This window comes from Daucus carota, chromosome 5 (genome assembly GCF_001625215.2).
Source record: "Daucus carota subsp. sativus chromosome 5, DH1 v3.0, whole genome shotgun sequence".
Taxonomy (NCBI): Eukaryota; Viridiplantae; Streptophyta; class Magnoliopsida; order Apiales; family Apiaceae; genus Daucus; species Daucus carota.
In genome coordinates, this window is record NC_030385.2 from 32,409,480 (window position 1) to 32,520,385 (window position 110,906).

General features: G+C 34.9%; 10 protein-coding genes across 14 annotated transcripts; 3 read left to right on the forward strand and 7 right to left on the reverse strand.

The window, feature by feature from the left end:
• Nucleotides 1–278: 278 nt before the first annotated feature.
• On the reverse strand, nucleotides 279–1,273 carry LOC108221007 (dehydration-responsive element-binding protein 1A). Its single transcript, XM_017394909.2, has one exon. The coding sequence runs from the start codon at nucleotides 1,148–1,150 to the stop codon at nucleotides 485–487; it is 666 nt and encodes a 221-aa protein (XP_017250398.1). The 5' UTR covers nucleotides 1,151–1,273; the 3' UTR covers nucleotides 279–484.
• A 12,022-nt stretch (nucleotides 1,274–13,295) lies between these two features.
• Nucleotides 13,296–13,892, reverse strand: LOC108221596 (uncharacterized). Its single transcript, XM_017395464.2, has one exon. It carries the CDS (start codon nucleotides 13,890–13,892, stop codon nucleotides 13,296–13,298), a length of 597 nt encoding a protein of 198 aa, XP_017250953.2.
• A 5,397-nt stretch (nucleotides 13,893–19,289) lies between these two features.
• LOC108212506 (protein FAR1-RELATED SEQUENCE 5) lies at nucleotides 19,290–22,830 on the forward strand. The gene is made up of 5 exons (XM_064094000.1): nucleotides 19,290–19,537; nucleotides 20,171–21,068; nucleotides 21,165–21,423; nucleotides 21,611–22,119; nucleotides 22,203–22,830. Exons 2-5 carry the CDS (start codon nucleotides 20,710–20,712, stop codon nucleotides 22,828–22,830), a joined length of 1,755 nt encoding a protein of 584 aa, XP_063950070.1. The 5' UTR covers nucleotides 19,290–19,537; nucleotides 20,171–20,709.
• An 11,746-nt stretch (nucleotides 22,831–34,576) lies between these two features.
• On the reverse strand, nucleotides 34,577–35,318 carry LOC108203919 (uncharacterized). The gene is made up of 3 exons (XM_017373123.2): nucleotides 35,164–35,318; nucleotides 34,872–35,069; nucleotides 34,577–34,769 (listed from the first exon to the last, which is right to left on the reverse strand). The coding sequence occupies exons 1-3, from the start codon at nucleotides 35,188–35,190 to the stop codon at nucleotides 34,644–34,646; spliced, it is 351 nt and encodes a 116-aa protein (XP_017228612.2). The 5' UTR covers nucleotides 35,191–35,318; the 3' UTR covers nucleotides 34,577–34,643.
• On the reverse strand, nucleotides 35,228–39,859 carry LOC108221597 (uncharacterized). Its single transcript, XM_064094001.1, has 14 exons — nucleotides 39,832–39,859; nucleotides 39,556–39,745; nucleotides 39,362–39,482; nucleotides 39,086–39,280; nucleotides 38,757–38,992; nucleotides 37,512–38,228; nucleotides 37,281–37,421; nucleotides 37,142–37,204; nucleotides 36,836–36,991; nucleotides 36,603–36,754; nucleotides 36,153–36,506; nucleotides 35,660–35,837; nucleotides 35,402–35,533; nucleotides 35,228–35,242 (listed from the first exon to the last, which is right to left on the reverse strand). Exons 2-14 carry the CDS (start codon nucleotides 39,730–39,732, stop codon nucleotides 35,228–35,230), a joined length of 2,637 nt encoding a protein of 878 aa, XP_063950071.1. The 5' UTR covers nucleotides 39,733–39,745; nucleotides 39,832–39,859.
• Nucleotides 39,860–49,287: 9,428 nt separating this feature from the next.
• Nucleotides 49,288–50,377, reverse strand: LOC108222430 (ethylene-responsive transcription factor ERF027). Its single transcript, XM_017396353.2, has one exon. It carries the CDS (start codon nucleotides 50,295–50,297, stop codon nucleotides 49,647–49,649), a length of 651 nt encoding a protein of 216 aa, XP_017251842.1. The 5' UTR covers nucleotides 50,298–50,377; the 3' UTR covers nucleotides 49,288–49,646.
• A 2,784-nt stretch (nucleotides 50,378–53,161) lies between these two features.
• LOC108221929 (ethylene-responsive transcription factor ERF027) lies at nucleotides 53,162–54,191 on the reverse strand. Its single transcript, XM_017395789.2, has one exon. The coding sequence runs from the start codon at nucleotides 54,116–54,118 to the stop codon at nucleotides 53,417–53,419; it is 702 nt and encodes a 233-aa protein (XP_017251278.1). The 5' UTR covers nucleotides 54,119–54,191; the 3' UTR covers nucleotides 53,162–53,416.
• A 2,200-nt stretch (nucleotides 54,192–56,391) lies between these two features.
• LOC108219774 (uncharacterized) lies at nucleotides 56,392–60,403 on the forward strand. 5 transcript variants are annotated; one of them, XM_064094639.1, is made up of 7 exons: nucleotides 56,412–57,009; nucleotides 57,926–58,054; nucleotides 58,126–58,214; nucleotides 58,308–58,382; nucleotides 58,791–58,898; nucleotides 59,336–59,431; nucleotides 59,681–60,403. In XM_064094639.1, the coding sequence occupies exons 1-7, from the start codon at nucleotides 56,922–56,924 to the stop codon at nucleotides 59,999–60,001; spliced, it is 906 nt and encodes a 301-aa protein (XP_063950709.1). In that variant the 5' UTR covers nucleotides 56,412–56,921; the 3' UTR covers nucleotides 60,002–60,403. The 5 variants fall into 5 exon arrangements, with proteins under 5 accessions (XP_063950706.1, XP_063950707.1, XP_063950709.1 ...); XM_064094635.1 differs by having other exon boundaries at nucleotides 56,416–57,009; nucleotides 57,906–58,054; XM_017393283.2 differs by having other exon boundaries at nucleotides 56,427–57,009; nucleotides 57,939–58,054.
• A 5,066-nt stretch (nucleotides 60,404–65,469) lies between these two features.
• LOC108221924 (protein DETOXIFICATION 49) lies at nucleotides 65,470–67,504 on the forward strand. The gene has a single exon (XM_017395780.2). The coding sequence runs from the start codon at nucleotides 65,652–65,654 to the stop codon at nucleotides 67,248–67,250; it is 1,599 nt and encodes a 532-aa protein (XP_017251269.1). The 5' UTR covers nucleotides 65,470–65,651; the 3' UTR covers nucleotides 67,251–67,504.
• A 21,963-nt stretch (nucleotides 67,505–89,467) lies between these two features.
• On the reverse strand, nucleotides 89,468–91,793 carry LOC108223688 (BAG family molecular chaperone regulator 3). Its single transcript, XM_017398064.2, has 4 exons — nucleotides 90,957–91,793; nucleotides 90,560–90,816; nucleotides 90,258–90,404; nucleotides 89,468–90,176 (listed from the first exon to the last, which is right to left on the reverse strand). Exons 1-4 carry the CDS (start codon nucleotides 91,162–91,164, stop codon nucleotides 89,664–89,666), a joined length of 1,125 nt encoding a protein of 374 aa, XP_017253553.1. The 5' UTR covers nucleotides 91,165–91,793; the 3' UTR covers nucleotides 89,468–89,663.
• Nucleotides 91,794–110,906: the final 19,113 nt, after the last annotated feature.

Below are 110,906 nucleotides of genomic sequence, written 5' to 3' on the forward strand. Positions count from 1 at the left end.
ATTTTAAATTTTGGTATATTATTATTATTTTGATTTTTATAAATAAAATAGTTACTTTTTAATTATGCTAATGGATGATTTGTAATTTTTGTACCGCTCGAATTCTAGATATTGGTCAAATATCGCGTATATCAAGATTAAAAGATTGAGTAAAATTACAGAAAATAACGTTATTTCTTAATCCTTTATAATTAAACCTTTTTTTAAAAAAAATTCCACATTTATTATTTATAATATTTGTGTATTATTTTTAGTCAGGGGGTGTGTGGGATCGGAGATTCTCTCAGAAAATATCATCTTAATTTGAAATTACAAATCAAAGTTTGGAGGATTAGTTGCGTACTCGATGCATTTGAACCTCCATTCTTTCGATGGGATCTGGTTGGTGCCTATTCCAGTTGACCACAGTATAAATCATAGTCCGACCAGATGGAAATATACAACATCGATGCCCGCATCTCCTAAACTATTCTACAGACGTCGATTAATAATTCCATAAAGACATCTCAGCACAGAATTCCACGTTATCATCTCCCTCACAATAGTACTGATGAGGTGGCGGCAACATCATCCCCTGCGCCATCTCAGCAATCAGCTGTCCAGGCATCCCGAACTCCGCCACCTCCTCATCCACGTCATACACATTTCGAGGTAACATGACTTCACTCGTCTCCTCCACCACTTCACCATCTTCACACGTCGATCGAAATGCCTCCGCCGCCTCAGCCGCCGCCTTCTGAATATCCTTTGCATTAGTCGATGTTGGGAGCCGCAATCTCCAAGCCGAGTCAGCAAAATTTAGACAAGCTGAACGTCCCCTCAGGGCTAAAACGGCTACATCATGAGCTCTGGCTGCCATTTCAGCTGTCGCAAATGTGCCGAGCCATATTCTATTTTTCTTGTTCGGCTCTCTTACTTCACTAACCCATTTATTAGAGTTCCTTCTTCTAATCCCACGATATATAGGATGTCTAGTTTCTCGAAACTTCTTTCTTCCACAACGTTTCTTCGCATCGCTAGATGCCAACATTACAGGAGAATCTGAGCTACCTTCCGTGGAAGACGAAGAATCCGAAGCAGCATCGAGTGAATAAAGATTATATAGCTTACATGAATTCGAGTACTCAGAGAAGATGGTATTGTTCATCATACTTCTGAGCAGAGTGTTAGTAGTAGTAGAAGTAAGTGAAGTTGTTGTTGTGTTGGCTTAATCGATCTCGTTGTCAAGTTACGGATATTTGCAGACTGATATATAGTGTTGATATTTTGCGGAACAGTGAAAGGATATTTTGCGGCGTGCGTGTTGATGAATTTTAAGACGAACACGGAATGGCATGAACATGATGTTCAAACCAGCCATGGGACCCATATATGTTCGAAAAGTATAAAATGGAATTATAGGCCAGTGGGCTGTTTTTGTTTCGGAGCAACTTGTTAAACAGCTAACGTTGTCAACGCCAACTGGAGTCTGTACAGTACTTTATCTTTTTATGGCAACCTTTTGATTGGAATTTTTTTCATAAGCTCCCTTGACAAACACCTTAAAATTTTTTGGATTAGAACATTTTGATATCGACTAGAATAGCATGCTAAAGAATATATATGAAGAGTATGTATCCAAAATTTTATGTCAATCTTTTTCTTTCTTTTCTAATTCCTAATGATTCTTATATGAATCATTCTTTTTTTTTTTCACAAAATTAATTATGATGCAGATCGAGAAATGAATTATTTTACTTTTGGACACATGTATTCACGGTGGTCTCATATTATTATTAGTAACATTATCTTTACATATTTCACATGTTTAGAAATATTTTGAAACAACCTTTTTAAGGAGGCAGTGTTTTTCAAAAATGAATAAAGATTTCACATAGAAGATCGTATGGATAGACCAACCAATATAAGATCACTACAAATTTACAACATATTGGAACAGTTTAAATTCCAAATCGTAACTCAATATTTTACCAAATGCATCACGTTATCCGATTAAGAGCCGTCTTAAATTTCATTTCACAGGTTTATTAATCTCACCACTAATTAAAAAAGCAATTACGAATATTCTTATTCATACATTTTTTATAATAACAATATTGACTTGAGTTGGCTTTTGTTCTCCCACATTTCTATTTATTAACAGATATGTAGTCAAGTAGGCATGTTGGTGAGAAGTAACTGACAAAATCTCTGATCTTATTAAGAAACAGGGACCCTGCAACTCAGACACGGAGTAGTAACACCCAAGTGGTGAGAGCGGGCGGGCGGGTTAGTTGGCCTACGGCTTGGCCACGGGAAGGCGTGTACCATGCATGCATCTGCTGTTAGCCCTTTACTACAACTCCAACTCTCCAAGCATAGACCTACCTTTGGATTATCAAGTAATTCAGAACTTTGGATCGAACTGAAATTTTATTCGAATCATATAGTTTAACTATCTTCGAGTTGTATTATATTTTAACAGATTCTGAAAAATGGTAACTCAAAGAACAATCTCCGATGAGACTCTAGAATTACTCTTTAAAATATAATATTATATGTGGCTCCTAGTGAGTTAAGACATTAAAAAGGAGATGACAACTTCAATGCTCCACTTTATACTTGCTCTTTATTCATATAAATGAGAGGAAAAAATAAAAAGTGAGAAATTTTGGAGTTAAACTTGGAGGGAAAGTAATATTATGTTCATAAATATAAATAGAAGTTGAGAGATACTAGATGCTCGTTATAAGAGACGAGAGATGATGAATTTTTTAATTTTAAAGAGCTTCCAAGAGCCTGTTAATTAAAGCTCTCATTTTTATCTCCGCTCTTTAAATTTGAAATTAAGAGCTTGTTTAGAAAGTTTTTGGAGATGCTTTTAACTCCATTTTATATGTGCATCCCAAATTACCTTTATCAAACCTCATTATCATATTTGATATATTTTGATTTTGAGTATTTTAATAAATTAATTAATTTTATTGCAAATTTTAATAATTAATAACATCAACAATCAAATTAAATTAAAAGCACACATATCTCAAATTTAAATGTTGGTCCATGACCGGAGGGCTAGAAGTTAAGAGCACATATGTCATAAACTTAAATGTTGGATCAAAATTGAAGTTGCCTTATAGTTCGAGAATAATTTTGTGCTCTTAAAAGAAGTGACCGTAAAAAGGTATTATATTATAAATTAGATAATTATTTCATATTTTTTTTATGTTTATATATGTTGAATTATAATATAGAATTATATTGTTGTTCCGATGTCTAGTAGTGAAATTTGTGATAATTTCCTACAGAGGCTAAAAACAATCGTTTCAGAAAAAAGTTCTTAAAAATACTCCAGGCCTCTTTATCCTGCCGGTCACACATTTGTTGTATTTGACTTATTTTATCAAAATAGAAATAAAATATATTATTTATATATTTGAATATTAAATACATTATATATGTAGGAGTATTATGAATACACATGTTGGTAAATGAATTACACATTAATATATTTAATATATTAATGATGATCATTGATTAGACGATTATGTTTTTGAGAGAAATCACCTACTCCCTCCGTCCCAGCAGGAAGCTTACGTTCACTGTTTGCACGCATTTTGAGGTTCTTATAAAGTATAGTTCATTAACGTTTTTTTAAATTATTTTTTTTTTGAATAAAAGTTTAAACGTCAAACTTTTTTTCAGGATTTTCTTTCAGAAAAAACAAATTATAAAACTATATTTTATCGGAGTCTCAAAATGCGTGCCGAAAAGTAACGTAAAGAACCTGGTGGGACGGAGGGAGTATATATTATGATTATCAGGCGCGGATCTAGACACAAAATCTTAGGGGGCACCTAGCAAATTTTCGAAAAACACCTATATATTTTCAAATTTTGGGAGGGCACTTCTATAATTTTGTAAAATTTAGAATGGTGAAAAAATGTAAAAAACGATTTTAGGGGGGCACGTGTCCCCGGTGTCTCTTCCTAGATCCGCCCCTGATGATTATGGTGTAATCTAAGGAAGCAAAACACGAAAATAGAGAGAGTAATATGTTCAATGCAATTCCGGAATTCAAAATCATACCTTTTTTTTAATTTTTATTAAAATGATATACACTCATAAAATACAACATTAAAATCAGAATTAGATTGTTCGTCTTTAATGCTGTTATTCCCTCTGTTTTGAAATATAAGTCGCTTAACTTTTTTGCACGTATTTTTAGGATCTTTGACCACAGGCTAAAAATGAATATTTTCGAAATTTTCTTTTTCTAAAATAAAAATATATGATTGATATTATTATTCAGAAAAAGAATAATTCAAAAACAATGATTTTAAACCCACAGACTTAAAAATACGTGCAAAAAAGTTAAGCGACTTATATTTCAAAAGAGAGGGAGTATGTGTTTTGAGTGGACTTGTATTTGTGATATTTGGTTGTGTCTTGATCCCTTGCATAGCATTTCAAATATTTTGTTTGGTGGTTCGTATCTGTGTTCATCGAAGACTGTTCGTGCATCTCTTAGAACACTGTTTTTCGTCTATCGCAAGTTTCATTCTGCATCACCATCTTGTTGATATATGATTACACTACAAGAAAACTGTCAATAGACATCGGTTTTTAACCGATGTCTATGTTCTTTAACGACCGATGTCTTTGTCGGTGATGTCTATATATAGACATCGGTCAAAAAACGATGTCAATATAATAATTAGACATCACCCTTACAATTTTTGATGATGTCTATTGACAAAACATGTTGAGAGGTAAATGAGTTTATAATCAAACTAGTCTTACTACATGATATTAAACATATACGGAGCCATGTATTTTTCCACATAGACATCTAAACCTGTCCTGTGTGTGATGTCAATGTGAGGTTTAGGCATCGTTTAACAATTTTAATGATGTCCATGCAGCCATTATTTACCAAACATGATGATGGGTAAATTAGTTTATAATCAAATTGGTCTTACTACATGATATTAAACATACAAGGAGCCATGAATTTTTCCACATAGACATCAATACCTGTCCTGAGTGTGATGTGAATGTGAAGTTTAGACATCGGTTTTGACAGTATAAAAATGATGTCTTTTAAGTTTTTAACATCGTGTTGTTAAAAATATAACTGATGTCTTAAATTTCTTCAACATCTGTTGTTGAAATATATTTGATGTCTTTTAAGTTTTTAACATCGTTGTTTGAAATATATTTGATGTCTTATATTGTTCTTTAACATTTGTTTAAAATATAAGTGATGTCTTACATTGCATAAACAAAAAATAAAACTTGCCAAAAAAAATAACCAACCATATATATATATACATATATATATATATATATATATATATATATATATATATATATATATATATATATATATATATATATATATCCAACAAAACTAACCACATACTTACTAGCTAGCAATTCAATCCATCCGGAAACTCATACCAAAACACTAGCTAGCTACCAATTACCATCCAAAATGACAACTTATCCAACTAGTCCAGTACAACCAAACAAAATGACCATACCAGAACACTAGCTACTTATCCAGTACAACCAAACAAAATGACCATATATACCAAACTGTCCAACTAGTCCACTACATTAGCAGTTTACCACAAATTAAAGATCAGAATATGCAAAGTCATCAGACGTGATCTTGGATGAAGTGGAGTGCCTCAAGACGTACTTCATTTAGCTCGTCCTCAGTGTAAGAAGCTCGAGACTTGGGCAGCCACTACAATAAGGTACAAGCAAAAGCAATAAATTACAAAAAGAAAGTATAGAAAGTATACAAGACACATAGCAGATTAGGTAGCATAAAATAATACCTTTTTAGCAAATGTCAATTTTGTGTCATTGATTATCTCTTTCATGTACCACATTACTACATAGGCGCACTCATGGCCACCAGGTTGCTTGGGAGATCCCTATCTCGTAAATTGAAGAAACATTAGACATGTTATATAAATAAGCAATATATATCAACTATAACTACGTACTCAAAATTCAGTATAATAGTACTTACACTGAGAAACTTTGCCTTGCCTATCTTGTTGCTGCCCCTACCAGTTTCTACATTAAATTTTTTCAATGCCTTGCATATAAACATAAATTGTGATTAAATTGTCAGAAGATTTCATTCTTTTAGTTTCCCGTCAATCTCAGTTCAATACTCTGTACTTGCATTTTTGAATAATAAATCATGTGCAAAATAAATCATGTGCAAAATATATATTTTACCTTGCTAATGCATTCTCCAGTTCTGGAAACTGTGTCGGGTGAGGGAGTAGATTTAAAATATATATTTCGCCTTCCCAAATAATGGACAAAATCCAATGCTTGCTGTTCACAAAAAACAGACCAGACCAAGATAGTTTTGGCACATAATATATAAGTCTTTGTATTATTGTCATTTAAAAAATTGAAATTTTGAAGAGAACATAACTTACTTCTTATTATGCGGCAAAAAGAATAGTCGATCCGGGTTACCCTCTCTAAACCGATTGAGAATGTAATCTTCAAATTCAGAACTTACGTAAAATGAGCTTGCTGGATCAACAAAAGCAAAAGTTTCCACAAGTTCCGGGTGCTCACTGATCTCAGCATGCAAGTGCCTACCGAAAAAGTACACACACAAATATAAAAACTAGCCGAGACAATTGATAAATTACTAACACTGCTCACATTCATGTCATATTGAATAAAGGAACTTACGCCATGTACGAGGCAATTACAGCTTGCCCAAGCATTTGATACTCCAACAGCGACACAACATTCTCATGTAGCACATATATTGTCTTTTGCACGCCAAACACCTCTTCCTCGCAATTAATCTTAATCGAGACCCCTGTTGTGTTCATCCAAGTTGCTGCATGTTTGTACAATAAATTAAAGCCCTTTGGGACTTTTGCACTTGGCTTTACTCGAATGAATTGTGCCTTCAAATTTTCCAACTCATCATTCTTGCGGGTTTTTTCTGCACTTGCTCGAGACCTTTCTTTTCTCTGGATCTGGAGACAATAAAGCAGAAAAAATATGAAGTAGACATTATAATAGCATAATATCCTCAAATGAAAATTTTAAATTTAAATTCTCACCACAGCAGTTGTGTAGGATATTAACTCGTCAGGCCATGCGAAAAAACAGCCAAGTGCATCGCGAATTGTCACCAAATCACCACCTATCTCAGGGGGGAGCACCGCATCTGGTTGTATCAGGCCATCAACAGAGACACATTGGTGTCCATCTGGTATAGTAACTCCATGCATTGAATTACTCAAATTATCCTCGCGAGGATACATCATACCAAATGCAACTTTATTCTCTATCGTCTCGATGGATAGCTCACAAGATCTCAGGCCCTACAATATTTAAATGACCAAATGAAAATCGTAGAAGTATCCAAAAAAAACTGAAATGTATGAAATTAGATTAGTTTACCGAATCTTCAGGAGGTGAAGGCCTACGGGGGGCATCTGTAATAACGCATTCTTCATCATCACCTTTGTCAGGTGCCGAATGTGTCTTTTCCATCATTTCTTTGTCAAGGTCCTTAGCTGCAGCAGGCTTATCTAGCTCCTCTTGGGGCATTGCTTTTTCAGACCACATTGGGGAATTAAGAGTACTTCCAGAATTCATAATCATCGTCTTCAATAGAGCAATCTCTGCCTCAAGAGCACTTGTTTTTTTCTCAAACTGTTCATCCCTTTGCCGATCACGGGCCATCAACTCGGCCTTTGTGATTCGAATTTTATTCGGCAAATTAAAATATCTTTTTGGAGTGACGTATCCTCCAACTGCCCTAACCCTGCCAGAATGTTCATTACTCCCTAAAGCTGTGGTCAGCACATCTTCACCACATTCGAATTGTATTTCACCCTTCACCTTTTTTCCCAACAATTCTTCCTGTTGACATGAAATTTATGAGAAAACCGGAAATAATCTTATCGTATAAAATAGGCAATTATTCATAACTTTTAATATTATAAGAGACTTACAATCTTATCGCATACAGTTGACATCTTATATTCCTCCATGAAGGAGAATCAGAGGGGTGGCGCATCTTCCCATCATTAGACCGATTCACTGAATGCCAATCCATTAATTTGGCAGTAGAAGTAGATTTAAACATTCGTTTAAACTTGGAGATTATAGGAAAATACCACATAACCTTAGCCGGCACATTTACCCTAATTTTACCATCTTTCCCAATTTTCCAGCGAGACAAATGGCCATTTGGACACTCAGAAGAAGACTCAAGGAGTGGACCCCTATACAATACGCAGTCATTTGGACAAGCGTGGAATTTTACATACTCAAGTCCTAAATCAGTCAAGGGTTTCTTGGCCTCGTACATATTAGATGGAAGCACATTGTCTTTCGGAAGAAATGACCCAACAGACTCAAGAAGATCAGTAAAAGCCTTATCACTAACCCCAAACCTAACCTTCCAATTATGTAATTTCAAGACTGTTTCTAGTTTAGTGCACTCACTTCCCTCAAATAGAGGTTGTTCTGCATCTGCAACAAACCTCTTGAAGTCTTCAGACTCATCATTATTGTAATCGTCCTTACTATAGGCTGCTTCGCATACGTTGTAGATTTCTGTTGGTGGTGTGGGCTTTGGAGGAGGGCAACTACTACCAACGGCTAACTTAGTATTGTTACAAACCTCTTCACCATGCCAAATCCATTCAAAATATCCTAAACTAAAACCTGAATCATACAGATGACCTCTGATTATATCTACCGGGAATTTTTTGAAGTTAACGCAGCGTGCACAAGGACAACGAATTTTTTTTGGGTTTTTTGCATTATCCTCGGCAAATATCAAGAAATTTTCAACACCTATTATATACTGTAAGGAATCCCTATCAGCTTTTATCCACGACTTATCCATTTCAAAGCACATGTTATGTCACTAAAAAATTTAGTATTACCATAGTCATTAGTTATTTATCTATATCATGGCCTATAAGAGTTTTATAGGTTAATTATCTTCGATATGTCTTAAAACTATTCAAAATCAGGGCATTTCATACACGACTAAAGAAACTAATATTTCATGTTTAATCAATATAAATTTAATTACTCAGATCAGACCACATACGTGCATACAAATAATATGAAATTCAAATTAAATGTATAATCATAAGCATACAAAGATGCATAATGGATGTCTATTCTCATCACAATTATAGGCTTATGTAATATGAAATTCAAACCATGCGTATGCACAATCAGAAGCATACAGAATGCATAATCAGATGCATGATTCTCATATATAGGCATACTTAAGTATAACTTAAATCATCTAAAATATTTGGAAAATTTAAACTATATGAAACATGCATACAAATAGTGATCATAGTTTGAGCATAAAATGAACAAGTCAGAGGTAAGAAAGGGAACGTGGGATTACCTCTGAATTAATTAGTGCAAGCTTGTTCCAACCTCTGAATTAGTATAGTCTTGCTGCCTCGGGTCAACACTGTAAACATAAAAAGAAAAATCATCAAATCTTGCTAACAAGATTAAATATATAGTCAAACATATAATATATCATCAACCAGCTAATAAACCCAAAGCAGGGCAATTAAACAATACAATAGCATAGAATTTCATAGCTTGTTTACAGTTGCTCTTAAGACATTTGTATAGATAATTGACAACTATATTGTCTCTCTAATAAAATATCTCTATATATATTAGCAAAGAGGATTGAATATGATACAGAGAATTAAAATACTAAAGTACTGGAACGGACAGAGCATCATCCGGCATGCTAATGAACGGTTTAATAACACATCAGCCCATAAACCTAATCTTATTATCACCCAACTTCATTCTAATTAAAATTATACTCCCTCCGTCTCAATTTATAGGTCCATTTTGGAAAAAAAATTTGTCCCAAAATACTTGTCCCTCTCTTCTTTCAATACAAATTTATCTACATATTAATTATGATTTTTTTGAAACTCAACATTATTCTCATTTCTCAATGCACTAAATCCCTATATTTATTGTGATTTTTTTGAAACTCAACTATATTCTCACTTATCAATGCACTAATCAATGATACATGAGATAAGATTCCATCTAACCAACTTTTTTCTTAATATGTGTGTTTATTCCAAAATGGACCTATAAATTGAGACGGAGGGAGTATCCAAAATATTGACTAGAGTCCAGCAGATATACAAGGAGATGCACATATATAAACTAAATTTGATTGTGTGGTGGGAGTATATAAATTCGGATAAATATACCAACGTGTATGCAGTGTAAAACATCAAATGGAAACAACTAAACACATTATTTCAAATCAACACACAAGGCGACTAAAAAATTCAACACACAAACCCCAATTAAAATTTCAACACACAAACCCCAAATTTAAATTAATACCTGAAGATTTAATTCCTGAAGAAAGGTCCTGCAAAATATACAAAGGCAGAGAAGTTAATAGGGTTTCGATTTGAAAAAACCCCAAATTTACAAAATTAGGGTATCGATTTGAAAAACCCCCAAATTTACAAATTAGGGTTTCGATTTAAACAAGATATGTGTGAGAGAAGACGTACCCACTTCGATTCAAACTTACCAAGCTGAGTAGAGAGTAGAGAACACCGGAGATAGGTGATGAGTGGTGGTGAGCGGAGCGGCAGTGATGAGTGAGCGGTAGTGTTGAGCGGAGCGGTGGTGAGCGGGCTGAGTGGGTGGTGAGCGGTGGTGAGTGGGTGGGCTGAGTGAGAGAGATGGTCGAGAGAGAGAGATAGTCGAGAGAGAGAGAGATGGTCGAGTGAGAGAGATAGTCGAGTGAGCTGGAGTGAGTTTGTAAAAAATGTTTTAGTTTTTAGTTATTTTAGTTATTAGTTTAGAATTTTGATTTTAATTTTATGTTAAATATGTCTGAAGAGAAGGAGGGAAGCCTAAAATGTTCTAAGGCGGGGGAATATTTGGTTCTAAGGCGGGGTTTTTTTGACTAAGGGGGGGGGGGAGAGAGGGATGGCCGTGTGTTTTGAAATTTTTTAATGATATTTTAGACATCGGTTTAAATTTCATTGATGTCTTAAAATGCTAAAGACATCGCCTCTAGAAGCGGTGATGTTAAAAACATTTTTAACATCGGCGGCAAATCTGACCGATGTCTGACCTATGATGTCTATTAACAGTTTTCTTGTAGTGTTATGTGGTCGCATTTTCAAGCTTTTTGGTCAATCTGACATTAAAGTTACTCTTAAAATATATTCTTTTTATTTACATGTTTCTTATGTTCCCGACTTAATACTTTATTTGTCAATTTGTGAAACTTGATTTTGTTGGAATCGGAAATTAAAAGTTGTTGGTAAAATGATTATTAAATTATCGTTGAAATACACAATATTATAGTGGAAGAAGAATTGTTTTTGTTGAAATACACAATATATTTTTCAGTCAATTGATATACGTTGCACAAATTAATATAACTGATCAGTAAATAGAGACACGTATCCCTTTTTAAGTAAATTGGATCAAAGTTTTCTGAGAAAACAATAATAACCTCTTTATCCCTTAACTAGAGATGAAAACGCGCTCCGCGCGATTGAAAATCTTTTGAGATTTTTTTTTGTATATACCCTGTTTTATGTTTAGAAATTTTATAAGGGAGCATAAAGCAGTAGCTCCAGAAGAGCGTTGGTTCTCTATGTTTCCTTTCTTCCATTGTTTAGATTTTAGGCGATGGATGTGCCAGACACGAACAATCTGTAGAGGCATTAAATTTGAAGAGCAAGAGACATATGAAGTGGAAACCAAAAATCTGGTAACTAATACAGCAGTAATGAATAAGCCTTGAGAATACCGGAATCAGTAATTTTATATAAATATGAAAGAAAATGGTTAAGCAGAGAATGGCTAGAAAAGATGAAATATTTGAGCCAGATTCCTCAGGAGTGTCGGTTGCTCAAGCTTGTCCTCCAATTACCTAGAGTCCACAACTCTTTTGGGATCATTTCAAGTGAGAAATGATCTGTATGCAATTAACCTCAAATTGTCCGGAGGCATTGTCTGTTAGAAAGGAAAACTGAAAAAGTCAGCAGCCTCTCATATCACCAAGATCATGCCATATGTATGTTTCCATATCTTAATCAAAACTTTGTAGTTGAAACAAAGAACACTTGCTCATCTGTTTCCCAGTGGGATACTTGCAAACTAAGACAAAATTGCCGCAAGTAGGAACTGTACATAAATTATGCAATCCTCTAAAGAATGTAATATATTACTAACTACTTGCTGATAACATCATAGCAGACTTTTAAACGGAATAGCTTCAGCAGTTGAAGAAAGTGTTTAATCCTAAGATGAATCCGTCATCAAAGCATAAATTGCAAGACAAATCCTTGTAAAGAAACATACAGAATTCGACATTTGCATTGAAAATTTGACGCACATTATACAGGATTCAAGTACCTTATATTCATGGAAACAGTTATCCGAAGTAGCCTGGCCTCATTCAACAGTGATCAGTGATCACCCTCAGCAGCCCCCCTAGAAGTCAAATTTCAAGCATAACCAAAAAAAACCAGGTGAGAAAATAGACTGAGACAACCAAAAAATGTGAAGAACTAAACTTTAAGAACATAAAAAAATCCACCAAAAGGTAAACTATCCAGAGGTCGAAGGAGCTGTGATTTATATGATACCAAGCACAATAGATTTAATAATTTATCTAAGAATATATTTTTTATCCTTTTCTGCTAAAATGACAGTAACTGTTTTAAGCACAACTGATTCATATAATTTTGTATTCCTGATCCGAACAGCAGGAAGGCTTGAGTGAATGGAGTAGCTGATATTGCGCAGATCAAATATGACATTAAACCTTAAGTTAGGCGAAATGAAAACAATCATTAGCATGAGTTGATATGAACAAACTGGCAAGAGTATACTATTTGTGGCTGGAATTTTAGGAAGTAACAGCTGTTCTTTTTAAATCAATCCACCATTATTACAATAAGAAAGACAATAATCTCAAACGCACCAAACGCCCGTGCTAACTGCAGACAACTGGACCATGTAATCTGGTTAAAGTTACATGAGAGTGCCATTGTAATGTCATTGCAAAGAATCAGAAAAGACTCGAGAATCCATCCAATGATCACAAAATTGCTCCAAAATCAAAATATATAATCAAATCACCATAGAATCCGATCTCAATTGTAAAAGCAAATAAATCACACTTGATTCCCCGCAATAAAATTCTCAAAAAACACAGCAAACTAAGCACTCACATATCAGTAGCTTGAGATGCAACATCATTTACCAATTATGTTGCTGAAAACCTCTCTGTAAACAATGTTCTTGATAAGTGTGTGTTCCTTCATCTCCTGATCAGCGTTAACAACCACCAGTCCCTCTCGGCTGCTGGCCCTTGACAATGCCACATATACTTGGCCATGAGTGAATGCCTGATTTGGCAAATAAAGGCCAACATGTTTCAAAGTCTGGCCCTGACTTTTATTTATTGTCATGGCGAAACATGGCGACACTGGCAGTTGTCGCCTATTGAGTTTAAACGGCAACCGTGACTCATTTGGCGCCATTATTATCCTAGGTATAGTAACATTTTTACTTATATTTGTTCCAGATATGATGTCAGCTCGAATTGACCATTTACCTAAGCAGGTGACAATCAACCGCGTGCCATTACAAATACCCTCAGATTGGTTAAGATTTCTAAGGAGCATGATGGGCAATCCTTCTTTAAATCGGATATCATGATTTGGGATGCCGCTAAATTTCAACTTATTCAGAAACTTTGATGGGTCCAAGATGTCATCATCGTCATTTTTAATGCTTGCCTTACATACACTGTCGGAGCTTAGGTATGTCCTCCCATCTCCTGGCATCATGTTCATTAGGTAGCCATTTAACTCATGAACCACGTCATTTTTTGGTTATATACCCTCCCCTCAAGCACACGATCCTCAAAGCGAGAAACCAAATGCTTGCGCACAGAAGCATGCATAAGATTCTCCTGAGGATTCGAAAAAGAAGATACGGAGTGAACAAATATGTAGAAGTACTGATAGGTACTAATTTTTTGGCAAAGAACTGACCTTCTCATCAATGAGTATCATATCAAGGCTGATCAAATTCCCATCCTTCATGTTGACTGATTCCCATTTTCTACAAACACGGACCTTGATCATCCAATCTTCTGTATGGTCATCTAGTTCCGAAAGGTAAGAAAAAGCCATGACTGCATTTCAAATAGAAAGAAGCAGGTCAGGAGCCATAAACAAAGAGACATAGCTGTGCAGAAACAATCAACCGACCGAATTGATGGAATAATATACCGGAGCAAACCTCGTTCTTTGTAAACGCAAATGAGCAGCGAATCCAGGTAGAGCCATTAGCGCGAGATGTGATAATTTATAGCATCTCAGCTGGGCAGCCGATAGGTCAACTGTTACCGGAATGGTGGTAACTGCACAGGCTCTTCAACTCCCCACCCTAAAAACTCCACCCCTCTTATCTCCTGTGTACATATTTTCATACAAAATAACTCAATCTTATAATTTAAATTTAAATTAAATTAAAGGCACATATAATATAGTCTTAGAGAGGAATTATGGAAGAGGGCCAGGGAGCGTGAAACAGTGAAGGAGAGCTGTGGAGCGTGCCACGTCAGCTCTGACGAACCTCCTTTATATAAAATATAAGATTATTAATGTTGTGAATAGAAAGACTCATCGCGTATTTTAATATTCTTATAAAATATAGGTTGTAAATTATTTTAAGCATTTTTTTTAAAATAAAAAATTAATATCTAAATTTTATCAAAAGACAAATTTTTTGGAAATAAGTTATCAAACCTTATATAAATATTAAAATATTGTCAAGCGGTTAAAAAAAGTAAAAAAAATGAGAAACACATAAGAGTATACTAATTATAGGCTCAAAAATCAAAATCGTGCAAAGTAACCAGGTTTCACGAACTACTCTTTAAAATCGGATATTCTTGAGCATTTCACGACTGCTCCAAGAACAAAGTAATGAAAAGCTTTGGGCTTTGGGTTTATATTCTCTGCTCATAAAATAAATATGGGGATTGGAATGTTGAAATTTGGCATACGTGGACCCAAGTGTAAGTTATTTAGCAGGCCAGGCCTACTGGACACAACCAACAATTTCCCACCGTTGGCATAAGCAGTCAGCACGATGATTGTTGAGATCCAAAACTATATACCAAAACCCAATGCATAGTACTTCTCTTACATTTTTTCCGGATGATCAAAATCTCTGAACGACGGACAATTCTGAACATGAATGATCCATAACGTTTGATTAGTGTTTTTTGGATAATAATATTACGCGCGCACATATATATATATGAGTAATTAACAGTTTGCATCCCCTAATTTAGGTGGTTTTTGCGATTTGGTAACGTATTTATAATGTTGGCACTATGCCCCTCTTAGTTTATAAAAGTTAAACAAACTACAACCCATTGTGCTCTCTCCGTTAAGACAGTAACGGTTGACGTTATTGTGCAAGGATAAAGTGGGCAATCCATGTATAAAATCAATATATCTATATAAAGGAGAAGCGAGGGGCGTGTAGGTGGCGCCTCTCACATCGCTCCGTTCTATTTTTCTAATTTTTTGGAATTTTTGGATGAAAAATATCAAAAAAAAATTAGAACTACTTTTTTTAGTTTCAGGTATATTAGAAGCAAGTTTTAAAATCTGGTTTTGTTTCAGATTATTTATGGAATATACTAGCTTGAAAATTTTAATTTGATTTTATTTCGGATTATTTAATTATGGGAAAGAGTAGCACACAAGTCTCTCTGCACCTATAAATACCCCCTTATAGATTGTAGGGTTTTGGATCATCTAAACACAACCTCCTCTATTTCAATTTCAATCTGATTTTGTTTCAAATTATTTAATTATGAGAGAGAGGAGCACACAAGTCTCTGTCCAACTATAACTACCCTGGTAGATTGTAGGGTTTTGGATCATCTAAACACAACCTCCTCTATTTCAATACCACAACCCTACCTCTCTCTGGTGATTCTTGCTCGATTTCTAACTTGATGGTGCCGTTCTTCTGCAACGATAAGTGAAGGATGTTTATATAGTATTAAAAAAATAAAGGTCATTGCAAGCAAGGGTAGTTATAGACCGATACGTGGGAGTCGACAAATCCAAACACAGAAAAAGAATATAGTCTTGACATGATATTGATGGATGATATCAATAAATTAACTATTAGTGATGTATGTTTGTTTCTTATTCTTTTATAATATTTGTTTTGTTCATCGGACATATTTGTTGTTAATTTTTATATGATTTATTTTGTATATAGGAAAGTGATTGTTGTCTCACAGATTTAGGTTAGATATTTTTGTGCACAATCAATCCAAAAAAATTGGAGGAAGGTGACAATGTAAGAACATGATTACTTTAAAAAAAACACAAATAAAATTAAGATTCGTCGTGCATTAAATTGTTAATACGTGTATAAATTTATTTTCATTTTTTCACCATGAATTATATTCCAATTTTTCAATTTTATATATTAGTATTGGTATTACATCAACATTTTTATAATATAATATTTATTTTATCCTACAAATATTAACTTGGAAAGTTAATATACATTTTATAGACAACCACAAAATTATTTTATTCTACAAATATTAATATAGCATCATTAATATAATTTTTATAGGCCGTCGCAACGCGCGGCTTCTGAACTAGTAAATATATAATACAGTACCATGCAGTTAATACAAAGCCAACAATTTTTATGTACAGTACCTGTGGCTCATCTTCTCCATCACAACAAATCTTATTCATCACAACAAGCTAAATAAATAATGTAGACAACAAGCTAAATAAGTAATGTAAGTCAAATTTCAAATCTTTTAATTATTTTTTCGCATGACTAAAATCAATATATCTTAACATCTGTAAAGTTGGATTGTTGAAAAAAGCATTTTAATAATTAATGTATGTTAACATCCGTACGGTTGGATTGTTGATTAAATTATTTCGAAAAATTATTATATTAATTAGGAATGAATCGCATTTTAAGGAGTAGTACTTCTTATTGGATATTTCTTTTACAAAGTCATGCAACTTAAATTTTAAATTTTTTAAATTATTTCACACAAAATAAATATATTTCTATTCATATTTAAAAATTTACAAATATTTTAATTTTAAACTAAATGAATTTTAATATGTAATGAAAGTAATTAGATCTGGGAAAGATAAATTTGACAGCATACTAAATATGACCGAATAAATTTAACCGGTGCTAAATTTGACCGTTTTTGGTCAAATATGAAAGCGGTCAAAAATAGTCGGTCAATTTTAACTTTGACTTGATATCATACGAAGTTGACCTTAAATTTGACTGCTAGTGGTCAAAAATAAGCCGGTCAAAAATACCCGATTTTTCTTGTAGTGGGGAGTTGAAGGGATGATGTTGGGCGGAGGAATGATCAGTCAAGCAGGTTTTTGTTTTTTTATTACTCCTTCTATCCCAAAATACATGTCACATTTGACTTTTAACTAGTCAAATTGACTATAGTTTGACTGCAATATATACGTATTATATAATTGAAAAAAATAAACAAAAAAATATCATTAGAAAATATATCTAGGTTATTTTAAGATTTAACTTTTTATGTTTAAAAATAATAAATAAATAATTTTTTTATGTATAGTCAAAAATGAGTCAATTTGCTTAGCAAAAAAAAAAAAAAGAGTCAATTTGACTAGTTAAAAGCCAAAAGTGACATGTATTTTGGGACGGAGGGAGTACATTACATTCTTACGTATATCACTAGTCAATAACGTTGACTGTCATCTTTTAACGGAGAGAGCACACTGGTTTGTAGTTTGTTTAACTTTTATAAGCTGAGGGGGGCATAGTGCCAACATTATAAATATGTTACCATATCGCAAAAACCACCTAAGTTAGGGGATGCAAACTGTTAATTACTCTATATATATATAGGTAACCCTGGTAACTACGTGTGAGATTTTAAATTTAAGATAAAAAGAAAAATGCTGATTAAGACACGTTGAATTATCCATCTTATGGGGAGGATTTTGTACACCATCTGATACACGATACAACTTCTGTGTGCAAGCATTAAAAACAATTTTATATTATTTTGTGCTTAAATTTGATGAAATAAAAATAGCACAAATTATACAGAACATAATTACATACCCAATAAAATAAACACTCAAATAGATTACAGAACATAGCATACAAAAACATACACAAAACATAAAATAATATGTACAAAATATTGAAAAAAATATGTATACAGAACATAAAATAATATAAACAAAACATAAAAAAAATAACTGAGAACTAAAAATTACAGAACACACTAACAAAAAAAATTACAGAACACACGAACCAAAACAAATTTACCGAACACAATGACAAAAAAAAAAATTACAGAACACCAAAATATATTACATACAATAATATGTACAGAACATAAATTAATATATACAATACATAGAATAAATTAAGAAGAAGTAAATACAGAACTGGACTCCCGTGGGCCAATGTGCTTTGGCAGTTTATCTATCTAAACGTGCAGTGTTGTTTAGAAAAAACAGGATGCACAACAACCGTTGATAATGTATAATATTGGAGGGTTGTGCATGAGTTACTCAGTTACTCAAATATAAAAGTGAACCATAGTTAAGTTCTATGGAGACAACCTGCACATTATGTTCTGCAACATAAATATCGTAATCAAATGGTAGAATAATTACTATTATAAATCATAGGATTCTATGTTCTGCAATATAACTAATAAGCAGAACAATAATTTTAAAACTTGTTAAAGTTGAAAGATATTAATGATTAATTGACAATTATGTGCAAGACAATTTATAAATGATAGATTATATCAAAATTTGGATAATCAAAGATATTATATAGGATCAAACTAAAAAATTATGATTTGTACTCCAATACTCCAATGTTTTTGTGTACTCCATAGAACTTAACACTCTCTCTCTCTCTCTCTATAAATATATATATATATATATATATATATATAGGCCTTTGTTCTATGGAGAACCATCTTATATGGAGTCTCGTGGAGAACCCCCTCCATTAATCTGGACCGTTAGATCTAAATCAAATCTAACGGCTGTTCATAAACAATGTTCAATTAGGAAACTGACTCTTTCTCTCTCTCGCTCTGTCCGTTATTTTCGTTATTTGCCGTTATTTCATCTCTCTCTCTCTCTCTATATCTCGCGCGATTTCTGATCTCGCGCGATTGTGATCTCTGCTCTCCATCTCGCTTTCTTTCTATCTCTCAATCTATCTCTCATCATCCTCGCGCTGAATCTTTGTTTCTCCAACTTCGTCGTTGTCAGTGGATTGAAGCTATCGGATATGGAGATTTCGTCAAATCAAACTGTGTTTTGCTCGAATCAAGCTCAGTTTTCCTCAAATCAAGCTAATTTTCGCGAAGTTGCTGACATTCAATCATCATCAGGTTCGAATCAATAGATCTACTTTATGCATAAATAATACTGAAATAAGTTTTTGAAGATAAAAATTTGATTTTTATGGTGCTACTATAGAATCGAATAAGATTTTGTTATTAAATTTTGTTGCCGCTGTAGAATCATATAAGCTTTTCCGAATTATCCGTGTGTGTTGTTGCTGATAGATAATGTTGATGAGATTATATGAGATACTGATGATTATTGTAAGAAACAGCTAGGAACTTTCAAATTTATACTTTTTGTATTCATTTTTTGATGTTTAATATTGTTGTTGTTTGTAGATACTGATGAGTTGTTACCAGTTCCTGATGATTATTCTCATCAGGAACTGACATAGAATCAAATTATGTTAATGAGATGATTATGTTATAGAATCATATAATACAATCAAAATTTTGTATATGAATGCTTCTATTATAGAATCTATAAATTGAATATATATTTTTATTCTCCAATACTGATGAGTTGTTATCAGGTCCTGATGATTATTCTCATCAGGATTTGACATAGAATGAAATTATATTAATGAGATTATTATATTATAGAATCATATGATATATTCAAAATTCTGTATATGTTAGAATGTTATATGATGACATATTTTTTTATTATTTTTGCAGGCAATTCTGTTTGTATTGATGTTGTTGATAATGTTTGTGATACTACTGTTCATGATTTTGTTGAGGATTGCTTAGAAGGTTTTGATGAGTCAATTAGTAGAAGCTCTAAAGTGTGGAATCCTAAAGTTTCTGATGACAAACTTAAACCATATCCTGGTCAACTGTTTAAAGACATTGAGTCGGCTTTTAAGTTCTATACTGATTATGGCAGAGATGGTGGATTTGAGGTTCGTAAATCAACACAAAAAGTCAGGAATGGTATTATAGTTACCAAGTACATAATTTGTTCTAAAGGAGGTCATCACGATACATCCATGACAAAGGATGTTGATGTTAATTCAGAATCATCTCATGCATCAACTAGTGTTTAACTGCAAGTCAAGAGGAGGAAGACGGTGACAAAGAGATGTGACTGTCGAGCAAAAATTATTCTGAAGTACAATGGTTTCAATGCGTATGTTATTTCGTCATTTATCGAAGTTCACAACCATCGTCTAGCATCGCCATCAGGAAAAGAATTTCTACTTTGTAATCGATCTATGACTTCATTTCAGCGCCGATTTGTTCTAGATGCTGCGAAATCAAACATTGGCTCGTATAGAGCTCACAATTTGTTCAAGTCGATATCAGGATCCTACTCTGAAGTTGGGGCAACCGCTGTTGATTTTCAAAACTGGATGAGAGATATAAAATTATATATCGGCAAACATGATTCTGATATGCTGATACAGAAGTTTCAAAACAAAAGGGACGTATCAGATGGAGGATTTTTTTTCGAATATCAGACGGATTCAAACGGTCATCTTACCCGTCTTTTTTGGGCTGATATTCAAGGACGTAGGAGTTATGAAGTATTTGGTGATGTTGTATCTTTTGATGCAACATACCGTACCAATAAGTAAGTTTGATATGCAGTTTAATTTTATTTTGCAAATTATGAGTTTTTTGAATAATTTCATTGTTATCTAATTTTACAATTTTTTTGGTGTGAAAGGTATGGAATGGTATTCGTGCCTTTTATTGGAGTAGATAATCATTGGAAGAGTGTTACTTTTGCTTCTGCATTACTAAATCATGAGGATGCAACAAATTTCACGTGGGCTTGTGAGATGTTTCTTCAAGCATTTGGCCGTCCACCAAAATGTATAATAACTGATCAGTGTCTTGGGATGAAAGTTGCAATTGCTAACACATTCCCACATTCTATTCATCGTTATTGTATGTGGCATATAATGCAAAAGTTCCCTGCCAAGGTATAATCATCCTTGATTCTATTGTAGAATTTATTGATTTCTCTTATTACATATTTGTATGAAAATGTTTTAGGAAAAAATTCCACTTCAGAATCATATATTGTATTATTTTAAGTTAATTTTTTGTTATTTATGATTAATTCTCTGCATGGTCCCTTATCAGTTGTTTTTGATATTGTGAATGTAGGTTGGTCCTGTGTTCTGTGCAGAAACGGGATTTATGGAAAAACTCAATAAGTTTGTTTGGTCATCACATTTGACTGTTCCTGAGTTTGAAAAAGGTTGGGATGATGTGCTTAAGGAATTTGGATTAAGTGAACATGTCTGGTTGAAAGAGATATATGCAATGAGGGAATCATGGATTCCTGCTTTCTTTGCAGACAAGCCAATGGGAGCCTTATTGAGAACAACCTCAAGGTCAGAGAGCAGTAATTTCTACTTTAATCATTTCGTCCAAAAAGGGGATACTCTTTCAGAGTTCTACTTGTGTTATGAGAGTGCTATTGACAAACAAATTCATGACCAAAACAAATTGAACACCACTGACAAGAATTGTATTCCACAATCTATTACTGAGAAGGCTATTGAAAAGCATGCAGCTTGCCTTTATACTCGAACTATGTTTTATAAGGTTCAAAAACAAATAAAAGCCAGTTGCTTTCATATCAGTCTTGGCAACCAATTGTTACTGATGGCGTGAATAAATATTTACTTTGTGATAAGAGCTTGAATGGTAAGTTGTTTGAGGTTGAATTTTGTTTGTCAACATATGATATTAGCTGTTCCTGCAAGCTGTTTACCAGAGTAGGCTATCTGTGTCGTCATTGTTTCTATTGTTTGAGTTTGTGGGGTGTTGATAAAATCCCACATCAGTTCATATCTAAGCGTTGGATGAGGAATGCAGAGAGATTTTGCAAATTGAAGTTTACTGATGAAAGCGAATGTGCTACTGATGGGCATATCAGTAGAGAAATTGCAATGAGGATATGGACAGAGTATCAAGCTTGTGTTGATAATGTTTGCAATAACCTGAAAGGTTTAGAGTATTTGTTGGATGAGATGAAGTGCTTGAGGATTAGAGTCGAAGAGAAATTTGATAAACGTCCGGCAACAAAAGATGATATGCTGGAAGAGATTTTTGGTGTGAGGCCTTCAGGTTCAAGTAATGTACTTCCACCACTGCCAAGTAACAACAAAGGATGTCGTAAAAGAATTGTTGGTGGTGCAGAGTTAAGTCGTGATGGGAAGAAAAGACCAACCAGGACATGTAAATTTTGTCATACTCTTGGGTATCATGATTCACGCAACTGTCCGAAGAAACTCCTTGTTAATCAGCAGATTCCAACTATTCCTAATATACAAGTATCTGTTAGTCCTAGCTTCTACTCTCAAAATATGACTAGTTAGTATGTATAGTTAGTAGTTACTCTCAAAATGTAGATATGTTTTGTGTTGTTAGTATTTTGTGATGAAGAAATATTGTTGTTTGGCGATTCAGAATGTGAAGATTTTTAATATTTTTGATATAATCAGTATTTTTTTTATTAGATTAATTTTGTGTATTGATTTTTCAAGTATCATTGTGTTGGAGTTGATTTGTTGATTCTAATGTAGAGTCAGTTGACTTGTCATGTTGTAATACTGATGAAAAATACTGATGAGAAATACTGATGTATCTATTCCTGATGCACAAAAAACTATTCTAGAGACAGTGATTTCTAATTGACTCTATAGTTGCATCATAGTATATGAATTATAAAATACTGATGTAGTAATCAAATACTGATGAAACACATGAATAATATAGAATATTATTTTATTTTATTTTTTTGCTTCTAAAGTGGAATCAACTACATTTATTAAAAAAAAAAACTGGCAATATTTGGTTATGTTATAGAATCAGACTTTATATGTCTATTTTTTATGTTTTATTTTTCAAAATATTTTTTATTATGAACATGGTTAAGTATGAACAAGTACAAATATATGATTTTATTTTATTGCTTCTATCAAGGGACCAAGATGCACAAATTAACAATGATAATTACTGATGCAAAAATTAATGATGAAAAATAATACTTACAGATGGAGACAAAGAATGATTTATAGATCTTCTGTTCTTTGTTCATTTACAACTTGAAAAACATTGCTTTCACTTAGAAATCTTGCAAGACGTTTATCCTCCCTTGATTTCAGATATTTGATCAGTTTGTCTTTCAAGATTTTCTGTTCTTCATCATCATCATCTATTTGAAATAGAGCTGCTCTGATGGTTGTGTTTGTACTGAATTGAAACTTGATTTCATCAAAACTGATATACGTAGGGATTGTCCCTCTTGGATTAAGATGCAGATATTTTGAACCTTCTGAATCCGAAACCTTTGCACTCTTCTTTTGCATAGGGACTTCTTTCAGCGAGTAATCAGTATAACTTGGAGTGTATTCACCAGTATAAGATCCATCTCCATCCACCATTCTTCTTCTTATAGTATTCAGGATTATCCTAGACCATAGGGCTGTTGTTTCATTTGTCACTCTTAGTAAATACTGTACAAACTTTAGCTCCTTATTGGACTTGATTAAGAGATCTTCAATTGGCAGCACCCTGGTTGTATTATCATGTAGAAAATATATCATTTTCTGCTTTATGTCCTTTGTATCCCAGTGATCCTCAACAATGGCTACACTTTCAATTTTCTCAAGATGTTCTGCAGTTAACTTCTCATCAGGACTATCTGTAAGGGGACATGGATCAATGTAGATTGCATTCTCATATTTAATTAAATCAGAACCAAGTCCAGCTTTTGTGGAATGACTAATCAATTTTAAGTCAGAAATTCTAATCTTTGAGGTTGCTCCTTTAATAGAAGGCATTTCAGTCATCATTCCTCCAGAGATGAAGTTTATTATTCTCTGAGCCATGCTGTCATTATTCATTTCTCTGTTTCTACGCCTTCTATCTTTTAGTATCTTTTCTGCTCTGGGGCAGTGACTCATTGGGAGGTCAGATTTCAGCCTAGAAGGATCATCCCAGATCTTGCGATTTGAGTTCAACACTTTACCCAGATAAAAATTTTCATTCGCCCGAACCTTTCTTTGAATTTCTCTTTCTCGTTTGTCAACTTTCTTCACTTCTACATCATCTTCTTCATATTAGCTTTCTAGATATACATAAGCCACTATGGTCTCAATACTTTTCATGTAGTCAGCATCCTTAATAACACCATGAATATTCCCAGAATCTTTAACATTTTGTTGTACCGCGTCAGTAACTTTGTAGTGAGCAACTGAAGTCACATCTTCAATTACTTTGACAGTTTTTGCCTGTATGACAAGTCCAATTACTAAAACAGTTTCAGCATCAGAAATATTTTTGGGAATTAAATCAGTTACCAAATCATTAGCAAATAAGTTGTCATTAAACGTGCCAAGTTTTAATAATTGTATTTTACCTGAATTTCAGGATCATTGCCCAACTCAGTTTCAGCATGAGGAACATTTTCATGGACAATTTCTTCACCAGCATCCAAAATATCTTTAGAAATTGGCTTTTCAGGATCTGAGGTTATTTCAGGATTTTGAAGAGAAGCATTTTGCTGTACGCCAAGTGCAATGAACAACATATTATTAGTATCAGGAATACTGTCAGGATTGGAAATACTGTTGATGTCAATTTCATTCTATAAGAGAATCATGTCTTAAGAGTGAAATACTGTGAGGATTGAGTGAGGTACTGTCAGGATTGGAAATACTGATGATGTCAATTTGATTATATAAGAGAATTATGTATTAAGAGTTAAATACTGTCAGGATTGAGTGAAATAATGTCAGGACTGAAAATACTGATGATGTCAATTTGATTTAATAAGAGAATTATGTCTTAAGAGTTAAATACTGATGATTTCAATCTAGTTCTATAAGAGAATCATGTCTTAAGAGTTAAATGCATATATAAAATACTGCCAAGATCAAAATACTGATGATCTTAATTTGATAGCTGTGAAACACAGTCAGTATCAAAATACTGTCAGGAAAGGAAATACTGATGATGCTAAATATGATTCTAGAAGATATTCATGTATCATTACTTAAAGGAATGGAATGTTTTCCAAATGACTCTAACACAGAATCATAATTTTTTACAAATCAGCATTGATTCATTATAGTCAATAACCATCTGCTATTTGAAAGTAAAATGAATAATTGGATTTACCTGAATTTTAGGATCATTGCCTAATTCAGTTTCAGCATGAGGAACAATTTCAGGGACAATTTCTTCACCAGCATTCAAAATATCTTTAGAAATTGTCTTCTCAGGATCTGAGTTCATATCAGGATTTTGAAGAGAAGCATTTTGCTGTACGCCAAGTGCAATGAATAACATATTATTAGCATCAGGAATATATTCTAGATTGATATGTCCATTAGTAACTGTCAACTAATCAAGAATTTAAACATTATGGTTTACCTGTTTTGAATCTTTTGATTTTCTATTTCTAATCAATTTATTCTCTTCTTCTTTATCAATTGCAACTTCTAAGGCATCATTATATTGAACAACTTTTGGAATTGGAATTGATGTTGAAGGAATTGGATTTTCTTGAGTTGCGATCTTTATTGTAGTACTTGTTTCCTCATTTGATTCATTTTCTTCGATCTGTTTCTGACCTCTTCCTCTTCCTTTTCCTCTTCCTCTTCCTCTTCCTCTTCCTCTCCCTTTACCTCTTCCTGAGTCTTCCTGACCTTCTCCAGCTTTCAATTCTTTATACCTTTCTTCTTGAAGTATCCTATATTCTTCCTCAGTCAAGTCTGCATTATCTTCAGCTATAGCAATAATTGTTGCTCTTTGTTCATTTATATTTAAAGCCTTCTCACTGTTTGCATACAGCAAGACTTCTTCTCCATCATTAGTTTTGAATTTCTGAAAATACTTGGCGGCCTCTTCAGCATTATCAATTATCTTGTAATCATCGTTAGTACCTTGAATTTATACACAAACTACGTTAAGCTCAACATCAATTTTTAATAAAGGCATGATATACATATGCATCTATCGTAGAAGCACAACTACACAAATTTTGATTGCATTACAGAACATTAATTTAAAAAAAAAAAAAGCATTAATTTCAGACAAAAATTATATCACAAAAGAACATTAATGCTTCTACCCTGGAACCATAATTTTAAAGAATATGATTAAGACCCTAAACTTTTAAATAACACACATAAATCAAATTGATTAGATAATTTGTATATAGAATCTATATTATGAAAAAAATTTCAGTCTTAAAAACATATATGCATGTAGAATCATACCAAACCTATAAAACACATACATACGCATATATCTTATACAACTTTTCACAAAAATACAAGTCAAAATTCAAGGAATAATTAGTACCTTTGAGGAGAACCTTCTCATTTTCCCCCTCGTCTTTATCAATTTTTTGATCATCATTTTTTTGATAACTGATTAAATCCAAACAAACTGGTTCCTCATTTGAATCATTTTGTTTGCTTTGTTTCTGACCTCTTCCTCTTCCTCTTCCTCTTCCTCTCCCTCTCCCTCTCCCTTTCCCTCTTCCTGAATCCTTCTGACCTTCTCCAGCTTGCAATTCATTATACCTTTCTTGTTGAAGTATCCTGTATTCTTCCTCACTCATGCCTGGATTATCTTCAGCCATAGCAACAGTTGTTGCTCTTTGTTCATTTATATTCAGAGCCTTCTCACTGTTTACACCTCGTCTCACCACCCCGGAGCATATAGATCCACCCGATCGATGAACACTCAAACCGAACTCGCCCATCCTTTTGGGCACGGGGACGCGAGAACCAATCTGAGTAATCAACCGCTTTTTATCTGCCTCCAGCAAGATAGGGCGACGCCAAAAAAAAGCCTATAGTGCAGGAGCGCTCACATTTTTTGGCTTACTCTTTAACTTTCATTTTCAAATCCGGCTCGCTCCCGGCCTTTGGACCCTTCGCCCGCTTAGAAGTGGATTCGAACCACTGACACAAGGATTTTCAGTCCTTGCATACAGCAAGACTTCTTCTCCATCATTGGTTTTGAATTTTTGAAAATAATTGGCGGCCTCTTCAGTATTATCAATTATCTTGTCATCATCATTAGTACCTTGAATTTATACACAAACTACGTTAACCTCAATATCAATTTTTAATAAAGGCATGATATACATATGCATCTATTGTAGAAGCACAACTACACAAATTTTGATTGCATTACTGAACATTAATTTTAAAACAAAAAAAAACATTAATTTCATACATAAATTATTTCACAAAAGAACATTAATGCCTCTACCTTGGAACCATAATTTTAAAATATATGATTCACAACCTAAACTTTTAAATAACACACATAAATCAAATTGATTAGATAATTTGTATATAGAATGTAAATTATGAAAATAATTAAATCTTAAAAACATATATGCATGTAGAATCATACCAAACCTATAAAACACATACACACGCATATATCTTCTACAACTTTTCACAAAAATACAAGTCAGAATTAAAGGAATGATTAGTACCTTTCTGGACATTTTCATCATTTTCCATAAGCTTCTCATGTTCCCCCTCGTCTTTATCAATTGCTTGATCAGCATTATGTTGATAAGACCATGGGATTAAATCCCAACAAACTGGTTCAGCAGCATCAGTGTTTATTTCCTTTTCAGTTTGAACTCCTGAATCATGCATTTCAATGCCCTCTGGAGTAACTACCTTCTTGCCTTTGAGCAATTGAAGAATTTCATCAAGTTTCCCTGTAATATCTGTGAACTTTGATTCAAGACTATCTACTCTCATCGACAAAGTGCTCATCTCACTTTTTGTTGCGAAAGTGTTTTCTGAAGATTTGATATTTTCTTGAAGCTTATCTGTTACAGTATGCAAATCTTTGAGCTCAGACCTAAGACCTTGGTGTAGTGTTGTTGTTGCTTCCATTTTTTTCTTTAAGTCTGAGCTGTCAAAAGATATTTGCTCTTGCATAAATTTGCTGCTGCTTCCAGAAATACTTTTCCTTGAAATTCTAAGAACTTCAGCCAACTCTGGGTCAGACTCATCTTCAGAGGAATCAGAATTGTCATGGACATCTTCATCTTCGACAATAGGATTTTTTCCCTTGTCATTTTTGTCCGTTTTTGTTGTAGTTGTAGCTTCATCAGGAACTGACATAGAATGAAATTTATGTTAATGAGATGATTATGTTATAGAATCATATAATACAATCATAATTCTGTATATGAATGCTTCTATTACAGAATCTATAAATTGTTTTTAAATTTTTATTCTCCAATACTGATGATCTGTTAACAGTTCCTGATGATTACTCTCATCAGGAACTGACAGAGTGAAATTATCTTAATTAGATGATTATATTATAGAGTCATATGATAGAATCAAAATTCTGTATATGAATGCTTCTATTACAGAATCTATAAATTTGTTTATAGATTTGTATTCTCCAATACTGATGAGATGTTAACAGTTGCTGATGATTATTCTCATCAGGAACTGACATAAAATGGAATTATCTTAATTAGATGATTATATTATAGAATCATATGATAGAAATAAAATTCTGTATATGAATGCTTCTATTACAGAATCTATAATTTGTTTATAGATTTGTATTCTCCAATACTGATGAGATGTTAACAGTTGCTGATGATTATTCTCATCAGGAGCTGACATAGAATGAAATTATCTTAATTAGGTGATTATATTATATGATCATATGATAGAATCAAAATTCTTTATATGAATGCTTCTATTACAGAATCTATAAATTGTATATAAATTTTTATTCTCCAAAAGTGATGAGCTGTTACCAGTTCCTGATGAATATCCTCATCAGGAACTGACATAGAATGAAATTATCTTAATGAGATGATTATACTATAGAATCATATGAAAAAATCTATAAATACATATAGAATTTGATACTAATAACGGTTTGGCAAAAAGAGTATGCATTGAATCATATAAAATTATCCATTCTATATAAATAAACCATTTAATGAAAATCATGCTTGATATTTAAATTCTTACTTTGAAGATTTTTCTCTACAGGAACTTCATGAATAGGGTTCACACTGATTAGAGGTTGATAAATGACCATATCCAAATTTCCAGCTGCTTCCTGTAATTGAGTTGAAACCTCTTGCGTCATAATCCGTTCTTCAGTGTCAGCAATTTCAGTTGTCTTGTTCATGTTTTGAATCATCATTTCATCAAGTTCAGGAAGGGGATTGACTTTTTCCTCAACAAGTTCATTGAATTGTAATGTAGGAACGTAGTTTGAGCACTTCACAAGTCTTTTCCTCTTATACACATTGGTCTCTGCCTTTTTCCCAGAATTTGCAGGATCAATCGTTTCTGTATTGCTGATATTCACTGAAGGAGGTGTGCTTTCATCACGATCTGAATCAACATCCAGAATTCTAAGCTTCCTTTTTCTAGGAGGTTTCTGCATTTGTGTATCTCTTGAGTCCATCTCTTTTTTTTTATTATCTGATGCCATTCCTGATGCCACAACCTTCTTTTTTTTTACTTTTGATTTCTGTTTGGAGATGTCCTTGATTTTTCTCTTTGGGCTTTGACGAATTGGTGAACTGTCTAGTGCCATATCAGTAGTTGATGATGGAACACTAGTAGTAACCAAATTATATTTTTCTGTCATGTTTGTGCTAAGAAATTGCCACACTTCTTTAGGAACAAAACATTCACCTTCTAAATTATTTTTCTTATCACCATTTATTATGGCTTTAATCCCTGTTTCTGAAATCTTACTAATAGGTACTAATTCGTCATCAGGAAAATCAGCAGAGGGGCACATATGATTGAAAATCAACTGTAAAAACCTAACATAACATATATACTTAAGCTTATCCTCTTTTCTAGTACCTATCAAGTTAAGGATGAAATTTCCATAATCAAACACAGTGTTGTAGATAAGAGAATACCCAATTTCAAGTGATCCTGATGGAATAGCATCAAAGTTTGAAACCTTGTTCAAGAAGCATCTAGTCATACAATCAAAGTACAAGTTCCATTGCTTCTTCAGGCGAGATCTCTGCAGTACTCCAATCCTGTCAGGATCACCATTATATCCCAGTAATTTCAAAAACGCAATAAGCACATCAGCTGTAATATATTCTGGAGTTTTTTCTTCTAATTTTGGAAGATGCAGTGCTTCCTCCACCACCTCCGGTGTGATGACATACTCCTTGCCATTGTAATTGAACGTCAATTTTGATTTCTCTGTTTGGCCTCCATTTATAAACTTTAAAGTGCTCCAAATTTGCATTACACTTTTGAAAGTAACCTTAGTAGGTTGAGTCAATGCGTAATAAATTGGACTACAAGTCAAAAAGTCTATAATGATATGAAAATCATCAGGAAACACAGATTTCTCTAAAGGAGCACAGAAATTGTTTGGGGCAAACTCGTACCTTTTTATCGAACACTTGGTGTTCATGAAAGGAGAGGTCTGCATTTTGATGAAGTTAGTGAAATGTGATTTAGATTTTACTAGAATTTGAAGATTGAAGATGTTAATCTGAAAGAGATGAGAAAGCTTAGTTGGAGAATTGAATTTGAAAACCGTCGATTGTGTAGTGGAGTGGAAGTTATGAAAGAGTGTGTTAAGTTGGTTCTGTACTTTCTGATAAATGCTGATTGGTTTTCCCGCTTCTTTGTTTTTTTTAAAATTAGCGCACTTTTGTTTGTTTTGAATTATTTGTTTAGGGGAAAGGAATTCTTAATTTATTACTTAAATTTAAATTTTAAATAAATATTATTTAATGAATTTTTTGTAATAATTATTTTTAGCATTTGGTAAATAAATTTAGTCTTACAGGCAAGAAACCAGTCTAATAAAATTAATTTAAAATCGTTAACATTTGGGGTTTATGGTTTGGGTTTTAGAATAATTAATTTCTACTGTATATTAAATTGCCCGACGGTTAGGGTTTAGGATTGAGGGTGTAGGGCCGGTAGGCCCTACTCCCTCGAGCCTAAACCCTAATTAAGGCGAGGCTGAAGGGCCGAAGGCCCTGAAGCCGAGACGTAGGCGGAATAAATAAATTTAAAATCGTTAACATTTGGGGTTTATGGTTTGGGTTTTAGAATAATTGATTCCTACTGTATATTAAATTGCCCGACGGTTAGGGTTTAGGATTGAGGGTGTAGGGCCGGTAGGCCCTACTCCCTCGAGCCTAAACCCTAATTAAGGCGAGGCTGAAGGGCCGAAGGCCCTGAAGCCGAGACGTAGGCGGAATAAATAAATTTAAAATCGTTAACATTTGGGGTTTATGGTTTGGGTTTTAGAATAATTGATTCCTACTGTATATTAAATTGCCCGACGGTTAGGGTTTAGGATTGAGGGTGTAGGGCCGGTAGGCCCTACTCCCTCGAGCCTAAACCCTAATTAAGGCGAGGCTGAAGGGCCGAAGGCCCTGAAGCCGAGACGTAGGCGGAATAAATAAATTTAAAATCGTTAACATTTGGGGTTTATGGTTTGGGTTTTAGAATAATTGATTCCTACTGTATATTAAATTGCCCGACGGTTAGGGTTTAGGATTGAGGGTGTAGGGCCGGTAGGCCCTACTCCCTCGAGCCTAAACCCTAATTAAGGCGAGGCTGAAGGGCCGAAGGCCCTGAAGCCGAGACGTAGGCGGAATAAATAAATTTGAAATCGTTAACATTTGGGGTTTATGGTTTGGGTTTTAGAATAATTAATTCCTACTGTATATTAAATTGCCCGACGGTTAGGGTTTAGGATTGAGGGTGTAGGGCCTACCGGCCCTACACCCTCAATCCTAAACCCTAATTAAGGCGAGGCTGAAGGGCCGAAGGCCCTGAAGCCGAGACGTAGGAGGAATAAATAAATTTGAAATCGTTAACATTTGGGGTTTATGGTTTGGGTTTTAGAATAATTAATTCCTACTGTATATTTTATTATTTAAATAAAAACATTATTACAATTGTTAATAATTTTTTGTGTTTTTTTTGGTTTTAAGAAAGATAAGTTTTAAAACTAAATAAAATCATACATGGTTTTTATTAAATTATTTGTTTTATTCATAATTACTAATTTAAATCATAGATAATATAAACGGTCGTTTGGATGAAAATGAAAATCATAATTTTGCTTCTGTTACGGAATCATAATTACTTGCACCAGTATTCATGCTTCTTCCCAACACGTATTGATTAAATGTTCCTCCTCCTTTTAAATAAATGTCTCTTCAGTTCTTTAATACACTATTCTATAAAAAGGCATGCATGTAAGCCTACTGTAACACTCATATCAGAAACCCTTTCTTATCTAAAACCTTTCATCTTCTTCTCCAACCCTTTTGTTTTTTGAAAATGTCTCTCTCTGACGGTTCCGTCCGCATCTGCCAGCGCTGCTTCAGCGTCACTGTTTGGGGTGTTCGCTACCATGTTCTCAGCCTCCCTGATGAGGTTGTTGAAGAAATGGACTTCGAGACACATCTCGAGGTCCAGTTTCTGACAATGAACTGCTACCTTCATGAGGAGCGCCTCCGTGAAGAAGCCGAGGCAAGGAGGCTTGCTGCCATCAGACGCCGCGAATGGATCGTTCGATTCGCGGGGATGATGTCCAGTATCCTCCACAAGCAGGAGGAGGAGGAGAAGAAGGCATAGGAAGAGTCTTCTAGTTGATAGGGCTAGATAGGTCTTCCTTTATGTACTGTCTTCTTTTTTAAATATATTATTATTAATGAAAAATGAATGTTTGATTGCATCTAATCTTTTTTGGTATGTTGTGTTTTTGAATAATTTATTTTAATCTATTGTGGTTGATTAAGTATAAAAGCCAATGGTATAATCATCGATTGCTATGAAAATAAAAGTCGAAGACGAAAGAAGTAAAAGTTACACAATGGAAATATTTTCATTAATAGAAGCCCGTGATGGGGCGAGGAGTTACAAGCAAAAGTTACAAGCAAACGACTTAGTAGTCGTTATCAGTTTTATCCCTTAAGAAGGAGTTCTCCATCTTCAACTCCTTCACTTCTTCCTGCAGCTCATCTATTTTGTCTTCAAGGCGGTCGTTTCGCCTTTCAAGCATCCTTATCCTCGCCTGAAGCTCGGTGATGAGGACCTGAAGTTCGCCTAAGGTTGGGCGAGGAGGAGGCGGAGGAACCGCGTTCGGATCTGGCATAAGTGGCGGAGGATCAGACTCCACTGCCCTATCAAACTCGGCGAGAAGATCTTTAGCAGACATGGTGAGATGGTGATGAAGAAGTGAGAAAAAGTAAACTGAGATGAAACTCTATTTAAAGAAAACAAGAGACTCTCTGAATTCTGACTTCGTTTTCAGTGAAATACAAAAGAATCATGTTTTGATGAGTAAAGTTAATGTGTTTAAATTCAATTTACTTATGATGCTAAGATTGAATTACTGACAGCTGTGAAAAACTACCAGGATCCAAAATACTGATGATGTCAAATATGATTCTATAAGAGAATCATGTCTTTAAGGATTAAATACTGATGACGTTTATTTGATTCTACAATAGAATCATGTGTTAAGATTTAAATACTGTCAGGATCCAAAAATACTGATGATTTAAATTTGATTCTACAAGAGAATCATGTTTTTTGAACATACAGAATATGTTAAAAATCAATTACTGATGATGTTAGTTTGATTCTATAAGAGAATCATGTCTTAAGGATTAAATACTGTCAGGATTGGAAATACTGATGACATGAATTTCATTCTACAAGGGAATCATGTCTTAAAAGTAAAATACTGATGATGACAATTTGGTTCTACAAGAGAACCATGTGTTAAGAGTTAAAATACATAAATGAAATACTGTTAGGATCAAAATACTGATGATTTATAATTTGACAGATGTGAAACACAGTGAGTATCCAAGTACTGTTTGGAATGGACATATTGATGCAACACAATTAACCAAGCTTAAACAAAATATTTTTACAAGCTCAGTCCACTTCTGATTCACAAATTTAATTCTACAAGAGAATTATGTGTTAAGAGTTATTTACATGTATGAAACTGTCAGGATCAAAATACTGATGATCTTAATATGACAGATGTGAAACACAGTCAGTATTCAAATACTTCAGGAACAGAAATACTGATGCAACACAATTATCCAAGATTAATCAATATATTTTTACAAGTTCAGTCTAGTCTAGTTCTGATTAACAAACTTTATCTCTGTTTTCATGTGGTCTTTCAAGATGTTTATTTCTGAGTAGACAATCTTTGCAGCATATATTTTTCTTGCCTTCTCCAATTGCCTTTTCTGTTCAATACCCTGTAAATATGATTGTCACAAATGGTCATAAAAGAGAAAAAAACACATATCTAATCCAAACTTGAAATTATTTTAGAAACAAAAGTTAGTTTTGCATCCAACCTCCGCAGCAAATTTGCAATCCCAGTTGCGCAGAGTATATCCCATATATGTTTCCATATGATGCATCACAAACACTCCAGAGTCTACATTCTTATTTGAAGTTCTCCATTTCATTTCTAGACGTTGCACTGGAGCATTATTTAACAACTTGATTTTTCTTGGGCTTTTCTGTGCCATGTATAACCCAAAGTTCTCTTGCTGAAACGTATAGTTAAAAATATAATAGTTGGTTAATATAATCAAATAAAACATAAATTACTATATTTATTTAAAACTGGAAAAAGTTGCATACCAGGGCTTCAGGTATTCCATCATACATGATATCTACACGGTCTCCACTTCGGTTGTCAATTATGTCAACACAAATCTTCCTTAAATTGAAGCATATCAGGTAGAAGTGGTTTCCAGAGAAGATTGGGAAGAAGATCTTTGGTTGAAAAAAAAACAAATATATTTACTCACAATCTAAATATGAAAATAGGAAATAATCTCACATTGTTATAAATGATAAATATGGATAGAGTATATACCAGATCAACATGATTAATATCAACTCTGTGCTTGAACAAAATTGCATCCATGTTGGATTTGAACTTCATGTATGTTAGATTTGGATCAGTACTGTTTGCTACCAATTGGCTTCCTTTAACCACATTTCCCATCTACCATTAAAGACACATATAACAGTTATTAATAAAAATTCTAAACATATAATATGAGTTCTGCAGATATAATATATAACATGGAATATGAAATAACAGACTGTAGATTATTTGTGATTAACTTACTGTCACCATTGTACTGCAGAAAAACCTATAAGGAGACTCTGCTGCTCTGAATTTTTCATCTTCGTTTAGTATGCTTGTATAAGCATCAACAACATGGAACAACACTTCTTTTCCAATTTGTAGGCTTTGAATGTGATGCTTCAAGCAAGTAACGTTGTTCCAGAGGAATATCTCAATCCTGCATGTTTAAAACAGAGTCAATTATTAGCTTTTGCTTTTGCAAAGTATAGTGTCAACCATATTAAATACTGTCAGGATTATATATATATATATGAAATACTGTCAGGATCAAAATACTGATGATTTTTTATTTGACAGCTGTGAAATACAGTCAGTATCCAAATACTTGTCATGTATCATTACTTAAAGGAATGGAATGGTTTCCAAATGACTCTAACACTGAATCATAATATTTTATAAATCACGATTGAGTCATTATAGTCAATAACCATCTGCTATTTGAAACTAAAATGTATACTAAATATATACTCACATTGCTCGGTTCTTTCTTCCATTAATCCAGCTCCATACTTCTTCTTCATCTTTGCTGAACCTTTGTGTGTTGAGATCAATCCCTCGGATTTTGAATGGAGACTTCTGATGATCAGTTGGTTTGAGTACCCTTTTCAGATGATTGTTGAGTCCATATGCAGCATAGCTTGGCTCATTCCTAGTAATATGTTTTGTGTAAATATTACTATCAACCACCTGACCCCCTAATTTTAAATCATCTAAAAAGTCATCTATGTCGTGCATCTTATTAAAAGCCCTTTCATTTTCCGGGAGCATTAAAATGTCAAATGTTTTCCAGTCTTTGTATGTGAAAAAATCCCAGCCTTTATCAATACTGTTTTGCCAAAGAGTAAAAAAGAATTCTAAGAATCTATCTAAACAAGTTATGTTCAGAAAGTTATGTAGTAAAAGTATTATTTAAATCTTTCACCTTCCTGTTGTCATCTCTTCAAACCTCTGTTCATATTCTTTCATTTTATCACTTTCTGGGAACAGCTGTTTCCCCTTGTCAAGTGTTTCACCAAATTCTTTCTTCAGCTTTTCCATTTGTGATAAATGATGCTGTAATCTTGACGATATCTCCTAGTTTCATTAATGTATGTTAGTACTTGCACATAGTTATGAATCTATAGTAAATTACTTGATTCTAATAAATTTTCTTACATCCTCTGTGAGCACCTCAGTGCTATTGTGATTCTGTTCAACATCTCTTGCAATTGACAATATTGATGCATCAACATTGTCTTGTGGAGAAAACAGCTGACTGGGTCCTACGCCCTTCAATGTTTCTTTAGGTGTGGTGAAGTTGCTGTTCCCACCCTGTATTATAGAATAAAAACATCATTTATATTCATTTATTTATGGAAATAAACAAAAACTCAAGTTAAAAAGGATACATAATCAAAAACAGTTATATTTAATATGGTGGTTCTACTATAGAATCATCTTCATTTTTTATTATTTTTATACCTTGTACTGTTCAGAGTTCACATCATTTTGTTTGCTTTCATCAGGAGTTTCAAATTCTGGAACCTGCATAATTATATAAATAATTGGCATTTTTTATATTCATGACTATATGTAGAAAGAATATAGACTATCTACTTACAATATCTCCATAACCAAAATTATTATCAAGACCCTCCCTCTTTGCTCTGTCATCAATGCATGAATTCTTCCAGCCAACAAAGGCAGGCCATGTTTTCTTCACTCTAACATCAGGATGGCTTGTCCTAGCTAGATAAAAGTACTACAGACAAAATAGAAAGTCATAAGAGACGATGGCAGAAGTTATACATATATAGTAAAAAAGAGTATCAAATGTTTCAAGGTGTCTTACAAGAAGAAAAACAAAACAACCAGTGTATTGTGTTTTTGGATCATTCCACCATTGTTCATGAGCCTCTTTCAAATTTTGTATCACAAGTTTGCACCAATTGTAGTCTCTTGCATTGTCAAAATTACCACTGAACCTCAGGATTTTGAGGCAAACAAAGGACGTTTTATCTGTTCTGATGAAAAGGTTAGCCATCAGAATCATGAAGTTCTGCTTGAAATGTTCATCGGCATCACGAGACTCTGCAATCTTTTCACGCAACATCTTTTCAGTGATCCTGCTTGGCTGCCTTTCTTTAAATTGTTTGCCCCAGCTTTGGATTTTATCTTTAGAATCTTCAAGTTTAACATCCAATTTCCCTTGGGGTAGACCAATTATGTCAAAAACATCATCCTCTGTTATTTTAAGATTCCGATTTGGGAATAGACCAAACTCACATTTATTGTGCTCGAACCACCATAAGCAATTAACTATTGTCTTGTGTGGCAGTTCCTCACCAAGAGTAAAATGAAGGAGTGCACCAAACCCAGCAGATTTCACCCACTGCCTTTGAGCTTCAGACAGCCTTGAGATTGTTTTTGAAAATGTTGATGGATAAGCACGGATTAAAATCTTTTTTGGTTTCTCATCATCATCTTTTTCTTCTTCTTCTTCCACTTCTTCATCTTCATTCTCTGCTTCCACCTTTTTCTTCAATTTCTTTTCCTTATTATGTTGTACCTGTATCAAATATTAAACATAGCTCATTAAATATTAAATATTATGTTGTAAAAATTAAAGTTCATGTTAGAACATAGCTCAACAGTTCTACTGTGGAATGTAAACCTGAGATGATTACTATCAGTAATCCTGATGCACTCATCAGTAATCCTGATGCACTCATTAGTAATCATTATGATCCGTATGAATCAAATATTTTTAAAGCTCATCTTAGAATAATAGCTTAACAGTGCTACTACCTGAGATGATGACTATCAGTAATCCTGATGCAGTCATCAGTAATCCTGATGCACTCATCAGTAATCCTGATGTATTCATCAGTAATCATTAATTTTGCTTCTAAAGTGGAACCAACTATAATTATTAAAAAATTGGCACTATTTTACTTATGTTACAGAATCAGACCATTTAAATGTTTTTACAAATGTGTAACTGTACTATACAATAGAAACCATGTATATTTTATATCTCTACTGTTGTAAAATGGGATGAACAATGAACAAGTACTGTTATAGTGTAACTATTTACCTCTTCTACGGCTTTCCTTTTATTGACACCTTCATTCTTTGTCGCCCTTACTTTTCTTTGTGCTTTTTCTGCTGGTCCCTTGTCTGCATTTTCTCCTCCCTCAGGGTCGACAATATGAATAGAGAAATCTTCTTCATCTTCTTTTATAGGTTGTAGCCTTGGAGATTTTCTCACAGAAGGTGTAGCAGCAGCCAGCTTTTCCTTGCCATCTTTTTCATGAGTGGCAATTGTTTCAGCTGTTTACAAAAACAAACAGTGTTAGACATAAGAAATCTGGATAGCACTATTTATTATACAATATAAAAAATATTATTCTAATTGAAGTTTACATGCAGGTGGTGTTGGTTGGTTGGGTTCTTGCTGCTCCTGTGAGCTCTCTGGAGTGTACACAACTAGTGAACGAATAGGTTCACATTGTACCACCATCTCAGCCTCTTCTTCATCTTTAGAAAGTTTTTCAATTTCTTCAGCAGCAATTTCATTATCGACATTTTGGCCATCAACTTCCATATTACTTGAAAGATCTATGCATCAACAAAGACCACAATTGTAATCCAACAAAGTGATTATATTATTCTAAATTAATGAGATTGAATTTTGCATACTCTTTTCCTTGACCACAATTATGTCTTCTGAAGCTTGCATTTGGTCAGTATGCAATTTCTCTGATGATAGATTGTTGAAAAAGTTGTTCATCTCTTCCTCTGTGAACCAACTGCTATTCATCTGTTAAACATTTTAATTTGGTTGTTATTTGTTAACAAAAATATATTATAATTAAATAATAATATATACTTACAAAGCCACCATGTTCATTAATGTTGAAGTTTTCTGGACAAGACATCAAAAACTTGAACATATAGTAAAGAACATAGTATCCACATTTTTCACCGTCATCCTGTTGAGGAACCATTGGAATACTCAAATCGAACTGGAAAACATCATCAGTTCCTTGTACTGACTCATTCTTATACATTTGGTACACAAATCTGCATGAAAAAGTTCCTATTAAAACAACACAGTCGTCATAAATAAATCATTAAATTCTAAAATACTAATCAAATAGAGATTGTACTGTTTGATGCACGGTTCTAGGTTCTTTGGTTCTGTTTCTTGAAGTGAGTCCAATAACAGCATACATGGACTTTTTTCATTCATCTCCAAATCTTCTCCCAAGTTGCAGAGTATGAGAAGATTCCAATGATTACTGTCAAATGATTAAACCCCATTAGGAGCAGTAAAATAATTTATAGGTCTTACGTTTTTGTTATATACCTTTGGCAGATGGGAACAAAAACATATCTGCAAGCAAATATCTTTTGCTTCTTTATCCACTTCCACACATTGCTTTTCTCAATTGCAGTACAATCTTTTTTCTTTGCCTTTTTAACTGCATCCATATATGATATGAAGAACATAGGGTCGAAAAACGAACATCCTGTCTTCCTTTCTTCTGGTATAATCTTCAAAATCAACCTATAACAAACATGTTATAGGTTACCAAAATTACCAAACTGCCTAATAGTTATAATGTGCCAAATAATTTACCTCATATACTCATCAAAATTTTTTGTGTCCAGTTGTCCTTCATGACGCGTTCTACAGATTATTCGTAGTCGTTTTCCTTTATTTTTATTCAGTCCTGATGCTTTGCTTCCACTCTTCTTTCCGGATTTTATTTTAAGTCCTGCGATGTATTATACAGTCAGTGTGTTGAAAATATTTAATAGAAACAACTACAGATACATTATAATCCTGATGCATTACAATCCTGATGAATTACAGTGATATGCAATTTACACTATCACAAAATCATTGTTTTCCATATAAAACATAGCTATAATCATTACTAATATAATGACTCCACTGTAGAACCATATCTACAATTCTGTTTCATTATAAAAGCATATTACAACAATTCTAATTGACTCTGTTACTGAATCATTGTCTTTCACAAAAAACATAGCTCTGAGGATTACTAATACAATTACTCTATTGTAGAACCAGTTAAACATTTCTGATAATCTTACAAAACAAAAAAACAACAAATCAAATTGACTCTACCACAGAATCCTTTTTTTTCACATAACACATAGCTGTCAGGATTACTGATGTTACTCCAGTGTAGAACCAGATCTAAAGTCCTGATGCTTTCAAAAAAACAAATTACAACATATTACATTGACTCTATCACAGAATCATTTGTTTTTCACATAATACCTAGCTCTGAGGATTTCCAATCTAATGACTCTACTTTAGAACCAGTTCTACATTCCTGATGCTTTCAAATAACCAAATTACAACAAATCAAATTGACTCTACCACAGAATCCTTTTTTTTCACATAACACATAGCTGTCAGGATTACTGATGAAATGACTCCACTGTACAACCAGATCTAAAGTCCTGATGCTTTCAAAAAAACAAATTACAATATATTACATTGACTCTATCACAGAATCATTTGTTTTTCACATAATACCTAGCTCTGAGGATTACTGATCTAATGACTCTACTGTAGAACCAGTTCTACATTCCTGATGCTTTCAAATAACCAAATTACAACAACTCAAATTGACTCTATAACAGAAACATTGTTTTACACATAACACATAGCTGTCAGGATTACTGATGAAATGACTCCACTGTAGAACCAGATCTAAAGTCCTGATGCTTTCACAAAAACAAATTACAATATATTACATTGACTCTATCACAGAATCATTTTTTTTTCATATAATACCTAGCTCTGAGGATTACTGATCTAATGACTCTACTGTAGAACCAGTTCTACATTCCTGATGCTTTCAAATAACCAAATTACAACAAATCAAATTGACTCTATAACAGAAACATTGTTTTACACATAACACATAGCTGTCAGGATTACTGATGAAATGACTCCACTGTAGAACCAGATCTAAAGTCCTGATGCTTTCACAAAAACAAATTACAATATATTACATTGACTCTATCACAGAATCATTTGTTTTTCACATAATACCTAGCTCTGAGGATTTCTAATCTAATGACTCTACTGTAGAACCAGTTCTACATTCCTGATGCTTTTGACAAAAGTGAAGCATATTCAAATTGACTCTATAGCTTAATAAATTATAGAATCATTATGTTAATTAGGTATTAATGATTAAACACTTAATATATCTGTGTTTCTATAATAGAATCATAGCTTCTTAAACCTAAACTTATAAATTCCTTAATCGACTCGATTTTAGAAGCATAAACACACATGCAACCTCAAATCAAAGTCAAATCAAGCTCAAATTATAACAAAACATTCGCAAAATTAACAGAATCAGTAAAAACAATACAATCGAGTGTAAAAACAAGCTGAAATCGTCAATTTCGGTTACCTTTTCCCAGCATTCTGTATCGTGTTTGTGATTCGTAATCTTTGATTGAAATCCGCCTTCTCTTGCTCGCCAGAAATCACACGCTCGGTCGAATCTCCTTTGCGCTTTTTCTCTTGCTCTCTCTCTCTCTCTTCAGTCGTGTGTATAGGTGTGTGTATAACGGTCACGCCGTGTTTGTTTTTGAGTAGTTGAGTTCTGTTTTTATATGTTATATCAAAATTAATATCAGCCGTTGGATTAATATTAAAATTTTAAGGGCTGGATAAGGGGTCTCCATGGTTCTCCACATAAACTGATTCTCCATAGAGTGGGACTCTATATATATATATATATATATATATATATATATATATATATATATATATATATATATATATATATATATATATATATATATATATATATATATATATAAATGAATTATTTAGTTGCATAATAATATTTTTAAAATAATTGGTTTAAATAACTCGATGAAAAAATGATATGCTAAATCATGTATTTTATAGTATAGATTTTGAACGATTTACTATGTATTATCCGTGTTCTAAAATTTTTTCATTTTTTTAAAATATCTTTGATTAATTCTTAAAAGAATTTGACCAAATCGATATTTAAATTAAGTTAGCCAGTATGATTTTTTTAAATGCTATATATAGTGTGTATAAGACTAACATATTAAAATTATTAAAATATTAATAAACTTTTAATTTTTCATTCAATTAATCATTTTAATCAAATAATCTCCTATTTATAGATTAATTTGTAATACATGCATCTCAATTTTAACCAAATATAAAATTAATAAAAAAACCAAGAATGAACACTAGACAATTTCTTTTATTATAAAACTCCCAGAAGCAAAAACAAGTAATGAGTATCACTGCAGTGTATCAGTTCCATGCGTAAACAAGTCATGGACCATCCAGCTTCCTTTTTATGCCTCAGTCGTCTAGACAAATTCTTTCTATCATCCAGAAACATATCAATTTAGCAAGTGATCTGAATAAAAGGCGTGGTTGAGATCGGTATGATTCACTTGTAAACAAATGAGTCATGTTTTAATTTGAAATCATAAATAAGGTTAACGGTGTTAACAATATTTAAATCAGGATTTAAAAACTGTTTGTGATTTTAACTGAAAAATAGTTATATATAATTTAAAATCAGAAGTCGGTTTAAGATATTTTTTTAGTGACTTATTTTTGAAATTTTTTTTTATAAAAGTTATTTATAAATTAATTTTTTTTATTGTTATATTTTTAATAACTAATAAATCAAGTTAAAATTATCCAAACAAACATTTTAAACTTCCAGTTTATCACATTAATTCATAAATTATAATTTTAAATTCAGTTAAACATGATCTTATCAAGCACTAAAATCTAATTCAACCTAGCATCAATGATTTTGTTAAGAGCAATAGTTGAAACGCTCGACAGATTGCAAGTATTTGAATATGTCTTTAACTAAATGAATTTTTAAATTTAAAATAAAGAAAAATAAGTCATTCAAAGTTGTGTAGTACTTAGCTAAGATCATTTCTGTTTTACACACCGATGACTAATTAATTAGCAAAATTTAATATTATATGAGTAATATAATATGGCAATATGCTATATAAATCTTCGAAATTACTTAACTACATATATAATATAATACAAACAACTTGCGCATCTCCCCCTTCTAAATATCTTCTGCAAATATGTTAGAACCTCAACAAGTGGGACTGCTACAGATGTTTTGAATGGTGCAGGTCAGAAAAAAGATAATTGGTTTTAAGAATAATAATTTAGATTTATAATAAGGACAAAAACGGTGCAAAATAAGAGCAATAAGATTGGCTTTTACCAAAAGGCAAGGTCATGGTTTTCAACCTTTGTCTCCTGGAATGGAATTGAAAACTGTATTATATAATATTTTCATGTCGACTCATTAGAAAAGCTTCTTTATTGAACTTAATTTATATTTTTAACAACCAAATCTTTCTTTCTACAATGGGCAATATGCTTTTACATAAATTTGCGACCACAACGGGGAAGATGCTTTTCATATTATATATCTACGACCAAATCATAGTCAGTTCCTATATTTTTAACGTTATTATGACTTTTGATTTCTCAATATCCTTAAAATAGACATATGAAACATTTTTTAGTGTATGTTTATTTCTTTGAGCTGAGGGTGAAGTCACCACTCATCACCCTACACTGCACTTTAATCATTTTTAGTTTTTAGGCTCCTTGATTATTAGTTTATTAAAATTTAGCAGGGTGGGTGCGGTTCGGATTAAATCAAATGTTTGTTTTCTTTGATCAAAAATCAAATGTTGTTTGCTCTGAAATTATCTTTAACTATATGATCATTAAATAACTATGAATCGGCGTTGTCCCTTTATTAATAATATCCGTTCAATTTTATTCTGAAGTTTACACAATTGGATGGGATTTTGTATATGTACTATGCATGATACAGTAACTCAATTATGTTTACACATCTGAGATGTACCGCTGTGATTTTAGCAAATAATTTAGTGGAAAAAGTTTCAGAAAACTTTTGGGTAACTAGTATTTTTCATTTCAAATACAAGTAAAACGTTTGATGTTATTATTGTTGTAAATGTAACAAAAACACAATCCAATAATATTCAACATGTAGCTGAATCGATTGATTTTGAACACACAATATAAGAGGTAGACTATAAAATTATATTATTTATTTATACGTAATTTCTTTTGTAAATAAATATTTTCTATATATATAACAGAATTTATTTTTAAATTAATTATAAAACAAAACAAAGTTTGCTGATTCTACAATATCCATACAATAGAGGGATTATTTTAGTTACCTCGGATTCAGTTGTAGTTCCGAGGAGACCTAGCCAGAATTTAGTGATCGATACACATTCTAATCTGTTTAATTGGTAATATCCAGTTTCAAATCAGCAAGTACGGTCTCTGAATAACTGTTTATATTGATTTTTGGTTACGATGCTTTACATGTTGCATGATAAATGACATGTTTACTTTTTTACAAACAATAATGATGTCTCATAATTTAGTGCACACATATGAGGGCAGACATATGAGAGGATGTCTGATTTGAAATGGACGGAGCAAATTCATCAAAATTTACCTATTTCAGCAATTTAAGAATCAGAAATGGGAGAGTCACATCACCCTACCAGTAATACACTATTCTGTTGAAATTAGAGCATAATCAAGAATAATGATTCTTTTGGTAGGGCACTACTTAAAATTAAAGTAGAAAACGAGCTAGAAAGACACATATTCAATGTCAGGAAACGACAACTGTTGTCGAACTTGAGGCGAATAGTTCCGGATGCTGAACAAATTTTTGATGTGATCCATCTTGACTCTTGAGCATATGTAATCGGTAAACAAATTTCAGCTTTAAAACTATGTAGGCAAATAAAAATAATACTATACTTATATTTCTTCTCATAATTGTAGCAAAAAATCGTGTGGGGGGTTTAATTAGGATTTAAATGAATTAATAATTAATAATTATTTTAGATTTTAAAAGATTATATCAGTTTTTTATTTTATACAGAATTTATAAATTCTAGATAAAATTTCATAGAAATGATAGAGTTTTTAAGATTTAAACATATACTTTATAATCCCATGAATTAAGATGAGATTTCAAGAAGTATAAAATTCAATAAATAATTTCGTTAGTACAAACGATAATCAAATACCATTAGATTTTAATAAGTTCTAAATAGTCTTAATTGAATATCATTGAATTTTTTAGCATAATTTAAAATTCTAAAATTGTAAGACAATTTATAACTCTAATTGAATATCACAAAATTATATATTTTTTAAAAATTCCTGTTGAATACATCTCAATTTTATGAATATTTTTTTCTTAAAATTTTCCATTGAATACACTCAGTAACATGTATCCTTGAGACATAAAATTCAAAAATTATGAAAAAATGGACCCAAAAAAAGAGAAAGAAATACGTCCTAATGCTTACCCAAAGAATGAATATTTATAAATATTCATTGTAACCGGAATGAGACAATTATTTAAAGATAATTTTTTGGGATCTTTTTAAAAATACCCATCTATAAAATCATTTTTTTAAAAATACTACCATCTTTTTCATTGTTTTTAAAAATACCTTTTCATAAAATTTTTTTTTTCAAAAATACGATTTGCAACCTCATTTGCAACCTTGGGCGGCGCAGCCGTAAAAGTTGCAAGTGAGGTTGCAAAAGTTGCAAATAAAAATGGAAATGAGGTTGCAAAAGTTGCAAATGAGGTTGCAAAAGTTGCAAATAAAAATGGAAAGTTGCAACAGTTGCAACTGCAATTGCAACTAGTTCAACTGAAAACTGTAAGTTGCAAAAGTTGCAAATGAGGTTGCAAATGAAGTTGCAACTGCAGTTGCAACTTTTGCAACTGCAGTTGCAACTTTTGCAACCTCAGTTGCAACTAAATGCAACTGAAAACTGTAAGTAACAACAGATGTATGGTGTGCCCCTGGCGGGGCCATTAGATTACAATAGAATCAACTGAATGCAACCATATGCAACTGAATACAACCATATGCAACCATATATGCAATTACAAATCCTGATTTCAAGTTCCAGTTTTCAAATGTCGTTTTCGACCTCATTTTCGGAATCGATATATATATGACCTCATTTTCGGAATCGATATATATATATATATATATATATATATATATATATATATATATCGATTCCGAAAATGAGGTCGAAAACGACATTTGAAAACTAGAACTTGAAATCAGGAATTTGGTTGCAGATGAAGTTGCAAAAGAGGTTGCAACACGGCTGGCGCCGCCTGGAGTTGCAGATGAGGTTGCAAAAGTTGCAAACAGTATTTTTGAAAAAAAAATTTTATGAAAAGGTATTTTTAAAAAGAATTCTGGAAGGTAGTATTTTTGTAAATAATTAAAGAAAAGGTAGGTAGTTTTGTAGATTTCCCTAATTTTTTTAGGAGACAATTATTTAGAGATAATTTTCTTACAAATATAACAACTAATAAGGGAATAATAAAGTATAATTTATTTATTTTTAACTCTTTAGCCCGGGGACAAATTTAAAAATGATTATTATATACTTATATATAATAAGCGTAAGGGAGATAATTTGGTCGCATGGTCCTGTGATCCAAAAGCTTATCATCCGTTGGATCGTATATTGAACAAATAAGCATCGTTAGATTAGAACAAAATTAAATTATGTTCTATAAGAAAACTGATATCTACTTGCATGTTTATAATTTCTTTTCTGAATCCAAAACAAATTCTGTCTTTCATGTGTTTTTGGTTTTTTTTTAATTCAAAATAAATATTTCTTACAAATTTTAATTGTAGAATCATATAAACCGCACCGTCACAAAATTATTTTTATCCATCGGATTGTATATTGAACAAATAAGCACATTTAGATTAGAACAAAACTAACTTCAGTTCCATAAGACAACTGATATTTACTTGCATGTTTATAATTCATTTTCTGAATCCAAAAAAATTTCCTGTATTTCACGTGTTTATGATTTTCTTTAATCGAAAATAAATATTTTTCTACCAATTTTATTTTTAAAATCATATAAATCGCACCGTCACAAAAATATTTTTATCTAATATATTTTAAAATTAATAAGACCGATTTATGTGAGGAACGAATACAAAAACTTTTTAATCCAAAACAAATTCTACCATCTTATTGCATGTTTATGATTCATCTTCTTGATTCAAAACAAATTGTGTTTATCAATTTTAATCTCGAACCATAAAAAATTTTAGAAAAATATTTAAATCACATTATAATAATTCTAATATAAAATAAATTTATAAATATAATCTAATAGCAGTTGTCGTCACATATTGTACTTAAAATAATTTAAAATTTGATAGAAAGAATTTAATACTTTGGCATGTTACATAGAATTTTAATTTATTATTTATAAATTAATTTTTTCACACCATTTAAAATATATTTAAAAAGTTTATAAATAATTAAAAAGCTCTCGTGCCTTGCACGAGCTATAAGCTAGTATATATAAAAATAATAGCCCACTTAACATGGTGGTTTACATCGAGAAGGTCATATTTAAGGACATAGGCTATGAAGTTATCTTACAACGCTATCAAAATATGCAAAATCATAAAATTTAGTTGTCATCCATTCCTTCCTAAAAAAAAGACAGTAAAGAGTTGATGAACTAGCAAACAGATTTTAGTTTAGTGCTTGGCATTTGCAATAATAGACCCATCAATTGTTAGAATATGATCCTGGTAAGCCCTACCCCTAACACCTTGAGGTTTTAGGAGAATTGGTCACTTAACATGGTATCAGAGCCAGGAGGGCGCCTGTGAATGTTAGAATATGATCCTGGTGTTAGAATATGGTCCTGGTAAATCCTCCTCCTCTCACCTTGATATTTTAGGAGAATTGATCACTTAACATCAATCATACTAAATTAGAGGTTCGGATACATCAGGTTTAGCACTGATTACAGTTATATTTACTCGAATAAATTAACAAAGAATATTATAACCGATACTTTAAAACTGTTAGGACAGTTTACGAGCTGATTTTGGACACTACTTAAATCGTTGCCATCTTATTCTTCAAGGACGAACTCGGTTTGTCAGAATTATTACCTATAACAGGGTCGTGTTAATTAATTGTTGCCAACGGGTCTGGTATGTTTAAAGAGATTCATGATATTACGTTTCCTAAATCCGAAGTACTTGTAGTGCGGAGACAACAGATTTTGATGAGATCAATATATCAACTGATTAGACATGATAATTGATATCTCTTTCATTTCTAATTATATGTTCATTTTTTAATAAAAAATGTTTGAAAATAATTTTCTCTTTCAACAACTTTCAATGCAGTTAGCATATGTATTTTAAAGATCAATATTAACCCTAAGATCAATATTCTCCCACATAATTATAATATATATGCGTATAATATGTACAAATCGCAAATAATTTATTATTAATTGTTGTCCTCTTAAATAAATATTGTCTGATTATCGAGGTGACCAAATTCCATTCTCCAGTAGAAACAACAGTGATACATAGCATGCTGTGAGATTTTCTGATTAACTTTCTGTTGCAAATGAAAGAAAGAAGCAACCGCAAACACAACGCCAACTGCAATTACGTATATAAAGCACTTGAAGTTCGTACATGACTTCACCACAAAACGAAGAAAACATATAGGTGAATATTTCCTAACAAATAAGAACATAAGCTCCGCCAAAGTGACCCCTTGGTTAGAGATAGGTTTAGCTGCATGCCCAACACTTTTCAAGCAAAGTTCAACTTAATTACGGAGCTGTATACAATCATATTTTACGGCATATACAATCAATTACACGATATTGTAGCTCAATCTCACCGAATCAGCATTCCATCAATTAATACGTAGCTGAATTAGTATCATTATTGGTGATTCTGATGTGAACATTAAGCTGATTATTAATAAACTCGATCTCTAGCTCCACAAGCTTTCTTCTTCGGAATTATCTGAAATTGGAGGCGAGATCGAAATTCTGCTGGGAGGGTGAACGAGCATTCCTTCAGCCATGTGCATAAGCAGATCAGGCATATTGAAAAGCTCCTCCTCGTCTACGTACTCTTCTTCGGCTCCAAGAAAATAAGCATCACTACTAAAATTATCAACATCGATATCTTGTGCTATTTGGCGAGGGGATGCAACTGCCCGGGAAGCAGCAGCATTAGCGGCAGCAACACGTATCCATGCAGCAGTACGAGGTTCCTTAGGAAGAAGAAGCAAGTTACTATACATGTGATTCGGGAAGTTTAAGGCAGTGTCGGGGCCTTTGAGCACTAAGGAAGCTGCATCATATGCTGCGGCTGCCATTTCTGGCGTCGGATATGTACCCAGCCATATGCGTGTCGTCTTACGTGGCTCTCGTATTTCCGATACCCATTTACCGCACCGGCTCCGTATTCCTCGGTAAATCGGATGTTTCCCGGAGGGAGAGGCGACCGCCGCCTGTGGAGGCGGCATGTCGAAATCGACCTTTAAAGTGTTTGTTAAGAGATGGAAACAAGCACTAGGTCTTGAATTTTGTAGGGTGGTTTTGCAACTTTTCATTATGCAATTTAAGCAGCCATGCATTTACAAGTACAACATGAATATGTAGCTAGATATGTTTGTGACAGGGAGAGTTTGTAAGAGAAATGAGAGTGGTTGGGTAGATATATATATATATAGGGTCTTACTCTGGTACAAACTTTCTTAGCGTACAAACTACAAACTAAAATAAAAAATCTCTAAATCGAATCGAAATATAGCACATATGGTATGCAAATTGATCGTTGGGATATAAATAAAAATTCAGTGAAGTCGGATTTTGAAAAAAGTTTACCAATTAACGGGAAAAATTAATTTAAAAACGGAAGAGATTAGGTGGGAGTGTGTGTGTGAGGGTGTATTTGAGTTGTGTGTGGTTGCCCCTGCGGGGTCGTTAAATTAAATGCATCCAATGGCTGAGATTAAGGTTTGTAGTTTGTACACTAACTTAGTTTGTATTTGAGCACTTTCCCTATATATATATATATATATATCTCAATTGACAGAAAAAGTAGCGTGGCCTGGGAACTTAGAGCATCTCCAACGCTAAAGATGAAACTGTTAGCTAAAAACATCATTAGCTAAAAAAAATTTGAGCCTGTAAAGAATTTTGCTCCAATGGGTATTAGCTAAAACCATTAGCTATATTCAAAATATTATTTTAAATGTTAATTATAAATATACAATAAAACAATTTATTTAGTTTTTATTCTATATTATTGAAAAAATAATTATATCTTTAATTGATAATGATCAATTATAATATTTAACATTTTTATATTATTATATTATAATTTTAAAAAATTTGATTGAAAATAAAGTAACATTTTCACATAACAATATTATTTGTAAAAAAATAAATAATACATCTATACTTGCAATAATAATAATAATACCTTAAATATTTCAATTTAAATATTATAAAAATGATTTAGGTAGAATGTTATATGCTTTAAATAAAAATAAAATAAAATTTAGAAGGGTAAGAATAAAAGTTAGTGCTAAAGATTTTAAGCTAATTATCTTTTGATAAAACGGGTTTGAAAGAATTAAAATAAAAAAGTTAATTAATTTTTTATTTAATACAGGTGAAAATAAAAAATTTAACTAATAAAATCATATATACCGATACTATTATAATAATAAAAACTTAAAAAAACTAATTAACAAAAATTACTTGTATCATGTAAAACATTTACTAATTTTCTTTCTTAAAAATTCATAATTAACGTTAAATAACTATATAAGTTTTTATATTAGTTTTATTATATTATTTATTTGTTATAAATATTTTTACACTTAACAATACATTAGATTAAATTATAAAATTAAAAAGTTATACAAATGCTGGCAAAAAAAAAAAAAAGTTATACAAATATATATAATAGAATTATAATATTATAATACATATATAATATTATATAGACATATAGGTTGGAGCAAGTTTAAATTTTTTTTGAGTTAAATTTTAAAAGAAAATGACGTGGATATGATATAGATGACAGACTTTGGTTCAGCAAATGTAGCGTACTTAATTCTCGGCATCTAAAAATATTGCTAACAGGTGTTTGCGTTGGAGTGATGTTTTTTTTACATATCAAGTTTATGGGCTGACACGTAGACTTTAAAGCTAACAGGCGACCTGCGTTGGAGATGCTCTTATAATATGGGAAGTTATAATAAGAATGCTAGTTGGCCTAGTTGCTAAATCAAGAAACTTTTATTCTATTTTTCTTACAAAATGGAATGCCTAACTGGCGTACATGAGACCTAGGTCGGTATATACGTGTGCGAGGAGAACGATCTGGCTAGGGTCAACATTGACAGGACTATAATTAATTATCAGAATGGTGTTGTGAATGTTATTTATTTTAACCGAGGGCAGGGCTGATGTATCAGTTACACAATGCCACGGACTCAAAGTCTCTCCTATAATCAGAAATGGGTCTGTTATGCGGTTTCAAATCGCACAACTGATCGAGCCAGACACAGTAAAAAATTCCGACTAACTTCAATCCCAATTCACCGCGTTCCGCCCCATCCGCAACCTTCAATTCAATTGCTTCTGGATAATCAATTAACATTAATCAGGTATCATCCGATATCATCTTCGTTGCCTACTTATATGAATAGTGATATGTGATTCGAAAAAACCGAATATACAAAACGTACAGGATAGTCAGTAGTAATATTTATTGCCAAGTGGTTGGGCCTGTGACCCTTTTGGGTTGAAAAGGAGTAGAGTGATACTGCTTAATATATCCAGATTACTCCATAGAATTTGCGTTTGGAGAGACCACAAAATCTGTATTCACTTCGAGTAGTGTATTGGTTTAGCATGTGAGTTATTTCACATTTATTGAATTAATTAGAATTTTGATTATTAAATTAAATTTTAATTAATCTGATTATTGTTATTTTATATTTTCATTAATTGAATCTGATTTATATGTCTTTTACAATACCAACACGAGCAGTAATTAATTATAGGGTTAGTACAATTGTTGCGAGCCCAACCAAATATGGTTTACAAAAACTTAAAGAGCAACTGTAGTGTAAACCTTTTCTGATTTTCAGAGCAAATGTGATCACTGCTACACTTATTATTATGGTCGTTATTGCAATGACTCTCTTGTTATCTTTAGATAAGATATCTAGAAGTTAGACTCGTCACTCTACGTATAGAACAGACTCTAGGTGAACACATTTCAGGATTACGGCCCTGATTTCTTTTGATTATTCACCGAAAAATCGTAGTTTTAGAATACTTTGACCGTCCACCGTATGACTCTAGGTATATATAGAACATAGTCTAGAATCATAAGACATCTAGAAGCTAGACTCGTCACTCTTGAAAGTAGCCTGGCCACCTGACAACCTCCTAGATTATGTCATCCACAATATACATGTTCCAATAATCTATCTTCATCATCAAAACCCAACATAAACTAGTGACAATATTCATGTCCCAATAACATGTCCTCATCATCAAAACTCAACATAGACTAGCCAGCTGGAAATAAGAGAACACACAAATATATAAGGAAAAATACAACAAAATAATTCTCCCAAAGAACACAATCATGATCGCTTTGGATACTAACTAAAATCTCTGCGGCCATCAATTATTATTATCGGTTCCTAGTGCCAAAACAGAAAGTTGATTATAGTGTATAGTTCCACAAAGTCTCTTGGCCAGAATCATCCGAGGATGGCGGAGGGATGGTGATCATGGGAGGGCTAATGAGCATTCCCTCAGCCATGTCCATAAGCAAATTTGGCATATCAAAAATTTCCTCCTCATCTACATACTCTTCTTTCAGTCCAAGGACGTCAGTACCATTACTACCAACATAATTACTGAAATATTGTGGCGCCAGCTGAGGTGCTGGCAATTCCAGACTTTCTGAAGCAACAGCCCGAGAAGCGGCTGCATTGGCCGCAGCCACACGTATAACAGCAGCTGTAGAATACCCTCTTGTAAGTAGAAGTGCATTGTTGTATTCATGAGTAGGGAAGTTTAGGGCAGTGTGAGGGCCTTTGAGCACTAAGGAAGCTGCATCATATGCTGCAGCTGCCATTTCTGGCGTCGGATATGTACCTAGCCATATTCGTGTTTTTGTACGTGGCACTCGTATTTCTGATACCCATTTTCCCTTCCGGCTCCGGATACCTCTATACAGGGGATGCGTGTGAGTGGAAGAAGCTATTGACGTTGTGATTATGGGTGATAAAGGCAGCACTTGCCTCTGAAGGTAGTCTTCACCCTCTAAATTGTTTGATAAGAGCTCGAAACACTCAAATTCAAAGTGTTGCGATAGTGAAGGGTAGTTTCGCAACTTTTGATGATCATCTCTCTCAGCCATGCATTTAGCGAATACTAATTGTGTTTGTGTATCTGTGTTTGTTTTGCATCTGAAGATAAACAAAGATAATGTCGAACTGCAACTTATATTAGTAACCAAGCTGAAGATTTGCACGCGAGGAATCGAAACAAGACAAGATAGAGCTACAGGCTCCGGGTCCTCCAATTATTTTCTCAACAGAATCGTTTGGAAGAAGATAGGAAGAGTCCAAAAAAATGAAGACAACACAAGTTATTTTTTGTATCAAAATCCATAAATTGAGCAGTAATCAAGAAAACGTACATATATGCACAAATTAATCACTAGTCGAAACTCTACTCCCTCAGGTAAGCAGTAGCAACAATATATATGAGACCATAAGAACTGATCCATGTACACGGTCCTTATATAGAACAACATAATAACAAAACTTTACATTTCAAGACAGGAAACTAACACTGGTCTTTTATCAAGAAACCTATATCGATCCTTTCTAAAGATGGTCTTTGGAAGAAATATTTCAATTTCCGAATTCGATCAGGGCCTTAACCGACACTGGTTCTGATCGAGCTAAATGTAGGTCCTCGCTGCATGAGTAATTAAGTGAAATCCACAGCTCACAGCTCACAGCTGTCTAATAATTGCTAGGCCAGGAGATTAGTGAAAAATCTGAAAAAGAATATGAATATGTTTATTCATGTCAGATTCACATCCACTACAAAAATACAGGAGGCGCATCTCATTCACATTTTTTCACCCCACATATGATAAGGAGTTAACTTGTTTCTTTTCCTCTACCCTTCACTTGCTTTCATCTTTTTGAGCCTACTATTGATTGCGAACTTAGCATCTGACTCTATTTGATCTGACTTCACTAAGGATCATTAACATACGACTCGTACTCCGACTTTTTTTGTTAGAACCACATGACTTTCCTGATTACGGATCATCAGAGCCATATCTTTCATTTTTAATTATGACTTCTCCCAAGTTCAGTTTATTAAGATTGTAACTAATGACCTCGAACGCTCTCAAATATCCTTTCAAAGAAATAAGAGTAGAATCATCGATGCATCATGTAGGGAGGGCATATCCAAACGTGATTAAAAAATTCAAGTTTCAGACCGGTTTTTTCAATCCATTCTAACTCCGGACTAAAAAGTGATACAAATTTGAATCAGTGGATAGTACTTGTCCAAATTTGGATCACATACTATTCATTGGTTTAAATCTTTTTAATACTAAAATATTGTTATTTTTATGGTTTGATAATCTTGTTAATGTTATTAGAGATAGATTAATTAAGATTTGAAAATAATTAAAACGATGATTAATTATAAATTAAAATTTCAAAATACATAAAATTTTAGAATACATAAAAATTTAAAACATGAAACAAAATAGTAACAACACAGATAAATAAACGATAATACAACTTAAAATAAAAACTAAATTATCACTTTAATTGTCGGTTAAATCAGTTCTTGTTGCTCCTCTGAGGTAACCAAAATACATTTTCTTTGTATTTTAAGATCCTTGAGTTTCCTCTTTAAATGTTCAAAGTTTGAAATGTGAACCTTTGTTCTTGAACTCTTCCAATTCATTTTTGTAGCTCATTTCATCTTTTTCAATTTATTTTATAATATTTTATCTTTGCCTGTTTGTTGATTTTATTGCTATAATTAAGGATAAAATTAGTTGTTTTTTTAAATCTCTAAAATTAAAGTATAAGAATATAATAATAATAATAAATGAATTTTGGATCTATATTTGGATCACATGATTGGAATATGATTTGGATTCCGTCCTAAATTTGGATTATTTGATGATTCAAATTTGGATTTATGATCGGAGTTGGTCCGATGAACATCTTGTTAATTAGCTACTCCTTCTGTCTCTCTCATTTCTTTACATTTTTTTTATTATTCGACATGTATTTTAAGACGCATATAAAACTTAGTTTCATAATTCTTTTTAATATAAAAATTTAAATATAAAAATTTATTCTGAAAAAATAAAATAAATAATTTATTAGATTATATTTTATGAGAGTATTAAAATACGTGTCAGACCCTCCTCCCTATGGAAACAGTTGAGGGCACAAAGGAAATATCAACTAGGTTTTGTACTCATGGGCAATTTACTCGCCCTGCCCACCCCGATCTGATCTCATATAAAACACGATTTTTGCCTTATCAACGAGAATAAAATTCCTTTTAATTAATTTTGAATATTATTTTTTGGTACGGTTTATTTATGTAAATTTGATATTCAAAAACCTTAAATTAACGTCGCATGGCAGTCATGTGTTGTCCCCTTAATTCAAGTGATCATCAAACTTATTCGTTATTCCAAAGGGGTCAAAACGACACCGTAGGGATCGTCCAAAGAGAGCCGTTAAATTCAAGAGCATCGTCATCTCAATTCTTGAACACATAATACTAAGCTACCAATAAAAGCCAACCAATCATCTCTATTACCACTTTATCCTCGATCATGAAAATCTTGACATCTTCTTCCACATTCCCACTCTTCAATAAAAAACACCATCAAAATTTCCCATCAAAACCCAACAAAATCTCTGATACAAAATTAAGGTTCAGGCCATGCATGGTCTCAATCAAGCCTCCGCCTCCTGGTTTTGATTTTCGAACTGAATATCTGCTCGATTCTCGAGAAACTATAGCGCAAACCCATCCCGAGTTGCTTGACTTGGCTGATAATGGAACATTGGTACTTATTAGGAAGAGTCAGTTTGGTCCTGTTCCTGGTTGGCGAACTGAGTTCGTTGAGCCTGAGGTTATTTGGTTGATTGGTACTTCTCATGTTTCTTCACAGTCCGCTGTTGATGTCGAACGTGTTGTCCGGACGGTTAAGCCTGATAATGTTGTTGTGGAACTCTGTAGAAGCAGGTACTGTACTTTAACTTCTTTTGTTTGGGTAAGAGTAGTGTTGCATGCCTAAAATTGGGTACAAATTTTGGCACAAAATGAGATGAAAAATTGAGATGAGATGTTTTAATTGGTGTTATTTATGTGAATACAGAGGTCTAACCAATCAAAACTTAACACATGTCATTTTGTGAAAAAATTTGTAACTAATTTTGTGTATGAAGCATTTTCGTTTTGGTAAATGAATGTACAAGGTTAATTATATCAAAGTTTAATGTAGGAATAATTGAGGTCATATTCAGGGTAATGGAGTTGTGCTCATGCCGTTTCTCTGAGTTTGTTATGTTGCAAGTCTGGTTGAATTGGTTAAGTTACCCGCTCTTTTAGAAATTAAAACATGAATTTGTTATGTTACTGGGTCTCCAAAACGAAAACACAGGACTTAATATAACCGGTTTATATTAGATCTTAATAATCCCCAAACTCGTAGGTTCAATCTTTGGTCCAAGGGTGAATTCCTTAGCACCCATGTATTTGGAGAGTTATTACCATAGTATCCAAAATTAATTATGAGAAACTGAGTCCGGAAGGGAACTACTTTTAAGTTTCATATTTGTCTTCGGGACTATCTACTCACAGACTTTCACTTAACATTAAGTGAAAGATTTTCTGGGTTCAAACGATGAGGACTTCTGTAGTTGAGTTCATTCAAGATGACTTCGTCGTCTTAAGAATGGTTTGGGCCTTGGGGGGAGGCGTTTCTCTTTAGAATAAAGAAGATGACTAAAATGTAATCCGTGTTTTGCTAACGAAATTGATTTATTGCGAGTGTGAAAATATTGTACTGTAAATGACTTAAAACGCTGCATCAGAATGGAACCATGTTTTACATAGTAGTTTGTCTTGTGTATCCATAGCTTAAATTCACTGGTTGCAGAGTTCATTTTCAGAGCTGGTATTATGTTCACTTCAAATGACAATGAGAATGGTCCAAAATTGAAGTCTAATATGTTTTCCTTGAGTGGGGATGGTTTTTTTGGTGCTGTTGGCCGTAGCTTAAATTTAGGTAAGAGAATTGCATTCTTGCGTGAGAATACCTTTATGAAGCACATAATTGATTATCTTTATTAATGCTAGGGGGTCAAACGGCTCTGGCACTGCGTCTCTTGTTGGCAATCTTATCCTCAAAAGTATCAACAGATGTCAAGCGTCCTTTTGGGGACGAGGTAATTGAATTGCTATATCCCTTCTATATATGTTGACAAAATAAATAATTGTAAACCATTTCAATGCACTAATTCATTTCTGCTTATAATCAGTTTAGAGTTGCTCGGAAGACATCTGAAGAAGTTGGTGCTCAGATAGTTCTAGGAGATCGTCCAATTGAAATAACCGTAAGTGTTCTAATTGTCATGTAATATGTAGAGCAAAATTTATTTGTTAAGTAAGATACTAACAAATAACAGCCATGTGAAATCTGATTGGGAGGGAAAGTTGGATAACATTACAAACCACATTCTCTAACTCCTTAATCCATCCCCTCTCTTTCCCTGCGCAGGTTTACAAGCCTGTAATCATCTGTAGGACAGAGTTCATCCTTTGTTGTCCATCCTCACTGAACAGTATTTAAAAAGTGCATACATGCATGTAGTCCAAGTTCATGTGCATTAATAGGTAGAGGGAAAGCTATCGCCAGTCTCATCTGTGCATGCGTTATTCTGTGTTCTTCCTGTACAGACTGTGTTACATGATACCTAACCATGACCTGCTCATTTCTTTAATATATATGATATGTTTTTCAGCTTGAAAGGGCTTGGAATTCACTTAAATTGAGCGAGAAAGTAAACCTAATTGGATCCGTTGTTCGTGGAATAACATTGACATCTGATATTTCAAGTGATACTTTGAAGGTATGCATTGATATATCTTTTAAATGATACTTGTAGTTGTTGGTTATTTACTTATTGGTTCTCTTCTGGGTAATCCAACAATAACTATATTACGTTGAAGTAATTCTAATAAAAAGAATTATATTACATCCAAGCAGGTCACGCCTGATGTATCAGTTATGAGATTAGCCAAAGTTTTGTCAAGCCCCTTATTGAAATTGACTAACCCAATTAATTCCCAATTTAATCCCAAAAAATGAGAAAATGAACTTCCATAAATCCAAGGTCAAGGTTTGATATGGGTTTACATTGGTCTATACTCTTCATTAGTTTAGGTGGATAATTTGTGACTTCTTTAATTTGTTTGTTTCATCAAGAGATATACATAGGGTAAAGATTATTAAATAGTTGAATTTAGACTGTGTTCTCATTCTTTTCATATCATATTTTGGTTGAAGGAATCAAGCTCTGATAACAGCAATTTCCAACTTTACGAACAATTAAGCTTCTCATTCCCATCCTTGCTGCAGCCTCTTATACATGAACGTGACACAGTAAGTTGCCTTTCCCCCACACAATCACTATTACAAAAAGACTTTATAAAAACATGAGTAACATCCCGAATCTGGTGGAATAACGGGGAAGGCTCAATATATGTTTTCTTGCTCTCGGGACCAAGAGAAGATATATTGTGACTATCGATTAGTGCTTCTGAATCTACTGCTGCTCTACTTCCTTTTTCTCTGTGGCCTATAGTAGTATAGCAGGCTTCGTTAACAAAAGATTTGTTGCCACTTCTGCAGTATATTGCTTGGTCTCTAAAGCGGAGTAAAGCTGTGAACAGCAGTAAGAAAGTGGTGGGAGTTATCGGAAAGGGCCATATGAACGGAGTTATATATGCTCTGGTATCAGATTCTGGAGAATTAAGGTTTCGGGACCTTGTTGGACAAAGGTCTTCTGGCAATGAGAATGGTGGCTGGCTTGATACTCTAGCAAAGAATTTGGTAAGAGACACTGTCATCGGCGTTTTGCTGTGGGCATTATTTGAACAGCTAAATACCGGTGTATGGAATATTGACTTTGCGTCCTGGTCTGAATTTCTTGGTGAAAGATGGGCTCTATAAGTTTAATATTCTTTTTATTTTATTACGAAGAAGAAGAAGAAGAAGAAGAAGAAGAAGAAGAAGAAGGAGATACTCACGGTCACGGTTTGTGTAGACCAGGCAATCTAAGAGTTAGACAAAATGGAGCTTCCAAGCACAAGTGTACTACTTGAAGTAAAGAACAAACAGCAGGTGTTGTGTCATATGCAATATAGCCTACGGTCGCATTCCATATATGGCAAAGGTGATCTAATGAGAGAAGTTTAGCATTTGTAAGATCAGTACACGTAGATATATATATTTTTAGTCTTGACAAGAATTATAGAACGCTAGTTGTAAACAGAAATTCTCTGTGTACTGTCTGTACTTGCTTGGGTGCAATGATTTCTAATGCTAAAGCAACTGCTCCCCAGCTTTAAGGAATGCCAATTTTGCCCAATAACTTTTCATTTTATGCAGTAATTAGCATCCGCCCATAGAAGTGAATATATTTTTATACTCACATCGCGATTTGTAATCCAAATGTCAACTTTTAACACCTCAAATTGACCTGTTAGAGCAACTCCGATGAATACTATCTGTTAGCTGTATGTTTATCCATCCTAAAATGGGATGCGGATTTTGTTGATCTTCAACTCGTCTTCTGTATTTATCCAGCACATCTTATGTTTTTTTCAGTTTTAGAGAAAGTCAGGACATATTATCTCCCTCGTATCCGGTTTAGTATATATAGTGTGTGTACACTGGGATAAGACTTGGAAGACCTGAAGAGTAGACACAGATAACCAAATTGTTGTAGTAGTCTCGAGTCTTAAACACAAAGCCTGTGATCCATCCCTGCTTTGATCTGCAAAGAGTAGTCCAACGATGTGCAGTGTAGAAGAGTCCAATAATGTGCAGTGTAGAAGAGCTCATACGAGGTATTGCTCTCATAATCGTTACTTATGGAGAAATAATGAGCATTATGAGCAGGAGTATTACAATTATTCAGCTCATAAAATCATATTACAGAGGCAGCAAATCTCTGGATGCAACAAGTATGGTTTTTTCACTTCCACGCAGCTATTGCTTTTAAGTCTTTAAGTATTGCCCCGACCTTCACAATTCCAGATTTATCATCTACACGTCTTTTTTAATGCAGAGTAAGCCGATTTAGTAGAAAGCTTTATCATGTATGCATTGTCAATTGTGCTGGTGCTAAAGATAACTGAAGTCTAGGTACTGCAGACACACTGTTAACTGATCCAACTAAGATTGGATTGCTTGACATGGCTTTGACTTGTTTGCGGGCTCGATTTAGGCTAAATAATTTCGATGCTGATAGATATATATGATACTATTGGGCTTCCCGTCTTTAGTGCTTGGGCTTCACTACAATCCACATCATTAGTACGCATGTAGTTATGATTTCATTACTTCACTCTGTGGTGTCTATGTAGTGAATTTCATGGTTTCGGTTTTAGTATAGAAAAAGCAAATTCTTGCATCTTTTAGCTATAATATAGTTGTTTGTTGCATATGTTAAATAATTGGCTGCCCTTTTTATATAAAACTAGCACAAGTCTGTCCTAATCTGGTGGTTACTGACAGCAACATTCTACTTGCTTTCAGGGTACAGAGAAGTTAATGACTGATGCATCTCAATTGTAAGGTACTCCAGTCTCCAGATCTGCAAACCTGGTACCATATTGTTCATTGATTGCTGTTGCCACTCAATCTGCTGCAAGTTGTGGAGCAATCTTTAAATTTAATTTCACTAAAATAAGGCTAATAAGCTAAAATGTTATCCACAGACTATTAATTTAATTAAAATCTATTATAAATGCAAGTACAATTTGAATTGGGACAATTTAAAGCTTGATTCTGCTAATTTCTCATATCTGAGCTTGAAACCTGTCTCAATACCAGCAACCAATGCGAAAAAAGATATGTAGTCTCTGATATTTCTGCCGATTCTGATCCTTTTCTTTATTGCTAATGTCTGCAAGCAGTCACGAGTAGTAGGAAAGGAGGGCCATTTTGCTAACTTTGCTGCCTCACTCAGCTCTTGCATCAAAGATTCCATTACACGTTTCGATTGTTCAGGTCCTGAATTGCTGGTCCTGGTACTTTCTACACCAAATAACTCTGACAATTCATTACAAATTCCAACCTAGATACCCTCGTACCTCCTACGTGTAGTACAGTACCTTCAAACTGCTAAAAAACCGCTAAAACTTTATAGCATCCTCAGCCTTTATTCGAGTGCTTCAAATTTTTTAAAGCCCTTTTGTCTTGTCAAAATGAATCAAGCCATCAGCCATGTAACAGTTTCCTACTTATTTAACCCCACTTAAATCGAGCTTTAATCTCTTAAGAACCTAGTGAAGCAGAGCACAAACTCCATTTCAATCAAATCCAGATTGAGCATCACTTGTTGAGTTTGAACTTGAATGCGCATAATTAGATTCTTGTACAGTCAAAATCCGTGGCTTTAATCTTTCGGTTCAAAATTAAAGTACACCTAGCTACCTTGTCAAAGAAAGTAACCTGAAAAAGATAACAAAGTGACTAATCTAGAAGTCTAGTCTAATGTGATTAAGCATTGCTTCGAGGCTTTATAATTCAAGTACGTGGAGGCACCCCCATATGTGACAAATGGAACTCGGTCCCTCGCAGCAACCCACTCAATAATATGCATGCACATTATATGCTTTAGCACCAAATTTGGCACTTGTGTCACTCATACCCCTCTTTTCTCTAATGCCGCATGCTCATTTCTTCAATCAATCAGGTCTTACGGCGGAGCACTCGTCCCCCCATTACCTCTTTTGGACTCCTCCTCTTGTTTTTTTATACGTCGAAAGGAAAGAAAAATCGATTTTAATGTGGTAAGTCATGACGATAGCAAACAGTGGAGCGGTGGTACATTCACCAAACTTACAGAATCTATTAACATGTTCCTTTTTGTTATATATGTTCTCTAACCACCCACAAATGGAATACTATTGTTTCATTAGGTCGGGAGATTAGTAAAAGGTCGTATCAGGTGTACAAGACTGGAAGGAGTAACGAATCCCTTAAACTATTCAAACTTTCTGGAAGTAGACGATGTCAAATGTGTCATATTCATGGATCACTGTGATACCACGTCCACTTTCAAAATGCGTAGTTCAACTGACTCCGACTTTGATTGATCCAAGTCCTTTGCATGATCAACGCATCCATTGACGACCACGACTAATGGCATTTAGGATCTTTCTAAACATTCTTCTTTTCTTATTTGAGGTCCGCATGTGAATGAAAAATGTGATTAGATGTCTTATGATTACCACCATATTACAAGTCATCGGCTCAAAGTTGATCGAGTCTTTTCATCCAGATTAGAGCAGCCATTGGTCTAGAAAATCTGTGTACATACGTACCAATTCCGGTGACTCCCGCACCATTTACTTGCTATTTTTGTGGTGTTATATCAACGTTTGATTCGTTCAAACAAACACATTATTCATAGGTAAATGGTAATGTGTTGCATGTTCTGTACCCTATATGTTAAATCACATAATTGCTCCGAAATTTCATTTCAAAATTGTAGCGCTTTCGAGAATATTTACCTTTTAGTATTTAGACACGTGTAACTATGATACACATAATAATTTATATCAAGCTCGGTTAACATCTTGAGATTTGAGAAGAATGGTTCGAATTACGAACCAGATTGGAACTGTACGTAATAATTTATATCAGGTTCGAATAACACCTTGAAATTTGAAAAGAATGATTCGAATTACGAACCACATTAACACGGCATGAAACGTACGTTTAGATTGCAGGCAATGTGGGGAGATGAGAGGATAAGATGTCTGTGGTTAAGATTCGATATTCCTTTTATATAAGTAGGGCATGAATAGCTGCGACTTGCTCTCGAAATAGTAGAATAAAATATCCTAGACTTTGCTATAAGGTAACAAAACAACATAAACAACAACATGGTCTATGCCGCTGGTCTTGCTGGTGAGGACTGCAACAAAACGTTAAATTCAAAACTCATGTGGCTCATACACAATTGTTAATTCCACAAACAACATTAGAAAAATCAGAGTATCTCGTGGGAATAAAAAAGAAAAATGTATCGATTTCGGTCGCATAGGAGTTGCATTTGTCCGTAACTCGAATCTGGGTCCCGTCTTCCGGTGTGCTTATCAAAAAGAGCAGGAAACTCTTGACAAAAAAGACCAGCGCACTCGTAGTTGTGAAAATGTAATGCCGTCCACTTGGCACTAGTGTTTCTCTCACTATTCCCTCATTGACTTGTACACTATAACTATGAATATAGATAGATAGATAGACGTTCGAATTTAATTATGTTATCTACAGGATTAAACTAGATAAGATTCCTGTCCGAAAGCTGACAATCTTTTTTTTTTTGTATTTAGATTTAAGAATGTTCCCTGCATTGTTGTTGCTAACAAACGAGTTCAGTATTGCAAACTAAAGTTCACTGAGAGTTGTGCAGTCTCCGTGTCTTTTGTGAAACTGGTATGAAAGTATGAACTTGTGTAAAAGTAATACATGTTCAAAACATGATTAATGCTTATTCATGCCCAATGTTACTTATTGATACCCGAGGATGTTAAAATATAAGTAGAAGATCCATAAAGAGGTATCCACTCATATCTTAAGATTTTAGATGAAATGATTCTCTACATAATATCAGAGCTTTGATATGCGGGAGGTCTCAGGTTCGAGAGACCTGCCGCCCCCAATATTTTCATAATTTAAAATGGACGCGAATGCAATTTATAGATGGAATGGTTCTCTACAGAGGAGGAACTAAAATGGGCTCGACACAAAATTTTGTACATTACGGAATTAAAATGGGCTGGACAAGTATTTTGATAGGTTTGATATATAACTGAGAAATGTTAAACTTATCATAATAAATCTTTTACCATTTGAAAATTACAAAGGGGTAATTAGGTAACTGGCCGCCTTTGATTAGTGAATACTCGGAATAATTTAATGGGTCAAAACTCAAAAGCGGCAAATAGTTTAAGCGGCACTTCAGCCAAGGGGGACGAAAACAACAAACCTTTAGCTGGCTAACTGCAATCTTGACCTCTAATATCTTATTAAGTTGTAAATAGCTACGAATTAAAATGTTAAGTAAATGAAAGCAACGTGTCGTTAGCATATACAGCACCATGGGCCTTAAACTTATGGACCTTTCGTCTGTGCTATAAAAAACTTGAGACCGGTAAGTTGTGTCCAAAACTTTTTGTCCTGGGCTAATTGTCGTGGGTCGGTTTGCTTATGACCCTACCCGTAAACGTTTTACACAAACTTTGACACTAATTAAAATACCTATAATCTAGATTATAGTTGCATAAGTATGCTTAATGACATACTATGTATCCGTAATGCAGGAGTGTACATATATGAGTATGAATCCGGAATCTAGTTAAGCATACCCTGTAGAGGGCCGGTCGAAAGAGGACATGAAAATTAAGCCAAAAGGTTGGCCAGATTTGTACTTTTATACTTAATCTTAAATACATCAAAAAGCCTTAAATTGGCCGTCCAGACTCCCTTTAAATACCACACTTGTTGTTCCTCATAAACCCCCTCTAAAATCATCAACTGCCTTCTCTTCTTACACTCTCTGTCTTTCCTACACAACACAGACTCAAAAATGTGTCAACTAAATTCTTCCCCTTGTTGCGAATGTAAGATAGATCAATCTTCTTACCTTATCATACCAGATTGTAAGAACCCCGAACCCGACATGCTCAGTCCTTTGATCCCCAACACCCCAACAACAGATAGTAAGCTGCAACATCAACATCAGCCTCACCAAACACATCTTTCTCTGGCTGTCAAGGAGGCCTTTTCGATTGCGAACATAGCGCTTCCCATGATTCTCACGGGCCTTCTTTTGTACTCGCGGTCCATGATCTCCATGCTTTTTCTTGGCCATTTAGGCGAGCTGGCGCTGGCTGGTGGCTCGCTTGCTGTTGGCTTTGCCAACATTACTGGCTACTCTATTCTCTCCGGTCTCGCTATGGGAATGGAGCCTATTTGTGGCCAAGCTTTCGGTGCCAAGAAGTACACGCTTCTTGGCCTTTCGTTGCAACGGACAATTCTTTTGTTACTTGTGACTTCTTTTCCGGTGGCCATTTTGTGGCTCAACATGAGGAGAATTCTCTTGTTCTGCGGTCAAGATGAAGCTATAGCGATGGAAGCTCAATCATATCTTCTGTGGTCTCTTCCGGACCTCTTGGCTCAATCCTTATTGCATCCCTTGAGAATCTACCTCAGAACACAGTCCATAACTTTGCCTTTGACATTTTGTGCCACCCTGTCAATAATTCTGCACATTCCTGTTAACTATTTTCTTGTTGTGAAACTTGGTCTGGGGACAAAAGGCGTCGCGCTAAGTGGAGTTTGGACTAACTTTAATCTCGTGGCTTCGTTGATAATCTACATAATCATTTCTGGTATCTACAAGAAAACTTGGGATGGATTGTCCAGAGAATGCCTTAAAGGATGGAAATCATTATTAAATTTAGCAATCCCAAGCTGCATTTCGGTCTGTCTCGAATGGTGGTGGTACGAAATCATGATTTTGCTTTGCGGGCTATTGGTCAATCCAAGAGCCACCGTGGCATCCGTGGGAATTCTGATTCAAACCACATCACTTATCTACATATTTCCTTCTTCTCTCAGTTTTAGTGTATCAACTAGAGTTGGTAACGAATTAGGCGCCAACCGGCCTGCAAAAGCCAAGCTTGCTGCCATTGTGGGACTTTCTTGCAGCTTTGTGCTGGGATTCTCAGCACTTTTCTTTGCAGTTAGTGTGAGGAATGTTTGGGCTACTATGTTCACCCAAGATAAAGATATCCTTGCATTGACTTCCCTTGTTTTGCCGATAATCGGGCTGTGTGAGCTTGGAAACTGCCCTCAAACAACAGGCTGTGGAGTGTTGAGAGGAACAGCTAGGCCAAAAATTGGAGCAAACATAAACTTAGGTTGCTTCTACTTGGTCGGAATGCCAGTAGCTGTGGGACTAGGATTCTACTTAAAACTCGATTTTCAGGGACTCTGGTTGGGACTATTAGCTGCACAGGCTTCATGCGCCGTGACAATGTTGATCATAATTGCCCGAACCAACTGGGAAGTCCAGGCAGAGAGAGCTAAAGAGCTGACTGCAGGAGCTGCAGTGTTTGTTGATCAAATTGTTGAGGAGGAGAAGCCACTCAAAGCTGAAAATAAAGATTATTCTTTATGTTAGTTAAATAATTTAGTTAGTGTATAATTAATTATTCACCAGTTTAATTTATTTATTTTTCTTGGGGGAGAGAGAGGAGTCTGGAGATTTAAGGCTATAGCTAGTTCCAAGGAATTTTTGTGCTGTTGGCTGAAATTTAAATCACTCCTGAATATAACAGGATAGAGCATGTAGTGAAGGGGACCAGTTTGCAATTATATTGGTGTAATATGTAAGTCCAGAGGAAGTAGTAATTAATTGAACAGTATTCCTCAGCAGATGCAGCTCTGAGATTTGTTTATTAATTACTATCATATCCTAGTACTCCACTAAACAACTCCTAATTACTATACTTTCTGTTACACAAAATCCTCAAACATTAAACATACACATGCAATTCTACGTGCATATATTGGTGTTACAGCCCAATTACTCGCAAATTCATTGCAGCAAGTATTAAAATAGACATGAGACCCTGGAGATTTATATTCCAGCAAGATAACATGCTTAATCAATTAAAAGTATCATTCATTAGGTGGGTATTGCGTGCATCATCTGGTTACATAATTATGAAGAAACAGTAAGAATTTAAAATGCTGAGTAAACTAAAGATTCAGGTTTTGGCACTATCAGAGAATTTTTTAATGAAATTTAATTTTAGATGAACTGAAGAAATAAATATAAGGATGAAATGCATGAAGTCACACAATGTGGGGGCATGCTGATTGTCTTGTTATCAGGAAACTGTAGATCATTGACATTTTAAATGGATGATATAAAAAAATAAATGTAAATACAAATAAAAGTCTAGAATCCAGAGTGTTATACTTTTATTTATGTAATAGTATGAATCTTCAGAGATGATTAGACTATATAATCTTTGGCTTTAATTATGATTAGACTTTTAAACTTCAAAGTCTTTAAGACTAAACTATGCTCAAGAGATTACAGACATCATCAGCATATGGTGATAAAAACAGATCCCCAAAAGTCATGTTTGTACTAGAACTCAAACTAGGCAGATTTTTTTGTTCCAAGGAAGAGCCACTGGCATTAGAAAATTCAGAGTATGACTGGTAGTCTGGTACTGTATACAATAAGCATCCTGGAGTCAACTTTGTAGTTAATTTAATTCCAGACCTGAAACCACTAACAATTTCTATGTGCTTTCTATTATGTACCTGAGCCTTACTGTTGTTGCATTTATTATAAATATTTTTAAATCATAATAAATAATTCAATTCCTTAGTATCTTCTAATTTTAAAATTAAGCATTTCATTATTCATCTTTAGTGATACTTGATTCCATGTGCTCTGTAATGTATGAATTAATTTGGAGAGGATTTATACCAAAACTTTCCTACCTTCTGCAATAAGAGAGGAATGTTATCCGAAATTCATGAGACCACTAGTTGTCTAGTTAACATATCAGTGATAGAATCGGAATTTCTAAATAATTTTGCACCGATTAAAAGATGGATTTTTAGGAGTCCCATTAGTAATCTAAAATATCAGTCAAGAACAGGAATTATTGTCCAGATTAGCCTAAGTAGTTCCTGATGATATAGTTTTTTTTATAGGCAATGAACAACTTGTGTAAGTTGATTCAGAGACAACGTGAGTCTGAGTCAAACTATAGATATGCAAATAAACGAAGATAAGTATTCTCCTGAGATTATGATCTCCCATTTTTATGCATCTGGTTTCTAGTCCATCCTCGCAGGCCACAAAATCATGGTAATTTGTATGCTAGTTATAACGCATGCCAAGTGATCTTTGTTTCCCATCAAGGATTCCACAAATCTATCAACTTGCACAATTATTATATTGTTGTTCGATTATGCTGTATTCATAATTAAGTGATATACAATTACGGTTTTTCTATGGTGTGCCCATGGGCACATGCTAAGCGCGAAAAACTTTGTATTTAAATCATTTTGATTGGCTCCTCTCTCTTGATAATGGTGGACCCCCTGCAAATACACCAACCACACCAATCAAAATCTCTCAAATACAAAAATTTCCGCGCTTAGCATGTGTCCATGGGCACACACTAGACAAACCGATACAATTATATGTATAAAACAGCCTCAATACCTATACTATCAATGCCCTTTATTAATAAGCGAAACCATGTTTCGGTGGAAATGAAACAAAAGATATGGTAGAGCTAGTATATGAACTTTTTTACATAACGATTAGTCATGATATATGTGACGCCCCCGGCCCGGGATGACCTCGGCAACCCGACCCGGGGATGTCATTCTACTAAACAAACCAAAATATATCTTCATAATCTCAACTTAACATTCAGCATAAGTTAAAGGTACATTTAACCTTACATCAAAAGTCTTACATCATACGCCTCTAAAAGTTCAGGTTTATCACAAAATACATATTTAAAACACTTCTCCCGATTACATATACTACTACTAAAGTTTTATTGCTAATCCAACCAGGTCTAGCACTTCAGTTCACCACATTTTTACCCTTGCCGGAATAACCTTCTCCGGAATCCTTTCCTGTAGAGTTAGTACATGAAAAGAAAAGATGAGCTCATAAAGCTCAGCAAGCATATATTGTACGAATCAACTGAGTTTTATTCACAAAGCTTTAATTGATAAAATCAATAATTCCACAGAGTCATCAAAACAGTTTCACACATCGAGATGAGTATGAGTATTCAAGCATGTTCACAAGTTCACACATTCTACTGTTGGGGATCCCGGCCAGCTAAACAATTGGTTTAGCTTTTCTTCCCGAAGGAAGTATCACACTACTTCACAAAGGAAGCATCACACACGGAACAAATGTAAGAATACTCATTTCTCATCAGAAAATCATCAAAACAATGTTCGCCAAAACATCATAAAATATTACCAGTGAAGGGTACAGTATATACTTACAGTGTACAATGTCCTAGTTAAAATCTCCAACAACTTCGTTCCCTAAAATATTCACACATTTATTTTATTATTATAATATCATGCTTATATTAAGACTCCAATTACTACTATTCAAATAAAAACAATTAAATTAATAAAACTATAAAAATAATAAGTCAGTAGACTTACTAGATTTACCAGGCTGTGAGCTTCCTATTTTTAGAAAGTTGGAGTTTGTTGTGTTTATATAAGGAAAGGTGTGGCTTTCCTTCCATCTCTACTCGATGTGGTACAACAATGAGGTTTTAAGAAAAGTTGGCGTCGGGTGGCGCCAACGACTTGTCCAACTTGGCGTCAGGGGTGACGCCCACAACTTGCTCTTGCCTTGCTTCTCTAATTTTCTTAATTAGATACTAGGTCATTGGTTATATTCACAAGAATATAGTGTCAAGTTATCAATGTGGTACGAAAATGAAGATTAAAGAAAAGAAGTTATCGGGAGCTAGCATGGTGCCTAAGTGCAAAGGATGCATGTCTTGCTAGTATCAACAAGTTTTATTAATTAGTGTCTTGGCTCTTGCTATAAATATCCCTCCTTGCCCCCTTTTCTTTTAGATGTGGTTTGTAGACTTTATTCTCTTTGTAATAGATCACCCATCCCACATTGAGAAGATATTGGAGCCATCTTGCCCTCAACATCTATATATATCCCTAACTAGCTCACCTTTCTACTCAAGAAAGTCTTTGAGCTTCTCTTGGCTCCAATATTTCCAAGTAATTTAAGTTTTAAAGCTTTTATTTAATAAAGGACTTTGTCAAGTCCCACATTGTTGAGCAAATAGAGATTTATAATCTCTTTCTCCATATAATGTTATGAAGCCAACACTTGCAACCCAAGCTTATTCATTTTCGACTACTTTTAGTCCCACATCGAGGAGATATGAGAGATACATCACCTCCTCTTCTATATAAATCAAAGCTGTAAAGTCAATATTTAAAACTAAACCAACTTCAACTATTTGTTTGGTTTGTGGACAGTTATATTGTCCCACATCGAGAAGGTTTTAAAGAAATTTCCTTCTCAACTCTATATAAAGCCAACAAGTCTATTTGCTTAGGAGATTAAAGGGAACTCACCCCTTCCATAATAGAAGTTGAGCATAGAACTTAGTAAGTTCTATATAATATAATCTCAAATAAGTATAAACATATTCCTTCACTTGGCTTTTCTAATAGCCTAATTAAAATAAGAAGTTTTTAGATTCTGAATAGGGAATGAAAGTCTAAAAGTTTACTCTTACAAAACTACCAGTAGAGATGAAAATAATCATCTAAGTTTTATTTGTTTGTAAAACAACTTGTCCCACATCGAGAAGATGTGAGTACAAGTCTCATGTCTCAACTATATATTGGGATTGAGCATGAGCTTATTAATTAATTAATAAATACTAAATAAATTGGGCTTGGTAAATAGACTAAGCCTAGTTAATATTTGGCCCAAATAATGATTGGGTTGAATCTAGTCCAATTCAATTGAACATAATTTTGGGTGAAAGTAGAAAATATAATAATATTCTTCAAAATACATATAATTTATGTATTTTCAAATAAAACTGAACTTGGGATATTACATCCTTCCCCCCTTAAAAATTTCGTCCTCGAAATTTAAAATTTAATTGTACCTGCCTTATCGAATAAGTGGGGATACTTTGTCCTCATTGCTTCCTCAGTTTCCCAAGTTGCTTCTTCTATATTATGATTTCTCCAAATCACTTTCACTAGTGGTATGACCTTCGTTCTTAACTTCTGCTCGCGACGATCTACTATTTCTACTGGAAGTTCTTCGTACTGCATATTTTCCTGAATTTCTATCGGTTCATAATCTACGATATGTGATGGATCCGAGATATACTTCCTCAGATATGACACGTGAAACACATTGTGAATATGTCCTAAACTTGGTGGTAGTGCTAACTCGTATGCCACTTCTCCAATTCTTCTAAGAACCTCAAATGGTCCAATATAACGAGGACTTAATTTTCCTTTCTTTCCGAATCTCATAACGCCCTTCCATGGAGAAATTTTAAGAAAAACAAAATCTCCCTCCTTAAACACCACATCTCGGCGATCCTTGTCTGCATAACTCTTTTGCCTACTTTGAGCCGTTAAAATCCTCTGTTGTATCAGCTTCACCTTCTCCGTAGTTACACGAATTAACTCTGGCCCCAACAACCTTCTTTCCCCCACTTCATCCCAACATAATGGTGTTCTACACCGACGTCCATAAAGTGCTTCATATGGGGCCATCCCAATTGTCGCTTGATAACTATTATTATATGCAAATTCTGCTAAAGGTAAATGTTCTTCCCAACTTCCTTTAAAATCCAACACACAAGCTCTTAACATGTCTTCTAAAATTTGAATTGTACGTTCCGATTGACCATCCGTCTGAGGGTGAAATGCCGTGCTCATACTTAGTTTTGTACCCATCTCTTCTTGAAAACTATTCCAAAATCTTGAAGTAAATCTGGGATCTCTGTCAGACACAATTGAAACAGGTACTCCATGTAACCTAACTATTTCTCGTATATACAACTTGGCTAACTTCTCCAAAGGTGATGATTCTGATATAGCTAGAAAATGTGCACTCTTTGTTAATCTATCCACGATAACCCAGATGACATCATTTCCTCTTTGTGTCCTTGGCAACCCTAATACAAAATCCATGGTGATGTGTTCCCATTTCCATTCAGGCACAGGTAGTGATTGTAATAAACCTCCTGGCCTTTGATGCTCCGCTTTCACTTGTTGACAAACTAAACATCTTGCCACCCATTCTGCAATTTCTCTCTTCATCTTAGGCCACCAAAAATGTTGCTTTAAGTCCTTATACATCTTCGTAGATCCAGGATGTACCGAAAAAGATGATGAATGTGCGTCAGACAATATTTCCTTCTTAATCTCTATATCAGATGGTACACATATTCGATCACGAAACCTCACGATGTCGTCATTTCCTTTCCTAAAATCCTTCTTTCCCGATTCTGAAATAGAATTATTCAAAATTTCCTTTAATCGTTCATCTTGAATCTGACTTGCCTTTATCTTTTCTAATAACATCGGTTTGACCTTAATTTGACACAATAAGCTCCCATCCTTCTTTTGTATACCAAATTCAATTCCAAGTCTTTCTTCTTGAACATCCAATGATTCAACTATGACCCTCGCACAATTCCCGACTTCCTTCCTACTTAACGCATCAGCTACAACATTCGCCTTACCAGGGTGATATAAAATTTCACAATCATAATCCTTTAACAACTCCAACCATCTTCTCTGTCTCATATTTAAATCTTTCTGTGAAAAAAGGTACTTTAAACTTTGATGGTCTGTAAAAATTTTACACTTTCCTCCATACAAGTAATGCCTCCAAATTTTAAGCGCAAAAACTACTGCAGCCAGCTCTAAATCGTGGGTGGGATAATTCTTCTCATGATTTCTTAATTGTCGAGACGCATAAGCAATAACCTTATCACGTTGCATTAACACACATCCTAACCCCTTTCTTGACGCATCACTGTAGATTACAAAATCTTCAGTTCCATCTGGTAACCCAAGTATTGGAGCAGACGTTAGTCTTTTCTTTAATTCAATAAAACTTTTCTCACATTCCTCCGACCAAACAAACTTAACATCTTTCCTTGTGAGACTTGTTAATGGTCCAGCTATCTTAGAGAAATCTTGAACAAACTTCCTGTAATACCCGGCCAAACCTAAGAAACTTCGAATCTCTGTCACATTCCTTGGTCTTTCCCAATTCATGATCACCTCAATCTTCGAAGGATCAACTGAAATTCCTTCTTCTGAAACTACATGTCCAAGAAAACTTACTCTCCTTAACCAAAATTCACATTTTGAAAACTTTGCATACAACTGCTCTTTCCTCAAAGTTTCTAAGACTATCCTTAAATGTTCCTCATGTTCCTTCTCAGTTCTCGAGTAAATCAGAATATCATCGATAAACACAATTACAAACTTATCCAGATAATTCCTAAATACTCGATTCATCAAATCCATAAATACCGCAGGTGCATTTGTCACCCCAAACGGCATCACTACAAACTCATAATGGCCATATCGAGTCCTAAACGCCGTCAATGGAATGCTTTCTTTCTTCACTCTCAATTGATGGTAACCTGAGCGCAAATCTATCTTTGAAAAGTAAGTGGCTCCTTGTAATTGATCGAAAAGATCGTCTATTCGTGGAAGTGGGTATTTATTCTTTACAGTCAACTTATTCAGTTCTCTATAATCAATACATAATCGTAGAGAACCATCCTTCTTTTTCACAAATAAAACTGGCGCTCCCCAAGAAGAAACACTTGGTCTAATATACTTTTTATCCAACAATTCTTGTAATTGTACCTTTAGTTCCGCTAACTCGGTTGGTGCCATCCTATATGGTGTTTTTGATACTGATTGAGCCTCAGGAACCAATTCAATACCAAACTCAACCTCTCTTTCAGGTGGTAATCCTGGCAATTCCTCAGGAAAAACATCTAGAAACTCTCTAACCACATGTGTATTCTCAACCTTACTTTTAACTTCCTCCTCACTAATCACATAAGCTAGAAAACCTTCGCATCCTTTTCTTAACATCTTATAGGCTTTTAAAACTGATATCATGACACTAGGTTTTTCTAACCTGTCTCCTTTAAAATAAATTTTCTTTTTATCTGGGCCCCTTAAACATATTCTCTTTTTACTACAATCCAAATTGGCCTTATACTTTGTCAACCAATCCATTCCCAAAATTACTCCAAAATCCTTCAATTCTAAAGGTAACAAGTCTACTAGAAAAGTATGTCCGCTAACTATAAGAGTGCAATCTTTATAAACTTTGTTCACAAATAAATTCCTACCATTTGGGAGTTTTACTAGTAGAACATTATCTAAACTTTGCGCAGGAATATTCAACTTATCCACATACTTCAAATCCACAAAAGAATGAGTTGATCCAGAATCAAATAGAACATGCACATCTTGAGAACAGAGTTGGAGCGTACCTGACACCACATCATTTGATATTTCAGCATCCTGAGTTGTCATGGCGTAGGTCCTAGCTATTGCTTTAGGTGCCGATTGGTGGGAAGTTCCTGCTGCCGGAATTTTGTTCCCTTTAGTTTCAACTTCAGTCTTGACTTTCTTCTGAGGGCAATCCTTTGCTAAATGGCCTTGTCGTCCACAGCTAAAACAAGAGGTCACTTTAGGGTTTGGGCACTGAGTTGCTATATGCCCCTTTTCTCCACAATTATAACATAATCCCTCACCTCGATAGCAAAATTCACCACCATGCCTCTTTCCACATTTCTTACACTCAGGTGCTACCGTTCTCCTATCATTTTCCCGGAAATTCTCTTTCTTCATCCCTTGAAATTTCTTATTATCTCTCTTATACCCTGATTTAGGACTTAATTCTGTCTCCCTTCCTCTTTTCTTATTGTTGAAAAATTGAGTGCGAGCTTCATATTCCCTTTCTGCAATCCTAGCTTTTCCAACCAACTTATCAAATTGTTCTAGTTCTAACAAAGAGACCCTTTCTCTAATTTGAGGTTTCAGTCCCTCCTGAAACCTCTGACATTTCCTAGCTTCAGTATTAACCTGATGAGGGGCAAACCTAGAAAGCTCCAAAAACTTTGACAAGTATTCTGACACAGACATTCCTTCTTGCTTCAATCCTAAAAACTTCATCTCCATCTCATTTTTCATACACGTAGGGAAATATTTATCAAAGAACAACTCCTTAAACCTCGTCCAAGTCATCGTTGAACAATCTTCTGTCTGTTTAACAGTGTCCCACCAAAATACAGCTTCCCCCCTTAAAGAGTGTGTTGCGAATTTCACCTTTTGTTCATCCAAGCATTCAGAAATTTCTATCACTTTCTCCATTTCCTTTATCCATGTATTCGCAACATGTGGATCTAAATCTCCTTTAAATATCGGGGGATCAGCATCCTTAAAGGTCTTGTAAGTACACCTTCGTTTATTCTCACCTTCTCGCTCCGGATTATTTATACGATCTTGTTCTTCCAAATGATCAGTATTCACCTTAATTGTATTTGTATTTTCTTGATCTCCCCTAATAGTCTTCAACATATTCCTCATTTCCTCCAAAACCAACATCATCTCAGGACTAATTTGAATGCTAGGTCCAGCGCCACTACTATTTTCTTCATTCATCGTCACCTAAAATCATATAATATATATATTAGAACTCTATTCTAATCCACAAATCATACTAGAACTATAGTAATACTACACACATAGTTCATGCCACAAATTCACAACTAAGGTCCACATATCCCTTAAACCTATTCTTCAAACTTAATATCACACTAGTCTAGAATCTTAATCCTACTTTCGCCGATACTCGAACCTATAGCTCTGATACCACCTGTGACGCCCCCGGCCCGGGATGACCTCGGCAACCCGACCCGGGGATGTCATTCTACTAAACAAACCAAAATATATCTTCATAATCTCAACTTAACATTCAGCATAAGTTAAAGGTACATTTAACCTTACATCAAAAGTCTTACATCATACGCCTCTAAAAGTTCAGGTTTATCACAAAATACATATTTAAAACACTTCTCCCGATTACATATACTACTACTAAAGTTTTATTGCTAATCCAACCAGGTCTAGCACTTCAGTTCACCACATTTTTACCCTTGCCGGAATAACCTTCTCCGGAATCCTTTCCTGTAGAGTTAGTACATGAAAAGAAAAGATGAGCTCATAAAGCTCAGCAAGCATATATTGTACGAATCAACTGAGTTTTATTCACAAAGCTTTAATTGATAAAATCAATAATTCCACAGAGTCATCAAAACAGTTTCACACATCGAGATGAGTATGAGTATTCAAGCATGTTCACAAGTTCACACATTCTACTGTTGGGGATCCCGGCCAGCTAAACAATTGGTTTAGCTTTTCTTCCCGAAGGAAGTATCACACTACTTCACAAAGGAAGCATCACACACGGAACAAATGTAAGAATACTCATTTCTCATCAGAAAATCATCAAAACAATGTTCGCCAAAACATCATAAAATATTACCAGTGAAGGGTACAGTATATACTTACAGTGTACAATGTCCTAGTTAAAATCTCCAACAACTTCGTTCCCTAAAATATTCACACATTTATTTTATTATTATAATATCATGCTTATATTAAGACTCCAATTACTACTATTCAAATAAAAACAATTAAATTAATAAAACTATAAAAATAATAAGTCAGTAGACTTACTAGATTTACCAGGCTGTGAGCTTCCTATTTTTAGAAAGTTGGAGTTTGTTGTGTTTATATAAGGAAAGGTGTGGCTTTCCTTCCATCTCTACTCGATGTGGTACAACAATGAGGTTTTAAGAAAAGTTGGCGTCGGGTGGCGCCAACGACTTGTCCAACTTGGCGTCAGGGGTGACGCCCACAACTTGCTCTTGCCTTGCTTCTCTAATTTTCTTAATTAGATACTAGGTCATTGGTTATATTCACAAGAATATAGTGTCAAGTTATCAATGTGGTACGAAAATGAAGATTAAAGAAAAGAAGTTATCGGGAGCTAGCATGGTGCCTAAGTGCAAAGGATGCATGTCTTGCTAGTATCAACAAGTTTTATTAATTAGTGTCTTGGCTCTTGCTATAAATATCCCTCCTTGCCCCCTTTTCTTTTAGATGTGGTTTGTAGACTTTATTCTCTTTGTAATAGATCACCCATCCCACATTGAGAAGATATTGGAGCCATCTTGCCCTCAACATCTATATATATCCCTAACTAGCTCACCTTTCTACTCAAGAAAGTCTTTGAGCTTCTCTTGGCTCCAATATTTCCAAGTAATTTAAGTTTTAAAGCTTTTATTTAATAAAGGACTTTGTCAAGTCCCACATTGTTGAGCAAATAGAGATTTATAATCTCTTTCTCCATATAATGTTATGAAGCCAACACTTGCAACCCAAGCTTATTCATTTTCGACTACTTTTAGTCCCACATCGAGGAGATATGAGAGATACATCACCTCCTCTTCTATATAAATCAAAGCTGTAAAGTCAATATTTAAAACTAAACCAACTTCAACTATTTGTTTGGTTTGTGGACAGTTATATTGTCCCACATCGAGAAGGTTTTAAAGAAATTTCCTTCTCAACTCTATATAAAGCCAACAAGTCTATTTGCTTAGGAGATTAAAGGGAACTCACCCCTTCCATAATAGAAGTTGAGCATAGAACTTAGTAAGTTCTATATAATATAATCTCAAATAAGTATAAACATATTCCTTCACTTGGCTTTTCTAATAGCCTAATTAAAATAAGAAGTTTTTAGATTCTGAATAGGGAATGAAAGTCTAAAAGTTTACTCTTACAAAACTACCAGTAGAGATGAAAATAATCATCTAAGTTTTATTTGTTTGTAAAACAACTTGTCCCACATCGAGAAGATGTGAGTACAAGTCTCATGTCTCAACTATATATTGGGATTGAGCATGAGCTTATTAATTAATTAATAAATACTAAATAAATTGGGCTTGGTAACTAGACTAAGCCTAGTTAATATTTGGCCCAAATAATGATTGGGTTGAATCTAGTCCAATTCAATTGAACATAATTTTGGGTGAAAGTAGAAAATATAATAATATTCTTCAAAATACATATAATTTATGTATTTTCAAATAAAACTGAACTTGGGATATTACAATATAAAATTCTATCCAATATAACTAAATATTTTAATTTTTTAAATCGAAACAATGAAATTTAGAAATTAACTCTATAAAATCCTTAAATCCTTATCACATAAATATGAATTTTCTATAAAATTTCTATCAAATAATTATAGGGAGTCAGTAGAACTTTTGTGCGGATATGAGAATAAAATATATTAAATATTTAAATAACGAATTTTATTTATAAAATGTTTTTAAGTTATTTAACTTAAAAATTCCTTCATACTTCTATATTACTTTATCATACAAGCAACTTCAATGTTGCAATATAGAAGTCTGAAGGAATTTTTAAGTTACATAACTTAAATACGTTTTCTAAATAAGATTCGTTATTTAAATATTTAATTTATTTTATATTCTCAGATCCGCACAAAAGCTCTGCTGACTACCTATAATTAATTGAAAGAAATTTTATAGAGAATACATATTTATGTGATAAGGATTTTATAGAGTTAATTTCTAAATTAAATTGTTTCGGTTTAAAAAATTAAAATATTTAGTTATATTTGATAGAATTCTATATCATGAATAATCGTTATGTAAAAAAATCTTTGACCAGTATATATGTCTTATATCTTTTAATAGGAGTATAATACTTTAATAGGAGTTTAATAATGATATAATCAATACCCTTTATTAATAAGCGAAACCACATTTCGGTGGAACATCGGTACCAAAAGTACCAAAATTTCGTCACTTTCATACTGATTAGGATTTTATAATCATTATTATACTGCTAAAAAAGACTTTTATATTGTATAGAATTTTATTATTATTCATTTAGACAATGAAAGACTTTGTATTGATTAGAAATTTATTATTAAAAACTTCAATATTGATTAGGACTATGTTATATAATTTTTTTTATTTAATAACAATAATCATTATAGAATTATGAAAACATTTTCATATTATTAGAATTTTATAGTTACTATTATACATTTTTAGAATTTTATAATTATTATTATACAATTATGAAAAGACTTTTATATTGATTCGGATTTTATTATTAAAAATTTCAATATTAGTTAAGATTTTATAATTATTATTTAATTCAATAAAACGACTTCTATAGTGTTTAGAATTTTGTAATATAACATTTATCCAATCCGGACAGTTAAATCGCAAACAATTTAACTTATAAAACAGTTCTATAAAATTCATATCAAAATTTGGCTATCATCATATTATTTTTTATTTAACAATTATTACAATTATCTCACTAATAAAAATATATTATCAACAAAATTATTTGTTTAATTTTTTAAAACTCAAATAATTTAATATACGGAACAACTCTGTAAATCTTTTATCATGCTTCAAAGTTTAAAGAAATAAGGAGTTCATATTGATATTAATATAATATCCATATATAGTTTTTATCAATAAGCGGAATCAATATCATCAAAGTATCAAAATTTTATTATTATCATATAAATTTTAATAATTATTATTACTATCATATAACTATGAGAATACTTCCATGTATGATCACAATTTTTGTAGTATAGTGATTATCACACCAACAAAATTGCAGTCAACAAAGCTACTCAATTTATTTTTAAAACTCAAATAATTTATTTAATAAAATAACTTTAATTTGGTTATCATCATATAATTTTTTTTATTCGGCAGTAATAATAATTATACTATTATACATTTATAATAAAATAATATCCTACCAATAGAATAATAATGTCAACGACATTATTCGTTTTAATTTTTGAAACTCATACAATTTAATTTACAAAACAAATTTATAAAATTTCTATCATATTTCAGAATTAAAATAAACAAGATTCAATATTGATACCAAAGTACCAAAAAATTGATCATATATTTTTTTTAATAATAATAATAATTATCATTTAGTGCTCTTCTGAAGATTGCGATAAAGATGAATAATGCGGTGGTAATACTAACTTGACAAATAGAAACTCAAAGAAAATGAAGCCATTGTCCATATTGCAACATATAATAAAAGAACCGAAACACAAGACATACGTCAAAATATTTGATATCAAATTAGTTTTGAAAAGTTAATTAATTTTGTCAAACTACAATATTAGTTTATCAAACAACTACAACACCACAGTTAGATCTACAAAAACTCCAACTAGAATTATATATAATGTTTGCCTATTAAACGGACTAAATAATTACGACTTAAAATTTTAAATTTTTATTCAAGATTAAAAACGCAATAAACGAACTTATAGGTGTTGATCTTAAATATTATTTTCACAATTTAAAAATCATCAAACAACATAGTAATTTTACTAAAACAAAACATATTGTTAGAGTTAAGCTCCATAAAGTCCGCATTTAAGCCGTAATAAGTATCAGTCATAATATTTTAGTTTAGTCATAAATAATATTTTTAATTATTCAAATTTTATATATAATTTACTATTTTTAAGTAGTTTTAAATATAATTATCAATTAATCATTAACATCTTTCAACATTAACAATCATTAATATCATTATTCTACTTATGAGTTATATTTTAGAACATATACAATGTTTAGTGATTTATAAAATAATTGTTTTATCCTTTGATTGCGACAAATATTGTAGAACATAACCTGCAAATTTTCAGATGTTTACAAATATTGTAGACTAAAAAAATTAAAAATTGAAACGACTAGATATTTTTAAATAATTTTGAACTCCAATACTCTTATTTTATGGACTCCATAGAACAGGAACCCATATTGTTATGAAATAAATTTAAAATAGGATCAAATTTTAATATATGAAAAGTCTTATATTAAATAACAATAATTCAAATATCATTTGAAAACAATAATTTAAATAATTATGATAAAAATATGATAATGTAATTAAAAAATGACATTATTCTTCTAATAAATAACAAATTTTAAAATTTTAGTCAAACCCGTGTTTGGCACGGGTTATCAACTAGAATTAAATATAATATAAGATGACCAAATTTTGGTACTTTGATATGATGTTCCACCGAAACGTGGATTCGCTTATTAATCGCTTATTAATAAAAGATATTGATATCATCAATAAGAATTATGAATAACATAAACAAAAGATAAAAACAAATGCGATAATAATATTGTTCTTAGGTCTAAATAAAACCTACGTACATAGTTATAGTAAATCCCGTATGACCGTATAAAAAACAGTATTTTTATGAAGATCCGGTTCCACATAAGATCAATATGGATCAAGCAGATCCGCATCAATGTCCTTTAAAGCTATTCTAGCAATGCTGCAGCAATCAGCATGTTTCTTGACTTTAAATTTATTCTAGCACCATGTATGCTTCCATGCCATGAAGCGACGGGACGTCTACATACAGGTTCAAAGTATTTGCATCTTTTATTTTGGATTTGAAACTCGGTGCACGTGTAAGTATATTTTGCGCATGTTTTTTGCTTAAACTTATAAATCATTTATAACTTAGAAAAGATGTACTATATATTATTTATAAATTATCTATAAATAAATTAATTTAAACAAAAATTATAAGTGAGTTAACCATGCAGAATCAAGCTTTATTCCAATATTCCTTACGTTTGATGTTAATAGAAACCTAAATTCATCATGTTAAATTAATAATCTCACAAGTGAGAATCATTAACGATTCTATATGTCTATCTGCATATTTCATCTCATCGAGCGCTAATATTGCCGGTGCCCTTTGCTCACTGCTACTAGCCTAACGAACTGCCACATTTACACTGCAAAAAAAAATAAAAAAATTGCTAATAAAATCATGTGCGATATGGATAATACATAAGTCCGCGTGTCTAGAAGCACACACATAAAATAATTTATAAATATTACTACCCTGCAAATACTTCAATTTGATATGAATAGTTGGACAAGAACACCATCTAGTTATGTGTAAATAATCAAAATTGTCAGATTAAATCTTATTAGATCCTTGGGATGATTTTATTGGCTTAAAGAAGATAATTTAAGTTCTTAAATTATAGCCATTAGTAATTAATTATAACCTACTACCCATATTAAGCAATAACATGATTAGTTGACCCAATTTAATAATTTTAATTTGATAAAGTTAGGGGCAGCCGGGAAAAAAAGCTATTCCACAGTGATAATCACATGTTTAGTTCGACCCTTCTATGTTCCATAAGCCATTTAGCTACCCTTTCAGCCATTCTAACCAAATATATAATACATTATACATTAACTAATTATTAAAGACATGCATAATGTAATAGTTATATCTTATGCCAATCATAATATATAATCATTTTCGCCTGTTTAGATCTTTAATTTATGCCGTGACCGAGAATTCGGCACGTATTTTAAAACTCATGTAATATATAATTTTATAAATTATTTTAAATATTAATAAAAGTATAATATCTAAATACTCATAAAAAATCAAAACAAGTTATGAAACTATATTTTATGACAGTTTTAAAATGTGTGTTAAGCGGTGGAAAAAACTGTAAGATAATTCGCGATATCAAAAAACAGTACTATGTTTTTACCCATGATGATTTTTATCAAAATCAATACAATTATTTGCTATTAGTTTTCTTTTAATGAACGATTATTGTTATCAAATTAGGCTAACAATTCGTTAAATATATCTTAATTCTTAAGATTAAAAAGATTATACTCAAAAAATATGTCCATTGTTAGAGTATAGGGTGACTCTCAAATTTTATTTTTTTTTGTCAGGTCTCTCAAATATAATTGACTTGGTGTTAAAATATGTAAAAATTTTAGTTTAGCGGAACCGGTTGTCATAAAATAGAGATTTATCAGTTACACAAAAATAATCAATCGATCGATTGTCTATAATACGTCAAATAAACTAATCAGACAAGACAATCGGAGATATTCTTAGTAAATAAGAAATTAATCTTGCTCCCATAAGTAAAAGTGAAGTTCACGTCATGTTAAAGTAATTAATCATGATCTCAAAAGCATGAATGAAGATAATATGAACGAAACTGATCGACTGGGATATGGAAGATGAATCATGAAGATATAACTCTACACTAGTACACATGCATGCACGCCCTCGTATAATTAACTATCCTCTATAATGCAATGCTTATCTGTTAATTAATTAAATCTAACCTACTTAGCTAGCTAGCGAACTACGTATATAGGCGGCCTTTATAAATAATGTTACTATTGTCAATGAACTCCATACTAGCTAGAAGATGATCTCATGATTCCGATCCCTATTATATGGATTGGCGCACAACGGCTAAATTATTGCATAAATTAAAGAGTTGTAACTTCATTTTAAGGTATTAGCATTGACAATGATTAGTTAATTAATTGAGCAGAATTAGATTAGGGAATAGCTCCCCTTAAAGAAACAACACCGGCTCGTGACAACGATGCATAAATTAGGTAAAAGAAAGGTCGTTAGAGTTTGCTAGTGAGGTTAAATTCACTGTTTTTAACCTTTTGTGGTGTGTTAATCACCTATAAAGTTGAGCACCTCTTAGTCTTTTAAATTTTTAAAACGCCATCAAGCCGTAAAATGGTACAGTACGTACTAAACGACAAGTCGATAATTATGCAAGTGAGAATTTGTGGAATAAAAAACTCATATGGAGGATATTATTTGTAGTTGCTACTTTTAACTTGAGGATTGCTCTTATGTTTTGTCTAATTATAATTCAAATGACTTAATGAGATGCAAAATAATAAATTGCGCTGACTAGAACTAAAAGCCTAATGATTTCATTACCTGTGGTGAAATTTGAAAAACGATATTTTGTCATAAAAAATAAATTTTTAGAAAAACTGGATCTTTAAATTATAAAAGTTTACCCACGTGTAATGCATTTTTTTCCTTTCTTCTTGAAAAAAGTATCATGCAACGTTTTGGTTCCTCAGAGTCTCAGACCCGTTAGTTTAGTAATAACTAAAATTTTTGTTTTTCGCATTATCAAAAGCATTCAAAGAATGTATGAATAGAATCCCACTGACACTGAAAGAATAGATAGAGGACTTGTACCATATCTTAGTTGCGCATTCCTTTCGGTAACTACATAACGGCCACTGATACTAAAAGATTCGTGTGGAGTTTCAAAAAGAAGAGGCATGCTGTTGAAATTGTATACCAAGATACTGTTACGTTTGAATACCTTTATTACATAATCCTACCAATTTTCTTTATTCACTCTTCTTAAATTGAGTGTGAATTTGGCTTAGCTCAATGTATTTAATATAAAGTATATTATCCTGACAGAAAAAAAATAAAAAGTGCATTATTTTCATTATTAATTATTTATAATTTAATGAATCAAAATTTTAATGTAAAATCATTTATTATTTGTCAAGTGGTTGCTACATTTAAATTAACTCTTATCTCATAACAGAAAAAATAATATTAACACCAAACTTTCTTTTGTCGGGATATTAACTATAGACATAGAACCAAAGACTGCAATATCATATACTTAAGGCTTCTTTGAAAGATATACATAACTTTTGCGAAAATATTATCTTCTTATTTTGTTTGTAAAACCGATCAAGCCAAAATCAACCTACAATTCAGTTAAAATCTACTTTATTTTCGGAGAAAAGGTTATTTTAGATTGTACAAAAATAAGTTGTAAATAGCTTCTTTTAGTTGGAGACAATATATTGATAATTTTTTGAAAATTAATAAAATTGCAAGAATTTAAGATAATATAATACTTTTATCATTCATTTCATTATTATGAGTCATGGGTCAGTTTTTTTTTCATGAATAGATATTGATTTATAAACTTATAAATTTGACTCACTCTAAAAGTATGTTTAATTCAAATGAAGTGTATTTATCTATGAATACTTAATTTAATAAATGTATAAATGCTGCTAATCTTAAAATTAATGTTGTTAGATAAAAATATAATATATGTCCAAATTAAAATTAAATTCATAATTCCATCGTACATAAAGACAAAACATGGGGATATCAACACCGAAAGAAAGAATTGTAAACTTCGATCACCTCATATTTCAAACCAGAATAAAGCGGAAAGAAGGGGAAAAGAGGATTCGATAAGGATGGATAATTTGGTGGGCCTCAGTGGGCTTGGCCTAATCCGTTAAATTGGTTGCAAACAACGCATGCGACTGCCAACAATCTAGCAACTAGCCCCCTGTAACGCAGACAATACCCGACCCACTTGCCCCATTTTTCCTCCTCTTCTTTCTTAATTTCTAGGTCTCTGCTTAACTCTTTTGGTACCGTGAGCTACCAAAATTTAAAAATTCTCCCGTGTCACGTATTATCATAATTTGAACTCTCGATCTAGTTATTATAAAAAAAAATTGAAATAAATAAATTTGTATATATTTTTTTTTCATTTTATAATTCACAAATTATTTGTAATAATTAAAACAAACATAAAGTAATGGGAGAAATCAAGTTTGACGAGATGTAAACTATATTACCATATGTTACCTAACGTGTCATAATCTTATTTATATAAAAATTATTCTAGAAATAAATGGCAACTTTATATGATGCACGGGAGGGAGAGCATAGAGGAGTCGGTAAGCAGATCTTGAAAGTGATCATCTTGGACTAACATTCAAAGTTCCATAAAGTCTGGACTCGAAATCTATCGAAATCATTATGCACGAGCTGTAAATCAATAAAGATTATGCGTTACACTTGACCCGGCATTCATATTAGTTCTAGGTGGCTACCTGTTTATTCTAAAGTTACATTTCTTTTTTTTGCGTCAAGTTATTCTAAAGTTATAGTTGTTATTTCTTGACTTGCTCTGGAGGCAGGCTCTTTTGAAGATACCAAATTCTGTTCAAGTTTCAATATATACAACGCATATGGCAAATTTAATACCACAACAATTTGAAATCCCTTTTTTTCAAGTTATTTTATGTCTTGATGATGTACAAGAATGGGATCCCAATGAATTGTATACACTACTTTTTGGCACACTTTTTAAGGCTGCTTTAAAGTATAATTCCACAATATTTTTTGAAAATTTTCTTTTTATGAATAAAAATTTGATGTCTAAATTTTTATACGAAAAAAGAAAATTTTCAAAAAATATTATGTAACTATACTTTATTTGAGCCTCGAAATACGGGCAAACAGTGAACGTATACTTCTCATTGGGACGGGGGAGTAGCAAACATTTAGCGTGTATCATCGTTGTAAGGTTCATTTTGATTATCAGAAAATACGTTCACTTTCGACAGTACTTCTTGTTATCGGAAATTATTATCAAATATGTTTATTTCTACAAGCAACCTGCATGAAAGCGAGAGAAATGACCAAACTTTGCGTGCTTATTTTTACCTAAAATTTGTTTATGGCTTTCGGCAAAAATAGCCAATGCAAACCATGTTTGTTTCTTATTTGTAGGCTGTGCTGAAGCGTATTTTAATTAAACAAGGCCCAGCTCATGCTTTCTTTTGTAGCACTGTTACTGGGTCCACTGCTTCAAAACATATACAGAAGCCCATATGTAGAAGTATGGGACCTAACATCTAAAGTAGAAGCCCATATGTAGAAGTATGGGGCCTAACATCTAAAGTTATCAAGGCCTGTTGATATTAGAGTACTTTCAGAATTGAGGCTTCAGATTATGTACTTAATTTCATTTTGGCTACATGAAGGCATGAAGCTAATATTAAAATATCACTTAGTCCGCTTAAACTTGGTACTGTTAAATCTTCAAATATTTAAAAATTATGGGTCATTCTATTTTTTAATTCACTAATAATTACTTTCTTCTCTTATTTAATTTTGAGTATGATCAGAAAATACTTCAAAGAAAATCAAAAATTACACTATGTAATTCACACTTTGAAATAGCGAGGTGTTTGAAGAGTAAGTTAAACTTGAGAATAAAATTAATCAATAAAAACCTGATATTATTTGAATATTAGAAAATAATTTTAGTACTAAGTTATAATAATAGTCCCCATTTTTGTATGAACGGGCAAGCACCCTCTTTGGACATTTATAGTCGCGAACTCTTTTTTCCTTTTTTTTTTTACATAATATTGTAGACGTCATTAGTTATGAGTAAAATATAATTAGGTAAAAAAACATTCAAGAATAATGCTTTATATAAATTGTATTCAAAAGAAACTACAAAAAAAAATCGATCAATATTAATATAGATTAAAAATATTGTTCAAGTAGTATAATACATATAAATTTAAAAAGCGTGATAACACAAATAATTCAGTGGTAAAGAGTCGGATGAAATAGAAACTGATGATTATAGTATTCCCTGAATAGTTAATATAATTATTTCTAAACAAAAATATACAATCAAATTCAAATTATAAAAAATATTAATAAAAAAAATAATTTTTACTGTACATTCAACCTATCCACCTTTCCTATTTCACCCTTAGAAAAACAGAGAGTAACATATTTAAAATGTGTTTTGGTTTGTGCGCTGGCATTTTCACCCATTTAACTAAAGTTAAACTAAAGTTGAAGTGGCATCATCATCGTCATAATCAATCACTTTATAATTTGATGTTGGTCTTCCTTCCTGTAGTACCTTCAGAGTTTCTGTTAGCTGGCTGATTAATGCAATAATTACCATCTTTTTATTCTTCTGTAGAAGAAAAGTGAGAATAATTGCGCACAATAGCTTTTACTCGAAAGATTAGCTATTTGCCTTCTTATTTTAAAAACATTTTCTACACAGAAACATAAGCAATTCTCCAATATCCGTCCTCTGAAAACATGTGATAATTTTTCAAAGTTACAAGATTGTAGCACTAGATAAAATCCTAAACTGAATTTCACGTACCCCCGTCCAATCCGTTCCTTAACGTTTGGGGAGAGGGTTTGACCCGCATTTTACTCTTATAAAATATCGTTTCACTAATTATTTTGAAATTTTTTTCCTCAAAAAAAAGTTTAATATTTAAATTTTTATTCAGGAAAAAAATTAAAAAAATAAGTTACAAAACCATAATCTACAAAGACATTAAAATGCATATCAATTAGTGAAAAAAAACTGTATATAAATTAGTGGGTGGGGAGAGTATATATATTTCGGAATAGAGAAGCAAAAGTAGCATTTTTGTTGTTGGAATCAACAAACGTGAAAATGATTTATAAATAACAATATTATAACAACATTGTTTGCTTTAACTAAAGATTACTACCACAGATGGCAACAACTTTTCTAGCAATGGTTTAACTACTCCTATAATCATTTTCTATACAAGCATATACCCTACTCTAATCATACCTATCTTTGTCTTATAATTGTAGGTTAGTTATGTGATTACAAACTCATTATACTTGTCATTTTGGATCCTCATGCCTCAACAAGAAGCAAAGAATCAAGGATACTTGGAATACTATATTACACCTATTATATCAATAATCAGAGTTTAGTTAACCTGATTACCGACAACTACAGAGATATAACAACCAACAGTATAGTATTTAAGGATGAAGAAGCTTCAAGCTTCCAACATTATTCGAAAAGAGGTTGCAAGATACAAATCTACTTGAAAAATACTACTTTCTACAGACTGCGATAGCAACTACTATGAACACCAAAACATTATTCAAGTGCGATGAACAGATAATAAGCGAAAGACAATGTAATATTGCTAGCGGTATTAGAGTTCCGCCATTTATTTTCTCAAGTAACAAGTCATTCACAGATAATAATTCAAAAACTCTACACACAAAGAATAAAAGAAAATAGGCAGCAAAGCAACTGGACACACAAACTCAAAACACACATCCCCACACACCAAAACACAAGAGTTTTTTACCGCTTTAAAGCAAATTCCACGTAAATTGAGGAGGTTTTGCACTATCATTGCTTGATGCTGCCTTTGATGTTGGAGGCATTGGTGCTGGAACAGGATCAAAAGTTTCCCATTGTGTGGTTATGACTACTGATCCTGATGGTGAGTGAGTAGCTTCTTGTTTCTGAACATTTACAGGTAACTGCCTAACAGAACGCTTCGACTGTTGATGCTGAGTTGGAGATGGAACTTGCTCACCCGAGTATCTCTCTTGCTGCCTTGGAATTGGTGGAGATGGAACTTGCTCTCCTGAGTATCTCCCTTGAGGCCTTGGAATTGGTGGTTTCTTCTGCTGAAGTTTTTGACTAATACCGGTCCCTTTGCTGGTGGACATTGAGGTCTTCACTGTTAACATATCTAGAAGATTCGGCAATGGCTTCTTTTCAAGTTTTGGAGCAATATGAGTTGCCGTGCTCCCAGGCTTTGAGCTCTTTTCCTTTAACATATCTAATGTTTCCACAAGCTTCTGCACTCTCGTGACCTTCAAATATATATTTACAACATGAGTTCAGTAATTTGCTACATATACAATTGAAAAGCTTGTGTTAAAGGAGACATATACCTGCGTTCTTCTCTTCAATTTGACATCTCCATCGGCAAAAATGCCATCCAACTTGACAAGTTGGTTCATTAACAGCTCAATTAAAGTCTCCAATTGCTTATCGCCAACATTTTTACCTTTAGATATTATAGATTCATATGCTGAAACCTGCACAATTCCCATCAACAGTAATAAATATATATCAATTAGATGAAGTCTGCGTACATATTATCCCGCCCATGCTCAACAAGTATGGTTATGTATAGTTTGACTTGGTTTCAGTTAAAGGCTTAACGCAATCATTTCATCTCATAATTCATTACCTGACCAGCAAGCCTATCAACCTCCAAGCTAATCTGTGAAATAGATTTAGAAGCTTGCTCCAATTTAGCATTCCTTCTCATCTCCAGAAGCCTCTTCTCTTGCCCAATTGGATCTTCAATAAGCACAATCTTCGACTTATCTTTCACCCCAACAATATCAAGAAAACTTTTAGAGTCCCTCTCCTTATCTTTATAAAACAGCTTCTGATCTTCATGATGAACTCCCGTCGGCCCGGATAACATCTTCTTCAACTCCCCTGCATAATTCAAACAATAAACCAAAAACTCACATCAATCAAATATCAAACAATCACAAATTCACAACAATCAAATATCAAAAAATCACAGCAAAACTGTAAAAAATAAAAAATAAAAAATTGTAGTCTAGAAAACATACCAAAACTTGCTTGAGAGCTGATATTAATCTCGTGATAAACAGAACCATGTTTGACACGAACTCTAATAGTTGGCGGCGGCGGAACACGGTGGTGATCTGCATCTGGGTCCCGCTTCTGCACAAGCATTCCACCCGGCCTCATTTCCCACACATCCTTGGCGCCGGAGCTTTCATTCTCCGGCGAGTAAATACCCTTCATACGCATCATACTTGCAAAGTCAAACTAGTTTCAACAACTAACTAGTTGTTGTCGGTGGAAGAGAGAGAAGAGAGATATGAGAGTCTTGCAGTTGTGTTTCGATCTGTATGTATAAAAGATACATACAAACTCACATAAACTACAACTAGTCATCTCAAACAGAGGCCACCATGCTTACACGAGTCCAATCCAGACAGCCACGCGTAACTAAAACCAAACCAACATACATACATAAAAACTTTCTCGTTTAGTATGTGTGTGTTGTAATATGTGTGTGAAAGAACAGGAAATCTTCAACTTTCCTAGTAAGAGGGGATGCTTTCAGATCTCTTGCTGCTAATTTCCTTGTAACCAGATCAATTACTAGAAGTTATAGGAGCTGATAAAAACAAGGATATTTTAATTAATTATAATTAATTATGATTAGTAATTAATTATAATTAATAAAATGGGCAGCAAGGATTAAAAATGGGTGGAACAAGGAAGAGGAGGGGTGGCTTGACCAAAAGGGTCTATCTATCAACTGGGCTGGGGTGGTTGGTTCTTATGAATACGAGAGAGAGACAGGGTGTTTGGAAGGAACAGAGGGTAGAAAGTTATTACTAAAATGAAACGGTAGCGGCTAACAGAATTCATATACCTACCATGTAAAAAAAGGGTTATGCTTATGCAGCAAAACTAGTGTAAAATATAATTTGCATTTTTGTTTATGGTCGAAAGTTATTGTTTATTTGTTGTTGGAGAAGGTATAACCAGATTAGCACCAAGCTACTTTCTTCGTAATATAGATAGTTTGCATTTAAATTCATATATTTTTAGTATTTACATGTTGTCTAAACAGAAATTTAAAATGTGATTTCAGGTTGTGATTGGAAAATATTTATTATTTACCTTTTTATAAAATGTTATCAACAAGTATAGTCTAGTTCAAAATTTATCACGGTAAATTGGTATATATTTTAACTATATATAGATAAAATGTAATGAATCAGTTTAAAATATTCACAATACGTCATGAGTGGATTTGTCTCGAATCGGGGTAGTATTTATCTGCATTTTAACACCTAGACATAGATTTGATGGCAATATTGGTTCATTGAACATAGTACGTCTATAAATTTTAATAAATTCATACAAATCGTATTATAAAAGTTGTGTATTACAAATTTCATCCTATAAATTATAATTTTAAATTTTTAAAATAAACATACTCTAACTCATATATAAGTTTTATGACGGTGAGTCGGCATAAAAATTGTAAAATGCTACTCATTTTTGTATATTTACGGTAGATTGTTAGTGAGTGTGTATTGAAGTGGGGAAGTTTCCATCCAAATTCAAATGATAGTAGATTGTTAGTGGTTATGTCGTGAACTAAGAAAGTTTCCATCTAAATTTTAATGACAGTAGATTGTTGGTGGGTATGTCGTTATCTGAGGAAGTTTCAGATCGTGTGTCGTGATCTAAGGAAGTTTCCATCTGAATTTTAATGACAGTAGATTGTTAGTGGGTGTGTCGTTATCTGAGGAAGTTTTAGATCGTGTGTCGTGATCTGAGGAAGTTTATCTAAATTTTAATGACAGTAGATAGTGGGTGTATCGTGTGTCGTGATCTGAGGAAGTTTCCATCTGAATTTATAATGACAGTAGATTGCTAGTGGGTGTGTCGTTATCTGAGGAAGTTTCATATCGTGTGTCGTGATCTGAGGAAGTTTTTATCTGAATTCTAATGACGCAATATGGATTAGATCAACAACGCTGGTTCATCGAATCGAGAAAAAATCCATTCGAATTTTGAGAACTACATTTGTATTGTATTACAAAATTTTTTAAATTAATTTTTAAATACACCTACGTCATGGCTAGAATCATAATTTTTCAAAAATTTCTTTTCGTAACTTAAAATATATTTTTAATATCTTTATTCAGAAAAAAATAGTTATTTCAGAGACACGGTAATACTCTGAGAATTGTATGGCAAACTCAAGTGTCATTTATTTGAAAACAGAAAGGACCATGACTTTTTACTCTCTCCATTCCAAAATAATAGTCTGTCCAACTTTTTACACCTACTTTGAGTTGCAAAAAAAATACTTCTACACAATATTTTTCATTTTTTTAAAATAAAAAATATAGATGTCAAACTGTTGTGAGAGGAATTGATACAACACCCCCAGAACCGTGTAGCACAATTATAGGGATATCTGTTACGACTACGAAAATCACGGCTAGCTCTTAGGGGCTACCGTTAACATAAACTAACAAAACAAATGAGAAACAAGTGTGTTTAAGGGCTGAGCTTGCAAAGAACCAAACAACGAGGCCGGAATTATGGAATTCCGTCCTGCGATTGCCCGGAAATATATGTCACAAAGGTTACACGTGCCTCTCTTTAGAGTGTAGAACTCGTGAAAATGATCCAAGTCCCTTTGCAAGGTGCCTACATACCCTATATTTATAGGGATCAAGCCCATGTAGTTCTCGATTTAGGACTCTGAAGAGATAAGCTCTTATCCCCTCTAGTTTAGGATAAAACAGCCTTCTTTCAGTAGTTATCCAGAGGTATCCCACTCCAAGTAGGTCACCTGAAGCCTTCCTCTTCAATATATATCCGAATATTCTTGAATTATCTTTCCCCATTGTAATTATCTCCACAATGCACGTATTTATCTCTTAATTCGTAGATAAATAATAGCTGATACACTCCCAATATGTCTCCAATTCGTCCTCCTAGAAACAAAGAAGAAGAGTCCTGCTTGGAGTCTGCCTGCCATTCTGCCCAAACGGCGGAAGCCCTGCCAGCGGCATCCCCTAGCTGCAGCCCCATAACTGCAAGCCAGGATGCACTTAGCGGTAACCCCTAGCAGCGGTAACCCCTAAAACGCCTTCAAGTGCAACCCCATTATGATGGCAGCCTTCAATGTGCCTCCAATGCAAGTCCATACACCTTCTTGTACATCTTCAATGATCCACCCAGCCATGGCGAAGCCCATTATTCTTAACCAAATGATTCCAATAAGCCTAGGTGAAGCCCAAATAATATGATGGGCTATAAAATAAGCCCAGGGAGATTTTATGGCACAACAACTACCCCCCGGTTCCTTGAAGTATTAAATACGAGAGGAACCTAAGAACGGTAACCCTCAATCAACCAGCTGCAAGCCCTTAAATTATGTCAGAGATTAATCGTAAATTATTCCTACGCTTACGTGGGCGTAGCCCGGTGTAAGAAACAAGAAATAATTCAGACATAATTCCCACACATAATTATAAGACCAATTATATTAATTCAGTACAACCACCACAAGCCTTGAATATTTATTCCCAAAATAATAAAAATTATTTTCCACGAATATGTCCGAGCTTCCACAATTTTATTCCACCTTTCTAGTTTCCCGCGTGTGCCATGTCAGTTTGTGATAAGGCTAATCCCAAAGATTTCGGGGTTTAATTTAAATTCAAATTGGTTTGAATTGCAACAGAAAATCCCTAATTAGGTGGTGCAGCCGTAGAGTCCTAGCCTGCCTCTACATCTTCAGCCACCCACCTAGGCCTCGGGAAGCCCTGCGTCATCAAAGCCTTCTCCACGCCAAGCCAGTCACGGCACGCCACCTGGCGCAGCTGTCCCCCACTTCCCACAGCTATATATACACTTACACACAGCCTTGTTTCACTTTTCTTTTATCTCTCAAACACTTCACTCCACACTCTCTCTTCCGACCGAAGCACTTCCAGGCGCGCTTTGCTTTTTCTCTCCGGCGCTTACTTCTCCGTCTCCGTTTCCAACTTCCGACCAAAGGTATGCTCTCCTCGAGCCTTCGTTTTTATTTTTCTTTCACATTTGCACCATGTCTGCAACTAAACGTTCGTATGATCCATGCCTGTTTGCCTCTATTTCTCTTGACTGTTCACCTCGGTATGCGTGCACACACCCACATTCGCCTTGCTTGATGTTATTATGCCCGATTAAACTGCTAATTTGCCCTGCATGCAAGTATAGTTAAATATGTACACTCATCCTTTGAATATACACACACCACTGGTTTTAATTGACCCCAATTAGGCCCTGATTGTTTCCCAACTGGGTTATCGCCCTTGATGTTGTCACATTACTTTGAGGCCCTGATCGTAGCCTTAGATTGTAAACCCTAGGTTCCCAATCGCCTCCAGGGGGAACCCCTCTTTCACAATCGAACCCCTCTTCGTGCCCTTTATCTACTGTGAATGTATTATTTGTGTGATTTGCTTGGTATACTTGTTTAGTTGGTATCTTAGGATTGTGATTGGGCGTTGATTGTTGTGGTTGAGATTAGGGTTAGGATTAGGCTTCCCGCTCCGGGTCCCTTGCTGGGCTTCCCGAAGAAGATGAACCGTCCTCCGTGGCCTGTGCTACTTCCTGTGAGGAATGTAGTCCTCTTACACTTCAGGGCTCCAACTAAAGCCTTTTCATTCCTCCTTCACACCCGTAGGGCTCCACCCTTGCAGCCCAGTCTTCCGCAAACCCCTTTCTCCTTCTCCCTTTCTGTTTTTCTTTCTCTCGACCTCTCCTCATCTTGCTGTGTCCTTTCGTTAACCCATCCTTTCCTATTGTAGATGTCTCAAGGATCCATGTCCTCACACTCTTCTCAGTCTGCCACCAGCAAGGCTCCCGTTGTTGCGGTTGACACGGGATCCTCCTTTAGCCAGGACCTTCAGCCTGCCCGGCCCAGTTTAGGGGTTAGCTCCAGAACCCGCTCCAGGCGCAATTTGGTGGTGAAGGAGCTCAACTGGACAACCTCTGAGTCCAGTAAGGCGGATGGGACCTCGGGCCTCCCGCTGGACCCCGCTGCTGAAGCCCTCGAGGGGAGCCCCGAGGAGGCTGAGCGGGAGGCTGAAGCTTCCGTGGAGGTGATCGAGCCTCCAGCTGTAGTCCTGGCCTGCGAGCATATGGACTCCATCATGACTCCTGTTCGGCTGCAGTCCCTATTGGAGTCCTGCAACCCTGGCTGCACCTTGGGGATCCCGAAGCCAGGAGAGAGGTGTCACCGCTTTGACACCCTTAAGCCAGGCACTGGCTACCCCAAAGCCGTGCTTTCCGCCCAGTTCTTCAGGCTGGGTTTGTCTCTCCCCCTCCATCCTTTCATCCTGGAGGTCTTGGACTTCTATGAGGTCTCCCCCATGCAGCTCACCCCCAACTCCTACCGCATGGCGGTCTGCCTCTACATCCTCTATGACATCCACCATGGGGTGAGGATGTCTGCCTTGGAGTTGGGCTGGTTCTTCCAGCTGAAACTTACTGGCAGGACCCCAGGGTTCTTCTACCTCACTGCCTGGAACACCCATCACAAGAAGGGCATCAAGGGTAACCGCCAGTCGATGTCGGACTGGCAGAAGCTCTTCCTTTACTGCTATGACTGCCCAGTCTACAGGAAGGACTTCAATCTCTCCCCCAGTAAGCCAGCTTTTCCTTAATCCATTGTCTAGTTTAGCCCTTTAGGGTTCCCGTTTAGTTTCCTTATGCTTGTATTTGTTGTAGACATGCCGGTGCAGACTCCTCTGGCGGGAGAGTCCCTTGAGAGGGCCAAGCATGTGTTGGGGCTATCCACCGGGCTAGGTGATGGCTCCAGCCTGCTTACTCCAGAGAATCTGGAGAGGCTCGGTTTTTCCACTACGGTGGTAGATGCATCCCCCGTTGACGAGGGGGGTGCAGATGTGGAGGCGACGGGAAGCCCAGGTTTCCTCTTAGCTTGCACCTTTGAACTTACTTTCCTTATTTGATACTCGCTTTATAAATTTCCTCCCTGCATGATTTATGATTTTTATGCCATCTGCTATGCTTGCATCTCCCCATATTTCCGTATAGGTTTTGATATTATCTAATTGTTTCTCCTCGTCTCTTTCCACAGATATGGCTGCCAACATCCCACGGTTTATCAAGCGTTCCACCAAGTACGAGGATCTGTTCGGGGAAGCCTCCGATCCTCAGGCTCCCGTCTCTGTCAAGCCTCTCTCCCAGCTCCCTTCTCCCTCTCTGGAGCAGAAGAAGACCTCCTCCGGGGGTCGCAAGCGGGACCCCTCCAAGACTGCTGAGGCGGGGGCTTCAGCTGAAGGCCGTACAAGCAAAAAGCCCAGGTTAACCTTGGCCCGCAGCTCTCCCGCTTCCTCCTCTCAAAAGACTCAGCTCTTTCAGCGAATGCTCTCTGACCAGGTCCCCGAGGCTACCGTTCGGGAGTGGGACAGGCTTTCAATAGCCGAGGCCACCCGTGACAAGGTGGTGGCCAACGCTAAGAGCCTGTTCCTCGATCTGAAGATGGGGGAGCATGTTGCTGACACAGCCTGGGTCAATGAGAAGATGAGGGCGGATTTGAAGCAGGCTAAGGCGGACCTGGCTTCCGCTGTCAAAGACAGAGATCTTGTGCGGAAGGCCAACCAGGAGCTGAAGGAGGCTGAAGCCAAGGTCCGTGAGGAGAGGAGGAAGGAGGACGCCGTGAGGCGTTCCTTGGAGGAGGAGACAGATGGCCTTGGGAAGATGGTGAAGAGGCTGGAGGGCCAGGTGAAGGAGCTGCAGGAGGCTGCCGTCGCTGCAAAGGCGACGAGGAAGGAGCGGGAGGCCGCCGTATTTGAGGCCGGAGTTGCCGCAGGGGTCAAGGACTGCGTGAAATCGGCCTACCGCTTCTTCCCTGACAACGATTGGGCCAAGTTAGGGCCCGACGCTGCGGTAGCTCTGGAGGAGGCGAAGGCCGAAGATGCTTCTGGCCAGGAGAGGGTTCCGGCGACTTCCCAAGGTTTCTCCGGGGATGGTATTGAAAAGAGGGATGTAGCTGAAGACGAGCCGAAGCCCGTAGAGCCGATCTCTGCGGGAACTGAGGTGACGCCCCCGGAAGGGGTTCCAGCTACAACCCTAGCGGCAACCCAGGCTTCGCAAGACATCCTCCCTGCCGACGAGAAAGGCTCCTCCTCTCCTGCTTCCTGATCTTCCCTCCTCTTAGTTAATCAAACTTTTATTTATTTTTTGTTAATCCTGAATTTGTGCGTGGCGCTTGTCGTCACGAATTTGATATTTTTTGGATGAGGGTGCGGGCACCTCGGAATGCCCCGCAAGATATTTCGTTGTTTCAAAGGGACCTCCCCCTGTTGGTGCGGGGAGGAATTTTCCTTTGAATTTTATTATTCCCTTTATAACAGCTGCTTTCACTCCTTCATTTGCTTTGTATAACTTTTTTGTATTTCCTTGGGTATTATTGTGTTGGTCGCCTAACTCTTCCATGCAGGTAGAAAGGATGAATATAGGGGATAACCCTTGTACTGAAAGTGTACACATCGTCCACCTTCTGGGGGGTTGTGACCCTTGGGGCCTTGTTCTTCAAGGTCGTTCCCTTTTTTGTGGATGTATGCTGATGTGTATGTTTGTGTTAACTCCCCAATAGCGTATATAAAAGCACTTAGTCTTTCCTTGTAATAATCTATTTAAGCATAGCTGAATCTGATCTCACATGTGTGAGAATCTAGGGACACCATTAGATGTAAGCCTTGAAATGACCCCTAGGTGTAAGCCTTTAGGGTAGTCTCCAGGTATAAGTTCCGAGATAATTTTACGACGTAGGCTTTGTGATAATTCCTCCAAGTAAATTCTGAGATAATCCACGAAGTGAGCTTTCTAGTAATCCCACCAAATCAGCCTTGTAATAACTCCACCAAGTAAGCCGCTTTAAACTCGAAAGCCTCGATAAGCCTTCGGCCTCGAGGGCCTCAACGGACTTTAAACCTTGAAGGGCTACTGTAAGCCCAAAACCATGAAAGCTTGAAAAGCTTTTGCCTTGAAAGCCTTGATAGGCTTGAAACCTTGAAAGCTTGAAAAGCTTTAGCCTTGAAAGCCTTGATAGGCTTGAAACCTTGAAAGCTTGAAAAGCTTTAGCCTTGAAAGCCTTGATAGGCTTGAAACCTTGAAAGCTTGAAAAGCTTTAGCCTTGAAAGCCTTGATAGGCTTGAAACCTTGAAAGCTTGAAAAGCTTTAGCCTTGATAGGCTTGAAACCTTGAAAGCTTGAAAAGCTTTAGCCTTGAAAGCCTTGATAGGCTTGAAACCTTGAAAGCTTGAAAAGCTTTAGCCTTGAAAGCCTTGATAGGCTTGAAACCTTGAAAGCTTGAAAAGCTTTAGCCTTGAAAGCCTTGATAGGCTTGAAACCTTGAAAGCTTGAAAAGCTTTAGCCTTGAAAGCCTCCATAGGCTTGAAACCTTGAAAGCTTGAAAAGCTTTAGCCTTGAAAGCCTTGATAGGCTTGAAACCTTGAAAGCTTGAAAAGCCTTAGCCTTCCCACCGGTGCAGCCAAGTTATCGAGTTGTGTTCATGAGTTTTAGTGTTTTCGATTCCCAAATTTATTTGAATTTTAAGCCAAATGAGTAATGTTAATGATACGCCTACTACCCCCCGAGTTCTTTAGCATAATTTTAATTATGGTGGAGAACTAGATGCAATTGAAGCCCTAAATAATTTTTAAAGCATACATGAAGTATTCAATTAACAATCATGGTAAGCAAGCATACACAACATTTTCATAACGGAAAGCCACGAAATTTTATTGAATCATATGGTAAAAATTGACATAGTATAATATTGGGGGGTGTAACGACACTACCCCCCGAGCGTCCTAGCAAATAAAGCAAATAGTAGCCTGATAATTTTCCTAAAAGCATAGCGATTACAACTAATAAATCGCCTTTATTTCCTGACCCTTAAGCCGAAGCCCACAGAAATACTACCCGGGTGAAACTACTGGTAATACCTCTTTAAGTGTTGGGTGTTCCATGCCCGTGGTATGAGTCTTCCATCCATGTCTGTGAGGTGATAGGTACCTTCCCAAAGCACTATTTTGATGATATATGGGCCTTCCCACTTTGCACCGAAGGCCCCATGAGCGGGAACCCTCATGTTGGGCATCATTTTTCTGAGAACTAGGTCTCCCGTTTTGAGGGGTCGAGCCCTTACTTTCTTATCGAAGTATTTACGGGTCCTCTGTTGATATGCAGCAAGTTTCAACTGAGCCGTATCTCGTACTTCTTCAATCAGATCTAAGTAGAGCCTGTAGTTGACTTCATTATTCTCAGGGTCGTAGTTATCCCTTCGAAAAGATCCTGCTCCAACTTCTACGGGAACCATGGCTTCACACCCGTATGTTAGGGTGAACGGGGTTTCGCCGGTGGTAGACCTTGGAGTGGTGTTGTAAGACCACAACACCATGGGAAGTTCCTCCGGCCAGCATCCCTTTTTCTCTTCTAGTTTGGCTTTCAAGGTGTGCTTAATAATTTTGTTTACGGCCTCCGTTTGACCGTTGCTCTGAGGGTGGCACACCGCGGAGAAGCCTTTCTTTATGCCAAGGTTTTCACAGAAATTCATCATTTCATTGCTGTCAAACTGTTTCCCATTGTCTGATATGAGCTTGTAGGGAACCCCGTATCGACAGACGATCGCGCGACAAACGAAGTCTACCAACTTCCTTGCAGTGATGGAAGCTAGGGGTTCAGCTTCAGCCCATTTAGTGAAGTAATCTACAGCCACGACTGCATATTTCACCCCTCCTTTCCCTTTTGGTAATTCACCAATCAGATCTATACCCCAAACAGCAAACGGCCAGGGGCTTGTCAGGGTCTTCAGGGGTACCGCGGGGCTTTTGTTTGTATTAGAGAACCTTTGACAACTGTCACAGGCCCTGGCGAAGGCATGAGCATCCTTGTGGAGGGTAGGCCAGTAGTAGCCTTGACGGAGGATTTTGTGAGCGAGGGAGGCACCCCCCGAGTGATTCCCACAGATTCCTTCATGCACCTCGCGCATAATGTATTCACATCTTACCCCAGCAATACACCTGAGGAGGGGCCGATTGAATCCCATTTTGTAAAGGATTCCATCATAAATTACATACTGGGCTGCCTTGTACCTCAATTTCCTGGCCTCATCCTTGTCTGTAGGCAGGGTTCCGTTGGCTATGTATTCATGGATTGGGGTTGTCCAGAGGTTAGTCTCATCAGCTTCAACATCCATGACTTCAATTTTGGGGATGCTAGGCTGATACTGGATTTCGAGTGGGATCACCCCGAGCATGTGTGCATCCCTCAGAGAGCCTAATTTGGCTAAGGCATCGGCATCTGCATTCTCAGACCTTGGTATTTGCTCTAGCTTGATTTCCCTGAATTTCCCAATTAGTTCCTGGGCATACCGCATATAGAGATCGGTGCGGGGACCCCTAGCTTGGAAGCCTCCTCGGATGTGCCAGACTACCAGCATAGAATCACTGTAAACATTCATATTTTCCACTCTCATTTCCAAGGCCAGCTTCAGGCCAGCTATTAGGGCTTCATACTCCGCGTCGTTGTTAGTGGCTTTAAAGTCGAAATGAATGGAGCTTTGCAGCTTATGGCCTTCCGGACTGACTAAGACAATGCCAGCCCCGGCCCCATTTCCATTTACAGCCCCATCGACGTATAGGTTCCACCAAGGGGAACAATTCTCAGGTATGGCTATTGGAGGCTGTGGTTCAGGTATGCATTCCATCCCTTCGACTTCAAAAGTGGGTGGAAATTCCAAGATGAAGTCAGCTAGCGCTTGCCCCTTTATAGCGGTTCTTGGCTTGTACTCTATGTCAAACTGGCCTAGCTCGACTGCCCATTTCATGATTCTTCCAGAGGCTTCCGGCTTGTGCAAGACCTGTCTGAGAGGGAAGGATGTTCGTACTTCAATCTTGTGAGCCTGAAAGTAAGGTCTTAATTTGCGGGAAGCCAAAATTAGTGCGTAGGCTAACTTCTCCATGTTTGAGTAGCGGGTTTCAGCATCAAGCAATCTCTTGCTCACATAGTATACTGGCTGTTGGGCTTGCTCTTCCTCCTTGATCAGGACAGCGCTAATTGAGAACTCGGAAACCCCTAGGTAAAGGATCAAGGCTTCACCCTCCGTTGGCTTGGCCAACAGCGGCGGGCTTCCAAGTTGCTCCTTCAGCTTCAGGAAAGCAGCCTCGCATTCTATCGTCCATTCAAATTTTTGCCCCTTTTTTATGGCTGCAAAAAATTCTCTACACTTGTCTAAGGATTTTGAGATGAACCGGTTTAGGGCGGCGACCCGGCCTGTAAGGCATTGCACCTCCTTTACGTTCCTAGGCGACCTCATTTCAATTAAGGCCTTGATCTTCGCAGGGTTAGCTTCGATTCCCCTGTGATTGACAATGAAGCCCAAGAACTTGCCGGATTCAACCCCGAATACGCATTTTTGGGGATTCAACTTCATCCTGTAATCCCTCAGTATGTCGAACATCTCTGATAAGTGTGTAACATGATCGTAAGCTTCCTTTGATTTTACTAACATGTCATCTACATACACTTCCATAGTTCTTCCAATCTGATCTTTAAACATCTTATTGACCAGCCTCTGATATGTAGCCCCGGCATTTAGTAATCCAAACGGCATGCCTATATAGCAATAAAGCCCCCTGTCAGTGATGAAGGAGGTGTGTTCCTGATCTGGCTCGAACATGGGGATCTGATTGTAGCCCGAGTAGGCGTCCATGAAGCTTAACAGTGCATGCCCCGCAGTGGAATCCACCAATTGGTCAATTCGAGGGAGCGGGAAGCTGTCCTTAGGGCAAGCCTTGTTCAGATCAGTAAAGTCTATGCAAGTTCTCCACTTTCCGTTAGGTTTTTTCACCAACACTGGGTTTGCTAGCCAGGTGGGGTAAAAAGCTTCCTTCACTAGGCCTGCCTTCAATAGTCGGTCTACCTCTTCTTGAAGAGCGGCAGCCCTTTCCCCACTAATTGGTCTTCTCTTCTGTCTGACTCCCTTCCTGTCTGGGTCAATATTGAGGTGGTGGCACATGACTTCCGGGTGAATCCCGATCATATCCGAATGGTTCCAAGCGAAGACGTCCAGATTATTCTTTAAGAATGCGGTCAGGGTTTCCCTTAGGTCCGGCCCCAATTGTTCCCCAATTTTTAGTTCTTTAGTGGGGTCGGACTCATCCACCAAGATGGACAGGGTATCCCCAGCTGCTCCGGTCTTCACCTGGGTTTCCGGCATCCTTGGGTCGAGGTCGATCTCAACGGTAACCTCTTTGTTGCCACCCTCTTGGGGTTGCGTACCCAGGATTTCATGAACGGGAAGCCGTGTTCGGTTTCCGAGTTGATAGGTTACCATAGCACTATTGAAGTCACAAGGTGCCTCGCACTCTTTTTCTTGCTTTTTATTTCGGGGCTGCTTTTGATATTCCCCTTCAAAGTCACTGTCAGTAACATCTTCCACAATCCCTTCAACCAGGGTTTCAGCTGTATCAATATTCTTCGTTGGGAGTGCATCCGTGGGTGCAAGCCCTTCATGCACGGCATGCGAGGCTTCTAGATAAGGATCTTCCCCCGGATGTTGCACGATAATCACCATGTTGCAGGTTGCCTTCACAAACTTTATTAAAACCCTTCCCTGAGCCTTGGTTTCGGGTTCCTCTTCAATATCCACCTGCTTGTAACAGCTCTCTGGGATGTCTTCATCCATTTGTTGGGCTTCTTTACAGGCTTTTACTGCGGACCTCAAAGCCTTGCTATAACATTCCCGGGAGTCAGCCTGACATCCTCGTACACATCCTACCCCATTGGGGGTTGGGAACTTCATGGATAGGTGGTATATTGAGGTTACAATCCGCATGTCCCTTAAGATAGGTCTGCCCAAGATCCCGTTATAGGAGATGTCTTCGTTCACTACCATGAACTCTGCAACCTGAGTGACAGCTCGGGGTTCCACTCCAAGGGTGATCGGGAGTCTTACTCTTCCAACAATCTGGACAGCATTCCCCGTAAAACCATACAGCTCATTATAGCAAGCCATCATATCTTTATCTGCCATTTTCATTCTTTGGTACGCACTGTAGGCCAAGATATTGACAGAGCTTCCGTTATCGACAAGAAGCCTGTGTACATTGACATTTTCGATCACGGCTGTTACCACCAGGGCGTCGCTATGAGGATGGTGTACCGCGCGCGCATCCCCCTCAGTGAAGGTAATGTCCATGGTCTCCCCTTTTAACATTTTGGGAGGCCTTTCAGACAGATGGCACACATTGGTTAAGGGCGGCCCTCGGGCTTCCCGTACATATCTCTTCATAGCACTGCGTCCCTGGCCTCCCACGAAGGGTCCTCCGATGATCATTCGTACACTACCAGCCCGGGTGTTACGGTTGGCTTCTTGGTTATTTGTCCTTTCAGCTTTCTTTTCCTTATATTTCTTAGCCTCTTGGGCTACGAACTCCGTCAGGTATCCTGTTCTGATAAGGTCCTCTATGTGGTCTTTAAGATGAACACATTCCGTCGTGTCATGTCCGTTCAAGTCGTGGAAAGCACAATATTTTCCCTGATCTTTCTTTCCAGGGGGTCCACTTCGAAAGGGCTTCCGGAAGAGTCTCGCCTTGTCTCCGACCTCAAAAATGTGATCTATAGAAGCCGTCAGTGGTGTGTATTCGTGGTACCTTGCTTCTCTTGTCTTCCTCATTGTCAACCTTGACTTGTCGAAGCCCTGCGTGCTGGTTGTGTTCACGGTAATGGGCGAGGTCTTGCCATCTCGGCTCGAGGATTTTTCACCAGCAGGCCTTACGTAGGGATTCCTCTTGTAGGTGTTCCTCCTATATGGGCTGTAAGACCTATCCCTCTTGTTTTTCCAGCTGCTACGGCTTTCAGATTTTGACTCCTTCTTCAACTTAGCTAGGGATTCCTCGATCACCTTATGGGGTTCAGCCCTAGCAAAGAAGTCAGCTAGGGTTTCGGGCTCTCGCCCTTGCAACTCCTTCCAAAAGTCTGTTCCAGGCCTTACCCCCGCTATCAAGAAGTTCTTCAGGGTTTCCTTTGAAGTTGGCCTAACCCGGGGTACCTCTGCGTTGAAGCGCTTAAAATACTCTCTCAATGTCTCATGTTCCTTTTGCTTAATATTGGCCAGAGTGTTGGCAGGTGGGGCGTAAGTGACGGAAGCCCTGAATTGTCCCACAAACAGTTCGCACATTTTCCTCCAAGAGCTGATGGAATCAGCGGGAAGCCTTTTGAACCAGTGATGAGCGTCATCCCTGAGGGTTGCAGCCAACAAGCGACATTTTGTGAGGTCCGGAATTTGGTAGACCTCCATCTCAGTGTCAAACCGGCTAAGATACTCCACGGGATCCGTGGTTCCGTTGAATCGCAGGTCGCCAACCCCCCTGTAGATACGAGGTAGGGGTGACTCCCTAACCTTCTTAGTGAAGGGTGACTTTACGGTAAGCTCGGCTTTCGACTTCTTATCGGCTTTCACCTTCTTTAGGGCTTCCAGCAGTTCTTCCATCTTGCATTTATCGTCCCCATCATCAAGTGCAACCTCGTAGTCATCATCTAGGGGCTGATCTTTCTTTTTGCTTACTTCATTATCATTGTGCGACCCTGAGCTTTCCTCATCGTCATGAATGGAGATAACCTTTGACGGCCTTTGGTTTTTATCCTTTGACCGAGCTTCAGACACGGGCTTCTCGTGTCGCTGACTGGGAGGAGCCCTATGTTGCGAGCCTTCAGGTCCATCCCCGTTAGGGGCCTTGTTGCCAAGCCTGTGCCGCAAGTCTTGCTCGGTCAGTTTCCTCCCAAGGCGGTCGAACACACTGGCAGCCTGCGAGTGCTCTTTATCATCCATTTCGGGGTTAGCTTCTTTCTCAGGATTGCCACCTTCTTTCCTGCCTCCCTCTACACCGAAATCTAGCTTGGTGGGAGTCACCTTGCTAGCCTTTTTCGACCTTGCTGACTTTCTTTTCAAGGAGGCAATCCTCCTACTCATTCTCTTCATTTTTGCCTTCATCTCCTCGCGGGTCAGTTCTCCACTTGGAAGATCACTTTCATCCTGCGTAGCGCCTTCCGGCGTCTTGGGGTTTTCAGTGTTTTCGGGAATTTCTGACATCTCTCCTCTCTAAGATCAGTAATCACCTCCTTCTAGCGCCAAAAAGTGTTGTGAGAGGAATTGATACAACACCCCCAGAACCGTGTAGCACAATTATAGGGATATCTGTTACGACTACGAAAATCACGGCTAGCTCTTAGGGGCTACCGTTAACATAAACTAACAAAACAAATGAGAAACAAGTGTGTTTAAGGGCTGAGCTTGCAAAGAACCAAACAACGAGGCCGGAATTATGGAATTCCGTCCTGCGATTGCCCGGAAATATATGTCACAAAGGTTACACGTGCCTCTCTTTAGAGTGTAGAACTCGTGAAAATGATCCAAGTCCCTTTGCAAGGTGCCTACATACCCTATATTTATAGGGATCAAGCCCATGTAGTTCTCGATTTAGGACTCTGAAGAGATAAGCTCTTATCCCCTCTAGTTTAGGATAAAACAGCCTTCTTTCAGTAGTTATCCAGCGGTATCCCACTCCAAGTAGGTCACCTGAAGCCTTCCTCTTCAATATATATCCGAATATTCTTAAATTATCTTTCCCCATTGTAATTATCTCCACAATGCACGTATTTATCTCTTAATTCGTAGATAAATAATAGCTGATACACTCCCAATATGTCTCCAATTCGTCCTCCTAGAAACAAAGAAGAAGAGTCCTGCTTGGAGTCTGCCTGCCATTCTGCCCAAGCGGCGGAAGCCCTGCCAGCGGCATCCCCTAGCTGCAGCCCCATAACTGCAAGCCAGGATGCACTTAGCGGTAACCCCTAGCAGCGGTAACCCCTAAAACGCCTTCAGGTGCAACCCCATTATGATGGCAGCCTTCAATGTGCCTCCAATGCAAGTCCATACACCTTCTTGTACATCTTCAATGATCCACCCAGCCATGGCGAAGCCCATTATTCTTAACCAAATGATTCCAATAAGCCTAGGTGAAGCCCAAATAATATGATGGGCTATAAAATAAGCCCAGGGAGATTTTATGGCACAACACAAACTTTATTCAAAAAAAGAATAATTGAAAAATAATTTGTAGAAGCATTTGTTATTTGCATCTTAAATTACGAATAAAAAATCAAACTAACTATTATTCTGAATTAGAGGGAATATTATATAAGTGTTGTTTAGTTAAAAGTGTATCATAGTGAATTATGGTATAGGTAGTAGCATGCTACATAGTAGATTTAAAATCTACGATAAATGATCGTAGATTTTAAATTTACTTATAGTCGCAACTATTATTTTAAGAATATTGAGAATAGATTGTGAGTGGATTTTTCTCGAACCGAGAAAATTTCCATCTGAAATTTATTGCCTAGATATGAATTAGATCAATAATATTGATTTATTGAATCGAGAACATTTTTATCTTGGTTTTGATGACTATATATGAATTGTATAAAAAAAAAATAGTCTAGCGATAATTTCATCAGATAAAATTCAAAATTTAAAATGAATATAAACTTTGACTCATACGTAAAAACATGGTCAAATTACGTATAATTATTTGAAAAGTAATTTTTTATTGTAATCAAATAATATTTTATATTTATTTAGCTATAAAATATAATGAGAGAAGTATCTTCTCGTGGGTAATTACCATGTATACGTCGTAATATGTTATATAATATATCGAGTTGGAGATCATTTAACGCATATTTCAAATTTGCTTACTTTCACAACTACCAATTTTAGAATATTGATAATAGATTGTTGGTGAATTTTTCTCGAACCGGTGAAGTTTTCATATAAATTTTTAGTGACTTGATATCGATTAGATCAACAACGTTGGTTCTTGAAACGAGTACAATTCTATCTAGTTTTGATAATTAAATATGAATTATATTAAAAGGAATAGCATGATTATTATTTCATTCGCATACTCCAACTCATATATATAACTCCGTTCCAAAAAAATAAAAACTTTAAAAATAATTTTGGATCGTGATGGATATATGTTTTATAAATTTTTTCTATTAATTCCTATCAAATAAGTATCGTCTAGCAAGAGGTTTAATGGTTATAATTTTTTAATTTATGAGATTAGCGATTATAACATGTTATAACAAACTAAAACAAATTCTACAAACTTTTATTATTTGATTTTAGCAATAATAAAAAATATTACAACTCAGAATTTTGGTCTTCCACGATTATGAGGAAAAATATCTACCATTAACTCATTCTTATTGAAAATCTCAAAAAACAAAGTCATGTCCTAAAAGTCACTATTGCAATCATAAACCAATTACAATAAAATCTGTCGGTGTAATTATTATTTGTATTATTGGGTGAATATCAACCAAGTGGAATAATTAAGCTGTGCATATTACACATACTAGGGAATTTTGCCCGCGCTACGCGAGCTCCCGTCAAAATTCTATCAATTTTCAAAAACTTCAAGATTTTTGTTGCTAATCTTTATTAGAAAAAATATGTGTCATCAAAAATAATTCAGGAATTATACTTACGTTCCATAACAAACATAATAAACAACTGCGTTAGTACAAATATTACCAAAATAGAGGTAGAAATAAAATAATTCTGGGCAGAAACATTATAATATTAGGACACAAAAATGCAAGTTAGTAAAAATTACGATTAAAAAGAGCATTTCTTATGCATAGTGTAATGTTTTCAAAACCACAAAAAAACCAAAAAAAGGCACAAATCGACGTATCATTCAAAAGCAATAAAAAAAGGTGAACTTTTTTTAACCGCCATAAATATAATTTATTATAATCATACCACAAAACCGAATATTATATATTACACAGATAGGATTCATGATAAAAAAATATTGGAAACAAAAATTAAAAAAACTCCATACTTACAGTTTAACAGATACTAAAACAATATATTGAATAACTCCCCTTAATTTATAACAATAAATCGTAATCTATTTTAAATTTGTTGTATCCTTATCAATTGAAAAAAATAATTATTTTGGTTTCAGCATCACCGCTATGAATTCTAATTACAACATTTTATAAATCTTAACATATTGGTATTTTTAAAGAATGCTACAGATTTTTTTAAAGAATAGAAAACTAAAATTAGGACATCTTCAAGGGTTTTTAGAAGGAGATGAAACGTTTATCTAACAATTTGAAAAACAGAGTTTGTCCAAAAAAAACCTCTGCATGCTCTCCAAAGCTTAACCAAAGCGAAGAAGAAGAAAGAAAAAAGCAATCATCAAACGACCAAGAAGATGAATTCAACATCGAAAATGGTTGAATCAAACTCGAGCAAGGTACCCCGCGCGAACAACCAAAGAACTATTTTCTCTTGCGATTGTTGTGTGTTTAGCTTTCTACTCAAAACCCTGATTCCAAATGTGCACAGTAGACATATTGATCAACGATGAAACGTGTGATTGCATCTCTTGGTATTTCTGTGATACATGGTGCTTGTTTTTTGGTTAAATGCACTCACTGGTTTTTAGAGTTTTAGGGATTCCAGTAACTTCTAATGCAAGGATAAGAATCTTTGTTTTGATAATGTTAAATAGCTTTAATCTATTATGTGAAAGTTTTCTTGATTTGTCACATAATCAACTGTATTTTTGCCAAGAATCCGTAAATTTCAGCTTGTTACTTGTTGGATTAATTGATTTGTTTAGCTTTATTTGTTGTAAGAAACTAAGGTAAAGTCAGATATTGATGTTATAAGGAGGATTGTGAATTGACAATGTCAATATAGCTTAATGTGATTCATCAGTTGCTATTCTTCGTTTACTTAATACTACACATCATCATAGGCTTGACAAAAAAAAATGAAACAAAATAAGAGCTGCAAAGTATTGTAATTTGCTCTTTATAATTGATGTTATTTGTTATTAAAGTCTTTCTTCGACTAACGAAAGTTATTCAAGTTACAGAACGTACAAATTGTAAGCTCTATACAGGATTTGTTCATCTTGTCAAGTCTAAAAACAGAATTTTTACATTGGAACTAACGGCATTTCACATTATCTCTGCTCTGATCAGAACCTGGCCAGAAAAAAAAGAGTATTAGTGCAGAAGTGGGAAGGAGTTTGTGGCAGTGGTGAGTTATAGTTATGATTTTAATGACTGACTATATAACATTTATATCTCGAATTCAGATTGATTGTTCTTTTAATGCTTTTCCAGGAAAGGAAACTGTTCTTTACAGCTTCTTGTCAGTGAGCAAAGATATCAATAATTTCGGGGTTCTGGTAAACAATAAGAAATTTTATTCCTAAATTTGACTGTGATAACCTTGTCATTTTATGGTGTTTTTCACAACTTATTTGTTTTTTATAAACTGAATGCAGACTCTACCAGCTGATTTTGTTGATAAATTTGGACAAACATTACCATTCATGGTAGGACTAAGCTGCAAAACAGTTTTGTGGTGTGTGTACTGTGATATTGAGCGGCGGGAATTGCATGGCCTAAATAGGTTTATGAAATTTTACGGAGTAAAGATCTTCAACTTGGTACAGTTTGATTACCTTGGGGATGGTTTATTCGTGGTTAGACTATTCAAAGAAACCGCATTTGAAAGTAAGTATCCCACTGACAAAGCAGAAGACATAGAATTGAGCAAAGAATGGGAGGCACTTAACAGATCTCAGTATGTTCTCGACACCAGGACACTTGAGGGTGAGAAAGCAATAGCATCGATTTCTTTCAATGCATGCTCGCACCAAACTGATTACACATATCTGATGTTTGTGGAATCAGATATTGATCATAGCAGAGGGGAGATGGTAATTCTTTTACAAACTCTTGTAGGCTCCTGTACACGTAAACTATTATCCAAATTTATTGAATTATCCGTACGTTCATTGATGCATTTATTACGATTGTGCATTGTCACTCTGG

What these genes read in the sequence shown, in the direction of transcription:
- LOC108221007 (XM_017394909.2), bottom strand. Translation starts at nt 1,150, where the DNA reads ATGATGAACAATACCATCTTCTCTGAGTACTCGAATTCATGTAAGCTA.
- LOC108221596 (XM_017395464.2), bottom strand. Translation starts at nt 13,892, where the DNA reads ATGATGCCAGGAGATGGGAGGACATACCTAAGCTCCGACAGTGTATGT.
- LOC108212506 (XM_064094000.1), top strand. Translation starts at nt 20,710, where the DNA reads ATGACTTCATTTCAGCGCCGATTTGTTCTAGATGCTGCGAAATCAAAC. An exon ending in GCAACATACCGTACCAATAA is followed by an intron (nt 21,069 to 21,164) that starts GTAAGTTTGATA and finishes TTGGTGTGAAAG; the next exon opens with GTATGGAATGGTATTCGTGC. An exon ending in AACCAATTGTTACTGATGGC is followed by an intron (nt 22,120 to 22,202) that starts GTGAATAAATAT and finishes ATATGATATTAG; the next exon opens with CTGTTCCTGCAAGCTGTTTA.
- LOC108203919 (XM_017373123.2), bottom strand. Translation starts at nt 35,190, where the DNA reads ATGTATGATGGAATACCTGAAGCCCTG. An exon ending in ATGGAATACCTGAAGCCCTG is followed by an intron (nt 35,070 to 35,163) that starts GTATGCAACTTT and finishes TATACGTTTCAG; the next exon opens with CAAGAGAACTTTGGGTTATA. An exon ending in ATTGCAAATTTGCTGCGGAG is followed by an intron (nt 34,770 to 34,871) that starts GTTGGATGCAAA and finishes TCATATTTACAG; the next exon opens with GGTATTGAACAGAAAAGGCA.
- LOC108221597 (XM_064094001.1), bottom strand. Translation starts at nt 39,732, where the DNA reads ATGTATAAGAATGAGTCAGTACAAGGAACTGATGATGTTTTCCAGTTC. An exon ending in TTAATGAACATGGTGGCTTT is followed by an intron (nt 39,483 to 39,555) that starts GTAAGTATATAT and finishes AATGTTTAACAG; the next exon opens with ATGAATAGCAGTTGGTTCAC. An exon ending in AAAGGAAAGCCGTAGAAGAG is followed by an intron (nt 38,229 to 38,756) that starts GTAAATAGTTAC and finishes TATTTGATACAG; the next exon opens with GTACAACATAATAAGGAAAA.
- LOC108222430 (XM_017396353.2), bottom strand. Translation starts at nt 50,297, where the DNA reads ATGCATGGCTGCTTAAATTGCATAATGAAAAGTTGCAAAACCACCCTA.
- LOC108221929 (XM_017395789.2), bottom strand. Translation starts at nt 54,118, where the DNA reads ATGGCTGAGAGAGATGATCATCAAAAGTTGCGAAACTACCCTTCACTA.
- LOC108219774 (XM_064094635.1), top strand. Translation starts at nt 56,594, where the DNA reads ATGAAAATCTTGACATCTTCTTCCACATTCCCACTCTTCAATAAAAAA. An exon ending in TGGCCGTAGCTTAAATTTAG is followed by an intron (nt 58,055 to 58,125) that starts GTAAGAGAATTG and finishes TATTAATGCTAG; the next exon opens with GGGGTCAAACGGCTCTGGCA. An exon ending in TTATACATGAACGTGACACA is followed by an intron (nt 59,432 to 59,680) that starts GTAAGTTGCCTT and finishes CCACTTCTGCAG; the next exon opens with TATATTGCTTGGTCTCTAAA.
- LOC108221924 (XM_017395780.2), top strand. Translation starts at nt 65,652, where the DNA reads ATGTGTCAACTAAATTCTTCCCCTTGTTGCGAATGTAAGATAGATCAA.
- LOC108223688 (XM_017398064.2), bottom strand. Translation starts at nt 91,164, where the DNA reads ATGATGCGTATGAAGGGTATTTACTCGCCGGAGAATGAAAGCTCCGGC. An exon ending in CAGCTCTCAAGCAAGTTTTG is followed by an intron (nt 90,817 to 90,956) that starts GTATGTTTTCTA and finishes TGAATTATGCAG; the next exon opens with GGGAGTTGAAGAAGATGTTA. An exon ending in AATTGAAGAGAAGAACGCAG is followed by an intron (nt 90,177 to 90,257) that starts GTATATGTCTCC and finishes ATATATTTGAAG; the next exon opens with GTCACGAGAGTGCAGAAGCT.